The 144179-nt window shown below is 44.8% G+C and overlaps 1 protein-coding gene and 2 pseudogenes across 2 annotated transcripts; 1 reads left to right on the plus strand and 2 right to left on the minus strand.

The window, feature by feature from the left end:
- Positions 1-1142: 1142 nt before the first annotated feature.
- UBE2V2 (ubiquitin conjugating enzyme E2 V2) lies at positions 1143-61732 on the plus strand. Of its 2 annotated transcripts, none has more exons than XM_039464475.2 (4): positions 1143-1200; positions 40500-40648; positions 48687-48812; positions 58067-61732. In XM_039464475.2, exons 1-4 carry the CDS (start codon positions 1185-1187, stop codon positions 58211-58213), a joined length of 438 nt encoding a protein of 145 aa, XP_039320409.1. In that variant the 5' UTR covers positions 1143-1184; the 3' UTR covers positions 58214-61732. The 2 variants fall into 2 exon arrangements, with proteins under 2 accessions (XP_039320409.1, XP_074242743.1); XM_074386642.1 differs by lacking the exon at positions 1143-1200 and adding an exon at positions 18299-18488.
- Positions 61733-91731: 29999 nt separating this feature from the next.
- LOC101029534 (glyceraldehyde-3-phosphate dehydrogenase-like) lies at positions 91732-93553 on the minus strand (annotated as a pseudogene).
- Positions 93554-135048: 41495 nt separating this feature from the next.
- Positions 135049-135166, minus strand: LOC120362464 (5S ribosomal RNA; annotated as a pseudogene).
- Positions 135167-144179: the final 9013 nt, after the last annotated feature.

The raw sequence follows: 144179 nt of genomic DNA on the forward strand, positions 1-144179 counted from the left end.
AGTAGCTGGGATTACAGGCACGCGCCACCATGCCCAGCTAATTTTTTGTATTTTTAGTAGAGACGGGGTTTCACCATGTTGACCAGGATGGTCTCGATCTCTCGACCTCGTGATCCACCCGCCTCGGCCTCCCAAAGTGCTGGGATTACAGGCTTGAGCCACCGCGCCCGGCCTTTTTTTTTTTTGAGACAGTCTCCCTCTGTCACCCAGACTGGAGTGCAAGTGATCCCTGCTCACTACAGCCGCACCTCTTGGGCTCAAGCGATCCTCCCATCTCAGTCTCCCTTGCTCCTTAACTCTGTCCAACTCTTTTGAATCATTTATCAATGCAAATGCGTCAATGCTCACTTATTTTATTTTTATATTTTTTATTTATTTTATTTTTTTTGAGACGGAGTTTCGCTCTTGTTACCCAGGCTGGAGTGCAATGGCGCGATCTCGACTCACCGCAACCTCCGCCTCCTGGGTTCAGGCAATTCTCCTGCCTCAGCCTCCTGAGTAGCTGGGATTACAGGCACGTGCCACCATGCCCAGCTAATTTTTTGTATTTTTAGTAGAGACGGGGTATCACCATGATGATCAGCATGGTCTCGATCTCTTGACCTCGTGATCCACCCGCCTCAGCCTCCCAAAGTGCTGGGATTACAGGCTTGAGCCACCGCTCCCGGCCTTATTTTTATTTTTTGAGACGGCGTCTCGCTGTGTCGCCCAGGCTGGAGTCCAGTGGCAAGATCTCAGCTCACTGCAAACTTCGCCTCCCAGGTTCAAGCGATTTCTCGTGCCTCAGCCTACCAAGTAGCTTAGATTATCGGAGCGCGCCACCACGTCCGGCTGATTTTTGTATTTTTTAGCAGAGAGGGTTTCGCCATGTTGGCCAGGCTGGTTTCGAACTGTGAACCGCCCGCCTCGGACTCCCAAAGTGCAAAGGGCGTGAGCCACCGCGCCTGGCCCTCATGAACTTATTCTTTAGTGTTTCGTTTTCGGAGCCGATTCACAAGGAATTGCGGACACCGCCAGCAAGGCCCGCGGCACCTCGGCCCACGTGCGCGCTGTCACGGCTCGGGCAGCCCCGCGCCGGCCGGGGGCGGAGTCCGGCGTGACGAACGCAGGGCGGCGCGCTCCCGGAAGTGACGCACGACGGCTCGTGCGTGCGTGCGGGCGGCTGCGTCGGGCTGCAGGAGAAGATGGCGGTCTCCACAGGTCTGTTCCCGGGCCGGGCTGCCTGCTTTTCCGCTCCGACCCGGCTCTGCCTCTGCGCCTGCTGCTGGCGGCCGAGCTCTGACCTTGTGGGAGAAGCTGGAGAGCGCTGTCTCGAATGCTGCGCTCTCCGCGGAGCGAAGCCTGGGACCGGGTGGGGCCGGCGCCGAGGGCCCCGGCGGCCGTCGGGGTGGCGGGTCGTGCTCGCGCGTCGGCCGCGCGCCAGCAGGCTGGGGGCGGGGTGTCTCCCGCGCGGATGCACCCGTAGGGTCCGTCGGGTGCCGGTCCTAGGTGTGGGCTGAAGGCTGTGCGGGAGGGAGGCCGGGAGGCCCAACGTGGGCGGGTGTTAACCTCCGACGCCGGAGAGGGGTCAGGCCAAGAGCTGTCCTGGATCCTGGTGGGGGTCCCATTCCCCTGGACTCTACTTGACACGGGTGTGGGAGTAGAGATCGGTTGCTCCTTAAAATGAGGGAGGGATAGAGGATCATTCTTACCGGACTGAATACGTATTTTTTTAATTTAAGTGAAAAACTGCAGTGCAAACAAAATAAAAGCACAGAGCAAGATGAAAGCTAATTGAAGAACAAGTGGTTTCTTAGATAAGCTGTTCAACTCCTCTTTCCTGCTGAATACAATCTTTGGTTTCCTGTGAGCACATAATTAAGTATTAACGTTGAGGTTTTAGACCGTTTCGAAAATGTTAAAAATGTTAAGTTTCACTACACATTTAAAAATGTTAACACATATGATCTGCCTTTTTCTAGACTTATTGAAACTAGATTATAGAGCAGTGTAATTTAATAGTTCATGCCATCATTGCATAATAAAATGAATTTTCAAATCTGTATTTACTGAAATGGAAGGCTTCGAATGTATGTTGTAATCGCTACTTTAGAGTAATACCTCAGAATACATTCTGCATGTTTTTCTTTTTTGTGTGTGTGTGGCGGAGTTTCGCTCTTGTTGCCTGGGCTGGAGTGCAATGGCGTGAGCTCAGCTCACCACAACCTCCATCTCCCGGGTTCAAGCGATTCTCCTGCCTCAGCCTCCCGAGGTCGCTTAAGTCTGTAATCCCAGCACTTTGGGAGGGCGAGGCGGGCGGATCATTTGAGGTCAGGAGTTCGAGACCAGCCTGATCAACATGGAGAAATCCCGTCTCTACTAAAAATACAAAATTACCTGGGAATGGTGATGCATGCCTTTAATCCTAGCTACTTCGGAGGCTGAGGCAGGAGAATTGCTTGAACCCGGGAGGCGGAAGTTGAGTGAGCCGAGATCGCACCATTGCACTCCAGCCTGGGCAACAAGAGTGAAACTCTGTCCAAAAAAAAAAAAAAAAAAAATTTTAGTGTTGTGACTTTACTGTGCTTGCTGTTTGAAATCTGTATGCTAGTTAATGGGGTCATATCTTTTTAATTGTGCTTAGGACCTCTTAGAGATTTTTGAAAATTTAGTAATAAAATATTGCTTTTTTATTTTATTTTATTTTTTGAGATGGAGTTTTGCTCTTGTTACCCAGGCTGGAGTGCAATGGCGCGATCTCGGCTCACCGCAACCTCCGCCTCCTCGGTTCAGGCAGTTCTCCTGCCTCAGCCTCCTGAGTAGCTGGGATTACAGGCACGCGCCACCATGCCCAGCTAATTTTTTGTATTTTTTAGTAGAGACAGGGTTTCACCATGTTGACCAGGATGGTCTCGATCTCTTGACCTCGTGATCCACTCACCTCAGCCTCCCAAAGTGCTGGGATTACAGGCTTGAGCCACCGTGCCCGGCCGCTTTCTTATTTTTTAATTTTTTTTTTTTTTTTTTTTTTTGAGACGGTGTTTCGCCCTTGTTACCCAGGCTGGAGTGCAATGGCGCGATCTCGGCTCACCGCAACCTCCGCTACCTGGGTTCAGGCAATTCTCCTGCCTCAGCCTCCTGAGTAGCTCGGATTACAGGCACGTGCCACCATGCCCAGCTAATTTTTTTTTACTTTTAGTAGAGACGGGGTTTCACCATGTTGACCAGGATGGTCTCGATCTTTCGACCTCGTGATCCACCCGCCTCGGCCTCCGAAAGTGCTGGGATTACAGGCTTGAGCCACCGCGCCCGGCTATTTTTTAATTTTTTATTTGAGACAGAGTCTTGCTCTGTCGCCAGGTGCTGGGCTGGAGTGCAGTGGTGCGATCTCGGCTCACTGCAACCTCCGCCTTCCGGTTTCAGGCAATTCTCCTGCCTCAGCCTCTGGAGTAGCTGGGACTACAGGTGCGCACCACCACACCCAGCTAATTTTTGTATTTTTGTATTGTAGAGACTGGGTTTCACTATGTTGGCCAGGATGGTCTCGATCTCTTAACCTCGTGATCCGCCCACCTCGGCCTCTCGAAGTGCTAGGATTGCAGGCTTGAGCCACCGAGCCTGGCTAAAATAATGCATTGTAATGTAATATTTTTCAGTTTCATTTTGTGGATTGCATTATTTATTTAAACACAATTTTTTCATAACACTAAACATATGAGTGAATGTTAATATTTTGAAAAGACCAAAGGTTAGATGTTGTTAATGACAAATACTTTTTGTTAACGACTTTTAGTTTTGAAAGTTGAATATAAATTATAAAGATTACTGATAAATTATTAGCATGATGTAGATAGGGAGTCTGTATTTTCTTTTTCTCTGTAAAAATAGAGATGAGGTCTCACTATGTTGAATGACAATGCTTCCTACTTCGAATTTGAAGTTGGTCTCAAATTCCTGGCTCAGAGATCCTCCAGCCTCAGCCTCCCAAAGTGCTCAGGTTACAGGTGTGAGCCACCATAGTTGGCCAGTATTTTCTAATTATTATTTCAGCATTCTGTTACAGTTTTACTTCCTTTTTAGACTTAGGAAAGTTGAAACCTTGGGGCAGTTAAGGAGATAATATATTTTAGAGAGTTAATGAAATTTTCTTTCTTTTTTTTTTTTTTTTTCCCTTTTTAAGAGATGGGGTTTCACCATGATGGCCAGACTGGTCTTCAACTCCTGACCTCAGTTGATCTACCCACCTAGGCCTCCCAAAGTGCTAGGATTACAGGCATGAGCCACCACACCCGGCCCTGAAATTTTCTTAAACCACTGAAATTTGATTTGAAACTATTGCTAAAATCCTGCCCTGTTCAGCTTTGTATTCTATTTATCCATTTCTGTACTTTAGATAATTGATAATATAGTCAAACTGGGTGGGAGATGAGCGCAGAAGAACCTTTACCACTGAGGGGTTTTTTTGTTTTTGTTTTTTTTAAATCTTTTATTTTTTTCTCTTTTCTGTAACCTCCACCTCCTCGTTTCAAGCGATTCTTCTGCCTCAGCCTCCTGAGTAGCTGGGATTACAGGCACCTGCCCCCATACCTGGCTATTTTTTTGTATTTTTAGTAGACAGGGTTTTACCATGTTGGCCAGGCAGGTCTGCAACTCCTCACTTCAGGTGATCCACTTGCCTCAACCTCCCAAAGTGCTGGGATTACAGGGGTGAACCACCGCTCCCATCTACCAATTCGATTTTTTTTTTTTTCCCCGAGATGGAGTCTCGCTTCTTTGCCCAGGATGGAATGATGAAGTGCCATGATCTTGGCTTATTGCAACCTCTGCCTCTTGGGTTCAAGCATTCTCCTGCCTCAGCCTCCTCAGTAGGTGGGATTACAGACATGCGCTACCATGTCTGGCTAATTTTTGAATTTTTAGTAGAGACGGGGTTTCACCGTGTTGGTCAGGTAGTTCTTGAACTCCTAACCTCAGGTGATCCACCGGCCCTGGCCTCCAAAAGTGCTGGGTTTGTACACATGAGCCACCGGGCCTGGCCTAATGCACGTGTTTTGTGTTGTTGTTTTGAGATGGAGTTTCGCTGTTGTTACCCAGGCTGGATTGCAGTGGCACTATCTCAGCTCACGGCAACCTCTGCCTCCTGGGTTCAAGCAATTCTTCTGCCTCAGCCTCCCGAGTAGCTGGGACTACAGGTGCATGCCACCATGCCCAGCTAATTTTTGTATATTTAGTAGAGATGGGGTTTCACCATGTTGACCAGGATGGTCTCTGTCTCTTGAACTCGTGATCCACCAGTCTCGGCCTCCCAAAGTGCTGGGATTGTAGGCGTGAGCCACCTTGTCTGGCCTGTGTTTTTTTTTTAAGCCAAAGTATCTTGATAACAGTTAAGAGACCAAAAAGAAAAACCCTGACAAATATGTTTTGATCTTTAGTTTAGTGTACATCATATACTTTAATCCCTTTAACCCTTCCTTTTACTGGAAGAGAATTTTGGGAGGAAAAAAATTCGAATTAGACTGATTCTTTTTTTTTTTTTTTTTTGAGATGGAGTCTTACTCTGTTGCCCAGGCTGGAGTGCAGTGGCGTGATCTCAGCTCACTCAACTTCTGCTTCCTGGGTTCAAGCGATTCTCCTGCCTCAGCCTCCTGAGTAGCTGGGACTATAGGCGCATCACCATGCCTGGCCAATTATTGTATTTTTAGTAGAGACAGGGTTTCACCATATTGGCCAGGATGGTCTCAAACTTCTGACCTGGTGATCTGCCTGCCTCGGCCTCCCAAAGTGCTGAGATTGCAGGTGTGAGCCACCACACCCAGTTTTTTTTGTTTTTTTTTTGTTTTTTTTTTTTTTGAGACAGTCTTGCTCTGTTGCCCGGGCTGGAATGCAGTGGCATGTGATCATGGCTCACTGCAGCCTCTACCTGCTGGACTTGGGTGATCCTTCTACCTCAGCCTCCCAAGAAGCTGGGAACACAGGCATGCATTGCCATACCTGGCTAATTTTTTTTTTTTTTGAGACAGAGTCTCACTCTTGTCACCCAGGCTAGAGGGCAGTGGTGTGATCTCGGCTCACCGCAACCTCCACCTTCCAGATTGAAGCTATTCTCCTGCCTCAGTCTCCCAAGTAGCTGGGATTACAGGCGCTTGCCACCACGCCCAGCTAATTTTTGTTTTTTTAGTAGAGACGGGGTTTTGCCATGTTGGTCAGGCTGGTCTTGGAACTCCTGACCTAAAGTGATCCACCGGCCTTGGTCTCCCAAAGTGCTGGGATTATAGGTGTGAGCCACTGTGCCCAGCCTGATAATCTTTTTCTTTTCCTTTTTTTAAGATGGGGTTTCACCATGTTGGTCAGGCTGGTCTTGAACTCCCGACCTCAGGTGATCCGCCTGCCTTGGCCTCCAAAGTGCTTGGATTACAGGTGTGAGCCACCATGCCCAGCCGATAATCTTTTAAATTGTTTGTAGGAACAGGGTCTTCATAGATTACCTAGTCTAGACTGGACTCAGGTGATCATCCTGCCTCTGCCTCCCAAGGTACTGGGATTACAGGCTTGAGCCACTGTGCCTGGCCGAACTGAGACTTAAGCAGAAAGATTTTTGCCCATGCTATCTGGTATTCTTATTTTGTAGATGAGAAAACCGAGGCTTACACAAATAAAAGACTATATATAGGTGGTTATTAGTACAGGCAAGATTAGAATCCAGGTCTTTTGCCCTCAGTCTGATGGTCTCTCCATTATGAGGAACCCTGAATTTGGAATATTCTCAGAACCTGAAACTTAGTTTCACACTTTCACACTTCCTTTCCTAGCATAATTTTTTCAGGCTCTTAGACCCTTCTCATGGATGAAAGGGGAAAGTAGCTCTCATCTAGGTTCCACCTTTCCAAGAGACAAAGTCACCCGTGGGATTCAAGATAATTTCATAGGACAAAGCTTAAGAAGCTGCCCTCGGGAATAGAAATTTAATGTTGTTTAGTACTCATGCTTCAAAACTTTATTAGATTTCACCATTAATAATAATTAGTTTAGGTATAAAAGTATGTACAGGCCGGGCACGGTGGCTCAAGCCTGTAATCCCAGCACTTTGGGAGGCCGAGGCGGGTGGATCACGAGGTCGAGAGATCGAGACCATCCTGGTCAACATGGTGAAACCCCGTCTCTACTAAAAGTGCAAAAAATTAGCTGGGCATGGTGGCACGTGCCTGTAATCCTAGCTACTCAGGAGGCTGAGGCAGGAGAATTGCCTGAACCCAGGAGGCGGAGGTTGCGGTGAGCCGAGATCGCGCCATTGCACTCCAGCCTGGGTAACAAGGGCGAAACTCCATCTCAAAAAAAAAAAAAAAAAAAAAAAAAAAGTATGTACAATAGTTAGAAAAAAATCATGATAAAACTGTTTTAGTTTGGCCGGGCGCGGTGGCTCAAGCCTGTAATCCCAGCACTTTGGGAGGCCGAGGTGGGTGGATCACGAGGTCGAGAGATCGAGACCATCCTGGTCAACAAGGTGAAACCCCGTCTCTACTAAAAATACAAAAAGTTAGCTGGGCATGGTGGTGCGTGCCTGTAATCCCAGCTACTTAGGAGGCTGAGGCAGGAGAATTGCCTGAGCCCAGGAGGCGGAGGTTGCGGTGAGCCGAGATCGCGCCATTGCACTCCAGCCTGGGTAACGAGAGCGAAACTCCGTCTCAAAAAAAAAAAAAAAAAAAACTGTTTTAGTTTTTTTTGGAGACTGAGTCTTGCTGCTGTTGGCCTGGGCTGAAGGGCAGTGGCGTGATCTTGGCTCACTGCAACATCCACCTCCTGTATTCCGGCAGTTCTCCTGCCTCAGCCTCCTGAATAGCTGAGATTACAGGTGTTCACCAACACACCCAGATACTTTGGCATTTCTTTCTTTCTTTCTTTTTTTTTCAAAAATAAATTTAAAGGCAGGGTTTCACTATGTTGGTCAGGCTGGTCTCGAACTCCTGACCTCAGGTGATCCACTCTTCTGAGCCTCCCAAAGTGCTGGGATTACAGGTGTGAGCAACCACGCCTGGCCTTTTTTTTTTTTTGAGATGGAGTTTTGCTCTTATTACCGAGGCTGGAGTGCAATGGCGCGATCTCGGCTCACCGCAACCTCCGCCTCTTGGGTTCAGGCAATTCTCCTGCCTCAGCCTCCTGAGTAGCTGGAATTACAGGCACGCGCCACCATGCCCAGCTAATGTTTTGTATTTTTAGTAGAGACAGGGTTTCACCATGTTGACCAGGATGGTCTCGATCTCTTGACCTCGTGATCTACCCGCCTTGGCCTCCCAAAGTGCTGGGATTACAGGCATGAGCCACTGCGCCCAGCCCTTTTATTTTTTAAGGACGGGGTTTCACCATATTAGTCAGGATGGTCTTGAATGTCCGACCTCAGGTGATCCACCCACGTTGGCCTCCAAAGTGCTTGGATTACAGGCGTGAGCCACCGTGCCCGGCCCTAACTTTGGCATTTTTTAGTAGAGACAGGGTTTCACCATTTTGGCCAGGGTGGTCTTGAACTCCTGACCTCAAGTGATCCACCTGCCTTGGTGTCCCAAAGTGTTGGGATTACACGTATGAGCCACTGCGCCCAGCAGTAGTTTTAGTTTTGCAGAAAAGTTGTGAAATATTATAGAAAGTTTCCATATACCTCACACTCAGTTTTCTCTATTAATTTTTATATTAGTACGGTACATTTGTCAGAAGGAAGCAATATTGACACTTTATTAACTAAAGTTCAGATTTTCTTAGTTTTTCCCTAATGTCCTTTTGCTGTCCCAGGACCTCATCCAGGGTACCACATTATGTTGTAACATTAAATGTTTTACATTAATCACTTAGGCCGGGCCCAGTGACTCATGTTTATAATCCCAGCACTTTAGGAGGCTGAGGCAGGTGGATTGCAAGGTCAGGAGTTTGAGACCAGCCTGACTAACATGGTGAAACCCTATCTCTACTAAAAATACAAAAATTAGCTGGACATGGTGGCGTGTGCCTGTAATCCCAGATACTCAGGAGACTGAGGCAGGAGAATTGCTTGAACCCAGGAGGTAGAGGTTGCAGTGAGCCAAGATCGCGCCACTGCATTCCAGCCTGGCGACAGAGTGAGACTCCATCTCAAAAAAAAAAAAAAAAAATTATCACTTAGATGATAGTGATACAATGAAGTTCTCGTCTCTTTGACTGCAGATGCTTGGAAAATGTCTTTGGGTAGTGAGAGACTCAGAAAAAAATGGGTTAAAAAATAGTTTTGTGTGTGCTATGTGGGCAGAAACACAAACCAAAGGAAAACCTACTAATTGCCTTACTCGGAAGTCGGCAGCGTTGTGTATACTGGAAGAAGAACTTGTTTAGCAGTGTTCTGAGTTCCCTGCAGCCCCTGACAGACTACTGTGCCACCATGGGCATGTCACTTAGTCATTAAACGTTGCTTTTCCCATCCCGTCTGTGAAAAGATTGGACAACATGATCTTGTTTTTCTCTTCTTTAGATGAAGATAATTGGATAAGGACAGAACTTGGGTGTAGTAATAGAAGAGAACTGCATAGTTTAAATCATAACCTAGAGCCCAGGAACTAAGCAGTAGAAGAGCTGAACTATGGTAGTCTAGTCTGCTTCCTTCATGAGGCTTCCATAACTGGCTTGGTTGATTTTTCTTTTTCTTTTTTCTTTTCTCTCTCCTTTTTTTGGGGGGGGAGAGAGAGTCTCACTCTGTCCCCAGGCTGGAGTGCAGTGGTGCGATCTCGGCTCACTGCAACCTCTGCCTCCTGTGTTCAAGCGATTCTCCTGCCTCAGCCTCCCAGATAGCTGGGACTACAGGTGCATGCCACCATGCCTGGCTAATTTTTGTGTTTTTAGTAGAGATGAGGTTTCACTATGTCCATGATGATCTCGATTTCCTGACCTTGTGATCCACCCACCTTGGCCTCTCAAAGTGCTGGGATTATAGGCGGGAGCCACCACATTCAGCCCTGGTTGATTTTTCTAGGTCATTTGGGAGCCTGGGTGGTCTTGATAAACATAAAACACTTTTAGTAGTATGACACAACGTCACTGTACAGGCATTCCTTGCTTTCAACAGCAGTTTGTAAAGGTAAAAATTGCCATGTAAAAACTGCTCAAAGCAATCTTAATAATTGGGAAAATACAGTTATTCTGAAACCTTTGAAAATGTCAAAACGTTAAGAACTCTCCCTGTTGTTTACAAATGTGCAGGAGGCCAGGCGTGGTGGCTCATGCCTGAAATCCTAGCACTTTAGGAAGCTGAGGTGGGTGGATCACCTGAGGTCAGGAGTTCAAGGCCAGCCTGGCCATCATGGTGAAACCCCATCTTTAAAAAAAAAAATGTGCAGGAAAATGAAAATAGTAATATTTAGTGTGTTATAATTTAAAGTATCAGATATTAAGAATTAAAAAAGCTTGTCGGCTGGGCGTAGTGCCTCATGCCTGTAATGTCAGCACTTTGGGAGGCCAAGGCGGGCGGATCATGAGGTCAGGAGTTCGAGAACAGCCTGACCAACATGGTGAAACCCCATCTCTACTAAAAGTACAAAAATAAGCCTGGCATGGTGGTGCGTACCTGTAATCCCAGCTACTCAGGAGGCTGAGGCAGGAGAATCACTTGAACCTAGCAGGCAGAGGTTACAGTGAGCTGAGATTGCACCACTGCACTCCAGCCTAGGCGAGAGAGTGGGATTCTGTCTCAAAAGGAAAAAATAAAAAAGGCTTGTCAAGAGTAGCTTGAGGCTGGGTTCAGTGGCCTCCACCTTTCCACCTGCTGTCCCAGCACTTTGGGAGGTTGAGGTGGGTGGATTACTTGCACCTAGGAGTTCAAGACTAGCCTGGGCAATATAACAAAATCCCATATGTAGAAAAAGTAGCCAGGTGTGGTGATGTTCATCTCCAGTCCCAGCTATTCAGGAGGCTGTGGTGGAGTATTGCTTGAGCTAGAGAGGTTGAGGCTGCAGTGAGCTGTGATCGTGCCACTGCACTCTTGCCTGGGCAACAGAGCAAGACACTGTCAAAAAATTAAAAAATAATTTGAACAGTGCTTTCTAATGTATTTATTTATCTTTAACGTCTTCTTTCTTTTTTTTTTTAAGATGGGGTTTCACCATGATGGCGAGGTTGGTCTTGAACTCCTGACCTCAGGTGATCCACCCACCTTAGCCTCCCAAATTGCTAGGATTACAAGCTTGAGCCACCGCGACCGACTCTTATTTATTTATTTATTTATTTGAGACAGTATCTCGCTCTATTGCCCAGGCTGGAGTGTAGTGGCATGATTTTGGCTCACCACCAACTCTACCTCCTGGGTTCAAGCTGTTCTCCTCTGTCAGCCTCCTGAGTAGCTGAGACTACAGGCATACACCACCGTGCCTGGCTAATTTTTTTTTTAAGATGGAGTTTTGCTCTTGCTCTTTTTGCCCAGACTGGAGTGCAGTGGCGTGTTCTCGGCTCACTGCAACCTTGGCGTCCTGAGTTCAAGTGATTCTCCTGCCTCAGCCTCCTGATAGCTGGGATTACGGGTGCCCACCACCGCACCTGGCTAATTTTGTATTTGTAGTGGAGATGGGGTTTCTCCATGTTGGTCAGGCTGGTCTTGAACTCCTGACCTGCAGTGATCTCCCCACCTCACCCTCCCAAAGTGCTGGGATTGCAGACGTGAGCCACTGTGCCTGGTCTGCATGACTAATTTTTTTTTTTTTTTTTTTTTTTTTTTGAGATGGAGTTTCGCTCTTGTTACCCAGGCTGGAGTGCAATGGTGCGATCTCGGCTCACCGCAACCTCCGTCTCCTGGGTTCAGGCAATTCTCCTGCCTCAGCCTCCTGAGTAGCTGGGATTACAGGCACGTGCCACCACACCCAGCTAATTTTTTGTATCTTTAGTAGAGATGGGGTTTCACCATGTTGACCAGGATGGTCTCGATCTATCGACCTCGTGATCCACCCGCCTCGGCCTCCCAAAGTGCTGGGATTACAGGCTTGAGCCACCACACCCGGCTGCATGACTAATTTTATATATTTTTTTAGTAAAGACGGAGTTTCACTCTGTTGGCCAGGCTGGTCTCAAACTCCTGATAATTGTGGTCTCCTCGGCTTCCCAAAGTGCCGGGATTACAGTGTTGTGAGCCACCACGCCTGGCCACTAATATTTTGAAGTACACTATATGTACGTTGTGGAATGCTTAAATCTAGCTAATTAGCAAATATATTACCTCACGTCGTTATCATTTTTGTGGTGAGAATACTTAATATCCACTCAGTATTTTTCAATTATACAGTATGTCGTGGTCCAGTCACCATGCTATACAGTAGTTCTCTAGAACTTGTTTTTCCGACTGTGATTATGTATCCTTTGTCTAACATCTTCTCAATACTCCCCGCCCTCCTGCCACCATAACCACAAGCATCCTAGCCTCTGATAGCTGCCATTCTCCTGTCTACTTCTGTGAGATCAACTTCGACTCCACGTATGAGTGAAATAATATGTATTTGTCTTTCTGTGCGTGGCTTATTTCGCTTAGCGTAACGTCCTCCAGGTTCGTCCATGTTGTTGCAAATGAAAGGATTTCTTCCTTTTTTTCAATTGAACTAGTATCCTATTGTATATTTATACCACAGGTTCTTTATCCATTTGTCTGTTTTTTGTTTGTTTGTTTGTTTGTTTTGAGATGAAGTCTTACTCTGTTGCCAAGGCTGCGATGCAGTGATGTGTTCTCAGCTCACTTCAACCTCTGCCTTCTGGGTTGAAGCAGTCCTCCTGCCTTATCCTCCCTAGTAGCTGGGATTGCAGGCACCTGCCACCACACCCAGCTAATTTTTGTATTTTAGTAGAGACGAGGTTTCACCATGTTGACCAGGTTGGTCTCAAACTCCTGACCTCAAGCAATCCACCTGCCTTGGCCTCCCAAATGCTAGGATTACAGGCATGAACCACCGTGCCTGGCCCATCCATTCGTCTGTTGATGGATACTTAGGTTGATTCTATATCTTGGATATTTTGAGTAGTGCTGCAATAAAATGGGAGTGCATATCTCTGTTTCACATGCTGATTTGATTTTCTTTGGCTATATATTTAGGAGCAGGATTGCTAGATCATATGGTAGTTCTATTTTTAAATTTTTGAGGAACTTCCATACTGTTCTTTCTCCATGTGGTTGTAATTCACATTCCCACCAACAGTGTGCTTAGATTTTTTTTTTTTTTTGAAACTGAGTCTCACAGTGTCGCCCAGGCTGGAGTGCAGCAGCGCGATCTCTGCAATCTCCACCTCCTGGGTTCAAGCAATTCTCCTGCCTCAGCCTCCCGAGTAGCTGGGATTACAGGTGTGCGCCACCATGCCCAGCTAATTTTTTTGTATTTTTAGTGGAGACAGGGTTTCATCATGTTGGGCAGGCTGATCTCTATCTCCTAACCTCATGATCTGCCCGCCTCGGCCTCCCAAAGTGCTGGGATTACAGATGTGAGCCACCGTGCCTTGCCAAGATTCTTTTTTTATTTTATTTATTTTTTATTTTTTATTTTTTTTGAGACAGAGTTTTGCTCTTGTTACCCAGGCTGGAGTGCAATGGCGCGATCTCGGCTCACCGCAACCTCCGCCTCCTGGGTTCAGGCAATTCTCCTGCCTCAGCCTCCTGAGTAGCTGGGATTACAGGCATGAGCCACCATGCCCAGCTAATTTTTTTGTATTTTTAGTAGAGACGGGGTTTCACCACTTTGACCAGGATGGTCTCGATCTCTTGACCTCGTGATCCACCCGCCTCGGCCTCCCAAAGTGCTGGGATTACAAGCTTGAGCCACTGTGCCCGGCCCCTTTAATTTTTTTAAATAAAGATGGGGTTTCACCAGGTTGGTCACGCTGGTCTTGAACTCTCGACCTCAGGTGATCCGCCCACCTGGACCTCCAAAGTGCTTGGATTACAGGCGTGAGCCACCACACCCAGCCAAGATTCTTTTATCTCCACATTCTCACCAACATTTGTTACTTTTTTTTTTTTTTTTTTGAGACAGAGTCTCACTCTGTCGCCCAGGCTGGAATGCAGTGGCGAGATCTTGGCTCACTATAACCTCCACCCCCTGGGTTCAAGCGATTCTCCTGTCTCAGTCTCCTGAGTAGCTGGGATTACAGGCACCTGCCACTATGCCTGGCTAATTTTTGTATTTTTAATAGAGACAGGGTTTACCATGTTGGCCTAGCTAGGCTGATCTCAAATTCCTGACTTCGGATGATCCACCTGCGTTGGACTCTCAAAGTGCTGGGATTACAGGTGTGAGCCACCATGCCCGGCCACATCTTTCATCTTTTTGATCATAGCCATCTTAATGGGAGCGAGGTAATATTTCATGTGGTTTTGTTTTGCATTTCCTTAATGATTAATGATGTTGGGAATTTTTTTCATATACCTCTTGGCCATTTGTATGTCTTTTGAGAAACGTCTATTCAGATCTTTTACCGATTTTTACCTGGGGTTATGTTCTTGGTATTGAATTGAGTTCCTTATATATTTTGGATATTAACCCCTTATCAGATGTATAGTTTGCAAGTATAATGAACCATTCTGTAGGTTCTCTCTTTATTGTTTCCTTCTCTGTGCAGGAGCTTTTTAGTTTTATATAATCCAAATTGTCTGTTTTTACTTTTGTTTACTGTGTTTTTCAGGTCATATCCTCCAAAAATCATTACCTAGACCATTGCCATTGACCTTTCTTCCTGTTTTCTAGTAGTTTCATAGATTGCCTTTTTTTTTTTTTCCTGAGACAGTCTCAACCTGTCACCGAGGCTGGAGTGCAGTGGCATAGTCATGGCTTGCTGCAGCCTCAACTTCCCAGGCTCAGGTGATTCTACCACCTCAGCCTCCTGAGTAGCTAGGACTACAGGTGCCTGCCACCACACCCGGCTCATGTTCTGTATTTTTAGTAGAGACAGGGCTTTGCTATGTTGGCTAGGCCAGTCTTGAACTCCTGACTTTAGGTGATCCACATGCCTCAGCCTCCCAAAATGCTAGGATTACTGGCATGAGCCACCGTGCCTGGCTGCATGATGCCCAATCTTGCGACTTCTGTTGAACATAATACTGGAAGTTACAGATGGAGCAATAATAAAAAGAAATACAAGGCATCTTAACTGGAAAGAAAGAAGTTTTTTTTTTTTTTTTTTTTTTTTTTTTTTTAAACATACATTCATCAAGCCCCAGTGAGGTAAATTTAAAAAAAAGAAAAAAAAAACCATTCATTCATTGATTCATTCGTTTCAGACGGGGTTTCACCATATTGGCCAGGCTGGTCTTGAACTCCTGACCTTGTGATCCGCCCGCCTTGGCCTCCTAAAGTGCTGGGATTACAGGCATGAGCCACCACATGTGGCCTAAAGGAAGAAGTTAAATTGTTCCTGTTTGTATAAGATATATGATGTCAGTGTTTACTGCTATAAACTGCTTTTGCCGTATCCCATAGGTTATGTATGCCATGTTTCAATTTTCATTTGTTTCAAGAAATTTCCTAATTTGTCTTTTAGTGTATTCATTGACCTATTAATTGTTAAAGAGCATGTGTTTAATTTTCATGTTTTTGTGAATTTTCTGAAGATCCTCCTGTTGATAATTTCTAGTTTATACCATTGTGGTCATAAAAGATATGTTACAATTTCCATCTTCTTAAATGTGTTAAGACTTTATTTTGTGGCTTGACGTATGATCTATCCTTGAGAATGTTCCATATGCAGCTTAAAATAATGTATATTATGGCACTGTTGGATGGAATGTTCTGTAGATGTCTGTTAGGTCCATTTGTTCTGTAGTGTCGCTTAAGTCTCATGTTTCCGTGTTGATTTTCTGTCTGCGTGATCTGTGCATTGCTAAATGTGAGGCGTGAAAGTCTCCTACTGTTAACTGTGTTACAGTCTATCTTCAGCTCTGCTACTATTGGCTTTATAGGCCGGGCGCGGTGGCTCACGCCTGTAATCCTAGCACTTTGGAAGGCCTAGGCGGGCGGATCACGAGGTCAAGAGATCGAGACCATCTGGCTAACGTGGTGAAACCCCGTCTCTACTAAAAAATACAAAAATTAGCTGGGCATGGTGGCATACACCTGTGGTCCCAGCTACTCGGGAGGCTGAGGCGGAAGAATTGCTTGAACCGAGGAGGTGGAGGTTGCAGTGAGCTGAGATTGTGCCACTGTACTCCAGCCTGGTGACAGAGCAAGACTCTGTCTCAAAAAAAAGGGAAAAAATTGGCTTTATATATTTAGGTGCTTTGATGTTGGGTGCATATATATTTACAATTGTTCTCACTAAATTGAATCCTTTATTATTATATAATGACCTTTATCTCTTTATACAGTTTTTCTGTATACAGTGAGAAACATCTCTTTTTACACTTTTTGATTTTAAAATCCATTTTATTGGGGGCCAAGTGCAGTGGCTTATGCCTGTAATCTCAGCACTTTGGGAGGCTGAGACTGGTGGATCACTTGAGATCAGGAGTTCAAGATCAACCTGGCCAACATGATGAAATCTCATCTGTATTAAAACTACAAAAATTGCCGGGCGTGGTGGCTCAAGCCTGTAATCCTAGCACTTTGGGAGGCCGAGGCGGGTGGATCACGAGGTCGAGAGATCGAGACCATCCTGGTCAACATGGTGAAACGCCGTCTCTACTAAAAATACAAAAAATTAGCTGGGCATGGTGGCTCGTGCCTGTAATCCCAGCTACTCAGGAGGCTGAGGCAGGAGAATTGCCTGAGCCCAGGAGGCGGAGGTTGCGGTGAGCCGAGATCGCGCCATTGCACTCCAGCCTGGGTAACAAGAGCGAAACTCTGTCTCAAAAAAAAAAACAAAAAAACAAAACAAAAAAAAAAAAAAAAAAAAAAAAACTACAAAAATTATCCAGGCATGGTGCCACGCACCTATAATTCCACTTACTTGGGAGGCTGAGGCAGGACAATTGCTTGAACTCAGGAGGTGGAGGTTACAGTGAGCCATGATCCTGCCACGGTACTCCAGCCTGGGCAACAGAGTGAATGAGACTGTCTGAAAATAACAAAAACAAAAAGGATTTTACCTGATACCAGTGAAGCGGTTCTTGCTCTCTCTCTCTTTCTTTTTTTCTTTGAGACAGGGTCTCCCTGTCTAGGCTAGAGTGCAGTGGCATGAATGTGGCTTACTCTAGCCTTAAACTCTTGAGATTAGTGATTTTCCCACCTCAGCCTCCTGTGTGGTTGACCACAGGCGCATGCCACCATGCCTTGCTAATTTTTTATATTTTATCTAGAGATGGGGCCTCAACATGTTGCTCAGGATGTTTTCAAATTCCTGGGCTCAAATACCTTGGCACCTCAGAGTGCTGGGGATAGAGGCCCTTGTTCTCTTTCGATTTCCATTTGCATGGAGTATCTTTTTCCATTCGTTCACTTTCAGTCTACGTGTGTCCATACAGGTGAGGTGAATCTTTTGTTGGCAGCATATCGTTGGGTCTTGTTTTTGTTTTTTTTTTTAAGCCATTCAGCCACTCTATGTCTTGATGAGATAATTGAGTTCATTTACATTCAGAGTCATTGTTGATAGGTAAGGCGTTAATGTCACCGTTCTGTTTTCTGTTTGTTTTGTAGCTCCTTTCTTCCTCTCTTACAGTCTTATTTGGCGATTGATTTTCTCTAGCATGTTTTGATTCCTTGCCCTTTTTTTTTTTTTTTTGAGATAGGGTGTTGCTCTGACATGATCATAGCTCACTCTAACCTCCAGCTCCTGGGCTCAAGCAGTCTTCTCGCCTCAAACTCTGGAGTAGCTAGGACCATAGGTGCGTGCCATCAAACCGGGCTAATTTTTTTTTTTTCCTGTAGATACGGGGTCTTGCCATGTTGTGCAAGCTGGTCTTGAACTCCTGGGCTGCAGCAGTCCTCCTGCCTTAGCCTCTTGAGTGGCTAGAAATTCAGGCATGTGCCACCATGCCCAGCTAATTTTTTATTTTTGTAGAGACAAAGCCTTGCTATATTGTCCAGGCTAGCTTTGAACTCCTAGCCTCAAGTGCTTCTCCCACCTTGGGCTCCCAAAGCACTGCTGTTTCAGGCATGGTCCCCTTTGCTGGTTTGTTCCTTGATTTTTATTTTTTGTTTATCTATTACAGGCTTTTGCTTTGTCATTACCATGAGACTTACAGAAAAGCTCTTACAGTTACAAAAGTTTATTTTAAGCTAATAAGAACTTAGCCTTGATTGCCTAAAAATCCTTTATACTTTTACCCTGCTGCCCCATTTTGAATTTTTGATGTCACAGCTTGCATCTTTTTTTTCTTTTCTGAGACAGTGTCATTTTTGTCAGCCAGGCTGGAGTGCAATGGCGTGATCTCGGCTCACTGCAACCTCCGCCTCCTGGGTTCAAGTGATTCTCCTGCCTCAGCCTCCTGAGTAGCTGGATTACAGATGGCCACCACCACGCTCCACTGATTTTTGTATTTTTAGTAGAGATGAGCTTTCACCATGTTGGCCAGGCCTTTCTGGAACTCCTGACCTCAGGTAATCCACCCACCTTGGCCTCCCAAAGTGCTGGGATTATACAGGCGTGAGCTGCTGCGCTTGGGCTGCATCTTTTTATATTGCATATTCCTTTATAAATTATTGTAGTTACTTTAATAGTTTTGTCTTTTAACCTTCCTACTAACGATACGTGTAATTTACACACCACCATTACAGTATTAGTGTATACTGAATTTGAGCTTGTGTTTACTTTTTCCAGTGAGTTTTATACTTTTTTTTTTTTTTTTTTTTTTTGAGACAGAATCTTGCTCTGTTGCTCAGGCTGGAATGCAGTGCTGTGATCTTGGCTCATTGCAACCTCTGCCTCCCAGGTTCAAGCAGTTCTCTGCCTCAGCCTCCCGAGTAGCTGGGGTTACAGGTGCTCTCTACCATGCCTGGCTAATTTTTGTATTTTTAGTAGAAACAGGGTTTCACATCTTGACCAGGCTGGTCTTGAACTCCTGACCTTGTGATCCTCCTGCCTCGGCCTTCCAAAGTGCTGTGATGGTAGGTCACAGGCATGAGCTACCGTGCCCAGCTGAGTTTTATAGTTTCAGATGTTTTTGTGTACTCATTAGCATCCTTTTCTTTCAGCTTGAAAAGCTTCCCATAGCACTTCTAGAAAGGCAGGTCTTTTGATGATTGACTCCTGCTTTTGTTTGTCTGAGAAAGTCTTTATCCTTTGTTTCTGAAGAATAGCTTTATCGTGGGACAGACAGCTTTGTCAGAAGGACAGTTTTTTTCCTGGTCACATTTTTTTTTTTAAAAGATGAGGTCAAGCTCTCGTCACCAGGCTGGAGTGCAGTAGCACGATCTCAGCTCATTGCAACCTCTGTGTCCCCAGTTAAAGTGATTCTCCTGCCTCAGTCTTCCAAGTAGCTGGGACTACAGATGCGTGTCACCACGCCCGGCTCATTTTTTGTATCTTTAGTAGAAATGGGGTTTTCACCGTGTTAGCCAAGATGGTCTTGATCTCCTGACCTCATGATCTGCCTGCCTTGGCATCCCAAAGTGCTGGGATTACAGATGTGAGTCACTGTGCCTGACCTTCTTTTTTTTTTTTTTTTCTGCCTGTGGTATTTTGAAATAACCTGTCTTTGAGTCCGTAGATTTTTCTGTTTGACTTTGTTGTTGGTGTTCTGTATTACACTTATTTTGTTTATTGTATTTTTTCAGCTCCAGGATATGTTTGATTGTTAAAAATTAATATTTCAGTCTCTTGTTAAATTTCTCCTTCTGATCAGTTACTATGTTTATTGTGTTGAATTGTTCCTCTATCTTTTTTGTTTTTTTGAGAGTTTTGCTCTTGTTGCCCAGGCTGGAGTGCAATGGTGCGATCTTGGCTCATCGCAACCTCTGCCTCCTGGGTTCAAGTGATTCTCCTGCCTCAGCCTCCCGAGTAGCTGGGATGACAGGCATGTGCCACTACACCCAGCATATTTTTTGTATTTTTAGTAGAGACAGCGTTTTTCCATGTTGGTCAGGCTGGTCTCGAACTCCCAGCCTCAGGTGATCCACCTGCCTTGGCTTCCCAAAGTGCTGGGATTACAGGCATGAGCCACCATGCCCGGCCTGTTCCTCTATTTTGTTGAATCTCACTGAGCTCCTTTAAAACAATTCTTTTGAATATTTTAGCAGGCGGTTCATACATCTTCATCTCTCTCCCTTTTTATTTTTTTGAGATGGAGTCTCACTCTTTTGCCCAGGCTGGAGTGCAGTGGCGTGATTTCAGCTCACTGCAAACTCTGCCCCTGGGTTCAAGTGATTCTCCTGCCTCATCCTCCCCAGTAGCCGGGATTACAGGTGCACACCACCACACCCGGCTAATTTTTGTATTTTTTTTTAGAGATGGGGTTGTGCCACGTTGACCAGGCTGGTCTTGGAACTCCTGACCTCAGGTAATCCACCCATCTTGGACTCCCAAAGTACTAGGATTACAGGCGTGAGCCACTGGACAGCCACATCTCCATCTCTTCAGTGTCAGTCACTGGCAGCGTTCTTTGTTTGGTGATGCCGTGTTTCCCTGAATGTTCTTGAACTTTTTGGTTATGTGTTGGTATCTGCACATTGAAGAAGTAGTTATTTATTTGAAGTCTTTGCTGTCTGGCTTTGTCTGGGAACATCCTTCACCATTAAGTTTGTTACTTTGCTGCACTTTCATTTTAGTTGATTAATTTCCTTTTTGAGTATCAATTGTAAAGTGTTGCATGGGTCTGCTACTAATAGACAAGGAGGCAACACAGTTACATTGTCTATGAACTGATAACAGATGAGTAATAACCTGTCATCAGCTGCCTTTGCAACAAGCCGTATGATTGATTCTTGAGATACCTGTCCATTATTTACGTAGTGACTTGTGGACTAAAGAGCCAGCAGCAAAGTTTTTACTCTATGTGATTACTTATGGTTAATATACTGTGGTAACTGAAGTTTGGACTGTATTGTTGGAAGACTCTTGTTATTTAAACCATGGTAACTGAAATTCATGCGTGTGGTAACCATGCACAGCAAAGATTGCCTGTATATGGAACCAGCATCCACTTAGTCATTGTTTTGGGAGCTGTTTAACATAAAGCTTTTTTTTTGAGACCGAGTCTTGCTCTGTCACCCAGGCTGGAGTGCAGTGGTGCGATCTTGGCTCACTGCAACCTCTGCCTCCTGGATTCAAGCGATTCTTCTGACTCAGTCTCCTGAGTAGCCGGGATTACAGGTGCCTACCACCATGCCTGGCTAAATTTTGTATTTTTAGTAGAGATGGGATTTTGCCATGTTGGCCAGGCTGGTCTCCAACTCCTGTACTCAGGTGATCCACCCATCTCGGCCTTCCAAAGTGCTGGGATTACAGGTGTGAGCTACCATGCCTGGCCTAACATAAAACTTTATAGATGGGGATATGAGGCATGCAAAGTAGAATAATCAGTAACGTTCCGTGTTCAGGCCCGGCGTGGTGGCTCACGCCTGTAATCCCAGCACTTTGGGAGGCCAAGGCAGGAGGATCACTTGGGGTCAGGAGTTGGAGACCAGCCTAGCCAACATGGTGAAACGCTGTCTCTACTAAAAACAAAAAAAATTAGCCAGGTATGGTAGTGCTTGTCTGTGGTCCCAGTTACTTGGGAGGCTGAAGTGGGAGAATCACTTGAACCCAGGAGGCAGAGGTTGCATTGAGCCAAAATTGCGTCACTGTACTCCAGCCTGGGTGACAAAAGAGATCGTGTCAAAAAAAATAAATAAATAAAAATAATTCAGTGTTTGAAAGTTTGTTTCAAAAGATTTCTCTTTTTCAAAGAGCTGATTTAAATAAGTCTTTGATATATGTAAGATGGGACTTAAGGACTGGATTTGGGAGTGCAGTTTTGTTCTTGCTGCCCAGGCTGGAGTGCAATGGCATAATCTGGGCTCACTGCAAACTCCGCCTCCTGGGTTCAAGCGATTCTCCTGCCTCAGCCTCCCAAGTAGGTGGGATTACAGGCATGTGCCACCATGCCCTGCTCATTTTTTTTTTTTTTTTTTTTTTTTTAGTAGAGACGGGGTTTCTCCACATTGGTCAGGCTGGTCTCAGAACTCCCGACCTCAGGTAATCTGTCCACCTTAGCCTCCCAAAGTGTTGGGATTATAGGCATGAGCCACCATGCCTGGCTGGGAGTGCTTTATTCTTTTTTATTAAGTCTTAGCTGATTTGAATGAGAGCAGATGGTATTTTCAGTAAGTTGGAACTCAGCAGAAGTTTCAAATCTTAGGAGATAAATCCCTGTGGCCTTGAATAGGTACTTAAATAGAAACAGAAAAAACAGTTTAATACAACATACATTATTGCCTGGACTGTAGACAAAGTTCATTTTAGAGATGAGCAGTGGAAATACAGATTATGAAATGGCTTTTGCAGGATTTTTTTCAGCTGGATGTTGAGTCTAGAGCTGATGTCTTAAAAGTTTTTAATACCGCCCTTGTATCACACTGTATCTTACGTATGCATTGGTTGCTTTTATTTCCTGGAAACCCAGTGATGTTATTTTACAGGTAAATGCCATTGTGGGCTGTGTGCGGTGGCTCACGTCTGTAATCCCAGCACTTTGGGAGGCCAAGGCAGGTAGATCATGAGGTCAAGAGTTCGAGATCAGCCTGACCAACATGGTGAAACCCTGTTTCTACTAAAAATACAAAAATTAGCTGTTTGTGGTGGCACATGCCTGTAATCCCAACTATTCAGGAGGCTGAGGCAGGAGAATTGCTTGAACCCACGAGGCAAAGGTTGCAGTGAGCCAAGATCATGCCACTGCACTCCAGCCTGGGTGACAGAGTGAGACTCCATCTCAAAAAAAAAAAAAAAGAAAAGAAAAACCAAAAACAAAACAGATAAATGCAGTTAAGGATCAAGACAAAATACTTGCTGGGCGTGATGGTTTATGCCTGTAATCCCAGCACTTTGGGAGGCTGAGGTGGGCGGATCACTTGAGGTCAGGAGTTTGAGATCAGCCTGGCCAACATGGTGAAACCCCATCTTTAAAAACAAAAAACAAAACAAAACAAGAAACAAAAAACCTAGATAGAGTCTAAAGGTATCAACAGATGATTAAAACTCCATATTCTTTTTTTTTTTTTTTTTTGAGACGGAGTTTCGCTCTTGTTACCCAGGCTGGAGTGCAATGGCGCGATCTCGGCTCACCGCAACCTCCGCCTCCTGGGTTCAGGCGATTCTCCTGCCTCAGCTTCCTGAGTAGCTGGAATTACAGGCATGCGCCACCATGCCCAGCTAATTTTTTGTATTTTTAGTAGAGACGGGGTTTCACCATGTTGACCAGGATGGTCTCGATCTCTTGACCTCGTGATCCACCCGCCTCGGCCTCCCAAAGTGCTGGGATTACAGGCTTGAGCCGCCGCGCCCGGCCAAAACTCCATATTCTTTTAAGGTGTGAAGGATTATGTTGAAATGAGTTACAAAAATTTAGGGAAAGATTTTAGTGGCTAATATTGTGGCCAAAAGCTACAAAAAAGAGAAAAAGGAAAAAAAGAAAAAAGAGGAAGATTTTAGTGGCTAAATCCTGGTCAGTATTCACGTAAATCTTCTTTGTAAGCACATATTTGATGTTGCAGGTAAATACATATATATTAATTGTTGCCTTAGTGATTCTTATAATTCTGTGATTTTTTTTTTTTTTTTTTTTTTTTGAGATGGAGTCTCACTCTGTTGCCCAGGCCAGAGTGCACTGGCACTATCTTGGCTCACTGCAACTTCTTCTTTGTTCAAGCAATTATCCTGCCTCAGCCTCCTGAGTAGCTGAATTACAGCCTCGAGCCACCACACCCAGCTAGTTTTTTTGTATTTTAGTAGAGACGGGGTTTCACCATGTTGGCCAGGCTGGTCTCGAACTCCTGACTTCAAGTGATCCGCCACCTGCCTCTGCCTACCAAAGTGCTGGAATTACAGGTGTGAGTCACTGTGCCTGGCCTGTCTACGATTTTCTATCTGAGGTTTATCTAAGGGAGGGGAGAGAGAGGGAGGTTTTTGGGGGTGTTGTGTTTGATAGAAATTATCTTTGTATAGGAGGTAGAATTTATAACCTGATGAGTTATCCTAAACATCTCAGTATTGCAGCTGTTATTCCTAAGGTGACCTTTTAGAACTTTTCTTTCATTCCCTCCCTCCCTCCCTAAGAGGTAAAATTTTTCCTTTTACCTACTTCTCCAACTAGGGTACCTCTAGATAAGACTATATTATCAGGGAGGAAGAACTTGGTTCTAGGAGTTTTGGGACTGAGAAGACGACAACAGCCTTGTTCTTACTCTTATTCTCTCTAGGGGTTATGAAGTGGTTGCCCAAATCTAAAGTTCTATGGAAAAGAGCCAGTTTCCTCTAGTATTTGACCGCACCTTTGAGGGATGCTTCGTAAGAAAGCTGAACTTCTGGTGGATGGACTTGTCAATGAATATTGGGTTTGGTTTCAGGGAGCTATTTTTTCAAAACGGTTTTACTGAGATATAATTCACAAACCATACAGGTTTTATTTTATTTTTTCTTTTTCTTCAGACGGAGTTTCGCTCTTGTTACCCAGGCTGGAGTGCAATGGCGCGATCTCGGCTCACCGCAACCTCCGCCTCCTGGGTTCAGGCAATTCTCCTGCCTCAGCCTCCTGAGTAGCTGGGATTACAGGCACGCGCCACCAGCCCAGCTAATTTTTTGTATTTTTAGTAGAGACGGCGTTTCACCATGTTGACCAGGATGGTCTCGATCTCTCGACCTCGTGATCCACCCGCCTCGGCCTCCCAAAGTGCTGGGATTACAGGCTTGAGCCACCGCGCCCGGCTAACCATACAGTTTTTATTTAAAGTGTACAATTCACTGACTTCTGGCATGTTAACAGATATATGCAATTGTGGTCATTTTGGAACTTTTTTTTTTTTTCCACAGGCGGCCATCATATTCTTAGCATCATTTTAGAACATTTTTATCACCTCAGAAAGAAACCCTGTAGTTCTCACTGCCGTATAACCCCAAACCTCAGCTCCTGGCTACCACTAATCTGTCTCAGTAGATTTACCCATTCTGTACTTGTGTATGTGTAGAGTCATAATTATGTGGCCTTTTGTGACTGGCTTCTTTCACTTAGCATAATGTTTTTTTTTTTTTTTTTTTTTTTTTAAAGATGGGGTTTCACCACGATGGCCAGGCTGGTCTTGAACTCCTGACCTCAGGTGATCCACCCACCTCGGCCTCCCAAAGTGCTAGGATTACAGGCGTGAGCCACTGCACCCGGCCAGCATAATGTTTTTTCTTGTTTGTACAAACTGTAAGAAATGGCATTAATAGTGTAATGTTTTTAAAGGTCATCCATGTTGTAGCATGTATCAGTACTTACCTTTTTTTTTTTTTTTTGCTTGAGACAGTCTTGCTTTGTCGTCCAGGCTGGTGTGCAGCGGCACAATCTCAGCTCACTCTAGCCTCTGCCTCCCAGGTTCAAGCCATTCCCCTGCCTCAGCCTCCTGAGTAGCTGGGATTACAGGCATGTGCCACTATGCCTGGCTAATTTTTTGTATTTTTAGTAGAGATGGGGTTTCACTGTGTTAGCCAGGAGGGTCTTGGTCTCCTGACCTCTTAATCCACTTGCCTCAGCCTCCCGAAGTGCTGGGATTACAGGTGTGAGCCATTGTGCCTGGCCTATTTATTTATTTTTGAGCTGGAGTCTCACTCTGTCACCCAGTCTGGAGTGCAATGTTGTGATCTTGGCTCACTGCAACCTCTGCCTCCTAGGTTCAGGTAATCCTCCCACCTCAGCCTCCAGAGTAGGTAGGATTACAGGTGTGCTCAAGAGGCTACGGCAGGAGGATCACTTGTGTCCAGGATTTCAAGGCTGCAGTGAGACATGATTGTACCACTGCCTTCCAGCCTGAGCAACAGAGTAAGACCCTCTCTCTAAAACAAACACACACACACCAGAGAACCATGTTTCTTTCTTTTTTTTGAGAAGGAGTTTTGCTTTTGTTACCCTGGTTGGAGTGCAATGGCATGATCTTGGCTCAGTGCAACCTCTTCCTCCCCACTTCAAGCGGTTCTCCTGCCTTAGCCTCCCTAGTAGCTGGAATTACAGGCATGTGCCACCATACCTGCTTTTGTATTTTTAGTAAAGACGGGGTTTCTCCATGTTGATCAGGCTGGTCTCGAACTCCCAACCTCAGGTGATCCCCCTGCCTTGGCCTCCCAAAGTGCTGGGATTACAGGCGTGAGCTACCGTGCCCGACTGAGAACCATGTTTTATGCAGGATATGGTCAGAAACTAAAATAAATGAATAAAAACATCCAGATGAAGTACTGTGAGTTCTAGTTGATTCTCTGGTTATGATTAATATATGACAGAAGGGTTTGAGCTTCACCTTGCCAGGTGAGGTTCAATCTCACACTAAAAACGTTTGATAGCCAGATATCACGCATACTGTAGACAGTTTATTCTTTGGAAGTAGTATAATTATGCCAGAAGTTTTTCAGTTTATGGATTGGAATGTTCGCGAAAAGTACACACAATGCATTGCTTGGTGTACTGCTATTCATGACGGTGTCACGTTCTACCTAAATTGTTGGTTGTTTACTAAACAGTACTCATGTAAGTGGTTATGTCCTCAGAGGAAATACTTCTGTTATTGAGAAGTCTTTAATTTTCTAAAGTCGTCACCTCATAAACAGTGATTTGGAGAGATAACTGTACCTGTTTATTTTGCTTAATAAGCTTTTCTGACTGGAAGCCAGCTACAGCTTTCTGGACTTAACAGGTGAGCAGTTATGCCTATTTAATAGTCTGTTAGAAGGACTCCCATCTTTTGGCCGGGCGCGGTGGCTTATGCCTGTAATCCCAGCACTTTGGGAGGCCGAGGTGGGTGGATCACAAGGTCAAGAGATCGAGACCATCCTGGTCAACATGGTGAAACCCCGTCTCTACTAAAAATATAAAAAATTGGCTGGGCATGGTGGCGTGTGCCTGTAGTCCCAGCTACTCGGGAGGCTGAGGCAGGAGAATTGCCTGAACCCAGGAGGCAGAGGTTGTGGTGAGCCGAGATTGCGCCATTGCATTCCAGCCTGGGTAACGAGCGAAACTCTGTCTCAAAAAAAAAGGACTCCCATCTTTTAAAGTGCATGCCATTCTAAATTTACTTAGAAATTAAAACTAGAGAGGAACTAGAATATATTAGCTTACTTAACTTTCTTTCACTCCTAGTGTAGTCTAAGGGAAGTCTCCCATGATAGTACTTTTTTTTTTTTTTAAAGATGGGGTTTCTCCATTATGGTCAGGCTGGTCTTGAACTCCTGACCTCAGGTGATCCACCCACCTCGGCCTCCCAAAGTGCTAGGATTACAGGTGTGAGCCACCGCGCCCGGTCTCTCCCTTGATAGTTCTGCAGTGAACATTCTTAGCTACCTTATTGGAGAATGTGGAGTACCTGCTACATTCTTTGGCTTATCGCATTGGGATATTTGTAGTGTGTCCAGGTGAAATCTTCTGCAGTAACTTACTGCATGATATTTGGATGTATTCTCTTTCACGGTTGTCTTCCTCGCTAGATAGTAGTGTCCTGAGGAAAGGATTCTGTGTTCAGTATCAGCACCATCTGCTGTCAGTTCACACATATTGAAAGATTAAAAGTAAGCATTTGCCAAATTTACCAAGTGTTTATTGAGTGCCTGTTGTGTCTTCATTTTCTGTGGTACAGTTTCTATGTCAGGGATTTAATAATGAGGAAATAAATGGCTCAAGTAAAACCTAGCTTTTCAGACCTGGTGAGGTGGCTCACGCCTCTCATCTCAGCACAGTGGGAGACCCAGGCGGGTGGATCACTTGAGCCCAGGAGTTCGAGACCAGCCTGGGCAGCATGGCGAAACCCCGTCTCTACTAAAAATACAAATATTAGCTGATTGTGGTGGTACATGCCTGTGGTCCCAGCTACTTGGGGAACTGAGGTGGGAGAATTGCTTAAGTCTGGGAGGTGGAGTGAGCTGAGGTCATGCCACTGCTCTCCAGCCTGGGCAACAGAGTGAGACCCTGTCTCAAAAACCAAAAACAAAACAAAAACCTCTGGGCATGGTGGCTCACTCCTGTAATCCCAGCACTTTGCGAGGCTGAGGTGGTGGATCACTTGAACGCAGGAGTTCGAGACCAACCTGGCAAACATGGTGAAACCCCCATCTCTACTAAGAATACAAAAATTAACTGGGTGTGGTGGCACATGTCTGTAGTCGCAGCTACTTGGGAGGCTGAAGTGGGAGAATCAGTTGAACCTGGGAAACGGGTTGCAGTGAAACGAGATCACGCCATTGCCCTCCAGCCTGGGTGACAGAGCAAGACTCTGTCTCAAAATAAAACAAAGCACAAAACCAAAAATGAGCCAGGTGTGGTGGCGGGTACCTGTACTCCCAGCTACTTGGGAGGCTGAGCCAGGATAATGGCTTGCACCCGGGAGGCGGAGTTTGCAGTGAGCCGAGATTGTGCCACTGCACTCCAGCCTGGGTGACAGCAAGATTCCGTCTCAAAAATAAATAAATAAAACCCCCAAAACATAGCTTTTCCTAATATTGTAATATTTCACTGTCTTATTTTTAGTTTGCTTTTCTGAAGGGAAACTACCAAAAGATTTTAGTTAATATGCATTTATTAAATCTAAAATCATGAAGCTGCTTATTCTCCCCTTATCTAGCTGAGTTAGTATCTAACAAATAGATTCTAAATGAACTCTTCATATAGGTGCTGATTTTTTTTTTTTTTTTTTTGAGATGGAGTTTCGCTCTTGTTACCCAGGCTGGAGTGCAATGGCGCGATCTCGGCTCACCGCAACCTCCGCCTCCTGGATTCAGGCAATTCTCCTGCCTCAGCCTCCTGAGTAGCTGGAATTACAGGCATGCGCCACCATGCCCAGCTAATTTTTTGTATTTTTAGTAGAGACGGGGTTTCACCATGTTGACCAGGATGGTCTCGATCTCTTGACCTCGTGATCCACCCGTCTCGGCCTCCCAAAGTGCTGGGATTACAGGCGTGAGCCACCGCGCCCGGTGGTGCTGACTTTTTTTTTCAGTGGCTGGGGCAGGGTGGTGTTGGTTACAACCTGAAGAGTAACAGTAGTATTCTTAATATTCTCATGTGTGTAATGTATTCTCCAGCATTGAGATACTTTGCAAATCCTCTAATCCAGAGGTTTTTCTACTTGTGTTTGAAAATGTAGTACAGATGCTTCAGGTGTATGAAGTTTGACTTGAATTTTGTTTTTATAAGTTATATTTTTAACTACTGTATTTCATCAATTCTAAAACACATTTAAATATCCAAAATGGGTATATGTGTTGTAGTTGTAATTGGTAGAGTTTTTTAATTTTTTAAAATTATGGCATCATGTAGTTGGTTGTGCCATCTTAGATTTGATGAAAGACAGTACTTAAAAATCTGTTAAGACACCCACATTGAGGTAAATATATATAATAGATTCAACATACTATATTCTACAAACATTGACATGTGTTCTCATTTATTACCTGAATACTAAGCAGTTGTGATCAATTTAAACTTAAATGTCTTCTATTGAAATATATTTTTAATCTCATACAATTTTTTTGAAATATTTTAGAGGCTAAAGTTGAAAATTGCTTTTCTGGTAAACCTTCATTCAGCAAAATAATATTGCCTTCTGATTTTTTGGTGAATTATGTAAATATGGTTTTTAATATTAAATATATTTGTATAAATTCACAGTGTATGAATGATGGATGTATTTTAGTTTTAAAGTTCAGAAAAAAATGTAGCTGGGCCTGGTGGCTCACACTTGTAACCTCAGCATTTTGGGAGCCTGAGGCAGAAGGACCCTTTGAGCCTGGGAGTTTAAGACTAGCCTGGGTTGCCGGGCGCGGTGGCTCAAGCCTGTAATCCCAGCACTTTGGGAGGCCGAGGCGGGTGGATCACGAGGTCCAGAGATCGAGACCATCCTGGTCAACATGGTGAAACCCCGTCTCTACTAAAAATACAAAAAAGTAGCTGGGCATGGTGGCGCATGCCTGTAATCCGAGCTACTCAGGAGGCTGAGGCAGGAGAATTGCCTGAACCCAGGAGGCGGAGGTTGCGGTGAGCCAAGATCGCGCCATTGCACTCCAGCCTGGGTAACAAGAGCGAAACTCCGTCTCAAAAAAAAAAAAAAAAAAAAAAAAAACTAGCCTGGGCAACCTGGCAAGACCTTGTCTCTACAAAAAATGAGCTGAATGTGGCAGTGCATGCTTGCAGTCCCAGCTACTCTGGAAGCTGAGGTGGAAGGATCTCTTGAGCCCAGGAATTTGAGTCCATAGTGAGCCATGATCGCACCACTGCACTTCAGCCATGGCAACAGACTCCCTATTTCAAAACAAATAAACATACACACAGACACACATGCACACACACCCCAGCATATGCTTCGATATCAATAATTGTGTATTCTTGACATTGTTGACATTATTGATGTCAACAAATAGTGTTCTTGAGAGCGGGGCTGTAACTGATGTTTTTGAAACAGCCAGTGCGGGTGATTCTGGAACAGTTTTCCTTAGCATGGAACTGTGATGGGGCTTATGATTCATATTCGTTTCTTTGCTGGATGGATTTTAACAACCAGTAGGATGGCAGACCCACTCAGCAGGGACTTCCACTGAGGGCGCCTCGAAGGGGCAGGGGCATACCATCCAGAGCGCAGGACAGAGTCAAGTCACCACCTGACGGACTCTGGTACTTGAAAAGACTTGGCTTTTTTTTTAGTGTCCTCAAATATTCTAACAACATTACAAGGCAAAAAGCCTCATTGATTTTGGTTTGTTTCTGAGACAGGGTTTCTTTCTGTTGCCCAGGCTGGAGTGCAGTGGTGCCATCTCAGCTCACTGCAGCCTCTGCCTCCAGGTTCAAGCGATTGTCGTGCCTCCACCACTTGAGTAACTGGGATTATAGGCTTTCATCACCATGCCCAGCTAATTTTTGTATTTTTAGTAGAGATGGGGTTTCATGATGTTGGCCAGGCTGGTCTCAAACTCCTGGACTCAATCGATCCTCCTGCCTTGACTGCCCAAAGTGCTACAGGCGTGAGCCACTGCACCTGGCTCGTTTTTTGTTTTTTAAAATGACATTTATTGTGCACATTTAAGGTGTATAGATGATGCTAGGATGTGTGTGTGTGTGTGTGTGTGTATGTGTATGTATGTGTGTGTGTGTGTAGTAAAATGGTAAATCAACCTGTGGCAAGAGCAAAAATCCTGACTATAGCAAGCACTTATTAACACTTCTCACGGCTGTGTGCTGGCTCATATCTGTAATCCTAGCATTTTGGGAGGCTGGGGCAGGCAGATTGCTTGAGCTCAGGAGATGAAGACCAGCCTGGGCAACATGGCAAAAGCTCCTCTCCACAAAGAATACAAAAATTAGCTGGCATGTTTGCATGAGCCTATAGTCCCAACTGCTTGGGAGGCTAAGGTGGGAGGATCGCTTGAGCCCAGGTGGGTGAGGCTGCAGTGAGCTTTGATTAAGCCACTGTGCTGTAGCCCGGGCAATAGAGCCAGACTCTGTTGCAAAAAAAAAAAAAAAAAAAAGTCTTCATGCTGTTCATTAGATCTATAGACTTGTTCATCTTACATACCTGCTACTTTGTATCGCTTGACCTACAGCTCCCTACTTCCTTTCCAGCACCAACCCTTGGTAACCACTGTTTTTATTCTATCTGTATTTGACATCTGTTCCATTCCCCTCCCCTCCCTTCCCTTGCCTCCCCCAACCCCCCAGAGTCTCGCACCTGTTGCCTGGGCTGGAGTGCAGTGGCGCTATCTTGGCTCACTGCAATTTCCACCTCCAGAGTTCAAGCAATTCTGCCTCAGCCTCCTGAGTACTGGGATTACAGGTGTCTGCCACCATGCCTGGCTCATTGTTTTGTTTTTTTTTTAGTGGAGACGGGGTTTCACTATGTTGGCCAGGCTGGTCTCGAGCTCCTGACCTCATGATCCACCCTCCTCGGCCTCCCAAAGTGCTGGGATAACAGCTGTTAGCCTCCACACCTGCCTTGTTTTCTTTTTTTTAAAGATTCCTCAGGCCCAGTGAATTTAAAAAGTGAGTTGTAGGTTGCCTTTGGTTCCATACTGATGTATATATATGAGAGTATTTTTCTTTTCTTTTCTTTTCTTTTTTTTTTTTTTTTTTTTTTGAGACGGAGTTTCGCTCTTGTTACCCAGGCTGGAGTGCAATGGCATGATCTCGGCTCACCACAACCTCCGTCTCCTGGGTTCAGGCAATTATCCTGCCTCAGCCTCCTGAGTAGCTGGGATTACAGGCACGTGCCACCATGGCTAGCTAATTTTTTTTTGTATTTTTAGTAGAGACGGGGTTTCACTGTGTTGACCAGGATGGTCTTGATCTCTTGACCTCGTGACCCACCCACCTCGGCCTCCCAAAGTGCTGGGATCACAGGCGTGAGCCACCGCACCCGGCGAGAGTATTTTTCTTTTTCTTTTTCTTTTCTTTCTTTTTTTTTTTTTTTGGTGCCGTGACTTGGATATGAACCGAGGTTGCTACGGCCACAATGCAGAGTACCAACCACTATACGATCATGGCCGAGAGTGTTTTTATAATGATCATGAAAATATGTGTGTTGCTATTAGGTCTCCCCTAATCCCCCCTTTTTAAAAAATTTATACCCACTTTATCTAATTCATGTAGTTTAAAATGACTTAATATACTATTTTAACTTATATGACGTAGTTTGCCTGAGTGTATACCAATTGGCTTCTTTAAGTTTTTGCACTGCCAAAAAAACATTTTTGTTCAGATTGCTTTTCTACCCCCTACTTCATTTATCTATTGCTGTGTAACAAATCGCATCAAAACTTCGTGGCTTGAAATAGGGATTGATTTTTTTCTCATAATATGGAAGTTGACTGGGTGGTTCTTCTGCTGGTTTCACTTAGAGTCACTCATGTGGTTGCATCAGGTGGTGAAGGGAAAGGCCTGTTGCCTGGGACGCCTTGTTCCCTCTCCCTGCAGCTTCTCCAGGTGGCCAGTTACAACTTCCCCACATTCCAGTGGTGGCAGGGTGGTCAGAATTCTCACAAAGTGGTTGGCTTCAGAAGGAACAAAAGCAGAAGTTAGCACGCCTCTCACAAGACAAGTGCCAGAACTGGCGAACTGGCCTAGTATTGCTTCTTCCCTATTATTATATTATTTTTTTTTTTTGGTGAGACAGAGTCTCACTCTGTCGCCCAGGATTTAGTGCAGTGGTGCAATCTTGGCTCGCTGCAACCTCCGCCTCCTGGGTTCAAGTGATTTTCGTGCCTCAGCCTCCGGAGTAGCTGGGACTACAGGCACGCACCACCAAACCTGGCTGATTTTTTTTTTTTTTTTTTTTTTTTTTGTATTTTTAGTAGAGACAGTTTTTCACCGTGTTGACCAGGATGGTCTTGATCTCCTGGCTTTGTGATCTGCCCGCCTTGGCCTCCCAAAGTGCTGGGATGGCATGAGCCACTGCACCCTGTCTTAGTTTTTATTTTTTGATGGGTGTGTAATAATAACCTTGTAGTTATTAGTCGTGTACCACCATGCTCTAGATTGTAAACTTCTTGAGGGCAAAGTTCTTAGTCCTCCTGATAACAAGTGCCTAGCCTAATTACTGGCAGTTAGTAGTTGTCAAATGTTTATTGAGGCTGGCACAGTGGCTCACACCTGTAATCCCAGTGCTTTGGGAGGCTGAGGCAGGTGGATCACTTGAGGTTGGCAGTTCGAGACCAGCCTGACCAACATGGAGAAACCCCCTTCTCTACTAAACATACAAAAAATTAGCCAGGTGTGGTGGTGCATATTCATAATCACAGCTCTTTGGGAGGCTGAGGCAAGAGAATCGCTTGGACCTGGGAGGTGGAGGTTCCAGTGACCCAAGATGGTGCCATTGTACTCCAGCTTGGGCAACAAGAGCGAAACTCTGTCTCAAAAAAAAAAAAAAATGTTTATTGAGTGAAGGAATGAATAGTGTAAAAGGGAATGGATGACAAAATATAGGTCATTTGATATTTTGCTGCCTAATGTGTTTTTTTTCCTACATGGTGTCTTCATAATTTTATTGTTCCTTTAAGGAAAGTAAGTTAAAACCAAACACATATTTGAGTTTCAAATTTCTGAAAAATTGGAAAATATCACGGAGAGCTTTTGGCTGGGTGCAGTGGCTCACACCTGTAATCCTAGCACTTTGGATTGCTGAGGCGGGCAGGTCACTTGAGGCCAGGAGTTTGAGATCAGTCTGGGCCACATGGCAAAACCCCATCTCTACTAAAAATAGAAAAATCAGCCAGGTGTGGTGGTGCACACCTGTAATCCCAGCTACTTGGGAGGCTGAGGCACGAGAATCACTTGAACCTGGGAGGTGGAGACTGCAGTGAGCTGAGAATGCCCCACTGCACTCCGGCCTGGGTGACAGAGCAAGACTCTGCCTCAAAAAAAAAACCAAAAAGCTGGCTGCGGTGGCTCATGCCTGTAATTCCAGCACTTTGGGAGGCCAAGGTGGGTGGATCATCTGAGGTCAGGAGTTCGAGACCAGCTCAGTCAACATAGTGAAATCCTGTCTCTACCAAAAATACAAAAATCAAGCGTGATGGTGCGTGCCTGTAGTTCCAGCTACTGGAGATGCTGAGGCAGAAGAATAGCTTGAACCCTGGAGGCAGAGGTTGCAATGAGCAGAATGAACACCTTTAGTCCTAGCTATTCAGGAGGTTGAGGAGAAAGGATCGCTTGATCCCAGGAAGTTGAGGCTGTATTGATTTATGATTGCGTGTCTGCACTCTGGGCGATAGAGTGAGAGACCCTGTCTTGTAAAAGAAATAAAAAGGATCAGCTCAGGGTGTGTTTTGTCAAAATTGCTCCCACAGTTGGTTAAGGTGTGTTCCTTAGATCTGCAGGAATTATGGGCAGTGGTGCCGGAAGATAGTGAGTGCGTGCCATGCAGGTCTCACCAGGTTCCCTTTGGAGGCTAGAAGGATAGTGACCACAGGCTTTGGCTTTGAAACCCAAGTTTCAGCCCTGACCCTCCCACTCACTCTCCATGTTGTTAGATTGAGCCTTATGAAATTGCTATTTCTGGCCGGGCGCGGTGGCTCAAGCCTGTAATCCCAGCACTTTGAGAGGCTAAGGCGAGTGGATCACGAGGTCAAGAGATTGAGACCATCCTGGTCAACATGGTGAAACCCCGTCTCTACTAAAAATACAAAACATTAGCTGGGCATGGTGGTGCGTGCCTGTAATCCCAGCTACTCAGGAGGCTGAGGCAGGAGAATTGCCTGAACCCAGGAGGCGGAGGTTGCGGTGAGCCGAGATCGCACCATTGCACTCCAGCCTGGGTAACGAGTGAAACTGCATCTCAAAAAAAAAAAAAAAAAAGGCCGGGCGCGGTGGCTCAAGCCTGTAATCCCAGTACTTTGGGAGGCCGAGGCGGGTGGATTGCGAGTTCAAGAGATCGAGACCATCCTGGCCAACATGGTGAAACCCCATCTCTACTAAATATACAAAAATTAGTTGGGCGTGGTGGCGTGCGCCTGTAGTCCCAGCTACTTGGGAGGCTGAGGCAGGAGAATTGCTTGAACCCGGGAGGCGGAGGTTGCAGTGGGCCGAGATTGTTCCACTGCACTCCAGCCTAGTGCCTGGCGACAGAGTGAGACTCTGTCTCAAAAAAAAAAAAGAAATTGCTGTTTCTGTTGGCTAAAAAGATGCCTGCATATCAGCAGTTTCATAAGGGTTAACATATATTCCTCAGTTTTCTTACCGTATAATGATCGTGTTAACAAGGTGAGACTTAACGAGAAACCTCTGCCTCTTAAAGTTTGCAGCAAATGTCTGTCATGTAGGAAGTGCTCAAAAAATACCTTATTTTTAACCAACTCAGCAGGTTTGAGGGGAACTCAGAACTCCCCCAGTGGGGAGGGAACCAGAGAGGTACAATTACAGGTGGGACTTGTAATGAGTTCCACCTTAATAAGATATACCCTCAGGGACTACAGAATGTGAACACACTCTTCAGAGAGACTGAGAGCCATGCATCTGAGAGCACTCTGCAGAGGTCAGGTGAGCAGCCTCAGTACCCCACAAGCTGGGTGTGAATCCCTGGAGGTGCCAGTCATCCCACTGCTCATGTGCCCCCAGACACCCTCTTCCTTAATGCCACAGATACTCTGGGCAGCGGGGAAGGGGACGGGGACCTTTGACACACCTGGATGTTTATGAGAACCAGCTTCGGGATAGAAAATAAATAAGGTGGAAAGCATTTCTTCTATTCCTGCAGGTGTTTTACTTTCATTTTTGAGTAGCCTGATCAATCATCTGGTCAAGTAGTGTAAAAGTGTGTGGCTGGCTGGGTGTGGTGGCTCACATCTGTAATCCTAGCACTTTGGGAGGCTGAGGCAGGCAGATTGCCTGAGCTCAGGAGTTTGAGACCAGCCAACCAATGTGGTGAAACCCCAACTCTACTAAAAATACGAAATTTAGCCAGGTGTGGTGGCATGTGCCTGTAGTCCCAGCTACTCGGGAGGCGGAGGCAGGAGAATCGCTTGAACCCGGGAGTTGGAGGTTGCAGTGAACTGAGATCGCACCACTGCACTCCAGCCCGGGCAACAGAGGGAGACTCTCAAAAAAAAAAAAAAAAAAAAAAAAGGTGGCAAAGTCTCTGCTCCTGTCCAGTAACAAGACTAACATTTTAAAATACCTATTTAAAGTTCTATTTTTGCTTTTTCCCTGTTAACTTAAAAAAGGTTGAAGGTTTATGAATTAGGAAAATCTGTGTTTCTGCTAAGTGCAGCAGGGCAAGACTCATTCTCCTAGTATTTGACAGTCTTCGTGCCATGTTTTGGGTATCATGGCACATTTGAAGGCAAGTAACTCGGTATAACATTCAGATTAAAAACTGGAAGCATGTTTTCCAGTATGTTTGCATGCAGGGTTTTGTTTCTGGAAATGACTAATTTTGGCCTTATCTCTCATGAGTGGAGGTTCACTGTTATGTACTAACTGGGAGACTGGATTAGTGGGAAGCCTGGAGATTTGGATTCTCAGCTTGTTTTGGCAACTCACTAGTAGTTCTGTAAGTTTTAGGTTATTGCCTAATGCAAGAGGTCCAAGGGCAGCGCATGCATGCTGCGACTTCTGTGGAGCGACAGCCCCACCTTGTGGCTTTTTTTTTTCCCCTCTGGACAGGCATTAGTGGTTAGGTAAAATAAGACCACAGTGCCCTAGCCCAGAATTTGAAAATGGCTCACTGTTTTGTTTTTGAGTCTCAGTCCTTTTTTGATGTTAAGCTTTTTTTTTTTTTTTTTTTTTTTTTTTTTGAGACAGGGTCTCGCTCTGTCACAGGCTGGAGTGCAGTGTTGTGATCTCAGCTCACTGCACCTCAACCTCTCAGGCTTAAGTGATCCTCCCACCTCAGCCTCCCTAGTAGCTGGTCCTACAGTTGAGCATCACCACATCTGGCTAAGTTTTGTATTTTTTGTAGAGATGGAGCTTCGCCATGTTGCCCAGGGTGGTCTCGAACTCCTGGCCTCAAGGGATCCTCCCAACTCGGTCTCCCGAGTAGCTGACTACAGGCGTTCATCACTATACTTGGCTAATTTTTAAAATTTTTGTAGAGACAGAGTCTTGCTGTGTTGCCCAGGCTGGTCTCAAACTCCTGGCCTAAAGTAATCCTGCCTTGGTCTCCCAAGGTGCTGGGATTATGGCTTTGAGCCAGCATGCTTGATGCAAGTCTCATACTTTAAAAACAAAAGGCTGCAATAACTCTTTAAATATTAGTATTGTGAATAATTTATCTGTTAATCTCAGAACGGTTTTCCCAAAGTGCTATATAAGAGAGATGGTGACAAGTTTAAGAGTAACTAGATTTATCACTTTTATGACACTTATGTAAAAGGAAACGTTAGTTTTACATTGTTTACTTTGTGGTTTTGGATGCCCGTAAAGTTCACCTCACTGAATTGGTTATAAAAAGGAAGCAAAGAAATTCAACACAAATTTAAAATTATTGTTGGGTGAATGACTTAATAATGGCGAGGGTAACCAAGCTTGTTTAAAGTTATTTTAAAAAGCTATTCAAGAGAGTATATTGGAGGTCATAACTACACAGTACAGTAAAATAAAAAGTAGTTGTCCCAGTGTTATAGAAATAGAAACTTAGACCTTAGGATAAAGTTTCCAGGGGCCACCCTAGAGGAATTTATAAAGAACTTTTATTTTCAACAACTTAGATGGAGGTACATAGAAGTTTTATAACATTCCATTTAATGTGGACACTGAAATGATCATAGTCAACATTGTAAGCATTTGAGATGGGTTACCTTGTCTAATTTTCACAGTGATCCAGTGAGGTAGGGATTATTGTTATTCCACTTCTACAGATGAGAAAACTGTGCTGGGGTCACAGGTCGGGTGGGCAGCAGACCTGGAGCTGAACTCAGGCAGTCTGATATGTGTGCTCAGACTGCCAGGCTGTGCTGCCAGTGTAGCTTTTAGTGCTGTGCCACTTAGTGGTGAGAGGCTTGCTGTGGTCTGGAAACTGGATTTTAATACTGGATCTGCCATTTATAGCTGTGTGACCTTGAGGAGATCACATCATTTTTTCAGTTTCAGGTACTTTTAGAACTAAATGGGAAAATTTATTTAAAATCGCACATAGTATTTGTTAAACAAATGGCTATTAACAATTACAGTAATTGTAACGACTTTTTCAGTGGGAGAGAGAAGCTGCACAAAATTACATTTACTTTTAAGGAGATTTTTTTCTGCTTTATAATTGTGTGTATATGAGAGGGAGAGAGAATTCTGAGGGCATTTCCATATTTTTTACAAACTTGCATGATGAGGTTAGAGGATGTTTTGTGTTAGATGCTGTGGAGGGCATGGAAGACCACAGTGTTCATCCTTTGGTAGAGAGGCCAGGCCAGTAATCCTAGGACAGGTTGTGGAAAATTGGGGGAATTGTGGTTGGATTCCAGGGATTGAGAGTTGGAATGATGGCAAAGACCAGGTTCAGTGCAAGTGAAGGAGTGGGAACCATTCTAGGCAGAGAGATTTCTGTGTTACGATTTTAGAAATAGCCAGGTGTGGTGGCTCACACCTGTAATCCTAGCACTTTGGGAGGCCAAGGCGTGTGGATCACCTGAGGTCAGGAGTTTGAGACCAGCCTGGCTAACATGGTGAAACCCTGTTTCTACTAAAAATACAAAAAATTAGCCAGGCATGGTGGCGCATGCCTGTAGTGCTTGTAATCCCAGCTACTCAGGAGGCTGAGACAGGAAAACTGCTTGAACCTGGGAGGCAGAGGTTTCAGTGAGCTGAGATCACACCATTGCACTCCAGCTTGGGCAACAAGAGTGAAACTCGGTCTCAAAAAAAAAAAAAAAAAAAAAAAGGATTTTAGAAATAAAATAATGAGTGATAAAGTCTGACAGAAACATGTATGGCATGGAGTGGAGATGTGAGAAGGGTTAGTGGATTACAAAAAATTTGCTAGGTCAGGCAAGGAGGTGAAGGATGATGTCCTAGGAAACTATCTGGAATATCAGGAGATTTGTCCTCAAATCTAGTAATTCCCCAAGTGTTCCTTAACTGATGGTGCTGACTTGGCGAAAGTAGGGCCTCATTGGCGTGGCACAGGAGGAAAGAGGCAGACTGGGGACCGTGGGTGGGACTGCTTCAGCATTCTACAAGGCAGTACCTTCTGCTGCACTTCCTAGGAGGGAACATGATTCTATTCTTTAAAAACCATTAGAGAGAGTATACATTAATGAACTTTGGCTTTTATGAACTTTCTGGTCATGCCTATTTGTTTGATGCAGAGCCCTTGACTGGAACAGAGAAACCTCAAGAAGGGAAAATGTTCACTTGTAATGGCTTCCTTATGATTGATTGACTTATGTTAGTATAAAATTGATTAGGAATTTATATATACATTCTATACTGCTGTTAACGTTTGGTACAGTGCTTTCTTTAGTGTTTTCATTTGGAGGGGTTGTTAGATTCAGCATTTTCTGGAACAGAATGCTTTTTTTAAAATTTTTTTTTTTGTATAGAGCAGAATTTTTTTTTTTTTTTTTGGAGACGGAGTTTTCGCTCTTGTTACCCAGGCTGGAGTGCAATGGCGCAGTCTCGGCTCACCGCAACCTCCGCCTCCTGGGCTCAGGCAATTCTCCTGCCTCAGCCTCCTAAGTAGCTGGGATTACAGGCACGCGCCACCACGCCCAGCTAGTTTTTTGTATTTTTAGTAGAGACGGGGTTTCACCATGTTGACCAAGATGGTCTCGATCTCTCCACCTCGTGATCCACCCGCCTCGGCCTCCCAAAGTGCTGGGATTACAGGCTTGAGCCACCGCGCCCGGCCGAGCAGAATGTTTTTTAAAGGAGATTTTGTCTTTTTGGGAAATAATTTATAAAGGTTCATTCGGAAAAAACAATTTAAATATGCGTAGCTCTTACAATTATGAACTTTTTACATTGACACTGACGTTCTTTTGTATAGGAGTTAAAGTTCCCCGTAATTTTCGCTTATTGGAAGAACTTGAAGAAGGACAAAAAGGAGTGGGCGATGGTACGGTTAGCTGGGGCCTTGAAGACGATGAAGACATGACGCTTACACGGTGGACAGGCATGATTATTGGGCCACCAAGGGTCAGTGCTATAAATCATATTTTTTCTATTAATATTTATTGTTACTTTAGAGTAAGTATTTAATTTTATATTGTCGATATTAAACAATTATGATAACTTCTAAAATAGTTCTTTTTATTTATTTTGTTTACATTTATTGATGCTTCCTATGTGCAGGATGTAGTGCTTGATTACCTAGAGGATTGGGGGGAGGAAGGTTGATATGGTCATTGTCATCAAAGTTTTGCAAGTTCAGTAAAGGAGAAAAATCAGTACAAATGACAGATTCTAAATATGAAAGAGCAAGTTCACTACGGGACTTTAGAATATGTTTCTTCTAGCTGGAATAATTGAGGAAGGCTGAACAGTGGAGGAAGTTGCCTTTGGAGTGAGCCCTAAAGGACTGACTGGTAGGATTTCAGAAGGTGGTGATGGGGATGGAGAACATTCCAGATAGAGAGGAGAAAAGGTGAGGAAACGGAGGGGGTTTGGGGGAGAGCAGTCATTTTGATGTAACATGTCACTAACCTCTTGTGTGTAACTGAGGGTTTCTAAATCGGTTTGCATTGAGTGCACTTTGCTATTTGCCCTCTGACACTCCACATGCAGTAGAAATGCTGTAGGCCTCAGTTTCTTCATCAATAAGAAGTCTATGATTTTTATATTTTTTTTCTAGTGTGGTTGGCAACTGGCCCATTGTACTTTGTCCTTAGGTCTTTCTTGGGTTTATGAAATTTTATTTTTATTCAAAATCGTTTTTTCTAGCTTGGGATTTTTTTTTTTTATATACACTGAATTCCTTACATAATGGTCCCATCCACTGCACTCCCTGCAGTGAGTCTCTGAAATGTATATTCTGTAATGTTTTTGGCTTGTTGGAAAGAGCATACATTTGAAGGATTAAGTCTTTGGTTTTGCATACTGGTTGCTACCTTATGATGAGAGCATTTCAGCTGTTTTGCTCTTGAGTAGAATTTAGAGTTCCTCCTGATTATTATTATTATTATTATTATTATTATTATTATTGAGGCAGTGTCTTGTTCATTTACCCTGGCTAGAGTGCAGTGGTGCGTTCTTGGCTCACTGCAACCTCAGCCTCCTGGGCTCAAGCGATTATTCTGCTTTAGCCTCCTAAGGAGCTGGGACTATAGATGTGTGCCACCACTTCTGGCTAATATTTGTAGTTTTTGTAGAGATAGGGTTTTACCATGTAGCCAGGCTGGTCTCGAACTCCTGGCCTCAAGTGATCCACCTGCCTTGGCTTCCCAAAATGCTGGGATTATATGTGTGAACCACTACACTCAGCCCCTCCTGATTATTATAAAAGAAAAATGTATTAGGGAATTAGCAACATTAATGGTAGAGAATGAATTAGTGTGTGTTTTACATTGTTTTCCGGTGTTCCTTTGCAGAATTCATGCACACTCCCGAACTGATAGGCTTCCTGTTTCCTCCCTTGCTCTGTTTTTTCCTAAAGGCATTTGAGGGAGGAAATACACTGATAAATAGAATTCCTTAAAACTTGGTGTGTATAATGAAAGCCTTGAGTTTCACTGCCTGTGAATTTATTACCATGGTTTGTTTGGTTTAAAAAGTGCTTGTAATTGATGAACATTCTGACTTACTGATTGGAAGATTTAACAGTCAGAACTTGGTGGAATATAAATTTGAAATTATTTAGATTTGTTTTTTCTCCAGCCACTGCCTGCAGCAGACTTTATTTTTGAGACAGAGACTTAATTTGTTATTTATTTATTTATTTATTTATTTTTGAGGCAGAGACTTGCTCTGTCACCCAGGCTGGAGTGCAGTGGCTCATTTTTGGCTTAATGCAACCTTTGCCACCTGGGATTCAAGTGAATTCTCCTGCCTCAGCCTCCTGAGTACCTGGGATTACAGGCACCTGCCATCATGCCGAGCTATTTTTTTGTATTTTTAGTAGAGACAGGGATTTCACCATGTTGGCCAGTCTGGTCTTGAACTCCTGACCTCATGATCCACCCGCCTCGGCCTCCCAAAGTGCTGGGATTACAGGTGTGAGCCATCACACCCAAACTGCAGACCTTATTCTTTATGAATGTTTTGGAGTTTGTGATGAGTTCATCAGTGGTCTTGTGGGCTGACCCACAACACAGTTCCCAGCTGTGGTGGACTGGCTCCTGCTTGGTCTTTCACCTGGTCGAGTTCCCCACCAGGTTGCCCCAACTAGTTGCCATTCCTGGTGTCACTAAACCTCAGGAAACTCCATCCACTGGGGTGGAGTGAAAGCTGCTTCTCTGCAACTCTCTCCTCACTCAAGGGGCACAGGGCACACAGGCAAGATGCTACTGTGGTCCTCTACTCTCTGTGGGTGGTGGTTTTGATGCTGCAGGGGAGAAAAGGTAATAACTTTTCCTCACCTGTCTCAAAGCTTCATGGCTGAGGCACTTATAATAAAAGGCAGAGAAAAGCATACAAACTTTATTTAAATTTTACATGACATGGGAACATTCAGAAAAGAAGACCCAAGGAAAAAGGGGAACGTATTTTTTTTTTGAGATGGAATTTTGATCTTGTTACTCAGGCTGTAGTGCAATGGCGTGATCTCGGCTCACCACAACCTCTGCCTCCCGTGTTCAAGCGATTTTCCTGTCTCAGCCTCCCAAGTAGCTGGGATTACAGGCATGCACTACCACACCTGGCTAATTTTTTGTATTTTTAGTAGAGACAGTGTTTCTCCATGTTGGTCAGGCTGGTCTTGAGTTCCCAACCTCAGGTGACCTGCTTGCCTCAGCTTCCCAAAGTCCTGGGATACAGGCGGGAACCACTGCGCCTGGCCATGAACCCTGTTGTTTTAATGCTAACTTTGATGAAGAGTGGACGGTGATGCAGTTTTGTGATTGGATCTGATGGTAACATACTAGGTAATAAACTGGGGGAACTTACCAAGGCCTGTTGTTCAGATTCTTCCTGTGTCTTTGCATTTTATTCCTTTCTTGGCGTAAGACAAGACCTATTTGGAGTGGTTCTCATGACACTTCATGGAGAGGTCAGCTAGATTTTAGGGTCTGCTTCAGGGGAGAAAGGGGCAAAGGTAAGGTAAAAGTAACCTTGCTTCTGCTGTTTTCTCAAGTGCCAAGGTGCCGTTTATTGGGATAGTATGTCCTGAACCTCATTCAGAGACCCCCCCTTACTTCCTTTTAGTGCCAGACAGAGGTGTGAGGGTGTGCCCTGCAAAGGCATAGGCTTCTTCTGGAGCTGGCCTCTGCTTACCGCCTGATGATCTTCTCTGCATCACCCTCTTTCCAGTTCTCTTGAAGGCAGGAGGTCATGGTGGCAATATTCAGTTGCCTTTTCTTTTTTTTTGAGACGGAGTTTTGCTCTTGTCACCCAGGCTGGAGTGCAATGGCACGATCTCGGCTCACCGCAAGCTTTGTCTCCTGGGTTCAAGCAATTCTCCTGCCTCAGCCTCCCAAGTAGCTGGGATTACAGGTGCATGCCACCATGCCCAGCTAATTTTTGTATTTTTAGTGGAGACGGGATTTCACCATGTTGACCAGGATGGTCTCGATCTCTTGACCTTGTGATCCACCCGCCTCGGCCTTCCAAAGTGCTGGGATTACAGGCATGAGCCACCCTGCCCGGCCTCAGTTGCCTTTTCATAAAATAGGCAGGAGTTGGTATCTTACCACAGTTGTTTTCTCTTTAGAAGGTATGATGTTGAGAGCAATTTTGTCCTCAGGGTAGAATATCTATAGCCAGGAGAGGAAGAAGACTTTACATGGTTGGTTATTTTTAAATTTTTATTATTATTATTATTATTTTTTGAGATAGTTTCATTCTTTCACCCAGGTTGGAGTGTAGTGGCACAATCATAGCTCACAGCCTGGACCCCTGGGCTCAAAGATTCCTCCCACCTCAGCCTTCTGAGTAGCTGGGACTATAGGGTTACACCACCACACCTGGCTAATTTTTGTGTGAGTGTAGAGACAGAGGTCTCACTACGTTGCCCAGACTGGTCTCAAACCCCTGGGCTTAAATGACCCTCCTGCCTTGGCCTTCGAAAGTGCTAGGATTGTAGATGTGAACCACTGTGCCTGGCCAGTTTGTTTTTTATTTTTTGTACTTTATTGACTAAGATCCCTAGTTTTTATGTTGTTCAGGTACTTATTTGGATTTATATGATTAGCAGTTTTGTTTTTCTATGTTTTTGTGTTCAGTTTTCTGAAGCACTATTTGTTGTCACTAGTTTAGTGATTTTTAAGTTTTCTCATATGCAAATGAAGGGTACTGTCCCCATCTTTAAAATAGAAACAGTGTGAGAGTTAAGTGAAATAATGATTAGATAATAGGAGAGTAGCTGACTACCTGGCTTTGTAAATATTAGTTTGTTTTTCTCCTTTTTTTTTTTTTTTTGAGACGGAGTTTCGCTCTTTTTACCCAGGCTAGAGTGCAATGGCGCGATCTCGGCTCACCGCAACCTCCGCCTCCTCGGTTCAGGCAGTTCTCCTGCCTCAGCCTCCTGAGTAGCTGGGATTACAGGCACGCGCCACCATGCCCAGCTAGTTTTTTGTATTTTTAGTAGAGACGGGGTTTCACCATGTTGACCAGGATGGTCTTGATCTCTCGACCTTGTGATCCACCCGCCTCGGCCTCCCAAAGTGCTGGGATTACAGGCTTGAGCCACCGCGCCTGGCCCTCCTTTTTTTTTTTGAGACAGAGTCTTGCTTTGTTGCTAGGTGCCAGGCTGGAGTGCAGTGGTGCAATCTCGGCTCCCATCTCTCAAGTTCAAGCAATTCTCCTTCCTCAGCCTCCCGAGTAGCTGGAATTATAGGCGTACTACCATGCCCTGCTAATTTTTGTATTTTTAGTAGAGACGGAGTTTCATTATGTTGGCTAGGCTGGTCTCAAACTCCTGACCTCGGGCAATCTGTCCTCTCAAAGTGCTAGGATTACAGGTGTGAGCCACGACACTCGGCCTGTTAATTTAAAATTTAGAGGTAATAAAATTAATCAAAGGTTTCAGAAGTTAGGGTGATATTTACTGTAGTCATTGGATTAGATTACTGTGTTAGCTTTGGGATTAAGTTTTTTTTTTCCTTTACGTAAAATCTTTCAGAAAAGAGCTTTGGGTTTTTTTTTTTTTTTTTTTTTTTTTTAAGGAATTGAGGTAGAATTTACATGGAGTGAAATGCACAGATGTGCATTTTCCTGTTTTAATGATTTTAATTTTCCTACTTTCCTGTTTTAATGGTACACAAATAAGTTAACTTAAACAGAAGCCATAGGAGAAAGAAGAGTTAATTTATAGGCATGAAAATAAGCCTTGGATAATCTAGAAGCTTTAAGTGTGATAGCTGTAAAATGAGTGCATGAGGTAGCTTGTTACGTACCACATACTGAGATACAGAACATTCCCGTCATTCCAGAAACCTCCCTGTGTCCTTTCCCACTCCCACCCCTGCTTCCTGCACCTGAGAGATTTGCAAGTTGTAGAGCTTTGGTAAGTAGAGTCATACAGTGTGTATACTCACGGTTCTCGTCTTTACTCAGCATGAAGTCTGAGCAGTTCACTTGTGTTATCTCAGGTAGTAGGAATGTGTTTCTTTGTATTGCTGAGTAGTATTTTACTGTATGGACATGCCACGATATGTTTATCAGTTCTTTTTATGGACATTTGGACTTAATCTACTTTCTTTTTTTTGGAGTTTCGCTCTTGCTACCCAGGCTGGAGTGCAACGGTGTGATCTCGGCTCACCGCAACCTCCGCCTCCTGGGTTCAGGCAATTCTCCTGCCTCAGCCTCCTGAGTAGCTAGGATTATAGGCACACGCCACCATGCCCAGCTAATTTTTTGTATTTTTAGTAGAGACGGGGTTTCACCCATGTTGACCAGGTTGGTCTCGATCTCGACCTCCCAAAGTGCTGGGATTATAGGCTTGAGCCACCGCGCCCGGCCTGGACTTAATCTACTTTCTTGCTGTTTCAAATAAAGCTGCTATGGGCATTCTTGTAGACGTCTTTTTGTGAACATGTTTGTTTCCATTTCGCTTGGGTAAATGCCAAGGAATAGAATTGCTGTACCATAGGGGAGTCTGATATGCATCCAGATTGGAGAACCACAGCCAAGATAATCTTGAGATACATCTGATTTTAGTCGTTTTTATATATGGAAAGTGTTGGGCATATTAATGTTTGCTTGCTGTTAATCTCAAATGAGTTTTATGTAGCTCTTTTTTTCCCTTAAAGCACTGAAATATTTAATAACATACATATAAGATTGTGGCACAGGTTTTACATTAGAGTGATTTAATACTGCAAATATGACTTCCATTTGGATAGCTCTTTGATGGGGATGGGATCCGTTTGAGTAGGTGAGATCTACAGATGGTTGGTTAGCTTCCTCCCTCTCTGGTCTTACACAGCGGCCAGCAGGTATTACATTTGTCACTTTCATTTATTTATGTATTTATTTTTCTATTATTTTAATTATAATTTAGAAAATATATTAAAATTTCAATAATTATAATTATCTCAAACACTTTTTAATCTCCTGAGTCCAGGTGAGAATTCATTTATTTTTTACTATGCTGTTTTTTTTTTTTTTTTGAGACGGAGTCTCACTCTGTCGCCAGGCTGGAGTGCAGTGGCATAATCTCAGCTCACTGCAGCCTCCGCCTCCTGAGCTCAAGTGATTCTCTTGTCTCAGTGTCCCGAGTAGCTCGGACTACAGATACGCGCCACCACACCCAGCTAATTTTTGTATTTTTAGTAGAGACAGGGTTTTATCGTATTGGCGAGGACAGTCTCCGTCTCTTGGACTGATGATCCACCCACCTTGACCTCCCAAAGTGTTGGTATTACAGGCATGAGCCACCATGTCGGCCCACTTTCCTGTTTTAATGGTACACTAATAAGTTAACCACGTGAACAAAAGCCGTAGGAGAAAGAAGAGTTAATTTATAGGCATGAAAATAAGCCTTGGATAATCTAGAAGCTTTAAGTGTGATAGCTTTAAAATGGCTGTTATAGGGTTTTATTGTGGTTTTTTTTGTTTTTTTTTTTTTTTGAGACGGAGTTTCGCTCTTGTTGCCCAGGCTGGAGTGCAATGGCACGATCTCGGCTCACCGCAACCTCCGCCTCCTGGGTTCAGGCAATTCTCCTGCCTCAGCCTCCTGAGTAGCTGGGATTACAGGCACGCGCCACCATGCCCAGCTAATTTTTAGTATTTTTAGTAGAGACGGGGTTTCACCATGTTGACCAGGATGGTCTCGATCTCTTGACCTTGTGATCCACCCGCCTTGGCCTCCCAAAGTGCTGGGATTACAGGCTTGAGCCACCGCTCCCGGCCGAGGGTTTTATTGTTAATTAAACTTCATGCTTCAGAAACCCTATTTGAAAATGATGTGTAAAATTTGCTATTGTATCTCTGAATTCAGATAATGGGATTTAATGAATCTCAAAATTAATGAAGCAGTAACGTAAGTATAACTAATAGGAGACATAAATAATTATGTTTTATTGTAACAAAATAGTATAATATGGTGTTTTTCCTTTTGCTAGAAGTTATGATTGTCATATTAAGTAGGGTAATCATATAATTTGTTCTCCAGCAAGACCCTTTTGAGAATGAAAAGAGGCACTGCTAGTAGTTAATTCTGGGACAATAGGAATAAGCAGAGCTGTTCTGGAAAACAGAAACCTTCATATATGTTCGACATAAGTCTCAAGTAGCCCCTCCTACAAGTAAACTTTTTAGCAAAATCTAAATTTAAGTGGTTTTCTTTTTTTTCTTTCTAGTTTGTTTACAGGCATCATTTTTATCATAAAAGCAAGTTGTGATCATATTGATAATACTGTGTGGAATTAATTTTGTAAAATCTCAGTTTTTAAGTATGCCTACTGTGTTTTTTTGTCACCATATAGGTCAAATAAATTTGAGTGTAGAAAAGTAAATTCTTAATCATAAGCACTGTCTTATCAAGTATATTCATATTCTATTTTCTTTTTTTTTTAGCACTTAGACATTAGTATTTTAGATATTGTTATTTTGATTGTCCTTTTGTTTTATTGCCTTCCAGACAAATTATGAAAACAGAATATATAGCCTGAAAGTAGAATGTGGACCTAAATACCCTGAAGCTCCTCCGTCAGTTAGATTTGTAACAAAAATTAATATGAATGGAGTAAATAATTCCAGTGGGATGGTAAGTTAATTTGTTTTTATAGAACATAATATAAAGAGTTATATATAACACTACACACGTAATATATGTAAGATATGAATATGTAGTTAAGAAAATGTTTTTGTTAAGCCAAAAGTCTAAGGAAGGTTGCATTATGTTATTTTACTTTTATTAATATAAATTATGGCATCCAAAAACCTTAATGTACTTATCTAGAAAAGATGTATGTGGTGGTTAGAACTTTTCTTTTTTTTTTGGATACGGAGTCTTACTCTGTCACCCAGGCTGGAGTGTAACAGTGTGATCTTGGCGCACTGCAAACTCCAGCTACCAGGTTCAAGCGATTCTTCTACCTCAGCCTCCCGAGTATCTCGGATAACAGGCGCCTGCTGTCATGCCTGGCTGATTTTTGTATTTTTGTAGAGATTGGGTTTCACAGTGTTGGCCAGGCTGGTCTTGAACTCCTGACCTCAGGTGATTCTCCCTCCTGGGCCTCATGAAGTACTGGGATTACAGGTGTGGGCCACTGTGCTTGGCCAAAACTTTTCTTAGGGTTTTAATTGTCTCAGTAGTCATATTCAGTTGATCCTTATTTGGTAAAAATATGACCATTATTGGGGCGGGCACGATGGCTTGCGCTTGTAATCCCAGCACTTTGGGAGGCTGAGGCAAGCGGATCATGAGGTCAGGAGTTTGAGACCTGTCTGGCCAACATGGTGAAACTTTGACTCTACTAAAAGTACAAAAATGAGTGGGACGAGGTGGCAGGCGCCTGTAATCCCGGCTACTCCAGAGGCTGAGGCAGGAGCATCACTTGAAACCGGAAGGTGGAGGTTGCAGTGAGCCAAGATCGTGCCTCTGCACTGCAACCTGGGGGAAAGAGCAAAACTCCGTCTCAAAAAAAACCAAAAAACAAAAAAACCCCAAACCCATTATATCTCTTTGAATATTACTTTTCTTGGGATTAAGGTACATTTGGTGAGATGAAAAGGATGAATATTTATGAAGGAATTTTTTCTTTGAGAAACAAGTATATCTGTGTTGAAACAGTCATGGCTGAGCATCGTTATCTATTTTTGGGTTTCACTCTGTCCCCCAGGCCGGAGTACAGTGGTGCTCCCCTACTTCCCCTGGCCCCAAGTGATTCTCCCACCTCAGCCTCCCAAGTAGGTGCGACTACAAGGCACATGCCACCAAGCCTGGCTAATTTTTGTATTTTTTGGTAGAGACGGGGTTTCACCATGTTCGCCAGGCTGGTCTCAAACTCCTGACCTCAAGTGATCCACCTGCCTTGGCCTCCCAAAGTGCTGAGATGACAGGCACGAGCCACTGTGTCCAGCCCGTTGTCTCTTTAAACAAAATGACATGCCCTGCTTGACCCACATGAGTTAGCTGGTAGAAATAGCTGAATTTCCGGTATGAGTAGATTGTTAGGTTCATGATAAGACTTTGAAGCCCAGGCTCTCTTGGTGCCATGTTGAGAGCACACCACATACAAAATACCTTTTAGGAGGCGAAATAACATATCATCATCATAAAATGAGTATCATCCATCTTAGGAAATAAGACCTCAGTATTCTTGACTTCTCATCTTATCCCTGTGTTGCCTCTGTCTACTAACCTGTTTTGTACCACAGATGTTTCACATCTGTACACAAATTCATCCCCCTTTCCTCTCTCCCTCTCTCTTTCCTTCCCATCTGTTTACCATCTGTTAAAAATCACAAGTTTATATTAACAACTCCTGCTAAGTTTATTCTAAAACTATAGGGTTTATTTTATGATTCTTCCTTTCCATATCTGTAATTCTCTCTTCCAACACTGAGAAACCTGGCTTCCATGTTTCCCAGTGCATTTACTTATTTCTCAGATTCCTCTGCATGTAACTGTACTTCTGGCAACAAGTTGACTCCTGGATTCAAAGCCAGCTCCCCGCCCCTCAACCCCAGCGTAATAGGTAGGTCTGAGGCGGGGCCCCAGATTGGCTAGTGCATCCAGCAGGGAGGCACCAGGCCAGATAAAGCATGACCCTGAGAAAGGAAGAAGGTGGGAAAGGTCATTGGAAATCTCAGCCCTGCACCTGCTGGGCCATCAGCACTCCCACATGCCTCCCAATCCCCAGCCGCTTGCCAGCTCAGAGCTGGGACCTCAGTCTCTCCAGCCCTCAGTTGGTTAGCCTTTATGATTTGCTGGGAGCATGTAGTCCATTTACATTTAATATCCATAATTACTGACACGTTCAGGTTTAAATAGATCATCTTAGTTGGTGGTTTCTATTTTTCTACGTGTTTCTTACCTACTTTTGGAATGGTTGTTCTCAACTTCTTTCATTCTGTTTGTATTCTTTCAGTGCTTGTTCTAGAAGTTCAGTACACATCTGTTTTTAAGAAGTTTGATGGAATCAGGGTTATAAAGCACATGACTATACAGCAAGGATATTATTTAGGGAATTTCCTCTTTGACACACAGCATTGCCTCTGTGAAGAAGATCTTTGTTAGATTTTGCTACTAGATATATCTGTTTTTCTTCATTACTAGTTTGTTTTTACATTATACCTTCTGTAAATTAAGTAACTAATGGTGTGTTCTACGTTGCCATGGGAGCTAGGAAATTCGGATTAAATTTCAGACCTACCTCTAATAAGCTTATCTGATCTCTTGAGCTTCTGGTCCATTAGTTGATATTTTGCCTCCCCCTCTACTCCCTTCCCCCAACCCATCTATCATTAAGCCTTGTCAGTTTTCTGTTCCAAGTGTAACTTGATTTAGGTCTTATTTTTCTATTTACATTGCCACCAAGTGAATATTGGCCATCATTTGTTGTCTGGACTCTTGCAACAACGTCTCTGATCTACTTTTTAAAATCCCTTCTAATCCTTCCAAAGCCAGCAGCCAGAGGGATCCTTCTTTTTTTTTGGGATGGAGTTTTGCTCTTGTTACCCAGGCTGGAGTGCAATGGTGCGATCTCGGCTCACCGCAACCTCCGCCTCCTGGGTTCAGGCAATTCTCCTGCCTCAGCCTCCTGAGTAGCTGGGATTACAGGCACGCGCCACCACGCTCAGCTAATGTTTTGTATTTTTTTTTTTTTTTTGAGACGGAGTTTCGCTCTTGTTACCCAGGCTGGAGTGCAATGGCGCGATCTCGGCTCACCGCAACCTCCGCCTCCTGGGCTCAGGCAATTCTCCTGCCTCAGCCTCCTAAGTAGCTGGGATTACAGGCACGCGCCACCACACCCAGCTAGTTTTTTGTATTTTTAGTAGAGACGGGGTTTCACTATGTTGACCAGGATGGTCTCGATCTCTCAACCTCGTGATCCACCCGCCTCGGCCTCCCAAAGTGCTGGGATTACAGGCTTGAGCCACCGCGCCTGGCTGTTTTGTATTTTTAGTAGAGACGGGCTTTCACCATGTTGACCAGGATGGTCTCGATCTCTTGACCTCGTGATCCACCCGCCTCGGCCTCCCAAAGTGCTGGGATTACTGGCTTGAGCCACCGCGCCCGGCCCAGAGGGATCCTTCTAAGAGACAGATTGTGTCATGTCAGTTCTGCACTTCAGACTCCTTTAGGGACGTCAACGCAGTATGCATGCTTCCCGCCATGGCTCACTGGGAGCACTCAGGGTGCACAATGGCTTGCATGCCTTTTGTTTGGCCTCAAGACCTTTGCACTTCCCCTCTTCCTCCTTTCTCTCCAGTCTGGCTAATTTCTGTGGGTCCTTCACTTCTCCCTACAGATTCCACTTCCTTTTTTATTGAGACAGAGTCTCACCCTGTTATTCAGGCTGGAGTGCGGTGGCACGATCTTGGCTCACTGCAACCTCCATCTCCTGGGTTTAGGTGATTCTCCTGCCTCAGCCTCCCAAGTAGCTGGGACTACAGGTGTGTGCCACCACACCTGGCTAATTGGAGAATGACAGAACCGACATCTGTGTGTCCTCCGCCTGGCTTTGTCCAATCTTAACGTTTGTCTGATTTGTAACAGATTTTTTTCATACTAGGACAAAGACTACATTATAAGTAGAGTTAATTCTTTGTGTGGCTTTTTTTTTTTTTTTTTTTTGAGACAGTTTCACTCTTGTTGACCAAACTGGAGTGCAATGGCAGGAGCTCAGCTCACTGCAACCTCTGCCTCCCAGGTTCAAACGATTCTCCTGCTTCAGCCTCTCCGGGATTACAGGTGTCTGCCACCAAGCCCGGCTAATTTTTGTATTTTTAGGAGAGACAGGGTTTCACCACGTTGGCCAGGCTGGTCCCGAACTCCTGAGCTCAGCCTCCCAAAGTGCTGGGATTTCAGGCATGAGCGATTGCACCTAGCCAAGTTTAAAATTTTTAAATTAAAATGTTCTCCATCAAAGTTCTGTAAAACATTCTAAATTCTTACTCTCATTGCAATGTTTATCTTGTCAAGGACCAATAGAATTCTGTTCGTGGCCTGCCGCATTCCATGGACATACTTTGAGTAGCGCTACTCTCGGGAATACCTCTAGAAGTGTGCTGTGGCATGGGGCCTGTCTTCAGCTTGAATATTGCCAAGCTGCTCTCCTCAGGGCTGGGTCGATGTCAGCCCCACCAGTGGTGTATAACAGGACCCTGTGAATGTATCTTCCCACCAACCCTTCTTACTGTCAACCTGGAATGGGGACTAGGAAATAGAAAAATTAAATACTGATTTTAATCATGACTGGAGTGTAGATGTGTGTATAGACGGTTGTGGGTAGGGTGCATATATTGGACATCTGGTTTTCTTTTCTTTTACATCTGAAAGTTTGGATTATTACTTTTATAACTAGTAAATGGTGTAGAATTTCACACTGGTTATTGTGCCAGGATAGTTTTACATATTTTGAGGCTGTAAGTATCTCATGAATTGTAGTTCACAGGCATGATAGTAGGTGTCACTTTAGTAATTTTGGTGTATATTTATTTAATACAACAAGGCAAAATTATTCCTTGTGGGTGGTTAGGACTGTGAAGTGTAAATGTCATTGTTTTATGCAGTGAGATCTCATATCTCACTGTATATTGTTTTTGGAGGTCATTGTATATTGTAGACTGATAAGATGCAGATTTTGTTCTGACATGATATTTATTTTCCCATGCTCTTTACTGCCTTCTCTCTCTTCATCTTTTTTGTTTTTCCTTTTTTTGCACCCTGTTGGTATTTCACAGGATTTGCAATCACTTAGATTTATTTAACTACCATTTACAGCTGTAAGTGTTTGTTTCTGCTTTGGAAATAGCATGGTGTTCTGTCTACTTACTTTTATAAACTGTTCAGTTATGGAGTCTATTTAAAATAGGCTAAGGAGGGGTTGCCACTCTTTAAAGTGAAATCGTTAGAGGAAGTATTTTAAATGTACCTTACCATTGTAACAGTTTTCTTAAAATTCTTTTGGTTAGTTTCTTGGTTTCTGTTTTTTTTTTTTTTTTTGAGACAGTTTTGCTCTTGTTACCTAGCCTGGAGTACAGTGGCGTGATCTCTGCTCACTGCAACCTGCGTCTCCTGGGTTCAAGCGATTTTCCTGCTTTAGCCTCCCTATTAGCTGGGATTACAGGCCCCCGCCATGACACCCAGCTAATTTTTTCTATTTTTAGTAGAGATGGGGTTTCACAGTGTTGGCCAGGCTGGTCTTGAACTCCTGACCTCAGGCGATCCACCCACCTCAGCCTCCCAAAGTGCTGGGATTACAGCGTGAGCTACCGCACCTGACAGTTTCTAAGATAAATATCACTCTAAAATTATTTTTCTTTTCTACTCGTAAACACTTTTATGGTGATATAATTCACATACCATACTGTTCACCCATTTAAAGTGTACACTTCAGTGGTTTTTGTTTTGTTTTTGAGATGGAGCCTTGCTCTGTTGCCCAGGCTGGAGTGCAGTGGTGCGATCTCAGCTCACTGCACCCTCCACCTCCCAGGTTCAAGTGATTCTCCTGCTTCAGCCTCCCCAGTGGCTGGGACTATAGGCACGTGCCACCATGCCTGGTTAATGTTTTCTGTTTTTAGTAGAGATGGGGTTTCAACGTGTTAGCCACGTGGTCTCGATCTCCTGATCTCATGATCCACCTGCCTTGGCCTCCTAAAGTGCTGGATTACAGGTGTGAGCCACTGTGCCCGGCCCAGCGTTTTTTAGTATTCACAGCATTGTAGAATCACTGCCATGACCCAGTTTTGGAACATTGTTTTCTTCCTAAAGCCAACCTGTGCCCATTAGTTATCCTTTCCCATCCCATCCCCCTAACCCCTAAACAACCGTTAATCTACCTTTTGTCTTTATAGATTTGTTCATTCTGGATGTTATATAAGTAGAATAATATCGTATGTGTTCTTTTGTGACTTAATGTAATGTTTTTAAGATTTATTCATGTTTGTAGTGTGTATTGATACTTAGTCCTTTTTATTGTTGAATTATATTCCATTGTATAGATATCCCATTTTATCCATTCATCGCCTGGTGGATATTTGTATTTTTCTACTTTTGGCTATTATGAAGATTGTTGCTATGAATATTTGTGTACAAATTTTTGGGTGGACAAATATGTTCATTTCTTTGGTATATAATTTTAGGAGTGGAATTGTTGGGTCATATGGTAACTCTGTGTCATACTTTTGGAGGAACTGTCAAGACTGTTTTCCAAAGTGAATATGCCATTTTACATTGCTACCAGTAGTATGTGCCCCACCACACCTGGCTAATTTTTTGTGTTTTTAGTAGAGACGGGGTTTCACCGTGTTGGCCAGGCTGGTCTTGAATTCCTAGCCTCAAGTTGATCTGCCCACCTTGACCTCTCAAAGTGCTGGGGTTACAGGTGTGAGCTACTGCACCTGGCTTGTAGTATTTTGAAATCATTAACTTTGTTGTACTTTTTTTTACTATTTTTTTGGGCTATTCTGGGTTTCTCGCGTTCACATACGGATTTTAGAATCAGCCTGTTCATTTCTGCAAGAAAGAAGAAAGCAGTTGAAATTTTAGTAGGAGTTACACTGAATCTCTAAATTAACTTGAATATTGTCATCTTCACAGTAATAAGTCTTCTGACCCATGTGTATTTGTTTATGTCTTTAATTTCTGTCAACTATATTTTACAGTTTTCTTTTAATTATTATTTTTATTTATTTATTTTTTTGAGATGGAGTCTAGCTCTGACACCCAGGCTGGAGTGCAGTGGTGTGATCTCAGTTCACTGCAACCTCTGTCTCCCGGGCTCAAGCAATTCTTGTGCCTCAGCATCCCCAAGTAGCTAAGACCACAGGCGCGTGCCACCATACCCAGCTAATTTTTTTTTTTTTTTTTTTTTTTTTTTTGTATTTTTAGTAGAGACGGGGTTTCGCTCTGTTGACCAGGATGGTCTCGATCTCTTGACCTCGTGATCCACCCGCCTCGACCTCCCAAAGTGCTGGGATTACAGGTGTGAGCCACCGTGCCTGGCCAATTTTTATTTTTTTTAATTTTTATTTATTATATTTTTTAGACCGAGTCTCACTCTGTCGCCCAGGCTGGAGTGCAGTGGCGCGATCTCGACTCACTGCAACCTCCGCCTCCCAGGTTCAAGCAATTCTCCTGTCTCATCCTCCCAAGTAGCTGGGACTACAGGCGTATGCCACTACTCCTGGCTAATTTTAGTAGAGACAGGGTTTCACTGTCTATGTTGGCCATGCTGGTCTCAAACTCCTGACCTCGTGATCCACCCACCTTAGCCTCCCAAAGTGCTGGGATTATAGGCCTGAGCCACCACGCCCAGTGCATCTTCCTGTTTGACCCAACTTTTTTTGACAAATGCCCAAGGTAGGAGGTAAGTGAAGATAGGTGAGCTCTGAGGTCAGATAAAGGAAAGCTCTGTGAGTGGAGTTTTCCAGGGAACTGCAGGACATGTCAAAGGCTGCCAGTTAACTGAGAATGGGCTTGGAAGGAGCTCCATCCAAATTCTGTTGCTCTTTCACAAAAGATTAATTTGGGCCGAGTGCGGTGGCTCATGCCTGTGATCCCAACACTTTGGGAGGCTGAGGCGGGTAGATCATTTGAGCTCAGAAGTTTGAGACCAGCCTGGGCAACATGGCAAAACCCTGTCTGTATGAAAAATACAAAAATTAGCTGGGCCTGGTGGTGGGTGCCTGTAATCCTAGCTACCTCGGAAGCTGAGGGAGGAGTGTTGCTTGAACTTGGGAGGTGGAGGTTGCAGTGAGCTAGGATCTTACCACTGCACTCCAGCCTGGATGACAGAGCAAGAATTTCTCAGAAAACAAAAAACAAAACAAAAATCCCAGTACTTTGGGAAGCCAAGGAGGGTGGATTATGAGGTCAAGAGATTGAGACCGTCCTGGCCAAGATGGTGAAACCCTGTCTCTGTTAAAAATACAAAAATTGTCTGGGCGTGGGGCGTGCCTGTAGTCCCAGCTACTCAGGAAGCTGAGGCAGGAGAACCTCTTGAACCTAGATGGTGAAGGTTGCAGTGAGCCAAGATTGTGCCACTGTACTCCAGCCTGGTGACAAAGTGAGACTCTTGTCTCAAAAAAAAAAAAAAAAAAAAAAGACTTATTTGGAATAGTGCATAGAATACACTGGAAATTAAAATCTGAAAGAAGACATCAAGTTAGTAGCTTTCATCTAAATCTCAGTGTGACGTAATTCCCCTGATTTTGGGTAGTGACACTGGAAATGGAGAGGAACCTTTTGACCTTCATTAAGAAGGAATTGGTCTATTTATTTACAAAGTAGTCACTTAATATAACATTTATTTCTGATGACCAAAGTTCACTATATGTTTTATATGTTTACATTTTCCCTAAATATTAAACTAATTTTGAAGTATACTAATTATGATATTAGTAATTTCTTTTTTTTTTTTTTTGAGACGGAGTTTCACTCTTGTTACCCAGGCTGGAGTGCAATGGCACGATCTCGGCTCACTGCAACCTCCGCCTCCTGGGTTCAGGCAATTCTCCTGCCTCAGCCTCCTGAGTAGTTGGGATTACAGGCACGCGCCACCATGCCCAGCTAATTTTTTGTATTTTTAGTAGAGACGGGGTTTCACCATGTTGACCAGGATGGTCTCGATCTCTCGACCTCGTGATCCACCTGCCTCGGCCTCCCAAAGTGCTGGGATTACAGGCTTGAGCCACCGCGCCCGGCCGATATTAGTAATTTCATAGTGTACTCGTGAAAAGAGGCAAGCTATGAATTTTCAAAATCATTCTTATTAGAATATGCTTAACAAATTGGTGCCATAGTACTTTAAACTTGCTAGTTAACTGTACTCTTTCCTCCCCTTTCAGGTGGATGCCCGGAGCATACCAGTGTTAGCAAAATGGCAAAATTCATATAGCATTAAAGTTGTACTTCAAGAGCTAAGACGTCTAATGATGTCCAAAGAAAATATGAAGCTTCCACAGCCACCAGAAGGACAAACATACAACAATTAATTTTAGTGGATCTCAAACTTGTCTTAAATCAACAACCTTCTACTCATGTTAATGTCTTGATTAAATATCACAATGCAAAATACCCACACATTAAGTAAAAGAATTCCAGCTGGTAAACATGACCTGGACATTTGTAAGAATATATTTAATATATGTACACCCATTATGTTTTCAGGTAACAGGAGGAAAAATGCAGCACAATTTTTTTTCTCTTGTTAAGGCACTGTCATTTAAACATAAACCTGGAGTACTCGAAATAGAATTCAGTTTTACAAGATGAAAGCGTGTGGAGAAGTGTCAGATGGCAGTGGAAGCATGTGTGTTTCTAAAAAGTAAAAATCTGAAGAAAGAAAACAGAAATGGCATGCTTTATCCATCTTGCTTAGTGAAAGAGCTGCAGTTGAAATTGTTTAAAACGTAGCAGGTACAATGAATATTGTCACAAATGTGTTAATTTTTGAAGCGGTGTGGGTGCTGACTACTAGTAGTATCAAAAATATGTTCAGGATTGTTTTGATACCTGTATTTATAATAAAAAATGTTGGGGGGAGTTGATGAATTTCTGTTGAAAGCTGTTCTTGTGTGTTACATGTAACAGATATGGTAAATATTTGTTTACAGTCTTTGTTTAACAAACCATGCATTTAAGTTTAAGTGAAGTCAACAAAAAGGAAATAGGTATATGGATATGTGATTTTGAGATTAAAGTTAGTCTTAAAATGTAAATAAAATGTGGAACGTGTCCTCAGAGACTGTGCCATTTCTATTATGTTAATGTAGTATATGTACAGTACTAAGGAAGCAAAAATTGGAATTATTGTAGCTTTTCTTTTATACACACCCTTTATTATTTATCCGATTTTGTGTACTTCTTTTGAATTAGAATTTGCAGACTATTACAGAAAAGAAATTATCTAGTTTAATTTCTTCTTTGGATAAGGAGGAATCCTAGATATTATATTTTGAACTTGATTTCACCAGAATTAATATTATTAAAAAGATCTTTGCATTCTGGCAATTCTTTTAGAATTATAGGTTGCAAATTTTCTAAATATACACCTCATTTTTAAAAAATCATAACACCTTTTTTAGTTATTTTTCTGTGAAGCTTTTGGTTAATAAATAGGGTGAACTAATTGGAGACATTTTCTCTTCCAATTAGTGCTTTTAACACTAATAAGGATAACTTTATTCATTCCACGTACTCTCCACTCTAATAAATATGTAACTCTGAAGTTGAAAATTCATTTATGTTCTGCTTTTACCAAAGTGATGTGAGGCTTTTAGGTAACTGTTTTACTTCAGAGTACTGGATACAAAGCTTTGTTGAAAATGCTGTTTGATTAATTCACTGAAGAATATAGAAAGGTGGTCAGGTGAACTCTCCTTTTATTTTGTCAAGCTTAATAATTTGTCTCATACTTTACCCTGCTATATATAGGCCAACCAAAACCTTGATTATCAAATATTAAATTAGATCTTCAAACTTTGCTTATAAAATATTGGCCACACTGTGGCTCACACCTGTAATCCCAGCACTTTGGGAGGCTGAGGCAGGCAGATCATTTGAGGTCAGGAGCTTGAGCCTGGCCAACATGGTGACAGTGGTGGGGGGCCGTAGTCCCAGCTACCCAGGAGGCTGAGACAGGAGAATTGCTTGAACCTGAGAATCAGAGGTTGCAGTGAGCCAAGATCATGCCCCTGCACTCCAGCCTGGTGACAGAGTGAGACTCCGTCTCAAAAAAAAAAATAGGAAAAATAATAATAATTACTTTTATAGTAGAACAAGTTTCTCAAACATGCCCTGAAAGTCTTTTATCAAGCTCATTCAAAGTCAAACCTTTGAGCTACCTTTTCTTGGCCAGTAGTACATTAAAGTCACTGACATTTTATGTAAACATTAACTTCAACATGGCTGCTCTATTTTAATTATCAAAAATGTTTAAAATGCTTTAAGATGACGGAGAACATACATGTACAAGTTAGTGCATATGTAATTTGTTAAATTTGAAATGAATTATTACCTCGAATTACAATTTTTAATGGTTGAAGATTAAATTGAATTATACTGACACTGTAGTCTCATGGTAACTGATCTGAATCCAACTCTGACAACTTTCCACTTTGAAGATGAGTCTTGTCGTACATGGAAGCTGGTAACTACTTGAATGCTGTTGGCAGGATGATGATCTGGGCACCTCAGTCTCTTGTCCTCTTTCTTTTCCCCACATCCACCGTTGTGAAGTTGCCAACCCCGCTTCCCCTTCCCCTGCCAAGTGTGTGTTGTCAGAGTCAGCCCTATAATGTTCATTTCCCCTCTCGTTTGTGGGATTATGGATCTCTGCAGAAATCTGCATGCCAATTAACCCATTTCTAAAGCAGAATCCATTTTGCATGTCACAATCTAGATGTACATGGCAATCTGAGACACACTGGAGACTGTAAGAGGAACTAATACAGAAACACTCTACAGTAACATTTGGAAGAAATTTTGCCTTTGTTTTGTAAAGTGGCTAAGGTTGTAGGAGTGTGTGGTATTACCTTTTAAATAAACTGTAAAATTGCCTTAGAAATTTGTTTAAAAGGCAAGTGAGACCCTTGAGGATGATCGTATATTAATAAAGATTACCAAAAGAAACTTCTTGTCCTATTAGGTCAGTGTTATGATTTAATGATTTAAGTTACTTCATCAATTTTAAGAATTGATAATTAACAGTTTTCTAGCATTCTAAAGTAATGTCATTTGTTGTAGGTTTATGGGTTTTGGAACTACAGCAGTTTGGAACAAACATTTTGAAGGATAGTCAATGGTATTTAGTCTTGAATGTAAAAACAGAAAATTTATGGTCTTATGTTATTAAAAATAATTTATCACACTCAGAATTTAAGGTTTTCGCAGAGTGAATTCGTTTGACTCATGGTTTATTAGTCAAGATTACTTAATATGTTGATTTTAATGTCAATTCCCACTAAATATGTAATATTGACAAATAGGAAATTAATACTGTTTTGAAAATGTAGAGGACACAGGTGGGAATTGTGAATGCTTTTTCCTTAATAGGTTTGGTGTGTGTGGCTTTGGATGGTTCTGCTGGTGCATCATGGAAAGACAGCAGTGAACTATAGCCTGCCGTCAAAACTATCCACTCTTTTAATGAGCATGTGACCGTATTCTTAGGTACATTTTGAAGAATATAAGTACTGATGATAAAGTCTAGTATCATGCATACCAGGATTTTGGAGGTATTTCAGGAATTTTATAAGTATGCTTTTTAGGTATCTGTAATGTCATGGTATCATTTATTGCTGGGATGTGTAATGTCATGGTATCATTCATTGCTGGGATGGATCGAAAGGCACTGGGTTTGCTTTTCCGATAAGTATCAAAATCGTTTTCCGTACCAGCTTGCCTGGCTTTTAATTATTGTCACACAAACAAACATGAAATTCAACTCCTCAAGGTTTGGGAAAAGTGTGTATTTTTTTTTGTATGTAAAATAAAAGTGTCATAAAAAGTAATGGATGAATTGTATTATAGGATTGATAGGAACATTAGCAGTTTTTACCCGATACTGAGTTTACTATAAAGTAGGAAATGCATTGGAAGGAATGCCTCTTCCACTAAAATAATATGCCTTATAGAATGGATGAAATCTTACCATAATTCATACTGAAAATGTTGTCTAAAAGTATTGTGGAGTGTTGAAAATAAAGATACACTGTAAGTATTTTCTGAAGAGAAAATTAAGGTATTTAATGATATAGAAAATATCACAAGCTAAAGTCATTTTGTTGAAATAAAGGAGTTTTGCAAACTCAAGGAGTGAGTTACATGATTGAAAAAAAAAATCATTGGACATGAGGAGGTGTTGCTATGGTGTTTATATCCTTAGTAGGATATTTTCATCTAGAAAATTCCTAAGAGTCTGCTCCATCTCATGTTTAAAAAAAAATTTTTTAAGAGACAGTCTTGCTGTGTCACGCAGCTGGAGTGCATTGGTGTGATGATGATTTACTGCAGCCTTGATATCCTGGGCTCCAGTGATCCTCCTGCCTGAGCTTCCTCAGTAGCTGGGACTACAGGTGCAGGCCACCATGTCTGTTTTTTTTTGTTGGTGGTGGTGGTTTTTGTTTTTGATACATATAGGGTCTCACTATATTGTACAGGCTGGTCTCAAACTCTTGGCCTCAAGTGATCTTCCTGCCTTAGCCTCCCAAATGCTGGGATTACAGGCATGAGCCATCATGCCTGGCCAGCATCTCATATTTCTATGTAGTCTATAGACCATCTCAAAGTTGTTGCTACAGGTTAATTTGTGAAATAAATGATAAAGGCTGATAGATCTTGTTTTATTAGAAAGATTCCAGGGATTACCCTTTCTCAAATGTTGAACTGACCAAAAACCATGAAAGTGCTGTGCGGTGCTGCATTTGCCACCAAATATATGGATTTAATGTGTGAATTCTTTTTTTTTTTTTTTTTGAGACGGACTTTCACCCTTGTTACGCAGGCTGGAGTGCAATGGCGTGATCTCAGCTCACCGCAACCTCCGCCTCCTGGGCTCAGGCAATTCTCCTGCATCAGCCTCCTGAGTAGCTGGGATTACAGGCACGTGCCACCATGCCCAGCTAATTTTTTGCACTTTTAGTAGAGACGGGGTTTCACCATGTTGACCAGGATGGTCTCGATCTCTCGACCTCGTGATCCACCCGCCTCGGCCTCCCAAAGTGCTGGGATTACAGGCTTGAGCCACCGCGCCCGGCTTAATGTGTGAATTCTTATTATACAAAAGCAGAGTTATGATTCTTAGTTGGCACTAGGAAACCAATAGTCACAAGAAACCTGTGGTCAATAGAGAAGCAGATTGTTGGCCTTATCCATAGTGAATACTTTCCTTTGCTTGTTCGGTACAGTGGTTGAGTAATGAAAGAAAATCATTGTTCGAAGATGACAGGGAGGCCTTTGTGTGTGTGTGTTTTTCTTTTGACAAGCATTCCTCCTGCCTCAGCCTCCAGAGCAGGTAAACCACAGGCACACACCACCACACTCAGCTAATGAAAAAAAATCGTTATTGTAGAGATGGTCTTGCTATGTTGTCCAGGCTGGTGTCAAGCTCCTGGTCTCAAGCCGTCGTCCCCCCTTGGCCTTCCAAAGTGCTGGGACTACAGGCATGAGTCACCTTGCCCAGATTCAGTATTTTTTTTCCTTTTGATAATAGATTACAAAGTAATCTCAAAAATTCACATTATTGCGAAATGAGATTTTTTTTTTTTTTTTTTTTTTTTTTTTTGAGACGGAGTTTCGCTCTTGTTACCCAGGCTGGAGTGCAATGGCGCGATCTCGGCTCACCGCAACCTCCGCCTCCTGGGTTCAAGCAATTCTCCTGCCTCAGCCTCCTGAGTAGCTGGGATTACAGGCACGCACCACCATGCCCAGCTAATTTTTTTGTATTTTTAGTAGAGACGGGGTTTCACCATGTATGGTCTCGATCTCTGGACCTCGTGATCCACCCGCCTCGGCCTCCCAAAGTGCTGGGATTACAGGCTTGAGCCACCGCGCCCGGCCGCGAAATGAGATTTTAACAGGACATCCTCATATTAGCGTGTAGTAAAATTTGTTTTAATACTAAATGCCTTTTTTAATTGAAATACTGTTATCCATTTGTAATTAATAAACATGATAGTTGGCACTTGGCAAGTGCTTTATTACATCTGATAGCCCTTGAGGCTTACCAGCCTTTAACTTGAAGAACAGATTTTCTCCACAGTCGATAATTGATAAAGAGAAATACATTGTTTCATTCCTTATCAAGCCATATTAGCCAATTAAGTAACGGCAATCAAATGCTCTGGTTACATCCATTATTATAAATTGTCTTTGTTACTATAATGTAAAAAATTCTAGATAATTGCAATGATTATTCAGACAAATGTTAAGTGGGTGATGGGCATGTTTTCAGTTATCCTGATACTCAAGTGAAAATAATTGAGTTCACAAGAAGAGTAAATTAATTGCATGGGGTTTTAAATTTTAGTAACACGGATCCCTTTGAGAAGAAAAGATCTTGTGGACTTAGTATTGTCTTGAATTATTTCTGTTAAACGATTGTTTAATGCATACATTGTGTGAACTTAAGGTCTTAGATCTTTTTTTTTTCCTTCTTTAGACCTGTAATAAAATTGCAAGATCTTTTAAAATTATAAGGTAGGCTGGATGCAGTGGCTCATGCCTGCAGTCCTAGCACTTTGGGAGGCCAAGGCAGGCAGATCACCTGAGGCCAGTAGTTTGAAACCAGCCTGGCCAACATGGTAAAACCCCATCTCTGCTAAAAATATAAAAATTAGCCAGGCACGGAGGTGCATGCCTGTAGTCCCAGCTACTTGGAAGGCTGAGGCATGAGAATCGCTTGAACCTGGGAGGTGGAGGTTGCAGTGAGCTGAGATTGTGCCACTGCACTCCAGCCTGGGCGACAGAGAGAGACTCTGTCTCAAAAATAAATAAATAAATATTATAATAATAAAGTAAATTACAGTCTGGGCATGGGAGGTCGAACCTACAATCCCAGCACTTTAGGAGGCTGAGGCAGGTGGATCACTTGTAGAGCCCATCTCTCCAAAAAATAAAAATTAGCCAGGTGCGGTGGCGCGTGCCAATCCCAGCTGAGGTGGGAGGTTTGCTTGAATCTAAGAGTTTGAGGTTATGCTAAACTATAATCGTGGCACTGCACTCTAGGCTGAGAGATAGTGAGACCTTATTATTTTTTTCTGAGACAGACATAGTTTCGTCCTTGTCACCCAAGTTGGAGTGCAATGGTGTGATCGTGGCTCACTGCAAACTCTGCGTCCCGGGTTCAAATAATTCTCATGCCTCAGCCTGCCGAGTAGCTGGGATTACAGGGGCCCACCACCATGCCTGGCTAATCTTTGTATTTTTAGTGGAGACGGGGTTTCACCATGTTGGCCAGGCCGGTCTCAAAACTCCTGGCCTCAGGTGATCTGCCTGCCTCAGCCTCCCAAAGTGCTGGTATCACAGGTGTGAGCCACCGCACATAGCTTGAAATTTTTCAAAAGAATTTTAAAAATACCTTTTTGAAAACAGTGTATTTGGTTACAGAAAATGTTAGAATAGTGTTTTGGTTAAAAAATGAAATCTTCATTGCTAAAAACTAGGTAATTTCCTTGTAATCCCAGCACTTTGGGAGGCCGAGGCGGGTGGATCACGAGGTCGAGAGATCGAGACCATCCTGGCCAACATGGTGAAACCCCGTCTCTACTAAAAATACAAAAAATTAGCTGGGCATGGTGGCACGTGCCTGTAATCCCAGCTACTCAGGAGGCTGAGGCAGGAGAATTGCTTGAACCCAGGAGGCGGAGGTTGCGGTGAGCCGAGATCGCACCATTGCACTCCAGCCTGGGTAACAAGAGCGAAACTCCGTCTCAAAAAACAAACAAACAAACAAACAAAAAAAAAACAAAAACAAACAAACAAAAAAAAAAACTAGGTAATTTCTTATGAAATGAAAACTTGAGTTCTGTTTATCAAACATGTTGGCATGCTTGTTATTAAACCCTCTCCATGTTAAGTCCTTATAAAAGGTACTTGTACGTGAATAATATTGAGTTCATAGGTAAATATATGCACATCATTGTCAACTATTGGTTAAAGAGATGATGATCCAGTCTGCTGGTGCCTAATCTGGCACCTCGTATCTGGTAGAGTCTAACTACCAATGAGCAGAATGTTCTAAGCTGAACCGGATAGTAATAATGGATAAATGAATCCATTGCCATGGTATTCTAAGCTGAACTGGATAGTAATATTGCTAAATGAAGCCATTCGCATAATGTTCTAAGCTGGACTGGATAGTAATATTGCTAAGTGAGGAACAGTCCACAGGAATCTACTGCAGATCCTAGGGAGAACACCTCTTCTGCCTCTGCCCTGTGACTGTGGCAGTTAGCCCCGTAACCTTCAGTTTATTCTGTAAAGACTGCACTTGCCTCTGAGTTGTCGTTTACTGAAACAACATGAATGGGTTTAATCAGAGTCTGATGCAGAGTGATTGATCAATAAATGGTAACGTTTCTTAATGATATTAATCTAAGAACGCTTAGTCTATGGTAAAATGTGCACTTGTGGCCCAGGCGCAGTGGCTCACCGCTGTCATCCCAGCACTTTGGGAGGTCGAGGCGGGCGGATCACGAGGCTGAGAAATGGAGACCATCCTGGCCAACACGGTGAAACCCCGCCTCTACTAAAAATAAAAAAATTAGCTGGGTATGGTGGCGCGTGCCTGTAGTCCCAGCTACTCGGGAGGCTGAGGCAGAATCACTTGAACCCGGGAAGTGGAGGTTGCAGTGAGCTGAGATCGCACCACTGCACTCCAGCCTGGCGACAGAGTGAGACTCTGTCTCTAAATAAATAAATAAATAAATAAATAAATAAATAAATAAATAAAATTTGCATTTGCACCAAGCCTGTACTTCTGTGTAAAGAATTTTTTTTTTTTTTTTTTTTTTTTTTTGGAGACCGAGTTTCGCTCTTGCTACCCAGGCTGGAGTGCAATGGCGCGATCTCGGCTCACCGCAACCTCCGCCTCCTGGGTTCAAGCAATTCTCCTGCCTCAGCCTCCCGTGTAGCTGGGACTACGGGCACGCGCCACGATGCCCTTATAACTACATTATAAGAAAGCTCAATTCTTCACATATGCAACCTAGGTAAACTAAACATACGTACCAAGAAACACGATTAATTAGAAAAGGGGGATTACGTTTTAAGCTTATCTTCCACTAGTCACTCGTGAATGTAATCACAGTGAAGTCATGAATTGTGAAACAAAAAAGTCGATCAGTACTTTTTTTTTTTTTTTTCTTTTTTGAGATGGAGTCTTGCTCTGTCGCTGGTCTGGAGTGCAGTGGCTCGATCTCGGGTCACTGCCACATCCACCTCCTGGGTTCAAGCGATTCCTCTGCCTCAGCCTCCTGAGTAGCTGGGACTACAGGCACGTCCGCCTGGCAAATTTTTTTTGTATTTCAGTAGAGATGGGGTTTTACTGTGTTGGCCAGGATGATCTTGATCTCCTGACCTCGTGATCCGCCCGCCTCGGCCTCCTAAGGTGTTGGGATTACAGGCGTGAGCCACCTTGCCCAGCCGATTTCTGCTTCTAATAAGCATCAGTGAATGGTGCTTCCAGCAAATCTTGAGAGTAGGACTTTTGTCTGATGAATCCTTGCCTTCTGGCAGGCACTGTTAGATGTCGAAGATACACCGCCTCTTCTCACTCATACGATGTGAGGGAACTTGGGGAGAGGCTGCTTATTTAACATGAAGTCTTGCACTGTTGCCCAGGCTGGAGTGCAGTGGTACCATCTCGGCTCACTGTAACTTCTGCCTCCCAGGTTCAAGCAATTCTCATGCCTCAGCCAACTGAGTAGCTGGGACTACAGGCATGCCCCACCACGGCTGGCTAAATTTTTGTATTTTTGGTAGAGACGGGGTTTTGCCTTGTTGCCCAAGCTGGTCTGGAACTCCTGGGGTCAAGCGAAACTCCCTCCTTCGTCTCCCAAAGAGCTGGGATTGCAGATGTGAACCATTGTGCCCAGCCAGGACCAAAGTTCTAAGATTGTTGAATAGCACTACAACAAGTGTTATTGATAGCTTGTCTTTTTTTTTTTTTTTGGATGGAGTCTTGCTCTATCACCCAGGGTGGAGTGCAGTGATGTGATCTTGGCTCACTGCAACCTCTACCTCCCTGGTTCAAGTCATTCTGCCTCAGCTCTCAAGTAGCTGGGACTACAGGGGTGCACCACCACACCCAGCTAATTTTTTTGTATTTTTAGTAGAGACGGGGTTTCACCATGTTGGCCAGGATGGTCTTGAGCTCCTGACCTTGTGATCCACTTGCCTTGGCCTCCCAAAGTGCTGGGGTTATGATTGTGAGCCACTGCACCAGGTGATAGCTTGTCTTTTAAGGAGAATGAAAACTATACTTAAATATAGGAAGTTTGCTCCTCATCCTGGTGTTTGGCAACTGTAACTATTTACTAAAGAGTTACATTGTTGGCCGGATGCAGTGGCTTACACCTGTATAATCCCAGCCGAGGTGGGTGGATCACTTGAGCCCAGGAGTTTGAGACAGCCTGGGCAACAATGGCGAAACCTTGTGTTTACCCAAAATACTAAAAGAGCTAGGCATGTCCCAGCTCCGTGGGAGGCTGGGGTGGGAGGATCACTTGAGCCCAGGAGGTCATTTAGGCTGCAATGAGCTATGATCACATAACTGCACTCCAGACACTCCAGACTGGGTGACAGTGAAATCCTGTCTCAAAAAAAAAAAAAAAAAAAAAAAAAAAAGCTTTCTTTAAACTTTTAGGTTTGGGGGTACAGGTGAAAGTTTGTTACAGAAGTAAATGTGTGTGTCATGGGGTTTTGTTGAACATACTATGCCATCACCCAGATATTAAGCCTGGTACTCAACAGTTACCTTTTCTGCTCCTCTCCCTCCTCCCACCCTCCCACCACTAGACTCCAGTGTCTGTTGTTCCCTTCTTTCTGTTCACGGGTTCTTATCATTTAGCCCCAATTTATAAGTGAGAACATGTGATATTTGGTATTCTATTCCCGTTAGTTTGCTAAGGATGATGGCCTCCAGCTCCATTTATGTTCCCACAGAAGACATGATCTCATCCTTTTTTATGGCTGCATAGTATTCTACGGTATATATGTACCACATTTTCTATATCCAATATGTCATTGATGGGCATTTAGGTTGATTCTATGTCTTTGCTGTTGTGAACAGTGCTGCAGTGACCATTTGCACACATGTATGTCTTTATGGTAGAATGATTTATTTTCCTCTGAATATATACCCAGTAATGGGATTGCTGGGTCAAATGTTAGTTCTGCTTTTACCTCTTTGAGGAATCACTATACTGCTTTCTACAATGGTTGAAATACACTCTCATCAACCGTGTATAAGTGTTCCCTTTTCTCCATAACCTCGCCAACATCTTTTTTTTTTTTTGGCTTTTTAATAATAGCCATTCTGACTGGTGTGAGATGGTATCTTATTGTAGTTTTTTTTTCTCTAATGATACTGAGCTTTACCTATTAGACTCTGGATAGCCCACACATTCTCATGAATAGTTTAGTCTTGACAAAATGGAAACTGCAGTAGTCAATTTCAGAAACCTTTGGTGCTAACGTCTTTAATTTCTCATTTACTCTGGTGTGTGTGTGTGTGTGTGTGTGTGTGTGTGTTTTGAGACAGGGTCTTGCAATGTCACCCAGGCTGGAGTGCAGTGGTGGGATCTCAGTTCATTGCAATCCCTGCCGCCTGGGCTCAAGTGATCCACCCACCTCAGCTTCCTGAATAGCTGGGACTGCAGGTATAGGCCACCATGACCAGCTAATATTTGCATTTTTTGTAGAGACAGGGTTTTGCCATGTCACCGAGGCTGATCTCGAACTCCTGAGCTTAAATGATCCACCTACCTTGGCCTCCTAAAGTGTTGGGATTACAGGCATGAGCCACTGTGCCCGGATAATTTTTGCATTTCTATAGAGACGGGGTCTTGCCATGTTGCTCAGTTTGGTCTTGAACTCCTGAGCTCAAGTGATCTACCTTTCTTGGCCTCCCAGAGTGCTGGGATTACAGGCACGAGCCACTGTGTCCAGCTAATTTTTGCGTTTTTTGTAGAAATGGGGTCTTGCCATGTTGTCCAGGTTAGTCTTGAACTCCTAAGCTCAAGCGATCCACCCTTCTTGGCCTCCCAAAATGCTGGGTATAAGGCATGAGTGAGTCACTGTGCCTGGCCTATAGTGTGTGTTCTAAGAGCATAGAATGCTTTACTGTGTATTGAACCTTGCTGGTCCTGTGGGAGGCACACAGAATGATAGTTTTATCCACATGTAGTGTACAGTCTGTCTTTTGAAAGGACCTAATTTTGGTATAGACCAGTGCTTCTCAGATTTTAATGGCATTCCTGAGGGTTTCTTAAAGTGCAGATTCTAATTCCGTAGGTCCATGGTGGGGCCTGCCGTTCTGCTCCTGACAGGCTTCCTATGATGGCCACTGGTTGGTAGTCCACACTTTGAGGAGCAAAGGGCCTAATAATCAGTGGCTCGGGAGGACGCTTAGTGGAAGTGCGACCAGCATATACCGGGCGCTGTGGAGTAGGAAATGTACACCGTGTTTGAGGTGCACATGCTCGATTCTCTTTCCTCTAGAGGGGAGCAAGGGCAGCCTCACCATGGTGTCCTCGGCTGCTCTGGTTTTGTCTGCCTGAACTCTCTCCTCACTCACTTGTCATGGCTCTCTGCTGGAACTTCCTCTTGTGTTCTTTTCCAGCCCCAAACTTTTGACTTGAGACCTCCTGACTCTCAGGGCGTGTGTCTCGGGTGTATTTGTGTGTTTTTTAGGGATGGGCATAGAGGGCAATTTCACCACAAATGTTTAAATTTTAGCACTGCCACATCTTGAAAATCAGTTCCCATGTAAATGTTCCCATCTGGGCTGTGTGTTCAGTAATCTTTTTTTTTTTTTTTTTTTTTTGAGACGGAGTTTCACTCTTGTTACCCAGGCTGGAGTGCAATGGCGCGATCTCGGCTCACCGCAACCTCCGCCTCCTGGGTTCAGGCAATTCTCCTGCCTCAGCCTCCTGAGTAGCTGGGATTACAGGCACGCACCACCATGCCCAGCTAATTTTTTGTATTTTTAGTAGAGACGGGGTTTCACCATGTTGACCAGGATGGTCTCGATCTCGTGACCTCGTGATTCACCCGCCTCGGCCTCCCAAAGTGCTGGGATTACAGGCTTGAGCCACCGCGCCCGGTGTGTTCAGTAATCTTTAGGATGTGTCTGGCACATCCCCTTGCTGAGCTTGGGTGCCTTGTAGAGGACCAGTGGGTGCATGCGTATGTCACCGAGTCTTCTGGGCTGTATTGGGCTGTATTGGCAGGGCCCACTGGGTGGGCATTTCCTGATGCCACCTTGCAAATTCTAGCCTTTGTCTTCGGGCATACTTGCCCTTTCCCTAGGGCTGGGAAGCTCCTCCTCCTCATCCCTGTTCCAGGCCCATGACTGCTTCCTTTTGCAAAATGAATGAAATTTCTTTCAGGGAAAATCATAAGTAGGTTTTATACCCCAAAAGCATCCTTCCATCTGTTCAGGCCAAGTTTAAATATTACCTTTTCAACTAAAAATTGCAGGTCGTGCTGATTTCTCCTTCCCGGAAGCTGTATTGATAAAGGGAAATAATGAGACGCAGGTCACAAAGTGCTTGTTGTGGTGTGTGTGCCGCCCTCGCCAGCACCAGCCACTCTGCCTGCTGCTGGCAGAGCAACTGGCTTCGAGGGTCAGGGCGGGAAGAAAGCAGCTGTGGGGTGAGGTCGAAACGCCGGTGTACAGCGGAAGGTCGGAAGATTGCTGCCTCCTGCTCAGGTCTCCGCAGAACTGTGGAAGGGCTTTAACTCAGTATATACTCCTGAAACATTTCTAAATGACGAGGGCCAAGAGATATATAACACAGAGATACAAATAGATACATAGTAGATATTTGTCAATTTGTGAGGTAGAGAGCCTCCTAGTGTGTTCCCAGCACCACAAACCTTTCTCTTTCTGAGGTTATGTTGTTATTTATGTAAGGCCTCTGTCAGTACTTTTGGTTGAATATGACTCTTTTCTAATTTTGAGATAATGTCTCCTGAGAACATTTCTCATTGAATGGGAGCTGTAACGATATGGTTACCACTGAGTTTCAAGACGTGTTCATTGGGCAAGGAAGAAGTCAGCTGCTTGTCAAGGATCAGCTATGTTATAGGTGGATCCTGCTGGAACCAAAGTTGGGAATAATGACATCACAAACAGCCTTTGTGTTGAAAATATTTTTGGCCAGGTGCGGTGGTTCACGTCTGTAATCCAAGCACTTTGGAAGGCTGAGGTGGGCGGATCACCTGAGGTCGGGAGCTCAAGACCAGCCTGGCCAATATGGAGAAACCCCGTCTCTACTAAAAATACAAAATGAGCTGGGCATGGTGGTGCATGCATGCAATCCCAGCTACTCGGGAGACTGAGGCAGGAGAATCACTTGAACCTGGGATTTGGAGGTTGCAGTGAGCCGAGATTGCGCCATTACACTCCAGCCTGGGCAACAAGAGCGAAACTCTGCTCAAAAAAAAGAAAAGAAAAAAAGAAAAGAAAGGCTGTGTGCAGTGGCTCACACCTGTAATCCCAGCATTTTGGGAGGCCGAGGCGGGTGGATCACGAGGTCATGAGTCCAAGACCAGCCTGGTCAAGATGGTGAAACCCCATCTCTAATAAAATTACAAAAATTAGCCGGGCATGGTGGTGCATGCCTGTAATCTAAGCTACTCAGAAGGCTCAAGTAGGGAATTGCTTGCACCCGGGAGACAGAGGTTGCAGTGAGTTGAGATCATGCCACTGCCCTCCAGCCTGGGTGACAGAGCAAGACCCTGTCTCAGAAAAAAAACAAATTTTTTTTTTAATCACTGAGAAGTATGCCTGGTTTTGTCAACACATGTACTGCTTTTTGGAATTGTTTTCTCTAAGCAAACAGTAAAGGTACAAATAACTCCCCATGATGACTCAACATTTTTGTCAGCTCAGGTTCTAGATATACATGTTGTAACCTGGAATGAAATTTTCATGAGTTCTATATAATTTGAAACACTTTTTGCAGAGCAGTGTGGGAGATACCCATTGTTGGCCTCTTTGCTTTCATCTGAGAGGTGGACACTGATTAGTGTCCTCTGAGGGCAGATGCGTGTGGTAAGGCGAGAGGGGCTGCTGGGGGCTGCAATCCCCCCAGTGACAGTGAAAGCAGCCTGAGAGGACAAGCTGGCCGACAGAGACAGACGTAGGGCTGGACAGAGGGGAAAGTGACTCAGGGCTGGCTCCTGTGGTTTCTGAAGCCCAGCTCGTGGCTGCCTTTTCCAGGATCAAGTGAGCTATGAGTAGGTTATGATTGTTTGTCTTGCTTTTTTGTCCTGACTCATACAAGCTGCAGATGGAATCTGAAAGTGTTGTTCATGGTGAAATTGAACAACACCAGGTATCAGCACAAGCCCAGCTGGTTGGTGCAATCCCTCCAGAAATATTGACCTTTCAGTCTCCAAGGTAACCATGTAGAGGCTAGAAAGGTACTTTTTGGATGTGTCAGACGCACCCTGGCCATGTAGAGGGAGAGCACGTAGAGGAAGCCAGTCCACCTTTGTGTTAACTTCATATGAAACACTGCCCAGTGGGCTCTTTATTAGTGGGGGGTGGGCAATAGCCACGTGAGACCTTTTCTCCTAAGCATGAATGACTCTTGTGCCCAGGGAAGGTGGTCCCTGGACTTGAAGTCATGTTGGACAGTGAGGGAATGTGGCCCCGCCGTTCCATGAGGTCTACTCAGTTCTAACCTTGGTGGTGCTGACCCCTGAGGACAGGAATGGCTGGGAGGTGAGGTTTTGTCATGCCTCTATTTCCATGGGCTTTTTCTTTCTATTTATTTTAATCTGAGATGTAAACTACATACCATAAAATGCACCATTTTAAAGTGTACAATTCAGTGTTTTTCATTGCAGCCACAAGATTGTGTAACCATTACTACTAATTCCAGAACATTCCAGAATGATGGACATTTGGGCTGTTTGTACCTTTTGGCTATTATAAATAATATTGCTATAAACATCTGTGTACCAGTTTTCGTGTGGATGTATTCATTTCTGTTGGGTAGGGGTGGAATTGCTGAGCCATATGGATGCTATGTTTCACCATTTGAGGAACTGCTACCATGTTTTCCAAGGTGACTGTACCATTTGACATCCCCACCAGCAGTGGATGAGGGTTTCAATTTCTCCCTGTCCTCACCAACACTTGTTATTGCTCGTCTTTTAAATTCTAGCCTTCCTGGTGTGTGCAAAGTGCTATTTCATTGTTGTTTTATTAATTACTAGTGCTGTAGAACATCTTTTCATGCGTGTACTGGTTATTTGTATATCTTTGGAGCAGTTGTGTCCAACTCCTTTGATCGTTTAATTAAAAAAAAAATTTTTTTTTGAGGTGGAGTTTTGCTCTCATTGCTCAGGCTGGAGTGCAATGGCACGATCGATCTTGACTCACCACAATCTCTGCCTCCCATGCTCAAGCAATTCTCCTGCCTCAATCTCCTGAGTAGCTGAGATTACAGGCATGTGCCACTATGCCTGGCTAATTTTGTATTTTTAGTAGAGACAGGGTTTCCATGTTGGTCAGGCTGGTCTTGAACTCCTGACCTCAGGTGATCCACACACCTTGGCCTCCCAAAGTGCTGGAATAACAGATGTGAGCCTCTGTGCCAGGCCCATTTAAAAATTTTTTATTTTTATTTTATTTTTTACTTTTTGAGACAGAGTCTCTCCCTCTGTGGCTCAGACTGGAGTGCAGTGGCGCGATCTCAGTTCACTGCAACCTCTGCCTCCTGGATTCAAGTGAGTCTCCTGCCTCAGCCTCCTAAGAAGCTGGGATTACAGGCTTGAGCTACCATGCCCAGCTAATTTTTGTATTTTAGTAGAGACAGGGTTTCACCATGTTAGCCAGGCTGGTCTTGAACTCCTGACCTCAAATGATCCACCTGCCTCAGCTTCCCAAGTAGCTAGGACTATAGGCACCTGCCACCATGCCTGGCTAATTTTTTTTTTCTTTTTTTTGAGATAGAGTCTTGCTCTGCCGCTCAGGCTGGAGTACAGTGGCATGATCTTGGTTCACTGCAACCTCCACCTCCAGGATTCAAGTGATTCTTCTGCCTCAGCCTCCCATGTAGCTGGGATTACAGGCACATGCCACCATGTCCAGCTAATTTTTGAATTTTTAGTACAGAAGGGGTTTTATCATGTTGGCTAGGCTGGTCTTGAACTCCTGACCTCAAGCGATCCACCTGCTTCGGCCTCCCAAAGTGCTGGAATTACAGGCATGAGTCACTGCACCTGGCTATTTTGCTCATTTTTTTTTTTTTTTTTTTTAGATGGAGTCTCACTCTGTTGCCCAGGCTGGAGTACAATAGCATGATCTTGGCTCCCTGCAAACTCTGCCTCCTGGGTTCAAGCAATTCTCCTGCCTCAGCCTTGTGAGTATCTGGGGCTACAGGTGCACGCCACCATGCCCAGCTAATTTTTATATTTTTAGTAGAGATAGGGTTTCACCATATTGCCCAGGCTGGTTTTGAACTCCTGACCTCAGGTGATCAACCTGCCATGGCCTCCCAAAGTGCTGGGATTACAGGCATGAGCCACCATGTCTGGACCATTTTTGGTTGATTTGTAAGAGTTTTTATATGTGTATTCTGGATACGAGAGCTTATCAAATATATAGTTTGTGAATAATTTTTTTCCATTCTTTGGATTGTCTCTTTACTTTCTTAACATTATCCTTTGATGCAAAAAAGTTTTTAATTGTGATGCAGCCCAAGTTTTCTATTTTTTTTGGAGGGGGGGATTTTATCTAAGAAACTGTTGCCTAGTCCAAAGTCACTGTAGAGGGTTCTCCAGAGAAACAGAACCAAGAGATGATTGATCAATTGATCAACTGATAGATAGAAATTTTTCATGAGGATCTGCATCACATGATTATGGAGGTGGAGAATTCTCACCGTCTGCTGTCTGTAAGCTGGAGATTCAGGAAAGTCTGAGTTCAAAGGACTGAGAACCAGGAGAGCTGATGGTGTTAAGTCTCAGTCCAAGGGAAGGTAAAGATTGACGTACCAGCTGGAACAGGCAGGCAGAAGGAATAAGTTCTGCTGTTCTCCACTTTTTGCTCTGTTCAGGCCCAATTTTGTTATGTTTCGAGACTGTTTTGGCTATTCTGGGTTTCTTGCATTTTTGTATAAATTTTAGCTTGTCCATTTATGCCAAAAAAAAAAAAAAAGAAAAAAAGAAAAAAGAAAAAAAAAAAAAGGCTGTTGAAGTTTTGGTAGAGACTGCAGTGAAGCTGTAGATTGCTTTGAGGAGTATTGCCATCTTGATAATATTACATCATCCAGTCCATGGACATGCGATGACTTTTTATTTACTTGTATCTTCTAACAATATTGTGTGGTTTTCAGCATATAACTTTGCACTTCCATTTTAGTTTATCCCTACATATGTTACTCTTTTTGATGCCATTATACATGGAACTGTTTTCCTAATTTGAGTTTTGGATTATTGCTATGACTGGTTTTTAAATATTGGTCTTGTATCCTGCAATTTTGCTGAAACAGTTTATTAACTTTAATAGTTTTTCTGCATAAACTATTTAGACTTTTATTTTATGTATTTTTAAATAAATAAATAAATAAATTTATTTATTTATTATTTTCATGTTGGTTAGGCTGGTCTCAAACTCCTGACCTCAGGTGATCCATCTGCCTCAGCCTCCCAAAGTGCTGGGATTACAGGCGTGAGCCACCACGCCTGGCCTAGACTTTTCTATATATAAGATCCTGTCATCTGCAAATATTTTTTCTCCTTTTCCAATCTGAATACTTTTGATTTCTTTTTCTTGTCTAATTGCTCTTCCATTATCTTTTCCCCTCAACTTTACAATTGGTTTATAGGGATAGTAAATGCAATTTTGAGTCATGATGGGTCAATCAGTACATAACACCATCAAAAATCCAGGAGTAGCTGTATAAGGCAAAAAAGGTGTAACTAATTACAGTATACTAAGTGACTTGAGAGAAACCAGAAAACGTTTACAATTGATGGGGAATCCTGGAAGGGAGACATTGGTACATAACAACGAAATTGTACTACGAATTCTCAAGGATCTGACATGGGAACATTTGGGAAGGAAGAGAAGGAGGGAGGAAAGTAACGGAAGGAAAGGGGGAGTCATAAGAAAGGGAGGAAGGGGAAGTGCTGGGTGGTCCTAAAAGCAGAAACTTAATCAGTTTCCCAAATGCAAATATTTGAAATAGGAGATAAAAAGGGAAATTTTAGGCCAGGCACGGTGGCTCATGCCTGTAATCCCAGCACTTTGGGAGGCCGAGGCGGATGGATCACGAGGTCAAGAGATCGAGGCCATCCTGGTCAACATGGTGAAACCCCGTCTCTATTAAAAATACAAAAAATCAGCTGGGCATGGTGGCACATGCCTGTAGTCCCAGGTACTCAGGAGGCTGAGGCAGGAGAATTGCCTGAACCCAGGAGGCGGAGGTTGCGGTGAGCCGAGATCGCGCCACTGCACTCCAGCCTGGGTAACAAGAGCGAAACTCCGTCTCAAAAAAAAGAAAAAAAAAGGGAAATTTTGGGATATTTCAGTTATAGTGTGGACTTGAATGTCGAATAGAAGAAATATCTCAAAACAGTAAAAACACAAAGATGTTTTCATTATGACTAGATATATGAGTGCTGAAGGGGAGTTCCTGGAGAACTAAATGAAATACGGTACACAATGTAAATAAAAGCAAAAACCACATGATAATCTTAGTCGACACAAAAAGTGCATTTGAAGAAAATACAACATGCTTCACAATACAAACACTTAAAAAAACTGGGGCCATGCGTGGTGGCTCATGCCTGTAATCCTAGCACTTTGGGAGGCCAAGGCGGGTGGATTGCCTGAGCTTAGGGATTCTAGACCAGCCTGGGCAACATGGTGAAACCCCATCTCTACTAAAATACAAAAAAATTAGCCAGGTGTAGAGGCGTGTGCCTGTAGTCCCAGCTACTTAGGAGGCTGAGGCAGGAGACTTGCTACAACCCGGGAGGGGAAGGTTGCAGTGAGCCGAGATCACACCACTGCACTCCAGCCTGGGGCAACAGAGTGAGACTCAGTCTCAAAACAAAACAAAACAAAACAAAAACAAACTGTAAATGGAAGGGAGCTTCCTTAACCTGTTGAAGATTAGCTCAAAACAAACAAACAAACAAACCTACAAAAAAAAACACAGTGTTTAATAGCAAAATACTGAATGCCTTCCTTTTCACTTCATGAATAAGACAAAGATGTCCACTTTTGCCACTTCTATTCAAGATTGTACCAGAGTTTCTAGATAGGGAAATTAGGCAATAAAATGCATCTGGATTAGAAAGGAAGAAGAAAAACAATCTCTATTCCCTGCAGACATTATCCTACATATAGAATATGTTAAGGAAACCATTAAAACAACGACCAGAACTAAGGAATGAGTCCAGCAAGGTTTCAGGACACAAGATCGATATACAAATATCAATTACATTTCCACACAATAGCATTGAACAGTCTGAAAATGAAACTTAACAATTCCATTTACAATAGCATCAAAAAGAATAAAATACTTGCAATAAACCTGACCAAAAAAATACAAAACATGTATCTTGAAAACCACAAAATATTGTTGACATTATAGATGGCACAAATAAATGGAAAGACAAAAAATGTTCATGGATGGACAGATTTCATATTGCTGGGGTGGTAATAATTCCCAAAGTGTTCTACACATTCTGATAGTGATAGGAGGCAGCCAAATGCCCAGGCAGATAGGGGCGAGTCTCTGCTGAAACCACACCTCCAAGCTGAAGGCAGTTTAAAGCCGGAAATCAAAGCTGCAAATTAAATCTTTGGACAGGATTGAGAACCTGTCTTCCTGTTGGGCATTCTCTCCTCTTATTGATCCCCATCCTTTACCTATTTATGTATGCATACCCTTTCCTAATTGATTTTCTACACTGTCATGTCCACCTTTGAGTGGTGTCTTTGCTTTAACCTTTTTTGCATACTCACGAAGCAATCAGCACACACTCCCCATTCTGAATTCATAAAAAGCCCAGGGCCCAGCCACACTGAGAGCAAAAAAGCCACACAACTGTGGAGGTAGGGGATCCCCCCTACACCCTTCTGCATCCTCTCTCTGCCCATCTTCACCCTTCAACTGTCAGTGTAACCTCATTCTTCTTGGACATGGGACAAGAACTCAGGAACCACCAGACACAGGTATAAGCTATAACACAGGCAGGCTGGAGCACCTCCAGTGGCAGGCCCCGGGGCTGAGGGAGGCCTGGGAATCCAGGCGGGGGGACATCGCTGGCCAGAGGTCACAGCTGGCAAGATAACTGAGATAATTCCTGTTTCAATTCCACATACTTCCCATCAAAAGCCTAGTTGGCAAGTTTGCAGAAACTGATAAGCTGATCCTAAAATTCATACGGGAATGCCAATGATCCAGAATAACTAAAATAATCTTCAAAGAAAAAAACAGAATTGGAAGACTCTTCCCTATGTTAAAGCATCCTGCAAAATGCAATAATCATGGCTATATTTTCCTGGGATTCTGACATAGAGATATAGATGAAGGGAATAACATTTACAGCCAATTGATTTTCAGAGTGTGCTGAGAAAATTCAATAGGGGTCAGAATCTTTTTTCTTTTCTTTTTTTCTTTTTTTTTTTTTTTTGAGACGGAGTTTGGCTCTCGTTACCCAGGCTGGAGTGCAATGGCGCGATCTCGGCTCACCGCAACCTCCGCCTCCTGGGTTCAGGCAATTCTCCTGCCTCAGCCTCCTGAGTAGCTGGGATTACAGGCACGCGCCACCATGCCCAGCTAATTTTTTGTATCTTTGGTAGAGACGGGGTTTCACCATGTTGACCGGGATGGTCTCGATCTCTTGACCTCGTGATCCACCCGTCTCGGCCTCCCAAAGTGCTGGGATTACAGGCTTGAGCCACCGCGCCCGGCCGTTTTTTCTTTTTTTTTTTGAGACAGAGTCTCACTCTGTCACCCACAATGGAGTACAGTGATGTGCTCTTGGCTCACTGCAACCTCTGCCTCCCGGATTCAAGTGATTCTCCTGCCTCAGCCTCCCGAGTAGCTGGGACTACAGGTGTGCACCACCACGACTGACTAATTTTTGTATTTTTACTAGAGATGGGGTTTCATTATGCCATGTTGGCCAGGCTGGTCTAGAATTCCTGACCTCAGATTATCTGCACACCTTGGCCTCCCAAAGTACTGAGATTACAGGCATGAGCCACCATGGCCAGCCAGGAATCCCCTTTTTAACAAAGAGTGCTGGCACAATGGGATACCCTCATTCAAAAGAATAATGTTGGATACCTTCCTCATTCCACACACAAACATTAACTCCAAGGTGACTATGGATCTAAATTTAAGAGCTAAAAAGATGAAATCTGGCCGGTGTAGTGGCTCATATCTGTAATCCCAGCACTTTGGGAGGCTGAATCAGGCAGATTACCTGAGGTCAGGAGTTCCAGACCAGCCTGGCCGACATGGCAAAACTCTGTCTCTATTTTTTTTTTTTTTTTTTGAGACGGAGTTTTGCTCTTGTTGCCCAGGCTGGAGTGCAATGGCGCAATCTCGGCTTACCGCAACCTCCGCCTCCTGGGTTCAGGCAATTTTCCTGCCTCAGCCTCCTGAGTAGCTGGGATTACAGGCACGTGCCACCATGCCCAGCTAATTTTTTTGTATTTTTAGTAGAGACGGGGTTTCACCATGTTGACTAGGATGGTCTCGATCTCTTGACCTCGTGATCCACCCGCCTCGGCCTCCCAAAGTGCTGGGATTATAGGCTTGAGCCACTGCGCCTGGCATAAGCCACTGCGCCTGGCTATTTTTAAAAATATAAACATTAGCTGGGCATGGTGGCACTTGCCTGTAACCTCATGTATTCAGAACGCTGTGGCAGGAGAATTGCTTAAACCGGGAGGCAGAGGTTGCAGCAAGCTGAGATCATGCCATTGCAACTCCAGCCTGGGCAACAGAGTGAAACTCTGTCTCACAATAAAATAAAATAAATAAATAAAAAGATAAAATCTTAAAAAGTAAAAAATAACAAAACAAATCAATAACAGATAAAATCTCAGAAGAAAATATCACTGCAGGTGAGATGAAGGCTTTTAAGAAGTGGCATCAAAACCACGAAGTGGCAAAAGAAAATACAATAATTGTACTTTATAAAAAGTAAAACATTTTGTGTTTCAAAAGTGAAAAGACAACCACAAAATGGGAGAAAATATTTGCAATCATATACCTGATAGGGAACTTGTATTTGGATTACAAAAAGAATTCTTTTTAGTCAATAAAAAGAAGAAAAATAATCCAATTTTTAAATAGGCAAAGGATTTCAGTAGATATTTCTCCAAAGAAGACACACAAATAGACAAGAAACATGTTGGAAATAGATGCCGGGTGCTGCAAGAAAAATTAGCACTGAGACTAAGGATTTTTCAGCAACGCAATTTTTCCTTCCTGGACTACAGGAAAGGAACTTCAGGTAGCCATTATGCCTGGAGAGTACAAAGAACAAAGGGAATACACACAAAGTTATTCCTTATGCATTTGGGGTTGTCCTTACTGCTGTGTCTGATTTCCTTTGGCTGGAGCCGGACCTCACAATCTAAACTAAAACCTGATTGGCTAATAACTTAAAACTTTTCTAAACACGTAAAAGCAATGGAGAGCTGGGACAAGCCCGCAAGCACGTCCAGCGCAGATACCTTGGTTAAAGTACAAGGACATAGAATATACTAGGTGCCTATAAGCACGGCATGTCTAACAGCTACGTAGGATAAGGCCTAACAAAGCGTTATTAGCACACTTATGATTTAACAAGAAAGGAAACTTTAAAAAGGAACTTTTCTACTTCCCACAAAACGCATGAAATGATTCTCTGCGTCCTCAGTCCTCAGGGATGCGCAAGTAAAAACAGCAATGGTGCCACTTCACATTCACCAGAATGGCCGGGATGGAAAAACTAGATAATGACAAACGCAGATGAGGATGCAAGGGGGCTGTAACATTCCTGCACTGCTGGTGGGACTGTCAAATGCTACAGCCATGCTGGAAACTAATCTGGAAGCTCCTCAACATGTTAAACGTCATGTAAGTCTTCATATGACCCAGGAATTCTCTGGGTATGCACCAAGAGAAAAGATATCCACACCAAATAGCGTACAGGAGTGTGCAGAGCAGCACTATTCACAAAAGCAAATAGGTAGAAACTACCTTATACCCATCAACTTGCTAGCATCCCCAGGAGCATTATTCATGCAGTTGAGCATTATTTGGCCATAAAACGAATGAAGCTGTAGGCAATGCTACCATGTGGATAAACCTTGAAAACATTATGCTAAGTAAAAAAGGCAGCTGTGGCCAGGCGTGGTGGCTCACGCCTGTAATCCTAGCACTTTGGGAGGCCGAGGTGGGTGGATCACCTGAGGTCAGGAGTTCAAACCCAGCCTGGCCATCATGGTGAAACCCCATCTTGAAAAAAAAAAAAAAAAGGCAATTGTATAGGCTCACATATTGTATTGCTCTGTTTACAGGAAATACCCAGAATAGGCAAATCTATGGAGGTAGGGTACAGCTCTCTTTGAGGCTGTTACCTAGGGCCCAGGTTGTGGCTGGGGGTGTGGCTTGGAGACAGCATGAGGAATGACTACTGTTTACAGGGTTTCCTTGGCAGGGGTGGGGAAGTGGGGGTGGTGGTGATAAAATGTTATAAAATCGATTGTGAATTAAAATTGTGCACAATTATGAATATACTACAAGCCATTCAATCCATCACCTTAATCAGATGAATCTCATCTAGGGCCTCCACATTGAGACCGGGGCAGACAGTGAAAAGGGAAAAAGAATGAGTAACTGAATGGAGGCAGAAACAGAGAGAGTGAGATGTCCTGTGAATGGAAGAAATAGAGAAAAGGGAACATGGTCATATTTACAAATGAGAGACCTGAAAATGGGGGTTCACACCAATAGTGTCACTGCCAGAGAAGAGGCTCACCCGCAGGATGCAGGCAGGCTGGGGGTCACGCTGGTATGGGTGCTGGCAGCCACGTCGGCAGGCAGGAGGGTCCCGATGCCCAGCTGGCAGGGGGGTGTTAATCGCCTGAGTGGGGATGTTGGCATTAGAGGGGCTCTCCCACAACCTCCGTCCACACAGCCCACAGCGACTGTGCAGAGCCCCAGAAGAGACTGACGGCAAGTGTGTGACAGTGTACAGAAAGATGGCGTGCGTGGAAGGCAGGAGGGGCTCTTCTGTGGCTGGATGTGGGGCCCTGACCAGGAATGTGGGGAAAGGGGCAAGTAAGCCATCATGCTGGCCAGTAGATTGGCTGGGACGATGAGCTGGAGGACAATGACGGAGGGTGGCTGCGAGGCCCTGTGAGTGTGTCAGTATGAAGGGAGATGGGCGTGCCGCCACTGGGGGATATGTGGGGGCCGCTGCTGTGTAGACGGAGGTTGTGGGAGAATAAGCTGGTGAGGTCTGTGAGTTTCTAGGGGTCTTCTGGGTGCCTAGGGCTGGCTCTTGCAGAAAACTGGGGATGGTTAGAGCAGAGCCGGAAGACACAGGAGTCCCTAAGGAATGGGGGTGAAGATATGAGGGAGATTGGGGGGATGTCAGGGAGCTTTGTGAGTTTCTACGTGATTCCTGGGTGCGGGGGGGTTTGAGATCTGGGGATGGTTGGAGAGAAGCAGGGACACGCGGGAGAGTCTCTCAGAGGGGTGAAGAGGTGAGAGAGATGGGGGAGGAGGCCTGTGAGGTCTCTGAATTTCTGGGTGTTTCCTGGATGCGTAGGATTGACTGTTGCAGAAATCTGGGGATGCTTGGAGGGGTTGGGAGACAGAGGAGCATCCCTGAGAGCAAAGGGTGAAGACGAGGGAGAGGCTGGGGAGGATCCCGGGGAGGTCTGTGGGTTTCTGGGTGATTCTTGGGTATGGGGGCTGAATCCAGTGGAAATGTGGGGGTGGCTGGAGAGGAACGGGGGGACACAGGAGAGTTCCTGTGGGCTGGGGGTGAAGACATGGGAGACATGGGATGGATTCCAGGGAGGTCTGTGAGTTTCTAGGGGTCTCCTGGGTGTTACGGGCTAAGCCCAGGAGAAATCTGGGGACAGCTGGAGAGGAGCTGGGACACACTGGAGCGTCCCGAAGGGCTGCAGGAGGAGAGATGAGAGACAGCGTGGAGGAGGGCACTCAGATCTGCGTCTGCAGGTGCTTCCCGTGTGGGGGACTGACTGTTGGAGATCGGGGATGCTTGGACAGTAACTGGGAGACGTGGGAGAGTCCCTGAGGCTGCGGTTGGAGGAGCAGGAGTCACAGGGGAGAATCCCAGTGAGGTCTGTGAGTTTCTATGTAATTCCTGGGTGTGACGGGCTGTCAGAAATCTGTGGTGGTTTGGGGGTAGCTGGGAAACAGGAGATACCCTGCAGGCTGGGGGTGAGCTGCCGGACGGGGGCAGTAAGAACATGTGGCATGTTATTGATGCACGAGGTGACTCTGAAGAAGCCCCAGGGGGAGGAGTCTCTGTGTCATCCAGGCTGAAGTGCAGTGGCACAGTCGTAGCTCACCGAAGCCTCCAGTTCCTGGGCTCAAGCAATCCTCCTGCATTGGCCTCTTCAGTAGCTGGGACCACAGGTGCACATTACCATGACTGGCTGCTCACCCATTTTTCAGTTGCTTGTTTGTCACCATTCATTGTTTTGTGACCATCCCGTCTTAAGGAATTAGCTTCTGTCTGTCCTATGTGTTGAGGATAATTTTCCCCAGTCATTTGCTGTATGTCTTAATTTTAATATGTAATCAAACTCATAGTCTTCATTTTATGGCATATGGGTTAAGAACCATTATTTGAACCAAAAATTGGTCGGTCAGTTTTTTGCTTTGAACCTTTATTTTGCCAATAGTGTTTTTAAAATGTCTGCCTATTTCTAGGACTTTATTTCTCATTTTGCTAATGTAAATTATGCATATATATATTAAGATAATATTTGCTTATTTTTCAGAAAAATGTTAAGATGCAAGCCCCCATTCCTATATCAACCTCCTCTCCCTTGTTAATTCCATTTCTCTCCCCAAATCACCATTTTAACAATTTCACCTTTGTTATTTCAGATTGGTTTCTATATATTCACATACATATTTACCTAAGGTTAGAAATAGAGTTTGGGGGTTTGTGTGTTTGTTTTTACTTAAGTGGTACCATGTTGACTATACATTCTGCATGGATTTTTGTTTTTCTTTTTATTTAAAAATTTTTATTATTTATTTATTTATTTTTAATTAATTAATTAATTATATTATATTATTTTTATTTTTATTTTTCTGCATGTATTTTTGTTGTTTTTTACTTTGTCTTGGAGATCTCCCCATGTTCATACATATAAATTATCTTACTCTTTCTCACTGCTCCCGGCATTCCTTGCTATCCTTGCTATGGGTGTATTGGGTTGACAAACTGTGACTGGTGAACATCTACTTTTTCTTTCTTTCTTTCTTTTCTTTTTTTTTTTTAAAGATGGGTTTCACTATGATGGCTAGACTGGTCTTGAACTCCTGACCTCAGGTGATCCACCCACCATGGCCTCCTAAACTGCTAGGATTACAGGTGTGAGCCACCGCGCCTGGCTTACTTTTTCTCTTAATAATTCTGCTATGAACAGCTTTTATACATACTCATAAATGTGTATTTCTGCAGGATGATTCCATAGAAATGGCAAACTTAAAAATTTAAGAGAAAGCTGCCAAATTTTCTTTTCAAATGCTGAACCAATTTATATTCTAACCCAGAGTACACAATATATCCATTTCCTCTAGCATACAACAGAACTGGCTATTATTAATCCTTTTCATTTTTTTCTGTCAGGTAAGAACTATGGCATTATATTACTGTGACTGTTTCTAGATAGGGAATATTTGCCATTCTCTTTTGTTTTGAGGCAGGGTCTCAGTCTGTCATCTAGGCTGTAGTGCAGTGGTATGATCAGAGCTCACTGAGCCTGGAACTCCTGGCCTCAAGTCATAGTCCCACCTCAGCCTCCCCAGTCGCTAGGATGACAGGCTTGCACCCTCAGCCCTGGCTCTTTTTTTTTTGTATACATGGTTCCTTGCTATGTTGCCCAGGCTGGTCTCAAACTCCTAGGCTCAAGCCATCCTCCTGCCATGGCCTCCCAAAGTTCTGGGATTATAGGTGGGAGCCATCACATCCTGCCTGGCCATCTTCTAACAAGCTTATTCCTTTGTATTTCCCTTGCTGTTTACTCTTTGTTTTTTTTCTGTTTAGATATTCATTTCATTTATGAGCTCTTTTTATATATTTTTCAAGGTTTAATCTTTTTCTTCTGTTATATGCATTAACAACCAAGTTACTTCCAACCTGTTGATAGATTTTTAACTTTTATGGTAATTTGTTTTAGAAAGTAATTTTTTGTTTTTGTCTTTGAGGTGGAGTCTCACTTTGCCCAGGCTGGAGTGTAGTGGTGTGATCCTGGCTTACTGCAACCTCTGCCTCTCAGGTTCAAGTGATTCTCCTGGCTCAGCCTCCCAAGTAGCTGGGATTACAGGTGCCCGTCACCACACCCAGCTAATTTTTGTATTTTTAGTAGAGACGAGGTTTCACCATGTTGGCTAAGTTGGTCTTGAACTTCTGACCTCAGGTAATCGGCCCACTTCAGCCTCCTAATATGCTGAGATTACAGGCATGAGCCACTGTTCCCATCCTAGAAAGTAATATTTGTTAATAAGATGAGTTATATTGCTAAATGTAGTAATGACAAATTTTCTATGCATTACTGTTATACTGTAGTAATTTTAATATATTGATGGATTTTGTATGCTACTTTTTTTTTTTTTTTTTTTTTTGAGACGGAGTTTCACTCTTGTTACCCAGGCTGGAGTGCAATGGCGCGATCTCGGCTCACTGCAACCTCCGCCTCCTGGGTTCAAGCAATTCTCCTGCCTTAGCCTCCTGAGTAGCTGGGATTACAGGCATGCACCACCATGCCCAGCTAATTTTTTGTATTTTTAGTAGAGACGGGGTTTCACCATGTTGACCAGGGTGGTCTCGATCTCTTGACCTTGTGATCCACCCACCTCAGCCTCCCAAAGTGCTGAGATTACAGGCTTGAGCCACCGCGCCTGGCCCGTATGCTACTTTTTATAAATATTTGCAGTTTTATTCATAGGGACATTTGCCTATTGATTTTTTTTTGGCATTTTTGAGTTTTTCTTAGTTGTTCTGCTATAGTATGATTTGGTTATCAGGGTTATACTAGGATTTATGGTAGTAATATGAATTTAGAAGTTTCCCAACGTGTTCTGCTCTGTGGAATAGTTTATAATAATAATAGGTGCATTAAAGCTTTGGGATAATTCTCCTTTAGAGCATTCGGAATATATCACTTATTTGGGGATTAACCTTACACTTCTGAGGTTACTGTTTTATTTAGTATTTATACTACTTGTCAAATATATTTTGGTTCTTTATATATTTCTTGAAAATTATATTCTCCATTTCATTCACTTCTCTTTTTTGCCCCCCTATTATCTGCTTTCTGCTTGCTCTGGCTTTGTTTTGCTGTTTTTATCTGAGTCACAGAGAGTTCGGTGGTAGCAGCATGGGCTCTGGAAGCTTCCTCTCAGTTTGTTGTAACAGCGTGTTTAGTAGACACTGAGCCTCAGCGCCCTCATCAGACAAATGCAATATAATCATGCCTGTGTTGTAGTGCGGCATGAGAATTAAATGAAGTAATACACGCGAAACACTTAGAACATACGAACCCTCAATACATGTTAGCTACCATTGTTATTACCACTTTCTTGTAAGGGAAGATGAATTAATTTATTTTCCCTCTTGTTTTTTGAAATCAATGTTACAACTTTTCCTTTGAGTATGACTTTAAACTATTTCCTACTGTCTTGAATATATACTGTCATTATTTTCAAATAGTATGTGATTATTATTATTATTATTTTCTGAGATGGAGTCTTACTCTGTCCCCCAGGCTGGAGTACAGTGGTGTGATCTCGGCTCACTGCAACCTCCACCTCCCGGCTTCAAGTGATTCTCCTGCTTCCGCCTCCTGAGTAGCTGGGATTACAGGCACGCATCACCATGGCTGGCTAATTTTTGTATTTTTAGTAGAGATGGGGTTTCACCATGTTGACCAGGCTGGTCTTGAACTCCTGCCTCAACAAATTGTTTTGATTTTTAGATCCCACAGATTAGTGAGAACATGTGACATTTGTCTTTCTGTGCTCGGTTTATTTCAATAGCCTATTGACCTCCAGTTCCATCCATCTTGTTGCAAATGACAGGATCTCGTTATCTTTTTATGGCTGAATAGTACTCCATTGTGTCCATGTACCACGTTTTCTTTATCCATTCATCTGTTGATGGACACTGGATGCTTCCAAATCTTGGCTATTGTGAATAGTGCTGCCACAAACGTGTGAGTGCAGAGATCTCTTTGATATATTTATTTTCTTTCTTTTGGGTATATACCCAGCAGGAGGATTGCTGGATCATATGGTAGCTTTTCTCTTTAGCTTTTTGAGGGAACTCCAAACTGTTCTCCATAGTGGTTTTACTAATTTACATTCCCAACAGTGTATGAAAGTTCCTTTTTCTCTACATCCTCACCAGCATTTCTTACTGCTTTCAGATAAAAAGCCATTTTAAATAGGGTGAGATGATATCTCGTAGTTTTGATTTGCATTTCTCTGTTCTCTGATGATCAGCGATGTCTGGAGAGTTTCTCTGATGTCTTCTTGCAGCAGTTTCATAGTTTGACTTTTTAGATTTAAGTCCTGAATCCATTTTGATTTGTTTTTTTTTATGTGGTGAGATAGAGATCCACTTTCTTTTTTCTGCATATGGATATCTGGTTTTCCCAGCACCATTTATTGAAGAAGTTGTCTTTTCCTCAGTGTATGTTATTGGCTCCTTTGTTGAAAATGAGTTCAGTCACTGGAGGTGTGTGAATTTGTGGGTTTTGTGTTTGGTTCTATTGGCCTATGTGAATGTTTTTATGCCAGTACCATGTTGTTTTGGTTACTACAGCTCTATAGTATAATTTGAAGTCAGGTAATGTGATTCCTCCAGTTTTGTACTTTTTGCTTAGAATAGCCTTGACTATTCTGAGTTTTTTGTGGTTCTATATAAAGTGAAGGATTTTTTTTCCTATTTCTGTGAAGAATGTCATTGGTATTTTAATAGGGATTGCATTGAATCTGTGGACTGCTTTGGGTAGTATGGATATTTTAACAATATTGATTCTTCCAATTCATGAACATGAATTTTTCTGTTTTTTAAATTTCTTTCATCAGTATTTTATAGTTTTCATTATAGCAATCTTTCATTGGTTAATTCCTAGGTATTTAATTTTATTTGTGACTATTGTAAATTGATTACTTTTTAAATTTCTTTTTTTTTTTTTTTTGAGACAGAGTCTCGCTGTGTCACCAGGCGCCAGGCTGGAGGGCAGTGGCACGATCTCGGCTCACTGCAAACTCCTCTTCCTGGGTTCAAGCTAATCTCCTGCCTCAGTCTCCCGAATAGCTGGGACTACAGGTGCGTGCCACCATGCCCAGCTAATTTTTGTATTTTTTTAGTAGAGACGGGGTTTCAACATGGTCTCAATCTCTTGACCTTGTGATCCACCCGCCTCGGCCTCCCAAAGTGCTGGGATTACAGGCATAAGCCACCGTGCCTGCCCAAAATTTCTTTTTTAGATTGTTCACTGTTTGCATATAGAAATGCTACTGATTTTGTATACTGATTTTGTATCCTGCAAATTTACTGAATTTGTTGATCAGTTATAATAGTTTTTTTGTGGAGTCTTTAGGTTTTTCCAAATATAAGATCATACCATCTGCAAACAAACATCATTTGACGTTTTCCTTTCTGGTTTGGATGCCCTTTATTTCTTTGTCTTTTCTGATTCTAGCTAGGACTTCCATTACTATCTTGAATAACCACGGTAAAAGTGACATCCTTGTCATGTTCCAGATATTAGAGGAAAGGCTTTTAGTTTTTCCTCAAGCAATACGATACTAGCTGGGGGTCTGTTTTACATAGCTTTGAATGTGTTAAGGTGTGTTCCTCTTATACCTCACTTTTGAGAGTTTTTATCATGATGAGATGTTGAATTTTATCAAATGCTTTTTCATCATCAATTGAAATGATCATATGGTTTTCATTTTTCATTCTGTTGATGTGATGTATCATATTGATTGATTCATATATGTTGAATCATCCTTGCATCCCAGAGATAAATCCCATTGGTCATGATGAATGATCTTTTTTTTTTTAAATTGCATTTTAGGTTTTGGGGTACATGTGAAGAACGTGCAAGATTGTTGCATAGGTACACACATGGCAGTGTGATTTGCTGCCTTCCTCCCCTTCACCTATATCTGGCATTTCTCCCCATGCTATCTCTCCCCAACTCCCCACCCCCCACTGTCCCTCCCCTATTTCCCCCCAACAGATCTCAGTGTGTGATGCTCCCCTCCCTGCGTCCATGTGTTCTCATTGTTCAACACCTGCCTATGAGTGAGAACATGCGGTGTTTGATTTTCTGCTCTTGTGTCAGTTTGCTGAGAATGATGGTTTGCAGGTTCATCCATGTCCCTACAAAGGACACGAACTCATCGTTTTTATGGCTGCATAGTATTCCATGGTGTATATGTGCCACATTTGATGAATGATCTTTTTAATGTATCATTGAATTCAATTTGCTTGTATCTTGTTGGGGATTTTTGCATCAATATTCATCACGAGATATTGGCCTATAGTTTTCTTTTCTTTTCTTTTTAATGTGTTTTTTTTCTGCTTTTGGTATCAGGATAATACTGGCCTTGTAGAATGAGTTTGGAGATATTCCTTACTACTCTGTTTTTTGGGATAGTTTGAGTAGGATTGGTATTAGTTCTTTAAATATTTGGAAGAATTCAGCAGTGAAGCCATTGGGTCCCAGGCTTTTCTTTTTCTTCTTCTTCTTCTTTTTTTTTTGAGATGGAGTCTCACTCTGTTGCCTAGACTGGGGTGCAGTGGTGCAATCTCAGCTCACTGCAGGTTCAAGCGATGCTCCTACCTTTCAGGTTCAAGTGATTCTCTTGCCTCAGCCTTGGAAGAAGCTGGGACTACAGGCATGCGCCACCACTCCCACCTAATTATTGTATCTTTAGTAGAGATGGGATTTTACCATGTTGACCAGGCTGGTCTTGAACTCTTGACTTCAGGTGATCCACCTGCCTCGGCCTCCCAAAGTAACAGGCTTTTCTTAGGGGAAGGCTTTTTATTACTTGTTACTGATCCGTTCAGATTGTGATTTTCTTCATGGTTCAGTTTTGCTAGGTTGTATGTGTCTAGGAATGTGTCCATTTCTTCTAGATTTTCCAATTTGTTGGTATATAGTTGCTTATAGTAGCTCCTAATGATCCTTTGAATTTCGTGGTATCAGCGCTAATGTATCCTTTTCCATCTGTGATTTTATTTGTTTGGATCTTTTTTTCTTAGTCCGGCTAAAGATTTGTCAGTTTTGTTTAACTTCCCTAAAAAGCCAACTTTTTTTCTTTGGCTGAGCACAGGGAACTTTATTGATGGTACACGACAAGGTGGGGCTCCCTAGGCCCCTCCCTCTTCAAGGGGTCTGCATGGAAACTGTGAGGAGGGGCAATTCAGTGTGGTGGGGGACTCAGTGTGGCAGGGACTCCCCAGCAGTGAGGGCCTCTCTTTCTCTCGTGCTCTCGCTGGGGCTGCTGGTCCAGGGGTCTTACTCCTTGGAGGCCGTGTGGGACGTGAGGTCCACCACCCTGTTGCTGTAGCCAAGTTCATTGTCATACCAGGAAACGTGCTTGACGAAGTGGTCGTTCAGGGCGATGCCAGCCCCAGCATTGAAGGTGGAAGAATGGGTGTCACTGTTGAAGTCAGAGGACAGACACCACCTGGTGCTCAGTGTAGCCCAGGATGCCCTTGAGGGTGCCCTCTGACGCCTGCTTCACCACCTTCTTGATGTCATCATATTTGGCAGGTTTTTCTAGGTGGCAGGTCAGGTCCACCACTGACGACACATTGGCACCACTGACACATTGGCACCACTGACACACGGCCTTGGCAGCGCCAGTAGAGGCAGGAATGATGTTCTGGAGAGCCCCACGGCCATCACACCACAGTTTCCCGGAGGGGCCATCCACGGTCTTCTGGGTGGCAGTGATGGCGTGGACGGTGGTCATGAGTCCTTCCACGATACCAGAGTTGTCAGGGATGACCTTGGCCAGGGGTGCTAAGCAGTTGGTGGTGCAGGAGGCATTGCTGACGATCTTGAGGCTGCTGTCATACTCCTCATGGTTCCCGCCCATCACGAACATGGGGGCATCAGCAGAGGGGGCAGATATGGTGACCCTCTTGGCTCCCCCCTGCAAGTGCGCCCCAGCCTTCTCCATGGTGGTGAAGACGCCAGTGGACTCCACCACGTACTCAGCACCAGCATCGCCCCACTTGATTTTGGAGGGATCTCGCTCCTGGACTTACTGATCATTCAGGAGCGTATTGTTTAATTTCCTTGTATTTGTATAGTTTCCAAAGTTCTTCTTGTCATTAGTTCCTAATTTTATTCCATTTTCAGAGAAGATGATTGATATTATTTCATTTTTTTGAATGTTTTTAGACTTGTTTTGTGACCTAACATGTGGTCTATTTTTGAGAATAATGTAGGTGCTAAGGAAATAATGTGCATTCTGGCCCAGGAGCACTGGCTCACACCTGTAATCCCAGCACCTTGGGAGGCTGAGGCGGCTGGATCACCTGAGTCAGGAGTTCGAGACCAGCCTGGGCAACATGGTGAAACCCAGTCTCTACTAAAATTACAAAAGTTAGCCAGGCATGGTGGTGCACTCCTGTGATTCCAGTTACTTGGGAGGCTGAGGCACGATTGCTTGAACCTGGGAGGTGGAGTTGCAGTGAGCCGAGATCATGTCACTGCACTCCAGCCTGGAAAACAGAGTTAGACTCTATCTCAATAAATAAATAAATAAAAATAAAAAAGAATGTGTATTCTGCAGCCATTGGATGAAATGTTCTGTAAATATCGATTAGGTCCATTTGGTCTACAGTGCAGATTAAGTCCAATGTTTCTTTGTTGATTTTCTGTCTGAAAGATCTGTCTAGTGCTAAAAGTGGGGTGTTAAAGTCTCCAGGTATTATTGTGTTGGGGCCTATGATTTTCTTTAGCTCTAATAATACTTGCTTTATATATCTGGGTGCTCTAGTGTTACATATATATTTAAAATCGTTATATCCTCTTGTTGATCCCTTTATCATATAGTGACTTCTTTGTCTCTTATAGTTGCCTTGAAATCTATTTTTTTTTCTGATATAAATACAGCTACTCCTGCTCTTTTCTGGTTTCCATTGGTATGGAATTTTATCTTTTTCCGTCCTTTCAGTCTATATGTGTCTTTATAGGTAAAGTGCATGTTTCTTGTAGGCAACAGATCATTTTTTAAAACCTGTTAATGCACTCTGTATCTTTTGATTGGACAGTTTAATCATTTTGCTTTCAATATTACTGATATGTAAGAGCTGACACCTGCCATTTTGCTATTTGCTCTCTGGTTGTTTTGTGGTCTTCTCTTCCTTTCTTTTCTGTCTTCCTTTTAGTGAAGGTGATTTTCTCAGCTGATACGATTTAGTTTCTTGCTTTTTATTTTTTGGGTATCTGTTGTATTTTTTTAAATTGGAGGTTACTAGGAAGCTTACAAATACTATCTTATAATTTATTTTAAACTGATAACAACTTAACACTGTTTGCATAAACAAATAAGCAAAAAGAAAACTAATAAAGACTCTATGCCTTAACTTTATCTCCTCACTTTTAAACTTTTTGTTGTTTCTATTTATATTTTATTGTGCTATGTCTCAAAAGTTGTTGTAGTTATAATTTTTCTTCTTGTGGTTATTATTTTTGATTGGTTCATTATTTAGTCATTCTATTTAAGAGCAGTTTAAACACTACAGCTACAGTGTTATAATATTCCGTGTTTTTCTGAGTACTTATTACCAGCGAGTTTTGAACATTCAGATGATTTCTTATTGTTCATAATGACCTTTATGTTTTCTGATCAAAATCCTCCCTTTAGCATTTCATGCACGACAGGTCCGGCATTGATGAAATCCCTCAGCTTTTGTCTGTCTGGGAAAGTCTTTTATTATTCCTTCATGTTTGAAGCATTTTTTCAGCAGATATAATATTCTATGGTAAAGGACTTTTTCCTTCAGCACTTCATGGTGTGCTACTCTTTCTTGGCCTGTAAGGTTTTCACTGAAAAGCCTGCTGCCAGACGTATTGGAGCTCCATTGTATATTATTCGGTTTTTTCCTTTTGCTGCTTTTAGGATTCTTTCTTTATCCTTGACCTTTGGGAGTTTGATTATTAAATGTCTGGAGGTAGTATTCTTTCAGTTAAATCTGCTTTGTGTTCTTTAACTTTCTTGTACTTGGGTCTTTATATCTTTCTCTAGGTTTGGGAAGTTCTGTTTATATTCCTTTAAATAAACTTTCTACCTCTATTTTTTTCTCTACCTCCTATTTAAAGCCAGTAAGTCTTAGATTTGCCCTTTTGAGGCTATTGTCTATCTATCTTTTTTTTTTTTTTTTTTTTTTTTTTTTTTTTTTTTTTTGATATGGAGTCTCGCTCTCTCTCCAGGCTGGAATGCAGTGGCACCATCTTGGCTCGCTGCAACCTCTGCCTCCCCAGTTCAAGCAGTTCTCCTGCCTCAGCCTCCTGAGTAGCTGGGACTACAGGTGTGCACCACCACACCCAGCTAATTTTTGTATTTTTAATAGAGATGGGATTTTATCATATTGGCCAGGATGGTCTTGATCTCTTGACCTCATGATCCACCTGCCTTGGCCTCCCAAAGTGCTGGGATTACAGGCGTGAGGTACCATGCCTAGCCCTTTTGAGGCTATTTTCTAAATCCTTTAGGTGTGCTTCATTTTTAAAAAAATTATTTTTTCTTTTGTCTCCTCTGTTCATTTTCTTTTCTTATTTTTATTTTTTTAAGATGGAGTCTTGTTCTGTCACCCAGGTTGGAGTGCAGTGGTGCAATCTCAGCTCACTGCTACCTCTGCCTCCCAGGTTCAAGCAATTCTCCTGCCTCAGGCTCCTGAGTAGCTGGGATTACAGGCACCCATCCCGTGCCCAGCTAATTTTTGTATCTTTAGTAGAGATGGATTTCATCATGTTGGCCAGGCTGGTCTTGAACTCCTGACCTGAGCTGATCCACCCGCCTTGGCCACCCAAAGTGCTGGGATTGCAGCTGTGAGCCACCGTGCCCAGCCTTCTCTGTGTATTTTCAAATAGCCTGTCTTCAAGCTCACTAATTCTTCTGCTTGATCAGTTCTGCTTTTAAAAGACTGATGCATTTAGTATGCCAATTGCATTTTTCAGCTCCAGAATTTCTGCTTGATTTTTTTTTTTTTTTTGAGATGGACTCTCACTCTATCACCCAAGCTGGAGTGCAGTGGCATAGTCTCAATTCACTGCAACCTCTGCCTCCTGGGTTCAAGTGATTCTCCTGCTTCAGCCTCCCGAGTAGCTGGGACTACAGGTGTGTGCCACCACACCTGGCTAATTTTTGTATTTTTTAGTAGAGATGGGATTTCACCATGTTGGTCAGGCTGGTCTCAAACTCCTGACCTCATGATCCACCTGCCTCAGCCTCCCAAAGTGGTGGGATTACAGGTGTGAGCCACTGCACCCGGCTTGATTCATTTAAATTATTTCAATCTCTTTGTTAAGTTTATGTGATAAAATTCTGAATTCCTTCTCTGTGTTATCTTGAATTTGAGTTTCCTCAACACAGCTATTTTGAATTCTTTGTCTGAAAGACAGAATTCTCTGTTTAAAAGTCTCTGTTTCTCCAGGATTCATCTCTGGTGAGTTACTGAGTTCATTTGGTGAGGTTATGTTTTCCTAGATGGTCTTGCTACTTGTAGATGTTCATTTATGTCTGGGCATTCAAGAGTTAGGTATTTATTATTGTTTTCTCAGTCTAGGCTTGTTTGAATCTGTTCCAGATATTCAAAAGGACTTAGGTATTTTTATCTAAGATGTATCTGCGTTAGGGGTCATCTCAAGCTTCTGGTTCTTGTAGACTTGTAGAGGTATGGCCTTGATGGTCTTGGACAAGATCTGGAAGAATTCTCCGGATTACCAGGCAGAAACTGTTGTTCTGTTTCCTTACTTTCTCCCAAACAAATGAAAACTCTCTTTGTTCTGAGCTACATGGACCTGGGGATGAGTGATACAAGTACCCCTGTGGCCACCACCACTAGGACTGTGCTGGGTCAGACCGGAAGGCGGCACACAACGGGTGTTGCTCAAGGCCTGCCATAGCCACTGCCTGGTTACTGCCTTTGTTTGCTGAGGGCCCATGACTTTACAGTTAGCTGATAGCAAAGCCAGCCAGGCCTGTGACCTTCCCTTCAGGGTGGTGACTTCTCCCAGGCCCTGAACAGGTCTAGAGGTGCCGTCTGGGAACCGGGAACTAGAGTGAAAAGCCTTAGGCGTCTACCTTGTGTTCTATTGTACTTCGCTGAGCTGGCACTGAAACCACAGGATGCAATGCTTCCCACTCTTCCGTTCCCTTTCCAAGGCAGCAGAGCCTCACCCCACGGCCGCACCTCCACTAGCCCGTGGGAGAAATGCCAGACTATTGTGGATGTTCCCTTGAGTCCCATGTGCTCTTCATTCAGCGTGTGGTGAGTGCTGCCTGGCTGGGGACTCACCCTCAGGGCAGCAGGCAGCCCGCTGGCCCAAGGCGGGTCCAGAACTGCTGTCCATGAGCCAAGTCCTGGAAACAGTAGACCCTACAGGGTGCTTTACTCCCCTGTGGCCTAGCTGGCACCTAAGGTGCAAGACCAAGTCCCTTTTTCTTTTTCCCCTGCTTTTCTCACGCGGAAGGAGTCTCACCCCATAGCACCACAGCTGGGAGTGTGTTGACTCTCCGAGTCTCAGCCAAGGCCCTGACGCAGTACCTGGTGTCGCTGCTGGTTATTCAGGGATCCAGGGCTCTTCAGTTAGCAGGTGATGAATCCTGCCAGGACCAGCTCCTTCCCTTCAAGGCAGCAGGATTGCTTTTGGCCCAGGATGTGTCTAGAAATATCATTAGGCACTCGGCCTGGAAAGGGGGCCTCATGACTCTGCCCAGTGTCCTTTCCTGCTAAGGCGGAGCCGATATCCAAGATACAAGGCAAAATCCTCCCCACTCATCTGTCTCGTCTCCTCGAGCACATGAAGGGGTCTCGTTTGGAGCCCCGAGCCATGCAGCCTGAGGGTAAGGGGGGAGTGGTGCCAGCTGTCCCTTAGCTGCCGTGGCTGGCGTCTCAGTATGTCACGTGCTTCCCAGTTCGCCGGCTCTGAGCCCAGTTGAGCACTAGGAGTCTCCTAGAAGTTCCTGTCCTTGTGACCTAGCGTGCCTTTCTAGTTTATGTAGGGCCCTAGAGCACCACAGCTCGTGGTGGCAAGGCTGGCAGGGACTCAGGTTCAGATGGAGGGGATGGGCGTTTCCCCCTGGCCAGGGCTGGTTAAACACTCCCTTCCTGGGTGGGCATCAGCTGAGTTTGATCTGGCTTTCTTTTCTGCTATAACAGGGCAGTATTGAATTCCAGGCCTCATGATTGCTGCGTCCCCCCTTTCCCCAGCACACAGAGATGCTCTGGGCACCACGCAGCCACTGCCAGGGGTTGGGAGGGGTGGCATTGGCGAGTTAGGACTGTTCTCCTTAACTCTTTGGTGCCTATTTCACTGATACGAAGTTACAGCCCGGTACTGTGAGTGTCCACCTGGTTTCTGGTTCTCATGAAGGTGGCTTTTTTCGTGTGTAGATGGTTGTTAAACTGGTGTCCCCGCAGCAGGAGGATGATTGCTGAAGCCATCCGTTCTACCACCTAGGTCTTTCCAGGCCTGACTTTCCTGGTTGGCAGGATGCGAGGAGAGGGGTGGAATACTGCTAAAAGTGGAGCTGGCTGAATTCCGAAATACCAGCTCACCAAGGAAGTTGTCGATTGCCATCCAGTTGAATTGCGAAGTAGTGGAGACCTAAAACTGAAGCTAGATAAAGAACATCTGAATACCACGGTGCTTTCTACGCTATTGCTGTGGTTAACAGCCTTGACGATTCAGAGAAAAACAGTATATGGGTGAGTAATGGGGTTGCTTGGCAGTGCTTATGGATAAAGAATTACAGGTATTGATCGACTTACGACCTATGCAACTTACGACCATTCGACTTTACGACCACAATCACTAGCCTCGACTGCTCCGCGTCTGGCAGCGCAAACGTTGCCCAGCTGGGCATAGACAGTGAGGACCAGCTTCCGGCAGCACTACCATCTCCGCGTGCACCATTCCAACTGTTATCCCAGACTCGGTACAGCAATTTGTGTTTTGTACATGTTTATATATTTTGATATGTTTTGCAATTGGGAAAATGTTTCCTATGGTATTTTTTACATGTGTATTTTGTATTTTTGTATGCACCTGTATTTTGTAATTTTGTATGTTTTGCAAATATTAAACCAGTTGTACTGGTAATGCAGTGTTTTACTTAAACCTGACGAATGTAAAAATAAGAAACAAAATGGTGTAGAGATGATACAAATGGCATAAAATGAACAAAGAAAATTATGATATATAACAATAATGAAAAAAATTATGATAAAACATGACTTAAAGATTTTTATAACATCATTTCACAGTACTGTACATATAGCCTACTCAACTTATAACCAAATCGTGTTACGACCAGTCTGTCAGAACCAATCGTGGTCGTAAGTCGAGCACTAGCTGTACCTGCAAAAAGCCCATCTCTGTTTCTTCTGACCTGGTAGTGAGTGTAATAGCTGGAGGTGACCAGACTGGGTTGAAAATAGGCAGGCGCAGCAAGGCAGACTTTGGAGGAAATTCATTGGGGCTGATGCGAGACTCAGAGAGAAAGAAGCTTGACACCACCCCTTTTCATGTGTTACTTTCCAGGACTGCTTCTTTGCTATTTATAGACACATGTGTTATCCTGGCCTTCGGGGAGCAAAAATTCCTGTGTTTGACCAGAACTGTTTTGCCAGTCGGTGCTTCCTAAGAGAAATAGGACATTTGTTTGTCTTACTTTTGATTTTGCTAAATAGAAGCTGAAGTTTTGCAAAGACCAGACTTGTTTAGTATCAGGCACTTTATAGATGTAAAAATGTGCATACATGTTTTATCACAATTGCTTTTCACGTGACACAACAGAGATCAGAGCCGACCACAGCATTCGGCGCTGTGTGTGTGGAGGGAGCCCAGCTTGAGTGAGAGGAGCGTGTGCATAAAACACGGGTCTCTAGAGAGGCTCGTCAGGAACAAAATCCATGTCCTCGGAGCAGGCAGGTGCTTTTCCTTTCTGATTCTCCTGAAGATTCACTTTTTATATCATGCTGTGAACACACAAGTGAAACCTAAATAGTTCTGAAGCCCTTTCTCTTTCTCCATTGCTCTTAAAAAAGTGGGTTACCTTGAGTTCGACTCCCTTCCCTTCTAGTTCTGAGTCTGCTGGAGGAAGACACATGGCAAGGTGGAGCCAGCCTGGCTGTGGAGCCAGCAAGGATGAGGGTTCAGAAACCTGTGAGGGGAGAACACTCGCGCTTCCTTTCATGAAATGCTATGTGCCATTTCACTATGTGGCAACCATGTTCAGAGAAACTATGGATAGAGTTTCCTCGAATGATCCTGGCAGTTTTATTTTTATTGATTGACTGATTGAGATTGAGATTGAGATGGAGGCTTGCTCTGTTGCCCAGGCTGGAGTATAGTGGCGTGATCTCAGCTCACTGCAACCTCTGCCTCCCAGGTTCAAGTGATTCTCCTGCCTCAGTGTCCTGAGTAGTTGGGATTACAGGTGCCTGCCACTACACCTGGCTAATTTTTGTATTTTTAGTAGAGACAGGGTTTCACCAAGTTGGTCAGGCTGGTCCCAGACTCCTAACCTCAAGTGATCTGCCTGCCTTGGCCTCCCAAAGTGCTGGGATTATAGGCATGAGCCACCGTGCTGGACCCTGGCAGCTGGCAGTTTTAAAAACAGCAAAACCGATTGTTAACAGAGACCGATCTTAGATAAGCAAACAGGGAATGTGCCAGAGTTACTGAGGGACATGAAACTGTTGTTCAACATCAGAATATTGGTTGAGAAAACCAAACACCAGGAGGGCTGTTATCTGCTTTCTGATTGAATTTCTAGTATTTCCAGTATTGAATTAGAACCCATTATTTTCTCTAGGGCCCAAAATTATTAGTTTATCACTTTTGGTGCCTTATTTGGTTATGTCTCAAAAGGGATTTGGCTATGGTCTTTATATCTCAGGGTTTATCTTATTTTACTATATTAAAGATCATTTAATAAAGTGTGATAAAATTATGAAAATTTGCAATATATGATTGCTTAGATATCTTGCTACATTCACTTGATAAATTGAATAATTAGAATTAATATGAAGTTTATAAATATGGCATCTCTAAAAGTTAAAGTTCTAGGAAGACAGATATTAGAATTATCTTTTTGTGTCAGGCCCTACAAATAGCCTTATATGATTTTAAAGGCTTGCTTTTAGTTGGCAATTTCTGTCTTTTGTGGCAGGAAAAGAGACCTCTGAGTAAAGAGGAAAGAGGCTGGGCGCAGTGGCTCATGCCTGTAATCCCAGCACTTCGGGAGGCCTAGGTGGGCACATCACCTGACGTCAGGAGTTCAAAACCAGCCTGGTCACATGGTAAAACCCTGTCTCTACAAAAATTGGCTGGGCATGATGACGAGTGCCTGTAATCCCAGTTACTTGGGAGACTGATGTGGGAGAATCGCTTGAACCTGGGAGGCAGAGGTTGCAGTGAGCCGAGACCATGCCGTTGCACTTCACCTGGGTGACAGAGCAAGAGTCTGTCTTAAAAAAAAAAAAAAAAAAAGGCCGGGCGTGGTGGCTCAAGCCTGTAATCCCAGCACTTTGGGAGGCTGAGGCGGGTGGATCACGAGGTCAAGAGATCGAGACCGTCCTGGTCAACATGGTGAAACCCTGTCGCTACTAAAAATACAAAAAATTAGATGGGCATGGTGGCGCGTGCCTGTAATCCCAGCTGCTCGGGAGGCTGAGGCGGGAGAATTGCCGAGTTCGCGCCATTGCACTCCAGCCTGGGTAACAAGAGCGAAACTCCATCTAAAAAAAAAAAAAAAAAAAAAAGAAAGAGGAGAGAAAGTGGAATGGAATGGGGGACACGGAAACTAAATTTCTATTTCTCCTTGACTTAGCAGAGATGGCAGTTTTCCTAGGGAGTCATATTAGCCATATTTAAGTCATTTCAGGATTTGTGTGACTGCCTGTTCTCATGCTTTGTGGGCATTAAGAATAGCACCTCGCTTTGTGTTACATATGGATTGGCACACTGAAGGGCGTTGACAGGGAGCACCTAGCTGACTGCAGAGACATTATTTTAGTATAGTTTAATCCAGTTTAATAATAAGCTCTCCTCCAGATACAACCCATTTTCCAAGTCAGAAGACCAGTGTTCTCATCCTTACTGTCATGTTCAAGCCAAGCTGCTCTGTTTTGTTTTTTTTTTTTCCTTTTTTTTTTTTGAGACAGAGACTTGCTCTGTTGCCAAGGCTAGAGTGCAGTGGCATGATCTCAGCTCACTGCAACCTCCACCTCTTGGGTTGAAGTTATTCTCCTGCCTCAGCCTCCCCAGTAGCTGGGATTACAGGCATCCGCCACCTCACTCGGCTAAGTTACATATTTTTAGTAAAGATGGGGTTTCACCATGTTAGCCAGACTGGTTTCGAACTCCTGACCTCAGTTGATCTGCCCGACTTGGCCTCCCAAAGTTCTGGGATTACAAGCATGAGCCACTGTGCCCAGCCAGTTGTAATTTCATTGCTAACAATTAAGGTGGTCATAGTTGATATCGTTTTGTCATTTTTCCGTTCTGGTTTTTAAATTTTGTATTTATGGCATATTTTATGATTTTTATTTACTTAATGCAAGTGACGTCACAGCCAGTAGTGGCAAATGGGGCCCTTGCTGTTGTTAGGTGTATTTGCCAGTTCAACGGCTCTTTGTTCTGTCTTGGAATCCTGATCGTCAAATCCAGAGGCCCAGATCCCGGATGCACCTTCAGGGCTGTGAGCCGCTGCCTGGATCCCTTGATGGAAACTCAGAGATCAGAATCAACTGCTTTGTCTTTGAGAATCTAATGCTAGACCGTGCCTAGCCATCTGGTCTGGACCAACAACGGGGTGTGTGGAGAGGTGCCCGCACACACTGGCCTCGGCTGGTCTTTCTGGGTCTAACCTGGCTCCCTTTGCAAGTCGTTCTCCTGGACGCCGGCTGTGAGAGGAAGCTTTTCCTGCAGGGAGGCTGTCGAGAATTGCTCCTGGGAGCAACACTCCTGGAAGTAGAAAGATCAGGTCTGGGTAGACGGAGAATGTGAGCTGTGATACGATTCCCAACAGAGGGACGGCCCTTCAGAACTGTCTGAATTTAGGGGCCTGGACCTTTGTGTCTGTCAGTCCTGGTCCCGGCTGCCCCTAGGAACAGGGCATGAGGCAGGAAGGGCTGACTCATTGGGAGGGAATGTCTGTTTCAGGTGAGTCGAAGCCACCCTTCCCAGGAGAAGGGCTCTGGCGGACCCTCTGTGCCCCGGGCATCTGGTTGACCATCTCTGGCCTGGTGGTGTATAGGGCCCTGAGTTGGTCGCTGTCGCGAGTGGGTGGGACACTGAGCAGCAGTGGTTGGAAGAGTGGCTTTGGGGAGTGGAAGCCCAGGTGGCCCTGAGACCTCCAACCTTCCTTCCGCTGTTGACACTCTGCACACACCTGCCATGCCTGCCCCAAGGTGGCTGATGACAGACCCGCCGGTTCGGCCCTGAGCTGCTCTGCCAGCCTGGGTGTTGGCGTCTCTTTTGTGGTGGGCGTGGTGCCCACGCTCTGTGCCACTCCCACAGGCGCACCGCGGCCCCTCCCTTCGGCCTCCTTGTCTCTGGCCTCCTGTTGTTTTCCTTCAGGTCCCTCCCCCCCAGCCAAGCCTGCTCTTCTTCCAGTCCCTCTGTGTTCCAGCCTCAGGCCGCGGGGACGCGGGGTGTGGGCCAGGGGCTCCGTCCTGGGCAGATGCCCCTCGCTGCCACTCGCAGGGGGGTCCTCGGTGGGGCTGTGATGCATGACTCTCCAGGGCGCAGCACTGGGGCTCTGCAGACCTTGCTCTTCCTTGCTGAGCTGGCCTCAGAAACGTCCCGCCTCTCAGTGTGGCCACAGGTGTGAGCCAGGGAGCACGCTGAGGCGACGGCAGGGGTAGCGTGATGGTCAGAGCGCTGGCTTGCTGGCTGGCCGCCCCTGCTGGTCCGGATCGTGCCTGACCCCAAGTACCCCTTCCCTTCCCAGTGGCTTGCTCCCTGCAAGGTGCGGGGATGGGCCCACCGGACCTGCGGCGTGCTGGGTCTGACAGAGCCCGCTGTCGTGGCAGTCCTGGCTGCTCAGCCACCTGGCTGGCTATGAGCATGCACACTGTCTCTCCCAGGGCCAGTAGTGCACCAAGAGCCATTCTCGAAAGGTGCAACTGTCTGCTCCAGCCAACGGGGCATTGCTTAAGGCCTGGCAGTCCTGGAGGCACCTGCCGCAAGACACTGCTCCACCCACCGTCTTTCTTCACCCTAGATACTGCTAATCTCTTAGGCCTTCCTGAGTTGTGTGGCCCACGTGGCAGGGCCTCTGCACCCTAGCAACGGGTTGAGCTGTCAGGTGGTCACAGTAGAGGCTGCAGCCAGTCCCTGAGGCGTGCTGAAGCTGGGGAGGCCCTAGAGAGTGCTGCGGGTCCAGGGAGGGCACTGGGCCCTGGGACCCATGCATGGACCATTGTTGCACGTGGACCGCCCCAGAAAGGACTTAACCTCATGCAGGGGGAGCTCCCGTGAGAGCTGTGAGCTGCCAACTTCTCTCCCTTCCCTTTCCAATTTTTGATTGTTATGTTTTCCTTGCCAGTATTTATAGTATTTGTATTATTCTGTGATCATATTTGCTTTCGTGTTAGTCCTATTCTTGCCACCCCTGCTTTTTTTGGAGACGGGGTCTTGCTATGTTGCCCAGTCTGAAGTGCAGTGGCTTGATCATGGTTCACTGCAGCCTCAACCTCTTGGGCTCAATTGATCCTCCCACCCCAGCCTCTTAAGTAGCCAGGACTACAGGTGTGTGCCACCACACCTGGCTAATTTTTGTATTTTTTTTTTTTTTGAGACGGAGTTTCACTCTTGTTACCCAGGCTGGAGTGCAATGGCGCGATCTCGGCTCACCGCAACCTCCGCCTCCTGGGTTCAGGCAATTCTCCTGCCTCAGCCTCCTGAGTAGCTGGGATTACAGGCACGTGCCACCATGCCCAGCTAATTTTTTGTGTTTTTAGTAGAGATGGGATTTCACCTTGTTGACCAGGATGGTCTCGATCTCTTGACCTCGTGATCCACCCGTCTTGGCCTCCCAAAGTGCTGGGATTACAGGCTTGAGCCACCACGCCCGGCTAATTTTTGTATTTTTTTGTAGAGATGGAGTCTCACTATGTTGCCCAGGCTGGTCTTGAACTCCTGGACTCGAGTGATCCTTTTGCCCTCAGCCTCCCAAAGTGCTGGGATGATAGGTGTGAGCCACCACAATGGGTTTCCTTTTTGCAATTGTTTTTCCTTTTATGTTTGGTTGGCTGATATTCATTCTTGGTAGTTTCTTTTCTTTTTTTTTTTGAGATGGAGTTTCGCTCTTGTTGCCCAGGCTGGAGTGCAATGGCGCGATCTCGGCTCACCGCAACCTCCGCCTCCCGGGTTCAGGCAATTCTCCTGCCTCAGCCTCCTGAGTAGCTGGGATTACAGGCACACGCCACCATGCCCAGCTAATTTTTAGTATTTTTAGTAGAGACGGGGTTTCACCATGTTGACCAGGATGGTCTTGATCTCTTGACCTTGTGATCCACCCGCCTCGGCCTCCCAAAGTGCTGGGATTACAGGCTTGAGCCACCGCACCCGGCCCATTCTTGGTAGTTTCTAAAGACAAACTCATGGAAAATAGGAGGCTGAGGCTTTTTGATTTGTCGCCTGAGTTCTTGAATGACAGCTTGGCTGTATATAAAGTTCTCAGGCTATGTGTTCTTTCCTTGAGCACATTTTTTACACTGCTCCACTGTCTTCCAGAATTGAACACTGCTGAGCCTTGAGGTCAGCCTCATCCACTCCCTGCTGCCTCTATTTGTGGGCTTGAGCTGTTTACCTGGATGTACACAGGCTTTTTGTTCCCTCCCTCCCTCCCTCCTTCCTTCCTTCCTCTCTCTTTTTCTTTCTTTCATTCTTTGCCTCCCTCCTCCCTCCCTCCCTTCTCTCTCTCTCTCTTTCTTTCGACAGTCTTGCTTTGCTGACCATGCTGGAGTACGATGCTGTGATGGGGTTTCGCCATTTTGGCAAATCTGGTCTTGAACTCCTGACCTCAGGTGATCCAGCTGCCTTGGCCTCCAAAGTGCTGGGGTTATAGGCCTGAGCCACTGTGCCCAACCTACACAGGCTTTTTGGAATATGCCTCAGGGTTGAATGCTTTGCGTCAGTTTTTTCTTGGACATGGTATAGTTATGTCTTCTAGTTCTGGAACATTTTATTGAATTATATGTTTAAACATTTAGTTTGTCTTATTATTTTTGTTTTCATCTTATGTGTAAATTGGCCCCCCATTGCCATTCATCCACAGCAGTTAGTTTCTCTCTGACTTTTAAAACAATTATTTGCTTCCATTTCCTTCTTCCTGCTTGTCTAATTCTTTCCTCTCCAGCTCTGCCTGGGTTTTTGGCCATGCATAGTTTCCCTTCTGTTACCTCCAATTTTGCTTTCATTTTTGTGATTTTCTTTCTTTCTACTTCTTTTCCAAGGTCTGCCAGTCATTAAAAAAACATGTTATTTCCTTGTCACATATTGTATTTCCTCTTTGTAGTGGTTTGAATCTCCTGGATCATATGAGCAGTTGCTTCAACAACATGAAAAAGTCCACAATGAAATTCTTGTTCATAATTTTCACTTGTTTTGATAGAGGATACTCGTACAGATAAGGATAGCTATTTCTTTAACAGGGACCAAAGAGATTCTCTTACCCGAAGCAACCAAAACCCAGACAGAAGCTATGAAACCACGGATATCAAGACATGAAGACAGGAAACAAGGGAGCTGAGTCCTGCGGCCGCCCCAGCTTGTTGCAGGCAGGGAGTTTCCAGGCCGTGACACGTGAGGGGAACCAGGTGGAACCCACAGCCTCCCCAACTTGGGAGGCAGAGCCAGGAATCTGGGAGGCCAAGATGACTGGATTTTGCAGGGCAGAGTGCTGGAGAGGAGAGAGCTGCACAGCCAGAGAGAACTCGGAAGGTCTACAGAGGTCCCCATTGAGTATCCAGCTCAGTACAGATTAGCACAAGTGTGATCAGAGCTCACCTGGGACCTGAGACAGAGCCTGCTCCCCCGCAGTCAGGCAGAACACCCGGAAGGGTTTTGCCTCAGTTGTGAGGATAATTTTTTTTCCCTTGAAAACCCCAACTTTTATTCTTGAAAGACAGCTGGGTAAATGTGCAAAAGGCAGTTGGTTATGAGGATAAATCAACCAGAGACCAAATGCTGACCTGGTCCTGCCTGGCAAAGTTTAAAAGCAAGACCTAACTTGCTTTTTCTTTTCAGATTTCTGAAAATCAAACTGTTTTTCAGAAATGAACTGTGTCCAAAACTCAAGATTATTTTAGGAATACAAAAAAGTCTAGCACCTGACAATCACACCGGTAATAAAAAATTGCCTAGTGTGCAAAGGAGGAGGAAAAGAAGATCCGCAATGAGGAGAAAAAGCATCAAAACGGACCCAGAAATAACACAGAGAATGAGCAAATGAGAACATGAAAACAGTTATAAGTGCATTTGATACATTCAAGAAGCCACAGGAAAGATTGAACATGTTAAGTAGTGACATAGAAAATAGAAAAAGGACTCAAATTGAACTTTTAGAAGTAAAAACCACAACGTCTGAGATGAAAAGTAGGATGGATGGGAGCAGGAATTCATCCTAATGGAATGGGATTCATAGATTAGACACCGCAGAACAGGGAAGTGAACGTAACGACATAACAATAGAAAGCAGCCACCAGAAAACACAGAGAAAAGCGACTCACAAAAGTGCTCCTTCAGTGAGAGAAGGTTCCTCGTGCCTGCCTTCCGCTTTCCTTCCTTCAGACTCAAGTGGAAACACTGGTTCTTCCTGGGTCTTAGCCTGCAGCATCAGCCTGAAGCCCTCAGTCTCCCAGCTCTCCATCCTGCTGGCTCACCCTGAAGATCTACAGACTGGCTGGCCTCCGGAATCACATGGGCCAACGGCTTTTTTTTTTTTTTTGTGGGAGTAGAGACGGGGTCTCGCTATGTTGCCCAAGACTGAAACAGTCCTCCCACCTCAGCCTCCCAAGGTGCTGAGATCACAGGTATGAGCCATCATGCCTCGCCCAGTTCATTCCTTATAATAAAGCTCTCTCTTTCTGAGAATATATATATTCTGTTTCTCTGGAGAACGCTGACTAATACAGTATCTCTCCATTTATTTATTTGAGAGGGAGTCTCACTCTGTCACCCATGCTGGAGTGTGCAGTGGCTCAATCTCGGCTCACTGCAACCTCTGCCACTTGGGTTCAAGCGATCCTCTCACCTCAGCCTCCTGAGTAGCTGGGATTACAGGCATGCACCACCATGCCTGGCTAATTTTTTTTTTTTTTTTTTTTTGTATTTTTAGTAGAGACAGGGTTTCACCATGTTGGCCAGGCTGGTCTCCAACTCTTGACCTCAAAGGATCTGCCTGCCTCAGCCTCCCAAAGTGTTAGGGTTACAGGTGTGAGCCACTGCTCCTGGCCTTCTGTTCACTTTAGTCTTATTTGATTTCTCTCAACAATATTTAGTAGTTTCAGCGTACCTCCAATCTTTTAGTTTTGTATCCTATTATAAATAGTATTTTATGTCAATTTATGAGTTCTAGTAGAGATATAAGTATATAAATATGTAACATGAAAACCTAAAGTATATACAACATAAAATACATATAGACCCCACAATTTTTGTGTACAGTAAATGAACCAGATAGAAGTGGCTCAGCTGTGAGTGGGGGGCGGTGCTGGAGGAGCGTGGAGCCCTTCCCCTGACCTCCCAGCCCAGTGCTCCATTTCCCTGAAGCAGTGAGGAATTCTGCTTCAACTGATGTGAAAACTGCTGGTCTAAAACCCTCTAATCAGATATCTTGGGACTCTGTTTTCTTCACTAGATTGATGTTCTTCCAACAAGAAAGTAATTTATAGACTCCCATGATCAATGTTACATTTCTCTTCCAAAACATCAATAAGATTGACTATACAATAGTGTTATCCACTAGGAAATGCTGCTATGAAAATATAGGTGCTGTAAAAATGCATCTAGGAAATTTTTTTATTGCATTTTAGGTTTTGGGGTACATGTGAAGAACATGCAAGATTGTTGCATAGGTACACACATGGCAGTGTGGTTTGCTGCCTTCCTTTCCATCAGCTGTATCTGTCATTTCTCCCCATGCTATCTCTTCCCACCTCCCCACCCCCCGTCCCTCCCCCATTTACCCTCAACGGACCCCAGTGTGTAGTGTTCCCCTCCCTGTGTCCATGTGTTCTCATTGTTCAACACCCACCTATGAGTGAGAACATGCGGTGTTTTTCTTGTGAGGTTAGCATGTCCTATTAGTAAGATAACTGTAATTTTGCAAGTATTTCCTGATGGATTGTGTGGTTATTGCATGTATCTTAGCATCTGTAATGACAGAAAATGGAAGATAGAGTAATACTCTCATTTTATATTGACATCCTTCTTTGCCAGGTTCTAATCTTTTTTTTCTGTTTTTCTTTTTTGAGACAGGGTCTTGCTCTGTTGCCCAGGCTGGAGTGTAGTGACACAATCATAGCTCACTATGGCCTCAACCTCCTGGACTCAAGTGATCCTTCTGCCTCAGCCTCCTGAAGAGCTGGGACTATAGCTGTGCATTATTGTGCTAATTTTTTATTTTATTTTATTTTTTTTGAGACAGAGTCTCACTCTGTCAGCCAGGCTGCAGTGCAGTGGCATGTTCTTGGCTTACCACAACCTCCCCCTCCTGGGTTCAAGCAATTCTCCTGCTTCAGCCTCCCAGGTAGCTGGGATTACAGGCACCAGCCACCATACCTGGCTAATTTTTGTATTCTTAGTAGAGATGAGATTTTGCCATATTGGTCAGGCTGGTCTTGAACTCCTGACCTCGTGATCTGGCCACCTTGGACTCCCAAAGTGCTGGGATTGCAGGCATATGCCACCACACCTGACTGCTAATTTTAAAATTTTTTTGTAGAACTGGAGGCTTGTTATGTTGCTTAGGCTGCAGTCCTGACCTTTTAAACTTCAGAGCCATTATGTATATTTACACACACACACACACACACACACACACACACACACGCACACACGGTATAGGCCCGTGAAACTGACAATGCCCATCGTGAATCTGTAGGAACAGACGCATACTATTCAGACTCAGCTCTGTGATTGCTTCTTGTGTCAGTCCTCTTGAGTCTATAACAAAGTAGCATAGTTTGAGTGCCTTAAACAATGGAAATTTATTTCTTACAGTTCTGGAAGCTGAGAAGTTCAGCATCAAGGTGCTGGGTGATTTGCTATCTGGCAAGGACACCTTCCTAGCTTGCAGTCAGCCACTGCACTGACTCCTCACCTGGAGGAGAGACTGCCCTCCTTCTCTCCTAATAAGGCCACCAACCCCATCGTGAGGGGCCTACCCTCATGACCTCCTCTAACTCCAGCCCTTCCCAAAGGCCCATTGCCAACGATACAATGATATTTGGGGTTAGGGCTTCACCATATGAATTTGTGGGACATACAGTTCAGTCTATAGCACCATCCTTCACCCATTTGTTCAGCTCTGATGGGTCAGGAGGAGCTGCTCACGGTCATCAGCCTAGCAAGGCTGATGTTGCCTTGATCCAGCCACAGTTACTGTTTCATTTAGGTTTTTGTCTCTTTGGTTACCGTTTAAATCTGACAGTCAATCTGCAAGATTCCTCATCTGTAATTAGCAGAGCAAGCCTCAGTTCTCCACGTGGCATAGAAAATGTCCACTGCTCTTCTGTGTCTTTCCCTCCCTCCTTACAGGATTACGGCCGGCTCGAGAGTGCATGCATAGTGCCATCTTGCTTCTTGATGTTTTTACCACCAAAATCAATGGACAAATTGATGGACAGAATGAGCTCGGAAGCGGAGGGAAAGACTGTAGAGAACGTGAGTAGCTACAGTCAAACCTCATTCTTTTCTGGAACAAACTATTACCACTTGGATAAGCCTGATTCTAGTCCGTACTGCAGCTGGAGCTGAGCATCAGACTTTTAGTTCTGCTCGGATCAATCTCTCTCTTTCTCTCTCCCTCTTGGGGTTAGTTCAGGGGCGTGTGTGTGTGTGTGTGTGTGTGTGTGTGTGTGTGTATACACTTGCACACTGTGCAGGACACAGATGTGAGTTTCAAGGAAAGGTTACTGTGACAGCCACTTCTCTCAAGTTATTATCTAGTCTTGTCCAGGCCACCACCAATGTTAGGACTTAAATCCAACTCTTATCACGTCTTTATTACAGAGAAGAAATGAACAGCCACTGGCCCATACCCTGGAAGTGCACAGCACCTGAGACTCCCCTTCCTTGCCCAGTCAGTGACTTCAGGAAGCCATAGCAGTAAGGCAGGTACAAGGACGCTCTTGTCCTTCTGAAAATCATGGGACTGTTCAGGTTCCAGGTTCTAACATTTTAGTACTTAGGTCATTCAGTTTGGAGGCTGGTTAAGTAATGTTAGTTAATGGAGGGAAAATGACTTCAAAGTAAGTTGATCATGAATGCTACATGTATTTTCTTTCTTTCCTTTTTTTTTTTTTTTTTTTTTTTGAGATGGAGTCTTGCTCTGTTGCCCAGGCTGGAGTACAGTAGCATGATCTCGGCTCACAGCAGCAACTTCCACCTCCCAGGTTCAAGTGATTCTCCTGCCTCAGCCTCCCGAGTAGCTGGGACTATAGGCAACCACCACGTCCTGCTAATTTTTGTATTTGTAGTAGAAATGGGATTTCCCCATGTTGGCCAGGCTAGTCTCAAACTCCTAACCTCAAGTGATCCACCTACCTTGGTTTCCCAAAGTGTTGTGATTATAGGCATGAACCACTGTGCCTGGTCAGGAAGCTACATATATTTTCTAATAATATTATGTGTCATTGTTTGATCATTCTGCCTGTTTTAATTTTTTAGATGGAGTCAAAATGTGAAACTTGCGCTCAACATCGCTGAGGTTATGTTAGCCTTTACCTTTGTATAAATAAAGTTTTCCAAAATAGTGACAAAGGGCCAATTTCAGTGCTACTTGAATGTCACTGAGGGGAAGGAAAGAGCGTGTGGTTCTGGAGCATGTAGGAAGGGATCAGCACTTGCTGACCCACCACTGCACACGCAAGTGGGACCCACATGGCATCAGGGGTCTCTTGACACCTTGAGTTCTGCTGAGTCCATTCATGGGCCAAATTGACAAGCCTTTAACTAGACTGACCAAGAAAATAGTGAAGACAGAAATGACTTCAGTCAGGAGTATTACTACTGACCTAAGAGAAGTGGAAAGGATTATGCCAACATGCTAGATAACAAAGACAAGTTCCTAGAAAGACACAAACTAAAAAAAACTAACTCAAGAAGAAGTAGGAAATTTGAATAGACCTATAACAAGTAAAGAGAACAAATTAGTAATAATAATAAAAAAACACTAACCATGGCCAGGCGCAGTGGCTCACGCCTATAATCTCAGCACTTCAGGAGGCTGAGGCGGGTGGATCACGAGGTCAAGAGATTGAGACCATCCTACCCCGTTTCTACCAAAAATACAAAAATTAGCTGGGCATGGTGGGCGCATGCCTGTAGTCCCAGCTACTTGGGAGGCTGAGGCATGAGAACTGGTTAAACCTGGGAGGCGGAGGTTGCAGTGTGCAGATTGTGCCACTGCACTCCAGCCTGGGTGACTGAGTGAGACTTTTTTTTTTTTTTAAAAATAATACACCAGAGGACAAAATTCAGAGGTCATTTCAATAGACACATGAAAAGCATTTGGTGAAATCCAACATCCTGTTAGACAAAAGCACTCCACAAACTAGAAACAGAAGGGAACTCTCTCAACCTATAATAGACATTTGGGAAAACAAACCCCACAACGGACATCAAACTTAATAGTGAAAGACTGACAAAGGCGTTCCCTCAAAGATCTAGAACAAATGGAGGGTGCTTGCTCTTACCATTTCTATTTATTATTTTCCTGGAGGTTCTAGCCACAGTAATTAGGCAAGAAAATGAAATAAAAGGCATTCAAATTGGAAAAGAAGTAAAATAATCTTTATTCACAGATAATATGATCTTTTATATAGCACATCCTAAGCAACACACACACACACACACACACTCTTAGGGCAAATAAATGAGTTAAATAAAAATTAATTGTGCGTGGCTATTCACTTCAGGGCAGAGTGAGTAGTGAGGGCTGGTGGAAGGTGAGGTGGTCAGGGAGGAGACAGTGGACAGTGGGGCAGGCCAGGCCATTGTAAGGTCTTGGGCATATCTTGCTGTGGATTCTTCACTGCACTCATTGGACAATCAGTGCAGGCACAGGCTAGAAGGTGTAGGCATATATCAGGGTTCTAGTTAAAGCTACAGTTCTAGGAAGAGCTATCAGATGGAACCAAGGTCAGCTGGTTAAGCCCCCCTTGGATACTTGTGATCTGAAGTTTGGGGTGCAGCTGATCAAGGAGAATCTATAGAATTTAAGCAGATAGCCCAATCTGCTTAAATTCTGTTTTCTTTTCGGTGTAGGCTACCACCCGCGTAGACATAAAACAGTTCGAGAGGGACCAGTCACGCCCTGGGGCCTGTTTCCATACTTGTCTGACCTAAAGATCTGGAAATGCTTCCTCACCTAATTTCTTTTTTCAGGCTGCTTGCTGAGAAGTTTTATTTCTTCCAAAGAGGGACAAACACTAAGTGAAGTAAATAATACTTTATTTGCCCTAAAGTAAATAATTTGGGTGTGGGAGTCAGGAAGATCCAGATAATTAAATTCAGAGCAAGGATTGCTGCATCTATTAAGTTCTATGGCTGAAGGGGATTTAAATGAAATAAGAGAGTTTTTTTTTAGTACTATTTTTTTTCCCAAGGAAAAATATTCATAATAATTTAATCATGTTCTGAAATCCCAATTTAACCCACTCATTGGGTATTAGACTCATCTTAACAAATCCATGTATAAAATATTAGTAGATAGTTTCTCAATACCATTGTACACTTGAAAAACAAAAATAAAACGTGCATTTCTTACAGCCTTGGAGAAGGTCCATTATTCTTGTGTTCGCCTATTTTAAAAATAACATAAATGGATTTATTCTACATGTAATGCTCCATGGCTTGCTTTATTTTTTATTTTTAAATCTGACAGTGTGTTTTATGAGCCTTTCTCTGGCAGTACATGTACGCGCACCCCATGCTTCAACATGCAGCTGTTAGTCACTTTGACCCGTGCACACAATTGGTCCGACAGTCAGGTCAATTTTTTAGTTTTCACCGTTACTGATGATGCTACAATGATTAAATTTGTATGAACCTCTTTGTGCACATGTGTGAATATTTCTAGAGGAGAGATCCTGTGTGTAAAGATTTGTATCTCATTAAGATTCAATCTATAGGTCCAAAGTAACTGATGATATTGAGCTCCTTTTCAGACGTTTATCTGCCATTTGCATTTCTTCTGGGAATTTCTTTTTTGGAGGGGGAAGTATCTTTTTTTCCTTTTTTCTTTTTTTTTTTTTTTGAGACAGAATCTAATTCTGTCAGCTAGACTGGAGTGCAGTAGTGGAGCGATCTCAGCTCACTGCAACCTCCACCTCCTCGGTTCAAGAGATTTTCCTGCCTCAGCCTCCTGAGTAGCTGGGATTGCAGGCTTCTGCCACCAAGCCCAGCTAATTTTTGTATTTTTAGTAGAGACGAGGTTTCACCATGTTGACCAGGCTGGTCTCGAACTCCTGATCTCAAGCGATATACCTGCCTCGGCCTCCCAAAGTGCTGGAGCCCAAACACTCGTGGTCCTCATTGGCCAGGCCCTGTGGCCTGGATGAATGGAAGCCCTCAGGCCTCCAGCGAAAACGCTGTAGCTGGAGGATGGGATGGGCCACACCCAGATCACAGGGACTGAGGTGGGGTAGAGGGATCTTTCCAAGGACACTGCTGTGTGGGGCAGGCAAACACGACAGGCATTCATGACAGTCTCCTTCCTACTGACAACCATGTGGACAACCCAGGCTCCTGGCCTCCCAGACCCACTAAGAAGTTCTCGTCCCCTCCTGCAGAGCACCCCATTTCCTGCTGTTTCTGCAGGTCCCCAGAGAGCCAGCTTACATGTGCTCACAAGCATACCTATGATCCCAGCCCCACTGCTCCTTAGAGAATGTCCCTGTGCGTGCCGAGGCTGCCTGCCCTGTTCTTCCGTGGCTGCCGGGGCCCAGCAGCCCTGGGTCTGTCCAGCAGTGTGTGGAACGGCCCCTCCTGCCTGCGTGCTCCTCCCTCAACTGCAGGGAGTGTCATGCAGCCGTGTGAATCACAGCTCAGGAAATCAAAAGGGCAAGGCAAGTGTGTAGAGCTTTGCCACCATTTTTCCCCCCTACTACAAATCCCGGGACTACATTGGATGTGTTTTCTATAATCTTAGTGGGCGAGAGATATAACATGTAATTGAGGAATGGCATCTTTGGTGTTGCACTGGAATGGTAGATGCCAGCATTGGCCTTTTTATTTTTATTTTTTAAGACAGGGTCTCGCTCTGTTGCCCAGGCTGGAATGAATGGCCACTGGCCCAGCTCACTACAGCTGTGACCTTCCAGGCTCCAGCCAGCCCCCTGCCTCAGCCTCTGAGTAGCTGGAACTACAGGAGTGCACCATTGTGCCTGCTAATTTTTGTATTTTTCGTAGAGACAGGGTTTCACTCTGTTGGCCAGGATGGTCTCGAACTCCTGGGCTCAAGTGATCTTCCCCACTTCGTCTCCCATAGCGCTGGGGTGACGGGCATAAGCCACCGTGCCTGGCCAGCACTGGCTATTGAAGTTAGGAGCTTTCACAGCCCTTACCTCCAGTGCCTTAGTTGACACCAAATTTTCTTATCTTCGTTAATATGAGGAGGGTAAGGGAGGTAGTCACAGGGTAATTTGAAGTAGTTACAAAAAACTGTTTTGCATTGTATTAATCTGGGTTCTCCAGAGAAACAGAACTTAACAACTTGTAGGTTATAACAAATGAGACAAGCTTGTGCAGATATGTTTCTAAGACTTCATTGAACGTATGATGGAATAGGAAGAGAGACTGTGCATTTTTGGGAAGGCTTGAAGTAAGAAATGTCACTCCTCCCTGATTAATTAGTACAATACCAATCAAATATCAACCGACTTTTGTTAAAGTCTGAGATGTTGATCCCAAGATTCTCCCGGAGACTGTTAACAGCTGTAATCAGTAAAAACCCAGTCTGGAGAGGACGTAGAGAGAGTGTTATTCCTACCAGATAGCAAGTCCCTTTATACAATTATGTAATTAAGAGACAGGAATAGAAAATAGATCAATTAAGCAGAGGACAAAAAGCTCACAGACAGACTCACATGTGTATGGAAACTAGATCCAAGGCAGAGTGGTCTTTGGAAACTCCTGGGGAAGAACAGACTCTTCCATAAAGGCGCCAGGAGGAGAGGTTATGCAGACAGGAAATGAATGAGATTTCTCATTACACTCAAAAACCAGTTCTAGATAAATGCAGGTCTACATGTAAAAAGCAAAACTCTAAAACTTTGAGAGAAAAAATATAGCAGACTCTTCGGAGTTGATTTATGTCCCTTCGAGAAGAACTCCTAAAGTCCTAACTCCCAGTATCTCAGAATGGAGCCTTGTTGGGGAAAGTCAAGTTAAGATGAGGTCATTAGGGTGCATCCTAATCCAGTATGGACGGTTGTCCTTACGAAATGGAGAAGTGTGGATGCAGACCCCATGGAGCAAAGACGGTGTGAAGACACTGCACATGGTAGTGGGAGCGTCTGAGTACACGTGGGGACGATGGAAATGCGTTCCTCTGTGGAGGAAGGGTGGCGCATGGGCTTCAACGTCATCTGTGAAGTTATGTTCAGCAGAAAAGAAAGTAAAGGCTGGGTTCGGTGGCGCACGCCTGTAATCCTAGCATTTTGGGAGGCTGAGGCAGATGGATTGCTTGAGCCCAGGAGGTCAAGACCAGCATGGTCAACATGGCAAATCCTCATTTCTATGAAAAGTACCAAATGGTTTGGGTGTGGTGGTGCACGCCTGTAGACCCAGCTACTCAGGAGGCTGAGGTGGGAGGATCACTTGAGCCTGGGAGGCCGAGGCTGCAGTGAGCCAAGATCATGCCACTGCACTCCAGCCCGGCTGACAGACCTTGTTTCAAAAAAAAGAAGCAAATATGACAAAGTAATATTTATCTTATTATCCCTGTTCTTCTTTATGCTTGAAATAGCTCAGCAAACGAGCAGCTAGAACATTCCGTTGAGTGCTCAGCTCATGAATGACCATGAGGACATGGGGGTGGGTGGGAGGTTTCACATCTTTTTTTTTTTGAGACGGGGTCTCACTGTCACCCAGGCTGGAGTGCAGTGGCCCAATCACGACTCCTGGCAGCCTTGAACTCCTGGGATCAGGTGACCCTCCCACTTTTGCCTCCTGACTTGCTAGGACTACAGTCATGACAGTGTGTCTGGCTAATGAAAAAAAAAATCTTGTTTGGAGACAAGGTCTCGCTGCGTTGCCCAGGCTGGTCTCAGACTCCTTGGCCTCCAATGATCCTCCCACCTTGGCATCCCGAAGTGCTGGGGTTACAGGTGTGAGCCACCGCGCCCGGCTCCCGGCTTCAGCTTCTAGTAGGAGGCCAGGCTGGCCTTGGTGAAGGTAAGGACTGAGGCCCAGGAGCAGGGGGAGCAGCCAGGGTGGTGGGAGCAGTCAGAGCCCGTGGGCCGGGTCCTGAACTGAGGAGGTGCACATGTGGACACACTGCGTAGCACTGTCCACTGGCTGCAGTGCGGAGGGTCGAGACAGGGCCCTGGAGGACTGTACAGCCAGCTGGTGGAGGAGGGAGAGGCGCTGGCGTGTGGGGAACGAGAGATGCTCAGATAAGCGCCTTTTCCCGCATTGCAGATGTGGGCCCGCCTGTGCCTTGCACCTTTCCGTCTGGCCTGGGGTTTCATCTCCTTGAAAACTAGGATCCCTATGCTATAAACAGAGGAGGGCTCTGGAACACCAGAGGGCTCAGGAAACTCACAAGCCACTTTTATTTATGTTGTGACAGAATGGTCTCCTCGGTATTTTGAGCTTAAGATGAATTTGCACAGCACCTGGATTTTACTTTTGACTGCTTTGTGAAAGGGTCCCTGCCAAGGTCATGCAGCTGAGGCCTGGCCTCCAGCCCCAGACCCTCCCCGCCTGCACAGTGCTGATGTTGCCTGGGGAGCCCCCAAGTCTCCCCAGATGCTGTGTATTTTCATAAAAACATTGGTGTAGTTTTTAGAACTCATAAACACCACGTTGGTCTCTTTTTAAAAATTTTTAATGGGAGTCGCAAGAAATCTGGCTTAAAAACTGGGTGAAACAAGGTGAAATGTGACACAGAAATAGCAGTGCCTGTAGATGCTGACACCCTCTCAGAGGCTGGACATTGAAGGTAAACAATAAGGTCTGGGCCGAGTTGTTATTTGTAAAGTGCTGGACGTGAGCACTGGCCTTCCGAAATGTCATCTGCCAAACCAAGAACAGGAAAGGCCTTTCTCTGGGGAGCTTTTCGTTAGCTGAAGACCCACGGCAGGGCAGAGCGCACTGCACAACGCGGACCATGCGCAGGCGAGACTGCCTGGTGGGTGGTCTCCTCCAGGGACTAGGGAACCAGTGCTTCCCAGTACCGAGAGTTAAACATGGAGCGCATGCGACTTTGGAAAATCTTTTTTATTTTCCCCAGTTTAGTCACTAGGAGGAGCATGCACATAGCTAGTCTGTGTTGCTTTGCAAATCCTGATGAATTTCTGAAACGGTACTTTTAAGATTAAGTTGAGTAAGTTCTGAGCTCCAGTGTTTCCCCATCTGTGGGTGACTGTTTTAGAAACGGTTTCATTTGCTGTAAGAACTAAATGAGATTATGATAACGAAGGTGCAGAAACCGTAGAGAAGAAGGCTGTAAGTTTTTGCATTTGCTTCACGAGCCAGCCTTACTCTAGTGATGGAATTGACTGAAAGGCAATTATAACTTGGGTTGCAGCCTCGGGCGCTTTACACATCTGTTCCCGACACCCGGGGTATTTATGCAACTCCTCCTGCGCCCGTTTGGAACTGAGAGAGAAATTTAGGTGTGTTGGGTTTCAAAAGACGGAGTGTAGGAAGCATGCCTTGTTTTGATCAATCACTTTCCTAGTTCTTATTTGGGGGGATTGTTTTCTCTCAACTGAGTTTTATCAAATCCGGAAGTGACTTTTTTTCTGTGTGCAGTTTATGGAGTTATCTTAGGGTTGAAATGTTCTAGAAATATGGAAGACAAAAGTTACTTTTTTTTTTTTTTTTTTGAGACAAAAATTTCTGTCGCCAGGCTGGAGTGCAGTGTTGTGATTTCAGCTCATTACAACCTCCGACTCCCTGACTCAAGCGATTCTCCTGCCTCAGCCTCCCAAGTGGCTGGGATTAGAGGCAACTGCCACCCTGCCCAGCTAATTTTTGTATTTTTTAGTAGAGGCAGGGTTTCACCATGTTGGCCAGGATGGTCTCAATTTGCTGACCTCATGATCCGCCCACCGTGGCCACCCAAAGTGCTGGGATTATAGGCGTGAGCCACTGTGCCCAGCCTAAAAGTGACTTTTTAAGGTGGTGGTATAGGAAGTTACTATAAACTACTTTCATTAATTTTGGAGTGGTTTTGTTAGGGCAATACTAACAATATTAATGGCTTGAGAGTTTTTTTTCCTTCAATTTTAAAATCAAGTGCTTTTTCTTGGCTGTGTCAGGCAGGGATGAATTTGTACAGCACATGGATTTTACTTTTGGTTGTTCGTTATGAGAGAGTTCCTGTCACTGGTCACTATCAAGCAGCTGCAGGATGAACTTGTTGCTGGAGCAGTTTCTCCTGGAGGTGGGGCCTTACAAGCTTCCCTCCATGGTGTGCCCTGGGGAGAATCATCCCCGCCCCTATTCTCCAGGTGGCCTGTAACATTTGTATTTAGTAAGTAACAAAAATGTATCTAAACACAAGAATGTCACTTTCACTGCATGGGGATCCTGCAGCTTTTTCTTTCTTTCTTTTTTTGGGAACATAGTTTCACTTTTGTTGACCAGGCTGGAGTGCAATGGCATGATCTCAGCTCACTGTAATCTCCACCTCCTGGGTTCAAGAGATTCTCCTGCCTCAGCCTCCCAAGTAGCTGGGATTACAGGCATGTACCACCACATCCAGTTAATTCTATATTTTTAATAGAGACGGGGTTTCTCTATGTTGGTCAGGCTGGTCTCAAACTCCCGACCTCAGGTGATCCACCTGCCTCTGTCTCCCAAGGAGCTGGGATTACAGGAGTGAGCCACTGTGTGCCTGGCAGCTTTTTCCTTTCTTTCTTTCTTTTTTTTTGAGACAGAGTCTCGCTCTGTCACCAGGCGCCAGGCTGGAGTGCAGTGGCTCGATCTTGGCTCACTGCAACCTCCACCTCCCGGGTTCAAGCAATTCTCCTGCCTCAGCCTCCCGAGTAGCTGGGATTACAGGTGCACCCCACCACGCCCTAATTTTTGTATTTTTTTAGTAGAGACGGGGTTTCACCATGTTGGTCAGGATGGTCTTGATCTCTTGACCCCCTTGGCCTTCCAAAGTGCTGAGATTAGAGGCGTGAGCCGTGGTGCCTGCCAGCTTTTTCTTTTGTTTCTTTTTTTCTTTACTTTACTTTTTTTTTGAGACATTCTTGCTTTGTCACCCATGCTGGAGTGCACTGGCACAAATACAGCTCACTGCAGCTTTGACGTCTCGGCTCAAGCAGTCTTCCTACCTCAGCCTCCCAAGTTGCTGGGAATATAGGAGTGCACCATCGCACCTGGCTAATTTTTGTATTTTTTGGTAGAACCTGGATTTCGCCATGTTGTCCAGGCTGGTCTCCTGGGTGGAAGGGATCTTCCTGCCTTGGCCTCCCAAAGTGCTGAGATTGCAGGTGTGAGCTACTGTGCCCAGCCCTATTTGTTTTTTTAATATGAGGTTGTGTTGTATTGCAATTGTAATCGATATGGTAGATATAATTTTTGACTATGTATTTAAACATGTTTCCAAGTCTTGTATAACATTGCATTAACTTACACATTCACTTTTGATATTTACAATATGCTTTTAAAGTACTTTATATATGCTTTCAAAAATCATACTCTATTTTCCAAATTACCATGAAAAAAGTAACACTGTGTGATTCAGTGGGACTCAATCAATGCTACCTTTCTGATTTCAGGGATTGCTCTGATGTGCTGGGTGACAGGTATTGTTTTCTGTTGAAGTGAATGCTCCTTTGAAATATGTTACTGTGCCTGATAAACTCAGACATTTTAACATTCTCCATCCTCTGCAAACATCCAGATTTTCCCAAAGGCTTTTACTAAAATGTTTCCATTCCCAGTGGATAAGTATGTGTGGGAAGGGGAAGAGTGCAGAACTTTTTATATCAGAGGAATGGTTTTTAAGAATGTTTTATTCTTGAAAGTAATAGCTTTTCTTCATGACAGTAGACCCTGACACCATGACACCACGACAGGAAACTTTTTTTTTTTTGAGACAGAGTCTGGCTCTGTCGCCAGGCTGGAGTGCAGTGGAGTGATCTCAGCTCACTGCAATCTCTGCTTTCCGGGTTCAATCGATTTCCCTGCCTCAATCTCCTGAATAGCTGGGACTAGAGCGTACCATCACACCTGGCTAATTTTTTGTAGTAGAGACGGGGTTTCACCATGTTGGCCAGGATGGTCTGGATCTCCCGACCTTGCGCTCTGCCTGCCTTGGCCTCCCAAAGTGCGGGGATTACAGGCATGAGCCATCATGCCCAGCCCTGACAGGACACTTTTCTCTCTTGGAGCAGGATAGGACCCTGTTGCCTGGGACAGGGATTCAGCCTGGTTTGCTTGGTTTTCCTGGATGGGCTAGAGAAGGAAATGGGGTATTCAAATCAGTGTTTCAAAGCAAGCAGAAGTGAGGAGTTTTCTCCCACCTGGAGGAAGGGATGATAGAGACAGATTGTGTAGACCAGCTCCCCGTTCCCCACAACCTGGGCATAAGCGAGTCCTTTGCAAGGTGAGTCCAGGCTGTGATTTGGCTGTTTTTTGTCATTTCTTCGGAACCTGTTGGTGGCCATGAGCCCTTTTGGAGCTCCTTCTTCCTGCCAGGCCCTGGGCCAGTGTGGAGGCTCTCTTGGGAGCAGCATAAGTGGAATGGAATAAAGGCAAACCTTCTGAAGTTAAGCATTGAACTCTCCGGTGAAGATCACTGTGGCTGCTCAACACAAAAGCCCTGTTCATGCCAGAGGCAGGCGGCAGTGACCAAGTAGGCGCCTAGATCCTGTGAATTCATCACGGGGCCTGTGACTTGATGAGAAGTGGTTTAGAGACCACAAACAATGCTCTCAGCTCTGAGATGAGGGAAGAATGTTTCTGTGATGGTCAGATAACATGTTTTACATTACTCGTTCCCCGTAGTGAAATGTCGGCTGCGATACAAAGGTTATGTTTTTCTTAAGGTGGTCTCTTTGAGAAGCTATGTGCCCCTGCCCTGCCCTCTCTGCTCCCACGGCCTGCTTGGCTGCATCTGTCCTGACCAGAATCTTTGCTTCCATAAATACTCCTTCCATTTCTGCTGTCACTCATCTCTAAGGCCTCTGCATCCCATAATCTGATTTTCCATCTACTGACGCATTATGATCACAGGAGATGGTCACGATGAACTCCAGGAGTTTAGGAGAGAGACAGCTTTTTCAGAAGAGTAAGATACTAAAAAGCCAAATTCTCAAAGAGCAAGTGCGTTCCAGACCTAGAGTGTCCTGGAAGAGTTTCCGGTCTGTGGGTTTGGCCCCCACGGCCCCGGGCACTGCTGGAAAGTACCTGCAGACCCCTGGCAGTCCCATTTTAGCCCCGGTGGTCTACCCTAGATCTCGACTGTGCAACAATCAGTAGCCATGTTAGAGGAGTCTCGGTGCATCTATAAATGCCAAGTTTTAGTCCTCAGGAAGTTGGTTCTTGTCGGCCCCTCCCAGACCAAGTCCAATCCAAACAAGAGGGCTTTGAAAGATGCCTTGAGTGTTTACCTAGATTTTGAGGAATCTGTTTCTTGTTGCAGTGAATATTCCTTTGAAATATTTTCCCATGTCTGACAAATCCATCTTTTTGGTCTGTTGGTGCTGGCAGGCTTGGTGGCCTGCCACGGCTTCTGCTGCCTGACAGGGTAGCTGAGGGGCTTTGGCTGTGAAACCATGAGCCTGAGGTCCAGTTTTTGCTGGATGGAATTGTGGAGAGCTGAGGCCCCTTCTCTTCTTAAGCCATCCAGATTTATGGGCTGTGGCCCCAGGAGAAGGAGAGGGGGAGATTTAGGCTGCTATTTGGATAATGGAGCCGACCCCCAAGACACTCGTTAGCTTGAATTACTTGGGTGATTTATTTGGGCTCCAGGCTTCTGGTCTGAGGTGGGGGCTCTGGAGACACACTTAGCCGTCCCCTTCCGGCAAAAGCCGGCCGAGCCCTCCCCAGCTGAACACACCACGTGCTGTGGATGAACGAGCTCAGGTTTGCAAAGGGTTCTAATACTCCCCAGTGAAAGGCGCTACATGAGTCAGGGCATTCGAACGTGTGCTTCACCGGACCGCTTCGGAGACACAACACGGCAGAGGTGCGGTGAACAAGCTGAAGGTCCAGGGCTCTTTGGAGTCCAACATATAGCTGCCCGGGTCACCAGAAGTGACTGTCAGACTCTAGGAACACCAGGACTTACTTGTTTTGTGGCATTCATCAAGTATGTCTATGTTACATAAATGCATATGGAAAGCTCGTGGGTGGAGAAGAATTTGTTGTTTTCAGTTTTGCTCTATTGAGTCTAAGGTCACTGGAGAAATTCACTGCCCTGCCTGGCCCTGGGCACCTTCAGTTCTCTTAAGGAATGAGGTAAAACAAAACCAGGTGCTTAGAAGTAGATTGAGTTTATTTTGTTGCTTTAAGCAATTGGTTACTTTTAACATTCAGATTCTCTCATTTCTTTCTTTTTTTAAACAGAGCTTCAAGGTGTTTCCTGAAAAGGGAGAGTCCAGAAGCTATTCTAACTCTAATGAAACCGGGGACTGCTTTTCTGCTTTGTTGAAGTCAATAGATAAAGTTTATCGTGCTGTTTTTACTAAAGAGCAGCTTTTGGATTTAACCTTGGTTCACGCTCATGACAGCTTTGTTGTTTTTATATTTTTATTTTTTATTTTTTTGAGATGGACTCTTGCTCTGTTGCCCAGGCTGGAGTGTGCAGTGGCACCAACCCGGCTCACTGCAATCTCTGCCTCCTGGGTTCAAGCTATTCTCCTGCCTCAGCCTCCCGAAGAGCTGGGACCGCAGGCACGTGCCAACACCCACTGCAAATTTTTGTATTTTTAGTAGAGATAGCGTTTCTCCATGTTGGCCAGGCTGGTCTCGAACTCCTGACCTCAGGTGATCCTCCCGCCTCGGCCTCCCAAAGTGCTGGAATTATAGGCGTGAGCCACCGAGCCCAGCCCAAATGCTTGTTATTTCGTTACACTGGAAACATTGGGACTTTTCTAGCTATTTTGAAAGGCACAGTCAGTTGCTGTTGGCCATGGTCACCCTACTTATGGGCTTTGGGTTCAGGCACCTGCTGCAGTGCTGGCCCAGCTGCCACACTGACCAGGAGGGCTATGCTGTGCTCATTTTCAGCATCCCTGGGGCCTGACCAGGGGGAATTGAGGAGCGCACGTGCTGCGTCACATGAGCTCCGTGTATGCCTTATTCTGTGTGTGAGCTGGTGCCATCCTCCCCAGGCAGTAGACAGTCTGGCTCTCCCTGCAGGGCATCTATGCTTCTGCAACCCCCGCCCTCATGGGTAGCCAGGGGCTCCTTCTCCTCTGTGTGCAGGTGTCCCTTTTGTTCGCTGAACTTTGCTGGAAGCCGGGGCTGATGGAGAATAGCCTGGCTTGAGCATCCACAGGACAAGGTTTGAGTCGGATGGCGTGGGGTACGGCTGTGACATGACCAGGGCTGGAGAGAAAGGGCACTGCCTCCTGTTGGGCCTCCATCCTGGGAACACGAATTGGTTGGGAGGGAGAGAGACCTCTGCCTTTTGATCAAATATCTTTTCTCCCCCAATTTTCCTAGTGATCAATAGAAGGCAGTGCCTGTTCTTATAAAGGAAGGAAGGCCCCTGTGCTCCGTGAAAGGAAGTCCATGCCACGTGAGCACAGACACATCTGGATGGAGCTGGGGTGTATCTCTCCTTTGTTCTCCTCAAAACCTATTTTCTGGTGCAGAACTTATCACTCACATACGTGTGCGTGGTAGGTTTTCCTCTCCTCACCATTTAGCATCTCTAGCAGGTCACCGTTATTTCTCTCTGTGAATGTTAATAAAGTGTAGAGGAAGTGTATTCATGTGTTTCTGAAGACAGTCTTGAGGGAAAATAAGCAGGGTTTGCGGAGCCATATGCTTCCGGCAGGCGCAGAATCTTATTTCCTTGGTTAGGGAAGAGCACGTGATTGATAAGGGTGAATCAGGGATGCAAAGAGCCTCGCTGCCTGCTGACTGCTTCCCGCCTAGCCCCTGCTGACACTTGAGGGTCTGTTCTAGAATCAAAGTGGAGAAGTAGGGGGCACAGGTATTGGGCTGGGAGGCCTGTGGCCTGAGCCACGCCAGGGGCTTTGGCCTGTTCTGCATTTTGTTACTTTCTTCCTTCATCTGTGTTTCACGTCCAGAGCACAACCTCCTTTCCTAGTGCCTATCTCTTGGCAAGGTGCTGACGTCCGCAGGAAGAGATAGAGTGTCTCTCATATACAGCCCCAGCTGTATGTGGTCCCCAGAGTTCACGAGCACTGATGCGCCCTCGCCTCATCCATGCTAGAAATTGGACTTCTGCTGGCTTTGAAATGCACTTCTGTACTCTACTTGGCTTGTCATTTCTCTGCTTTACACATTTGAAAGATGCTCATTCTTTGGAAAATAAGAACTGTTTTTGGTAAGTTCAGAATCTGCCCTTGTGTGGTTTATTTGTTAATTACTATTATTTTTTTGAGAGGAAGCCTTGCTTGGTTGCCCAGGCTGGAGTGCAGCGGCGTGATCTTGGTTCACTGCAACCGCCACTTCTTTGGTTCAAGCGATTCTCTGCCTCTTCCACCTGTGTAGCTGGGACTACGGGTGCATGCCACCATGGCTGGCTAACCTTTTTTTGTATTTTCAGTAGAGATGTGGTTTTGGCATGTTGGCCAGCTTGGTCTTGAATTCCTGACCTTGGACGATCCACCTGCCTTGGCCTCCCAAATTTCTGGGATTATAGGCGTGAGCCACGGCACCTGGCCCCCTTGTACGGTTTAGTAGCTTTCATGAGTATGGCAATCTGGAATAGTCGCTTTTTGCCCAAATAGCCAGTAAGAGGAAATAGCTAAAGAGGACACATGCCTTCTCTGTGGACAACCAAGACAGGGTCTGAAACAAACTCCGGGCTGAGCCTGTAGGAAGGTGCTCAGCTTCCACACAGATGTTCACCACTCTGTGTTGCTCTGCAGGAGGTGTGGAGAGGAAGGGCCTGGGCTGCTGTGTTGGGTGAGCTGCAAGGCTAGAGGGATAGAGTTAATCATGTTACATAATTATCTACCAGGATATGTTCTTTTATTTTTTTCCCTGAGAGGGCATTTGTGTCTTTCATCTGAAGCCCAAATATGTCAAAACCTTTTATTACCATTTTACAAACTTGGTTATTTCCCACTGTCTCCTGCAAATACCTTTCCAGCCCTATCTTGTATTAATTTAATCTTCACCTGCTTAAGCTATTTATTGTACTTAGACATAACAGTAATTCGCAATGAGGTCTTTGTGTGCTGGTATTTCTCCCGGAATGCCTGCAGCGCTCTCCAGGCCCAGAACCGAGCTGTCGGTGGCCCCCGCTGCGCCCCCAGCTCTGGCCTGCACCCCCGCATGCGTGATGCACCCACACATTGTGTTTATCCAGTCATCCATTGACTAACATTAGGGCCATCCCCACCTTTTGGCTGTTGTGAATAACACTGCTGTAAACATGTGTGCACAAGTCTTTCCCTCAGTGTCTGCTTTCACTTCTGGGTATTGGAATTGTAACGTAAGTTTCTTAAAGGAAGGAGTAGTGAAGTGTGTCTATTTGGATTGCCCATGGAATTAAAGTCCAGTGCTCCCAGTGCACACCTTTTCCTGCCCTTCTATCCGTCTCCACCTCAATCTCACTGCTTCACTGGCTCCTTCTTGGAAGGAACGATCCTTTATATTTCTGGTTACCAAGATTTGCTTTCTTATAGAAGTGATAATCTTAATTGATGTATTTTCCCCAAATGCCACACATTTCTTCTTTTCCTTCTTCCTCTCTCTTTTTTGAGATGGAGTCTCACTCTGTCGCCCAGTCTGTAGTACAGTGGAACGATCTTGGCTCACTGCAACCTCCACCTCCCAGGTTCCACCGATCCTCCTGCCTCAGCCTCCTGAGTACCTGGGATTACAGGTGTGCACCACCACACCCTGCTAATTTTTTTTGTATTTTTAGTACACATGGGGTTTCACCATGTTGGCCAGGCTGGGCTCGAACTCCTGACCTCTGGTGATCCACCCACCTTGGCCTCCCAAAGTGCTGAGATTACAGGTGTGAGCCACCACGCCTGGCCAAATGCCACACATTTCCGATCATTTTTGGGGCTATTTAATCACCATGCTGTTTGTCTAAGTTTAGTTGGATGTCCTTGCCCTGGCCAGAGTCTTATAAACATGCAAAGGTCACAGCTCCATTTTGTACTTTGACCCCCTTCATCCTGCTTTCTTTTGGTTGACCTTATTGACCTTCTAAATAATGAAAAAAGTGGCTCAAAAACGTAATGGACGTTTGAGCACTGAAGACTTCCTTCTCAAGTCTTTGGAGGCCTCTTTGCATCCTGCATGGTCAGCTTTGAGTACACGGGGTAGAAAGAGATGCAGCTGTTTGTTACAAGGCTTTCCTTTTACAGATTTATGGGTGATTTTTTTTGTTTGTTTGTTTGTTTTTGGAGACAGAGTCTTGCTCTGTCGCTCAGGCTGGAGTGCAGTGGTAGGATTTTGGCTCACTGCAACTTCCGCCTTCCGGGTTCAAGTGATTCTTGTGCTTCAGCCTCTTGAATAGCTGAGACTATAGGTGTGTGCCACCAAGCCCAGCTAATTTTTGTATTTTTAGTAGAGACGGCGTTTCACCATGTTGGCCAGGATAGTCTTGATCTCTTGATCTCCTGATCCTCCCGACTCAGGCTCCAGAAGTGCTGGGATTACACACATAGTTATGTGCATGTTATGCATATACAGGCGTGAACCACCTTGTGCGGCCTATGGGTGAATATTTTTTAGGAGAAAAGCGCTAAAGCTCTCTGATGCATTGGTATAGACGGGATTTGCCTTGTTCCATCCCCCTTTTGCCAACATGATTGTTTTTTCTTTTTAGGGACAGGTAGAGAAGAAAGAGGAAGTGCCGGTGGGAGTCGCATGCGGCTCCTTGGAGACCTGGCTACATTTGCAAGAAAGCAGCAGCTGCCCAGGCCCCAGAGGCACAGGGAGCTCAGGGCAGAGCTCGGGACTCTGTCAAGGGAGAGCTTCAATCGCGGAGCTTTGAAGATCCGAAGGAGCCGTGAAGAACGTTTTACAGCCTGTGCTTTTCCACTTGACCAGAAGGGAGCCCAGTGGTTATTTCCCCAAAGGTCAGAGGGCAAATGGCCCATTTTGCCCGATGAGCCGCCGCAGTCCCGGTGCTCACACGAGGCGACGCAGGCGCTCCGGCGAGGCCGGCCTCTTCGGGTGGGCTTCTCCGAGGCGGCGGCGGGACTTTCCCGCTGTCGATTCCCGCTACCAGGGACACGACGGCGCGGCGAGGGTCTGGGGCCACAGGCCCGGGCGACTGCGGGTGACCTCGCGCGGTGGCCCGTGTGCGGAGCGCGCTGGCGGGGCGCGGGCCTGCGGCGAGGCGAGGCCGCAGGGTCTCTTCCCCGCCCCGCCGCGGCCAGCCCCGTCCCAGGGCGCCCCTTCCTCCTCCTCACGGGCGGTCCCGAGCGCCTCCGCTGGGGGGAAGCGGGAAGACGCACGGCGGACGCTGAATGTGAGGGCGGCGGCGGCGGCGTCGGGACCGGCCTGGAGGAGCAGCGCGCGCGGCGAGCGGGGCGCGGCGGCGGCGTGGGTCGGAACCGCCTCCCCTCCCGCTTCCCCGCGACACGCAGCAGGACCGCCCGGCGTGCTGAGGAACCGAGCGCGCTGGGCCGCGGCCCGCCCCGGGGCGCCTTCCCCGCCGCCTCGCCCGCTGAGCGCGCGCTCCTGACTCCCGGAAGTGACGGTGCGTGGCCCCGCGCGGGGGCGCCGTGGCCGGAAGCAGCCGCCTGAGCGCGGGCCCGGGGCGCGGCAGGGAGGCGGCCCCCCCTCCCCTCCGGTGGTGCCCGTGAGCATCACGTGGTTCCCGCCGAGCGCCTCGGTTTCCTTTCGGTTTTGAAAATGTGCATCACGTGCACGTGACTATGTGCGTAAGGTCGGTAACCTCAATTTCCACTGGAAGTAAACGGCCGGCATCCCGTTTGAGGCCTCCGGGCCCTCCGGAGCCATCCGTTTCTTCTGTGCCTTCCAAGTAACGAGACTCTAAATTTTGTGTTTGTCTTTCCCTTGATTTTCTTCACCTTCCTTCCACACCATTGTTGTTTTAAACAAAAGCAGTCTGGTTTCTCTTGTTTTTGAGTTTAAAACACAAAATGACACTTTCTATGTTCTGTGACTTCCAGTTTCACTCATTATCCGTGTTTTTTGTGTGACTGTGCTATATCTGCTTTTCCTGCCATCTGGATTTCAGTTGAAGGTGTGTACCGTCCTTTTGCTGTGGACATTGGATTGGCGTCTGGCTTTCTGCTACTGCAGCAAGAGCCACTGTGCTCACGCTCTTCCGTCCCTTCCTGAACAGACACAGCACGTCTCCAAGGCCCTTATTTCCCCCGGGGCTGAGTTGAGGGGTCAGAGAGCACATGGCTTCTTCACATTTTCTAGAGTCTGCCCAGTTGCTTTCCAAATGGGTTGTAGTAATTACTCTCCACTGGGTGTGCGCACAGAGTTCCACATCCTTCCAAAGCGTTGTTATTGTCAAGGTTAAAATCTTTGCTAGTCTGCTGTTTATATATAGCATATATTTTATATTTAGTATATATTTTATGCTAAAGGTAATATCTCTGCTAGGTTTAGTATATATTTTAATCGACAACACTATGGCCTATTTATCTGTTGAAATTCTTTAGAAAGATATTTTCCTTATAAAAATATTATTTATCTTTTGTTAGATTTAGTGTTCGCTGTTTTGTCTTTTTTTTTTTTTTTTTGAGACAGTCTCACTCTGTCACCCAGGCTGGAGTGCAATGGCAGGATCTCGGCTCACCGCAACCTCCGCCTCCTGGGTTCGAGCAATTCTCGGCCTCAGCCTCCCGAGTAGCTGGGACTACCGGAACCCACCACCACATCCGGGTAGTTTTTGTATCTTTAGTAGAGACAGGGTTTCATCATCTTGGCCAGGCTGGTCTTGAATTCCTGACCTCGTGATCCACCCGCCTTGGCCTCCCAAAGTGCTGGGATTACAGGCGTGAGCCACTGTGCCGGGCCAGAATACATTTTCAAACTGTTTGTCACTGGGATATTTTTGCTGAGTCTTAGAGTATATGCATTCTTCACATTTTCTAGATTCTGCTCAGATTTTAAAAAACTTTCTATTTGAAATAATTATAGGTTCACAGGAAGCTGTGAAAATATACAGGTAGATTCAGTGCTGGGTACGGCCTTCGCAAACATAGTGCAGGATCAAAGCCGGGCCTGACACTGGTTCGAGGTGTATGCAGTTCTGTTGAGCACCTGGCAGGTTAGGGCAAGCAGCACAACAGCCAGGCTGGAACTCCTCCAGCGTCACGACAGTCCTCCCGTCCCGCCTCTTCATGGTTCTCCTCCCACCTCGGCACCCCATCATCACTTACCTGGATGCTTATCTTTTCTTCATTTTTGTAATTTTATCATTTCAAGGACTTTATATAATGGAATCATACAGCATGTGACTTTTGATATTGGCACTTTCCACTCAGCCTAATGCCCTTGAGACACACCCAAACTGCTGCAGGTATTAAGTGTTAGTTCTTTTTTCTGCTGAGTGGGGGCCACGGTACAATGCATCACAGCTTGTTTAAACATCCACCTGTGGAGGATGTGTGAGCTGTTGCCAGTTTTTGGCTATCACAAATAAGGTTGCCATCAACAGTTGTGCAGAGCTTTTGTGTGGGTATACATCTTCATTTCTCTGGTATGAATGCTCAGGACTGGTAGTATGATAGGTGTATCTTTCTTCCTTTTTTTTTTTGAGATGGAGTTTCACTCTTGTCGCCCAGGCTGGAGTATAATGGTGAGATCTTGGCTCACTGCAACCTCTGCCTCCTGGGTTTCAAGTGACTCTCCTGACTCAGCCTCCTGAGTAGCTGGGATTACAGGCACATGCCACCATGCTTGGCTAATTTTGTATTTTTAGTAGAGAAGGGGTTTTACCATGTTGGCCAGGCTGATCTTGAACTCCTGACCTTGGGTGATCCGCCTGCCTCATCCTCCCCAAGTGCTGGGATTACAGATGTGAGTCACTGTGCCCAGCCAGTTGTATCTTTCATTTGTGACTCTACCCTTTTACATTTCCTCTAGCAATGTATGAGAGATCCAGTTTTTAACGCATCCTCACCTGTGTTTGGCATTGTCACTATTTCTAATTTTAGCTACTATAATAGGTGTGTGGTGATTCTCATTGTGTTCTTTTTCTTTTCTTTTTTTTGAGACAGTCTCACTTTGTCACCCAGGCTAGAGTGCAGTGGCATGAACATGGCTCAGTACAACCCTGACCTCCTGAGTGCAAGTGATTCTCCTGCTGCAGCTTCTTGAGTAGCTGGAACCACAGACGCATGCTACCATGCCTGGCTAATGTATGTGTTCTGGGGTTTCGCCACGTTGCCCAGGCTGGTCTCGAACTCCTGAGCTCAAGCGATCCACCTGCATTGGCCTCCCAAAGTTCTGGGATTACATGCTTGAGCCACTGTGCCCAGCCTTATTATGTTCTTAATGTTCATTTCTCTAATCGTTAATGATGTGGAGCATCTTTTCATGTGCCTGCCATCCGTATGTCCTTTTTAGTGAAATGTCTCTTCATATGTTTTGCTCAGTTTTAATTTGATTTTTTAAAATTACCATTGAGTTGTGACAGTTCTTTATGTATTCTAGATAGGAGACCTTTGTCAGACAGGCAATCCGTAGATAACGCCTCCTTGTCAGTAGTTTGTCTTCTCATCCTCTTAACAGAGTCTTTTGCAGAGCAGCAGATTTTACTTTTGGTGAAGTCCCATTACTGATTTGTTTTTCTTTTATGGATTGTGCTTTGGTGTCAGGGCTAAGAAATCTCCCCAAGCCCTACCTAGTTTCTGAAGATTCTCTCTCTCTCTCTCTCTCTTTCTCTCTCTCCCTTTTTTTTCTTCTAAATTTTTGTAGTGCTGTGTTTAAATCTGAGATCCATTTTGAGGTAACTTTTATATGAAGTGTGAGGTTGAGGTTAATTTGTGGATCTCCAATTTGTTGAAATAAACATTCTTCCTCCATTGAGTTACTTTTGCACCTTTGTCAAAAATTCTTTGGCTGTACTTAAAAAAAAATTTTTTTTTTTGATACAGAGTCTCACTCTGTCCCCAGGCAGGAGTGCAACGGCGTGATCTTGGCTCACTGCAACCTCCACCTCCTGGGTTCAAGTGATTCTTCTGCCTGAGCCTCCTAAGTAGCTGGGACTATAGGCATGCACCACCACACTAAGCTAATTTTTGTATTTTTAGTAGAGATGGGGTTTCAACATGTTGACCAGGATGGTCTTGATCTCTTGACCTCCTGATCTGCCTGCCTTGGCCTCCCACAGTGCTGGGATTACAAACATGAGCCACCGCGAGTGGCCAGCTGTACTTCTGTGCATCTATTTCTAGATCCTCTGTTCTGTTCCATTGATCTGTGTGTTAGTGGAGACAGTAAGTCCTAAAATTTCATGGAGGGATTCCTTCCACTTTATTCTTCTTTTTCAGAATTTTTTTTTTCTATTCTAGTTCCTTTCCTCTTCATATGAATTTTAGAATAAACTTGTCTGTATCTACAAAAAATTTTGCTAAGATTTTGACAGGATTTGGGTCGAAGCTATATGTCACTGTGGGAAGAATTGGCATTTTTATGATGGTGAACCTCATGAACATGATGTGTCTGTTCATTTAAATATTTGATTTCTTTTGTCAGTGTCTTGCAGCGTTTTGCATACAAATTTTATACATGCTTTGTTAGATTTTTTTTTCCCTAAGCATTTTTTTTTTGAGTGATTGTAAATGGTGTTGTATGTTAAATTTCAGTTTCCATCTGCAGTTTTGCTTTACTCACTTTAATTAGTGAGTAAAAAGGATAAAAAAAAAAATAAGTTCCTAGGGTGGGTGTGGTGGCTTATGCCTGGAATCTCAGCACTATGGGAGGCCAAAGCAGGCGGATCACAAGGTCAGGAGATTGAGACCATCCTAGTCAACATGATGAAACTAAAAATACAAAAATTAGCTCAGTGTGGTGGCCTAAAAATACAAAAAATACAAAAGTACAAAAATTAGCTCTACTAAAAATCCCATCTCTACTAAAAATACAAAAATCCCATCTCTACTAAAAATACAAAAATTAGCTGGGCATGGTGGTGCATGCCTGTAGTCCCAGCTACTTGGGAGGCTGAGGCAGGAGAATTGCTTGAACTTGGTGGAGGTTGCGGTGAGCCGAGATCTCACCACCGTACTCTCACCACTGTACTCCAGAGCAAGACTCTGTGTTAAAAAAAAAAGAGTTCCTTTGGATTGCCTGTGTTGGCCATCATGACATCTACAAAAGAGGACCGTTTTATTTCTTCCTTTCGGATTTGCATGCGTTTTTATTTCTAAGGTGAGCCCAGTCTAATCATGTGGACAAGATGGAAGAAGAGTCAGGAGAGACTGGAAGCAGGAGCGGCAAGACGCACAGGTGCTGGCTTTGAACATGACGTCCACTCTTCCCTTTCACGTAATGTTGCATGCCGGTTGGTCAGATTTTCTGGATTTCCTCCTCATGATACCTCTCACCATGGGAAGTTATGCATCGCCACACTTTAAAACTCTGAGTATCCACGTGATGTACCCCGGGCCGATGAAGTGTGCACAGAGTGAACGTGAGCCATTTCCAGGCAGATGCTTTTGCAGCTGGTATGGGGATGGCCTCTTTATTCTTGGTCACAAGACTGGGCGTGCTTTGGATAGAGATGCTCTGTGGTTCCTGTTCTGGAGGAAGATGACATGGAGCAGTGCTGCACTTGGCGTTGGAGAGTGTGGCTACTAGAAAAAGCTGTGGGGATTGTGGGTTGTTGATCACGACCAATGCCTGCTTCCTTCTTGATATCCAGGTCGCTGTATTTCCAGCTTGCTCATCTTGCTCCGTGTGATGGAAGGCTGGTCTCTGTTGCTTGCATCTGTGAGGCTTCCTTTCCTTCTGGCTTCTCATTAGGCTCAGCCAATGGGTGGCCCCGGTGGGACAGTGGAGAGGGAGGAGAGAGCACTCAGGGTGTTTATCCCCTGGCTTTTCCCTGCCAGGTGGTGGGTTAGGGATGGTCATGTTCCTCTCCCTGAGATCTCAGTGAGCTGGTAAGCACCCCTCCCCTCGCCCCTTGGGCACAGAGGTAATGGCCTTCTGCTGTCGCTTCATCAGGTCAAACCTTCATCTCCCTTAACTTCACCACTTCATTAAACCCCCCAATTACTCCCTGAGTCCTTTCTGGTACCCTGGGGATTGTTGCAGTGTGAATGAAACAAGTGAGAATGAGCCCATCGTGGTCGCTGCTCCTGGAGGGACCTTCAGAACCGGTCCCTTTCAGTGGGAAGGGCAGGTGCTAGAGAGCATTGTGGGAATAAGGGTCAACACCGCACGTTCTACCTGCTGAGGATCTGTGCTGCACTGCAGCAATCGTGTATTTGCAAACAAATGTTTGACTTCAATTTGCAATCATTCTCATGATGTGCTGAGTCCTGAAAAAGGCTTATCTCAAAATTATAGGGAAGAAAACTGCCAATTTGGGAACTTCATGACATCCTGCAGGCCGCCTACAAGGAGGCGTGCAGCCATGTTCATAGTTGTGGTAAGCAGAATTTCTAATGACCCTCAAAGGTGCCCTACTCTGCCCCCTGCAACTCCTCAGCAGGAGGAAATACTCCCTTGCTTAGCTCACGTCCTGTGGCGCAGGCTGTAAGGAGATCAGCCTGGGCTACCTGGGTCGGGTACTGTTGTCGCAGGAGCCCCTAACAGCTGGGAGAGAACTCAAGAAAGAGCTGCGGGCAGAAGTTGGAGAGATTGAAAGAATGAAGTTTCCCTGCACCGCGCTGCTTCAGTAAGCTGAGAAAGTTTGTCATTTCATCATGTGTCCCTGCCTGATCTGGTGACCTGAAAAGCTATGCAAACAAATGTAGGGCAAATCCAGGAAGGTGGAGGCTATCCTTTTTTATATTTATATTTATATTATATATATATATTTATATATTTTTTATATTTTTTATTTTAAGCCTGTAGCACCAGGTATTCCCAGGTGGTCTCCCGTCCAAGTACTAACCAGGCCCGCCCTGCATAGCTTGCGAGATCTGACGAGATCGGGTGCGTTCAGGGTGGTATGACCGTAGACGGCTATTCTTTTCATTGGCAGCAGCCTGAAGGATATGGGGCTGTCGCTCCTTTAGACTGGGGAATCTCTGCTGTGAAACTGGCACCTGGAGTGTATTTGTGGCCCTCAGTCTCCTAGACATGGCCATGTGGGGTTGCCACGCCATGCCATAGCATGATGGTAACTTTTCCTGAGTCTCCAAATAGGACTGACACTAGTCTCCCTGAGAGCTCTGGTGTCAACAAAGCTCTGAGCTACTTGACTCAGTGGAACAGAGAAAGCTCCTTTATTCATGGAAAGTTGGGCCAAGTCACCTACACACGGGAAGAGTCAAGTTCCAATTTCAGCCGAATGTGTCACGTGTGGTCACAATGGAGAATGAGGGACTCATTGCTACTACAAAATAATTCAGAAGGGCGTGTTTTTCAGACAGTGTGTGGGTATGTTAGAACCTGGGACTTAGCATTTTTAATTTTTTTTTGGCTCAATATGAGTTTGCACTATTCATGCATGTGGCCTATTTAGCAATCTGTGCTCTCTCAAAGGTCTGCAATGCTGGTGCTCGTTTTGAATCATTTGTTCAAATTATTGTGTATTGCCTGGTTGATGGTAGAACTTTCTCTTTTTTTGAGACAGAGTCTTGCTCTGTCTCAGAAAAAGATGGTATAATTAAAGTTGCTTATACACACCCAGAGACCTTGGACAGCATGGACCATGCATTTGAGGAATTAAAAAAATACAATAAAATATACAGTAAAAAATAAACAGAAGTATAAGTTGTTTTGTTTTGTGATAGAGTCTTGCTCTGTTGCCCAGGCTGGAGTGCAATGGCATAATCTCAGCTCACTGCAACCTCGGCCTCCTGGGTTCAAGCAATTCTCCTGCCTCAGCCTCCCGAGTAGCTGGGACTACTTGTGTGCACCACCACACATGGCTAATTTTTATATTTTTAGTAGAGATGGGGTTTCACCATGTTGGCCAGGCTGGTCTTGAACTCGTGACCTCGTGATTCACCCACCTTGGCCTCCCAAAGTGCTGGTATTATAGGCACGAGCCACCATGTCTGGCTTGTGGTAGAACTTTTTAAAAGATGATCTAATTAGACCGGGCACAAGGGATCATACCTGTAATCCCAGCACTTTGGGAGGCTGAGGTGGTCAGATTGCTTGCCCAGAAGTTTAAGACCAGCCTGGGCAACATGGCAAAACCCCATCTCTACAATCAAAAGTTAGCCTGGTGTGGTGGTGCACACCTATAGTCTTAGCAGCTACTTGGGAGGCTGAGGATCAACTGAGCAACTGAGTCCTGGAGGACGAGGCTGCAGTGAGCTGAGATCACACCACTGCACTTCAGCTTGGGTAACAGAGTGAGACACTGTCTCAAAAAAAAAAAAAGATGGCATAATTAAAAGTTGCTTATACATACCCAGAGACCTTGGACAACATGAACCATGCATTTGAGGAATTAAAAACATACAATAAAAATAAACAGAAATATACCTGAAAGCCCATTTGCTCTTGTTCACTGTGAGAAGGAAGCTCTGTCAGGTGGTGGTCACCCATTAAGGACAATTGCACAACAGAAATGAGCTACAGCATGTTGGCTTGATCCACTCAAATAAATCAGTTTGTGGTAGTAAAGTGTTTCCTTTCCTTTTGAAGAAGTCATGAAAACCATGTCACCTGTAGAATCTTGTTTCACTAATCTCTCACAACTTTCTTGACTATTCTTGGGAAGAAAAGCTTTTCCTCTTGAAATAGTCCCTTTCTTATTTTAAGCCCTAAAAGCTTGCAAATGTCGGTGAAAGAAGAATGGCCTTAGCTGGGCACAGTGGCGCACGACTGTAACCTCAGCACTTTGGGAGGCTCAGGTGGGTGGATCATGAGGTCAGGAGTTTGAGAGCAGCCTGACCAATGTGGCGAAACCCCGTCTCTACTAAAAATACAAAATTAGCTGGGCGTGGTGGCGCGTGCCTGTAATGTCAGCCACTCAGGAGGCTGAGGCAGGAGAATCACTTGAACCGGGGAGGTGGAGGTTGTGGTGAGCCGAGATTGTGCCATGGTACCCCAGCCTGGGCAAGAAGAGTGAAACGCTGCCTCAATCAATCAATCAATCAATCAGTAATAAAAAAGGACAAAGGCCTTTTGCAGAGAAGCGGCCTTGGAGGTGCAGTCATTTGATGAGGGCTTTCTTGGCGGCATGCCAGCAGTCACCCTGCCCCTTCCATGTGGCAGGCACAGCCTTGGAGGTGGTGAAACCGCCTCCCTCAGTGGCTTTTCCTAGGTGGGAAGACAGAGTTTTGAGGCTTCAAGGAAGTTGGCAGAGCCTGGAAACCATTGGTGGACTCACTGATCAGTAAGACCTGGAAATATATTTTTGATAACTTTTCTATTGACCAAAACATCTTCAAATTGATGCAGCCCAAAGGCTACCACATCACATCACCTGTCCTTGGCTATAGGGAAGTTGGAGCCTGGGAGAGTGTGTAATGAGGTGTAGGGATGAACGATCTGGTCAATGCCTGTGGGAAGTTGCCTCCCCAGTGGGGGAAAACGTTAGAGTCCTGCCTTTCACCGAATCCACGAGTAAATTCTAGAGGAACTACATTCTGAGAACTACATTCTTGAAAAAGTGCTAAAAGAAAATGTAGGGGGATATTTTCATGACTTTGGGATCAGAAAGAGTTTGCTAGGCAAGACTGAAAATCCAATAACTGTAAATGATAGACAGAGTTGACCAACGAAACTAAAGCAAAACAGAAACCCAAACCACTCATTTTTCTTAATTTTTAAATTTTTAGTAAGGATCTATCACTTTTGTATAAAAGCATAATCTACAAGAGCCTATATTTAATAATTCCCCTCAAACATCTGCTCAGAAATAGATCATGAATCTAGAAGAGGTGCTTCGAGAAAAATATGATTTTGGAATTTTACCAACAGATGTGAATTACAGGTGAGGTTTCAGTTACTTGAGCAGGTAACCTCTTTTAATGCCTAAGATTTTTACTTCTAAAAAATTAGAAATAATAACGCCTATGTCATAGAGATGCTGTAAGATATATGTTATAATAAGATATATATTAATGAAACATATGTAAGAGACAACGTATGTAATTGTTGGTGATCAATAAATGTTCCTTCCCTTTCCCTCCTTGAACCAAACCACTTCTGATTAGTGAATGAAAGCAAAGTTCAAGCACAAGCCAAAGAGCCAGAGAAAATACCGGCCACACACGTGACAAAGGGACACAGCCATAATAGTTGAAGAGTTCACACCCATCAATGAAAGAAGACAAATGATAAAAGTAGCAGCAAAGTCAAGCCCAAGGGGAAAAAAAAAATTATTGCTAATGACCAATCAACACTGCAGAGATGTTCACCCTCACTAAAAATGAGGGGAGTGTAAATACAAACATCTGTGAGACGCCATGGTTCACTGGTTAGACTGGACAAAGTTCAGGAGGCTGAGACTGTTTCTGAGGAGGCGGGGCCCAGGGAAAGGTGCCTTCTCACCCTCACCGTGCATTCAAGTGCGGCTGTTTGGTGCCATTTTGGCAATGACCAGCAAAATTTGGCAGGATCTGGAGAAGTTAAAAATGTACATTTTGGACCAAGTAATTCTATTTTTTGGAGTATGTCTTATAGGAATACCTGCCTATGGACACAAAATGAATAAACAATAACATGTATCTTACATTATTACACAGTGAAAGTTGGAAGCAAACTGTGCCCATTAATAGGGGAATAGTAAACTATTTTTGGTACATATACAGATCTTGTGAAATATGATGGGGCATTGCGAAACAAAAGTTAGATATATAGATACAGACGTACAGTATTCTCCAATATATATTTGGTGAAATTCTTATTTATCTCAAAAGCAACAAGAGAAAATATGCACAAAGGATCTAGCAGATGACAGACACTCAGCATGTGCTTGTTTTTTTTTTTTTTTTTGAGACGGAGTTTCGCCCTTGTTACCCAGGCTGGAGTGCAATGGCACGATCTCGGCTCACCGCAACCTCCGCCTCCTGGGCTCAGGCAATTCTCCTGACTCAGCCTCCTGAGTAGCTGGGATTACAGGCACACGCCACCATGCCCAGCTAATTTTTTGCACTTTTAGTAGAGACGGGGTTTCACCATGTTGACCAGGATGGTCTCGATCTCTCGACCTCGTGATCCACCCGCCTCGGCCTCCCAAAGTGCTGGGATTACAGGCTTGAGCCACCGCGCCCGGCAGCATGTGCTTGTTGAACGAAATCTATGTGAATGCATAGAAAAGGTTCTGGAAGGTCATGCAGCCAAGTGTCCTCAGCAAGTAACCCAGATTGAGGGGACAGGATTTGGGAGAGAGGGAAGAGGACTTGTACATCATGCATTTCTCTATTGTTTGCATTTTAATTTTGTGACAATTTTAAGGAAGTTGCACCCTTCCAAAAGGAGGTGACTTCACTGTCTTTTACACAGTAAAGATGGTCATGGTAAAGCAGGGAGTGCCACACAACAAACCTCTTGAACACCGAACTGGGAAGGAAGGGGTGATTTATTCGGGTGGTAGTAGCGGTGGCATAGTTGCCTAACAGCGGAGCTCCCCAACAAAGAAAGTCACTGCCCTTTTAAAGGCTTACAACTCCAGAAATTACAAGTGAAAAGGTCTTGATCCATGAAGTAGGTGTGGGGTATGTGACTTAGGTGGGGGTTTGATCCTGTTTACTGCCTTCAGAAAGATTCCTCCATACCACATCCATGATCCACAGGTGGGATTGTGGTTGGCAGTAGGGGTCTTTTTTTTTTTTTTGAGACGGAGTTTCGCTCTTTTTACCCAGGCTGGAGTGAAATGGCGCGATCTCGGCTCACCGCGACCTCCGCCTCCTGGCTTCAGGCAATTCTCCTGCCTCAGCCTCCTGAGTAGCTGGGATTACAGGCACGTGCCACCATGCCCAGCTAATTTTTTGTATTTTTAGTAGAGACGGGGTTTCACCATGTTGACCAGGATGGTCTCGATCTCTTGACCTTGTGATCCACCCGTCTCGGCCTCCCAAAGTGCTAGGATTACAGGCTTGAGCCACCGCGCCCGGCCGGCAGTAGGGGTCTTATCCTTAAACCGGCTGGTGGTGCCAATCAGTCCCTTCTCTGGCTAACTTCTAACTTCTCCTTTTGAGATGCAATGTAGAAGGCTGAAGGTGATTAAGGGTCTCCTTCCTCTCTGGTGCCAGTGACTTCAGAGCAAATGCTATTTCCCTTCCTGGTGTTCGGGAAAGAAGCCTCAGAGCTGTAAGGCTGGGGAATGCGGGCTGCAGCTGTACGCCTAGGAAGGATGCGGTCCACCTGAGTCAACCCCACTCACTCATCTCTTCACTCCACCACCAGCAGTCTGGCTTTTGCTCCCACTGTCCCCAGAATGGTTTTGCTCAGATTACCAAAAACTTCCTAGCGACCAAGTCAAATGGGCATATTTTAGTTTCCTATCACTTGACTGCTCGTCTTTGCAATATTCTCTTAACTTCCATAAAATCATGTAATTCTGGTGTTTTCTTTGAGCGACTTTTTCTCAGTTCCTTTGCAGTTTCTCTCTCTCTGCTTCTCAGAAGTTAGTGCTCTTTAGAGTTTGTCTCTAGGTGTCTTCTCTTCCTTTACTAGGTTCTCTGTGGTCTTCCCGCATGACTCCCACACTCTCAAGGCTGAATTCCAGTCTCCAGGCCATTTCTAGGACAGACTCTTCCTCCGTGCTCCAGGCCTGCGTCTCCGATGGTAACTGCGCATCTCCACCTGGGAGCCTCCTGAGTGTCTCAAATTCACCATATTCAGAATCAGACTAATTTCCTCCAAACACAGAATAGCCATCCTGGCCAGGTCCCGTCTCCATGATGGGCACCACCCTGTCCATTCAGAAGCTTGGATATGGTCCTTGATGCGTCCCTTTCATTAGCATGTGGACCTCAGTGGGAGGCCAAGCCGCCAATCTTTGCTAATGCATCATGAGCCCAGTCCATTCTGTGTTCCCCATCTCAAAGCCACTGTCTTGGTTTGAGTCACATTTCTTGGCCTAAACAAGTGGAGCAGTTTTCTGAACGGCCTCTCGCCTCCAGTCCGCTGTGCTGCAGTGTATACTGCTCCTTCTCACAGTCCATCTGTGGCTGTCCGTTAGTCTCAGAGACAATGTAAGGTTCTTAACCATCTGACATTTACCTCTCAATTCCTCCTGCCTTCTCTCTGCTAGCCTTGCACACAGAAAGACTTGCAGTCCTTCTAATGTGCCATGGTCTCTTGCCACATTTTATTTAAAGGACTTTTATTGAACACTTACTAAGTACCAGGCTGTAATCTACATGCTGCCTCTTGTCCCTGCCCTCCTGAGGCATACATTCTAGCAGGGGAGGCAGAAAATAAGTGTACAGGCCAGGCGCAGTGGCTCACGCTCAGGTATTTCTTTATAGCAATGCAAGAGCAGCCCAATATGCCGTTTCAAACAAACAAACAAACGAACAAAAAACAGAAACAAAAATTAGCCAGGCACAGTGCGGTGTGTGCTTGTGGCCCCAGCTACTCAGGAGCCTGAGGAGGGAGGATCCCTTGAGCCCAGGAGGTTGAGGCTGCAGCAGGCTGTGATCGCACCACGTCACTCAGCACCGCACTCACCACGTCACTCAGCACCTCGCTCAGCACCTCGCTCAGCACCTAGCTCAGCACCGTTCTCACCACCACGTTCCGCTCAGCACCGTGCTCAGTACCGCACTCACCGCCGTACTTACCACTGCACTCCAGCCTGGGTGGCAGAGCCAGCCCCTGTCCAAAAAAAATAAACAAAAAACAGCCAAGCCCTGGGACCCAAGAATCTGAAGGCTAGGAAGAGGAAGGGGGCCAGCAAACACACACAAGCTAAGCAGCCGGGCGAGTGGGGACAACAGTCTCCCAGGAAGGGCGCAGTCACTGGAGGTTTCAAAGGCTGCTGCAAGAGCAGGTGCTCACAGAGCAAACGACAGGCCGCTGCGTTAGGGGTTTCGAGGCCGTGGGTGGCCTGAAAAAGCTTCTTCACGGAGAGGTAGAGACAGAATTCTTACTGGAGTGCAATGAGGAGAAAGTGGGAGGTGAGGGATCAGGCATAATTTGCTGGGGTTCAATCAAGGAAGCAGCACCACTGCGTGTGGAGTGCAGTGAGATCGTGGGAGCCGGGAGTGTTCGCAAAACTGTGGAGAGGGTCGGGAGGCGAGGGCCCGTGGGAGGGAGGCCGCAGGGTGGGGAGGGGAGGGGAGGGCTCGCAGGAGGGCGGGTGGATGGAGAGAGGGGAAGGGAGGGCAGGAGGAGGAGAAGGGGGGAGGACGTGGGGCAGTGCGGACAGAAAATGGGCGAGGCCTCTCACCAAGGCCCCGGGGCTGCGGCGGGCTGTGGAGGGGTCTGGGTGCTGTGTCCTCCGCCTCAGGAGAAATATCCCATCCAGTGACGTTTCCGCCTCCCCGCCCCCTCCACTGGGCTGTTTTCTTTCTTCCTTTGTTTTTGAGACGGAGCCTCTCGCTCTGTCGCCCAGGCTGGAGTGCCATGGTGCGATCTCAGCTCACTACAGCCTCTGCTTCCTGGGCTCAAGCGATTCTCCTGCCTCAGCCTCCCGAGTAGCTGGGATTACAGGCACCTGCCACCATGCCCAGCTAATTTTTTTGTATTTTTAGTAGAGACAGGGTTTCCCCACGTTGGCCAGGCTGCTCTCGAACTCCTGATCTCAGGTGATCCACCGGCCTCAGCCTCCCAAAATGCTAGGATTACAGACATGAGCCACCACCCCCAGCCCCATTTTCTAATCTCCCTTTAAAATTCCACTTGTGCTGCACCTCCCTGAACCCTTTCCGGAACTTTCCGGTGCTTCCTTCCACCTTGCTGACAGGTCCTGCTTGTGGTCAGGGTGCCCTGTGCGTCTTGGCAGCTGCCACCGCTATTGGCACAGCTCCCCGTGATTAGAAGGCTCCCCAGATGTTTGTAGGATTGGCCCAGACCCTTCCTCCCGAGCTCCTGGAGGGCGGGTACTGCGCGGCTCCATTACTAGGGCCCTCAACCGCGCTCCGATGGGGCAGCCGGGAGGGGCAGTCAGTGGCATAAGGCCGGGACCTCCGATTGTGTGTTCTCACCCACTTCTCCTTTCGCTTGTGCTAAAATGACCCCTTAATGTTCCTGGGGCCCTACTTCTCAGGAATCAGAAATTCTGGGACCCAGGGAGCACATTCACACTTGGCTACTTTAAATCCTTCGTGATACTATGTTTTGGGTCCTTCCTCATCTTTGTGAATTATTTTCGTGGAAAGCCCCTCCCAACACTTTAATTGATGTCCTTGGCATGTTTCTCTTTTGATCTGCCCTTTGCACTGTGAAGCGCCAGCACACGCTGTGGCATCAGAGCTGCCAATGTATAATGCTCTCATGGGGCTTTGAGGTTTGTGCTCTGGGTAAACTATGGAGAGACCTGTCAGAGCAGTAGCTTGTAAATTAGCGATGCTTGGTATGTGTGTTTAAACAAGGCTAGTAAGGGCACAGCCTGAAGCTCTCTGACCCTGCAGGTGGCAGCGGTGTATCCTCTGCTCCCAGGGTTCTCTGAAGGCTGCTCTTTGCCTCCAGAGCTTCTTGATGTCACAGAGGAAACAAAGGCCCGTTCTGTGATCCTGAGGTGCCAGTTTGGCCAGCAAAGACAAAGGGACATTTTAATAAAGTCTCCAGACATTTGCTTAGCCTCAAAATTACTTCTCCAAATTTGCACATTGTGCAACATTGCAGATCTTCAGATGTATTTCTGTGACTGGGAACTGGCTCCAATATGCCTTATGTTGTAACTTTTCTTTTTGTCATGGGGAGGGAGTAGGAAAAGGATTCGTTGTCTTTTTTTCCCCTTCCAGAGAACTGCCAAAATAATTTCGACTCTTCCAGATGAAGTAAGTTTTAAAATTGTGGTTCTCCTGAGGTTCATTTGGAAAAAGACGGAGCGATTCTGAGAAACCAGTGGTGGGGGCTGCCAAGATGCTCATTTCCCTGGCTATGACTTCTGTTTCCTT

The sequence above is a fragment of the Saimiri boliviensis genome, chromosome 15 (assembly GCF_048565385.1).
Source record: "Saimiri boliviensis isolate mSaiBol1 chromosome 15, mSaiBol1.pri, whole genome shotgun sequence".
Lineage (NCBI taxonomy): Eukaryota > Metazoa > Chordata > Mammalia > Primates > Cebidae > Saimiri > Saimiri boliviensis.

Bases quoted from the DNA above. Each gene is read 5' to 3' on its own strand.
- UBE2V2 (XM_074386642.1), top strand. From the start codon at position 18,440: ATGAGCTTTCACCATGTTGGCCAGGCCTTTCTGGAACTCCTGACCTCA. The intron at 18,489-40,499 runs GTAATCCACCCA...TCTTTTGTATAG, and splicing joins TCTGGAACTCCTGACCTCAG to GAGTTAAAGTTCCCCGTAAT. The intron at 48,813-58,066 runs GTAAGTTAATTT...CTCCCCTTTCAG, and splicing joins TAAATAATTCCAGTGGGATG to GTGGATGCCCGGAGCATACC.